The following is a 121,896-nucleotide window of genomic DNA, read 5'->3' as shown; positions in this document are numbered from 1 at the left end:
TATATGCTATCTTTCTGAGCTGGGTCTAACTATAAAGGTCACATTTCTAGGATGCTGCAATTATAGAACATTTTCACAGTTATCTTATTACATTGATTTCCTTGCTCTGTCTCTCCCCTCTCCAACCATCCTCCAAAAACCTGCCCCAATAATCTTCCCAAACGTATGTCAGGGCAGCTAGGTGATGCAGTGGATAAAGCACTGGCCCTGGATTCAGGAGGACCTGAGTTCAAATTTGACCTTAGACACTTGATACTTACTAGCTGTGTGACCTTGGGCAAGTCACTTAACCTTCATTGCCCTGCCCCCACCCCCTACTATGTCACTCCAGGACTTAAGAATTTTCAGTGGTTCCCTATTGCTTTTAGTATAAATATAAACTTCTCAACTTGTCATTTAAGGCTTTAAACAATTTGATTTTAATTCACCTTTATAGATTTATTTCACATTGCTCCTCTTCACATATACTGGATTCTACCCAAAGTAGGACTTCCTGTCCTCCAAACAGTCTATTTCATCTCCTGGCTCCCTGCTTTGGCCTTGTCCATTTCCCATGGTTGGAATGCATTCTCTTCCTCACTGTCCCCCCCTTGGAATCCTTAACTTCCTATGAAGCTCATCTCCTACAGGAAGCCTTTCCTGACCTCTAGTCAGGTGGTGTTGTCTCCCTCTTCAAATGATTTTGCATTTATTTATCTGTGTCAACACAGCATCCTCCCCATAAGAACATAAGCTTCCTGAGGTCAGGGACTGGTTTTCCTTCTGTCTTTATCTCTAGCACTTAGCATGTACTGTAGGTGCTTATGGTGCTAAAATAGGAAATGAAATCTTCTGATTCCCAAACTAGTGTTTACCTCATTGTACCACATTTAGTTCCATCTTCCCATCTAGCACCCAGTATTTTCCTCCAGAGACATGAATGAGGAGCATTTAAACCTAAGCTTATAAGGGATTTGCACCACAAAAACACAAAAACAAACAAAAAGAGCCAGCAAAAAACAAACCATCAACACAAAGCCAATGGCAAAAACATCTCAAAATTAAAAAAACCGAAACAAAACCTCATTTATTGCAAGGAAAAACACATTATCCACATGCAGAATCAAACACAAGATCTCCCACAAGCTCCTGCAGGAGCCACATGGGTACTTAATATAGACACACAAGGCACAAAACATTTACAGTGCTATTAGCTCCTGGTGGTTGCTTTATACAGTGATATCCTGGTTACTGGATCTACTGTGTGGCAATCTTACACTGGATTGACTTTCTACTCTCTCACTCATTTGGACAATGGTAAACATGATAGGTTGGTTTTTCAGTTCAGTAATTGTCATACATCAAATTTAACCCTCTGATAATTAATTAACTTCTTGATGTTAACAAAACTCAATTATTTCTGACTGTGTACACTCTGCCTCTGGCTCTGGCCCCGACTCTGGTACCAAATCAATAAGGGACTTTGATGGTTCAAAGATTCAGAAGAAACTTGATATCATTAGACCGAACCACGACTGCCTAAACCATTCTGACCAAGGACTCAAAAGCAAAACACACCCTTGTGCTCCCTCCTCCCCCCCTGCCTTTGCTGTAGTCTATGATGTTTGTTCGCTCTGTGCTCATGGATAATAGTCATTTGATCCCTTCTGCAAATTTGAAATATAGGGCAATTCTGTAGTCACCAATCTGACCATTTTTACTTTATGCCTCTCTAAAGAGAAAGTGGAAAAGTATGGCTCTTCTAAGAGTGAGTAGCATAATGTTCTGCCCAGAAGCACCAAGTGCCGACCCTCTATGACCTTATTACACAGATTAGACACGGATACCAATTCATTTGCAGTACTGAATAAGGAATACAATATGTAAACAATGAGTTTGGGACTTTACTGTTAAACTTGAAAGCAGAAGTGAGAATGTAGTGGCAAAAAAAGGCATCCTTCTGCCTAATAGATATCTAAAGAGGTGGGAGAGAGGGAGGAAAGATATCTCTCCCAGTTTACCAGCTTGGTTTCACTACCTTATGGGTTTCACAAAACTAGGAGGTTTTCTGAAGGGAAGGATTATAGAGTTTTAAAGAATAGGTACTCAGCATATCCAATACTAACTAGGGTAGGGAAACTGGGTCACAGAATGGAGAGGCTATTGGCTACAGGGTCTAGGCTAACACAAGTAAAACCAGTCACTTCCTCTCAGGGTTTGTGCGTATAAAGCAGTGCTCATCAGTCCAACAGTTGGATGGTATTAAATAAAAATAATGCCCTTGTGAAGAGAGATGTTACCAGGAATAGGGGCCCTGAACTCAACGTACCAGGATAGAGCAACTCCCAGTAGATTTAGAAATTTCCCCTTGCCCCCTTCCTAGATGAGTAGGATTGTACTTTGTCAAGGAAGATTGGGAAACCCCAACTCCCAATTCCAATGCTGGGTGAAGAGAACCCTGCATTCTCTGAGGTTCCCTCAGTGTACCCTTCGCTGAGATCAGCCCAACTCAGCCAGTCTAGGGAACAGACAGAGAACCCAGACAGAAATTGAGTCCCTTGCAGTAAAAATCCCGGAATATTTCCAAGCAATGAGGTGCCAAGGGAGGAAGAAACAAAGAAGGGATAGGAACATTATGGAGGTGGGTGGAAAGCCACTCCCTAGAAGACAGGGTCTTTAGGGCTCCGATTGCTCTACTCAGAGGACAAATGGGGAAAAACAGTTCTTCTGACCTGCCTTCTCCCTTTAAGTCTTGTCTTCTAGCTGAGGACTCTCATGTAACTGCTTCCCAGGAAGGCCAAGCTCAGGCAGGGCTCTTGTTAGAAGCAGTAGAGGCCTCAGAGGACTTCTGCAGCCATGAGCTGCAGACCCAGGAGCCCTAAGAGAACAGAGGCCCTAGGTTAATTTCTATAAAGTGCAAAGCTGAGGCACTGGTCCCTTATGAGACCTCTGATCAGAAAGCTGGCGTTATGACCTGGCCTCTGCTCCACAGCTGGAAGGTCCTGGGCCTCTGTCTGGAGCATTCTAGGCCCTGGACTCACAGCCTTGATGCAGAAGGAGTTCCAAAGGAGTAAGAGTTGGGAGGAAGGACCGAGGACCATTCTGGATAGACTGCAAGGCTAACACCAGGGTGGCTAAATGGATTCCAGAAGCTCGGCCAACAGAGGAAAACAATCCTGTTAAACTCCCTTCTGGAATTTAAGACCCAAAGAAGCAGAGGTAGCCTTGTGTTCATTCCAGTTTGCATTTGTTTTTCAAGCCCCTTTATTATCCCCCAACAGCAGAACAGGTTGGGATGGAAAACAAAATTCCCATTGGCAGGAATCAAGTTATAAATTGTAATTTGGTTCTGATAGGTACAGGACCAGAATAAGTCCTTAGTTTGACTGTTCGATGTAAATCCTTCTTGATGGAGTTTTAAAGTGCCTTTTATCCATTAAGAGACTGTGCATTTAAAAAGAAACCTTTCTTCAGCCCCTTCACCTGGTATCCAGCTGTACTTGGCTTTGGAGGAACAAAGAAGGGAGGGGGACCCCAACATCCTGCTGATTCCAGAGGCACAGGGTGGCCATGACTGAAGCTTTTGTCCTTAGCCACCACACTGACCTAAGCACTAAATGCTCACATAGAAGCCCGAGTCCTGCTTGAAGGCAAAAAAGTAAAGCAAAGACGGAGAGATGAACTTCCCTTCTGTAATGTACTCTGTAAGGAACCTGCATTTCCAGGGCAACAGAGCAGAGGAGTATGGCAAGGGCAGGGGTGTGAGAGGCACCGAATAGATCTTTGGTAAAACTCTCTGGGCCAACACACGCAGCTAAAGACGTCATTGATGCCCTTTTGACTCACTTCCCAAGCATAGAGCAGGAAGGGTGAGGAAACAGTAAAAAGTTAGATGAATGAAACTCACTCTCTTCAAGAGAACATTTCAGCCCTTTCTCAACTTCAGGACTTGGAGGCTTCCAAAACCATAATTTAGGCTAACGTGGTCTAATGCGGCCTCAGATCCTTAACAACCAATCCCCCTGGCATACAGGGAAGCCTCATAGGGAGAAAAGGAAAGGAACCCTTCTAATAGTGTTACCAGTGCCCCAAGTAAATATGTCCCCTAATGGGGCTCATGAGAAGTGTGGGAGAGAGTCAAGGCTGGGGCCAGTAAGGACAGCACCACCCAGAGCCCTCTGACTGAACTCCTTAATCCATCAAGTACCACAACACAACTTTACCCACATGGTAGGAATTCTTCAATTGCTTCATTTCTACACAACCTCCAGGATGAGGCTTGCTGACCATGACTTCTCGTCTACCTTAACAGGATGCGTGTCCCCAGCTAGGGACACAGACTGCCAACTGAACCAGACTGAGATGTAGTCATGGTTCTCATACATGCTGTCAATAAGGACACTGTTAGACCTTTCAATTCATTCTCATAGAAACTGGGGAACTTGGCTTATAGAATTAAGTTTCTATACTTCCAGTGACACATTTTCAATCCCATTTTCTTTTGGCCTCAAGTCTTGTCCCACATACATTAATCTTCTCTTAGAAGATGGTTATGAGAGCAGAAGACTGTTTTCCCCATCTTTATACCAAATGTACAATAGGGTTGTGTTTAAATCAAGCCAATTCCTTCATAGGAGGAGCAAGGGTGAGGTTTGGTAAGAAGAAGCTGGGTCTGATGACCCCAGCAACTAAAGACTCAGAGAGAGTTCAGGAGCAGAAACCTAGCTTAAAATAAAATAGAAAGGTTTTGAACTCAGACAGTAGAAATCAAAGTGCTAAGTAATGAGGAATGTGCTCATCTTCATCCCCCACATGTGGTAGATTCTGAGAAGGTGCTGCCTAAGGTGCTCCAGAAAACCTAGAGCCAGGATCAAGACTAACCTCAAGTACTCCGTTGAGACCAGTTTAAGGTGCAGCCTCCGGGAAGAGTCCAGAAGGCAAGAAAATCAGAGGTGAAAAAAGAAAAATATCAGAGGAAAAAGAGGGGTAGCAGTCAAACAGATGGACCATGATCCTTGTTTTGTGGAGACCTGGCCCAGAGGAGAAGAAACTATCCAGGTGAGTCACTGAAAGGTGGAGAGATTTGTGCTGTACCAAGATCAAAGCTACAAAAGGTAGGAGAGGAGGGAATGGGTGGGAAAATGTTGGGGTAAAATGAGCAGGGAGGGTTTACCATCACTATTGGAATTGTCCACAGTCTAACCTGATCCACTGGCCTGCCTGTTTATAAGTCCCCGATTGACAAGTAAGAGCAGTCCCCTACCTAACCTGCTCCATCCCCAGCCTTACCCAGGGCACTGGCCCTTTGGTGGGATGGGTGGGGTGGCTTGGCGCAGAGAATGTAGTGAAAAGTTCATTGTACAAAGGCACTAGTAACATTGGCAATGATGGAAGACATGCTTGGCTGCACCAGCTCATAGATTGCTTGGTAGGTGCCCACCACAAATCCGGCAAAGCCAAAAATGCTGATCAAGATGTCCTTAGCAATGACAATGGGGCTCATGCCTTCTGAGGAATATGTAATGATGTCCAGGAGCGGAGGGATGATCAGCGCCAGGGCACTGCTGCTCACAGAGCCCACCAAGGAGATGACCAGGTCTAGCCGGGGGATCAGGATGGCCAAGACACCTGCAGAAGGAGAAGAAACTTCATTTATGATCAGCCTAGGGAAGAATAAGACAGAATTTGCCCCTTTGCCTGGTTCCTTCCCTTTACCTACCTACAAATATAATGTTTCCCCTACCACCATCTTTAAAAATCTTCACTAGACCCTCCTGTCACTGCAAGCAAGTATCTTATCTTTCTCCTGCCTTTCTTAGCCAAACTCTGTGAAAATGCTTTCTCTCCTTATTACAGTCACTTCCTTTCCTTTCCCTCTCTTCTCACCTCCCGATGATATGGTTTCCAATTTTATCATTAGTTAAATTCCCCTTTCCACAGTCATGTGTGATTTCTTAATTTCTACATCTGATGCCCTTTTCTCGATCTTCATCCTCTTAACCTCTTTGTAGCATTTGACACTGACCATCCTCTCCTTGTGGGGCCTCTTTCCTCTCCTAGTTTTTGTGGTCCCGTCTTCTCTTGGTTCTTCTGTCTTTTCTTTCTCAGCCAAATTTGGTGGATTGTCATCCACCACACACCTCCTAATTAGAGGTACGTCCAAAGGCTCTGGCCTTGGTCCTCCTATCTCTACATTCACTCTCAGTGAGCTCGTGAGCTCCCATCACATCTCTGCACTGAAGACTCCCAGAGCTATGTTCTTAGCCTTAGTTTCTCTGCTAAGCTCTAGTCTCATAACACCAGTTACCTACTGGACACTTTAAGTAGGAAATCTGATAGACACTAGAAACTCAATTATGTCCCCACCTCCTGCCAAGCCCCACCCCCAACTCCCAAACATTCTTATTTCTATTAAAGGCACCAACATCCTTCCCACATATTCAACCAACTGTCGAATCACATGGTTTCTATCTCCACAGTATCTCTTGCATCCCCCCTCCTCTTGTCACTCACAAGCCTCAACACCCCTTGCCTGAATGATTCTGACAGCTTCCAATTGGTCTCCCTGTCTCCTCTCTAATCCTCTCTTCACACAACTACCTGACCGCACTACTCTGTACTTGCTGAACCCCAATGGTTCCCTATTGCCTCCAGGGTCAAAGGGAAATTCCCCTGCTTGGCACTGAAGTTCTTCACCATCTGCCTCCAACCTACCTTTTTAACCTTATTGCACATTACTGCTCTCTGTGCAAACTGTGGTCCAGCCCAGCTGCACTTAGGTGAAGCGTGCCATCTCCTGCCTCTGTACTTTTAAAATGAGCTGTCCCCCTGCCAGACATACACTCCCTCCTTACTTCCCACTTTCCTGCAAGGCCGCTAGCTTGTACAGGAGGCCTTTCTCAAGCCTCCCAGTGGCTAGTCTTTCCCCCTGACCTCAGATCTATTTGGCATATTCCTCAATCGTACAAGTTGCCTCCCTTGACCAGCTCCTTGAGGGCAGGGACTGTTTTAACTTTTATCTTTGTGTCCCCAGTGCCTAGAGCCATGCTTGGCACATAGCAAGGGCATAATAAGCATTGTAGACTGATTTCCTAATGTTTCCTATTACATTAACATAGTCATTTGTAGTTTATAAAAAGTTTTTTTATGTATCATTTCAAATCAGCCCCAAGAGGGAGGCAGGGAAGGAGCTGACGTGGTCTGACAGAAGGAGCCAAGGTTTAGTGTGGTGAAGGGTCTGCCCAAATCACAGAACTAGTATATGGTGGGGTTCAGAGCAGGAAGGCTCCCAGTCTCCTAAGTTAAGCCCAAGGCCTCTTTCGAATTCATCACTCTGAAGGGCAGGCTCATTTCTAATAGCCTCCTTTCTCTGTTTCTGTTGCCAGAGGTCAGCACAGTGTACAGTGGGCACATGAGCACACAGCTAGCACTTTTGAGATACATTTCCCACTCATTTGGCATGCTGGAGTCTAGAGAACTAAGTGATGGTCCCATTAATGCATTCTGTATGCAAGTAAACCTCTCTTTTCCCTTCTATAAAATGGTGAGCCGACTAGATCTCTAGGGCTCCTTCCAGCTCTAAAATACTGTATTCATTTAAATTCAACAGTGATGAAGCCACTGGGTGGCGCCATAGTGCATAGAGTGCTGGGCCTACAGTCAGGAGGACTCATCTTCCTGAATTTAACTCTGGCCTCAGTCACTTACTAGTTGTTTGAACCTGGGCAAGTCGCTTCCCCCTGGTTGCCTCAGTTTCCTCATCTATAAGAGGAGCTGGAGGAGGAAACGGAAAACCAATCCAGTGTCTTTGCCAAGAAACTCCCAAATGGGGTCACCAAGAGTTGGAAACAACTGAATAACAACTATGCCCCAGGCACAGTCCTAGGCACTGGAGATAAAGATGCAAAAATGAAACAGTCTTTGCCCTCAAGGAATTTACATTCTACTGGAAGGAAATAACATGTCCACAGATAAGTTAATACAAAATACAGACAAAGTACTTTGAAGGTGAAGGCATTAACCACTGGGAGGACCAGGAAAGGCTTCAAATAGAAGAGGGCACTGGAGTTGAGCCTAGGAACAAGCTATGTATACTGTGCTGGAGGTGAGCAGGGAGTCATCCTAAGTGTGCTAAAGTCCCGTCCAGTTCTAAAATTCTCTGATCCCAAGAAAACCACAAAGTGGGAGGGAAAAGGAATTTTATGACCTCTCCTAATTTTTCATTTTCTTGCCACTGGAAGCGTATTCCACAAGAGAAAACACAACCTCCTTCCAGGGGAGAGGCCATAAGCCTCATTTCACAAAAAGCTTCCACAAAGCCTAATAGGGCTGTAACCTGCAGGGAAAGAAGGTGCCTCTGATGGAAGACCAGGGAGAACGGCATTCCCAGACCACAATGACCTCACTGTTAATTGCATAATTGCATCTGAGACCCAGCTGAGCTCATGTGAGGGAGGTAAAACTGACTGTTCCTTGAGCCATCTTGGATGTAATTAGGATTCTCTGCTAACTCTTATGTTTCCATATCAAGCCACAAATTATGAAAGAAAATGCTATTAATGGTCAAATGGAATAGTGACAATGTCTGTGTTGTGGACACATAAGGTGGACCTCCCACCTCTGATTATGCTCAGGCCCCTGTTATTTTAAAAATTAAATTGTATTTTATTTTCCCAAAGATCTTCCCAGTTCCCCCCCACCCAACCCCCTACCCTGTCCAATTGAGAAAGCAAGAAAAACAAAACTTCACTTACAAACATATATAATTAAACAAAACTTGGTGGTAGCTGGATGGCACAGTGCTGGTCCTAGAGTTAGGAAGACCTGAGTGCAAATCCAGTTTCAGACACTTAACTAGCTGTGAGGCTTTGGGCAAGTCGCTTCACCTCTATTTGCCTCGGTTTCCTCAACCTTAAAATGGGGATGATAATAATAGCGCCTACCTCCCAGGGTTGTTGTGAGGATCAAATGAAATATCTGTAAAGTGCTTAGCACAGTGCCTGGCACATAGTAGGTGCCATATAAATGCTAACTATAATTATTATTAAAGCAAATTCCTGCACTGGCCATGACCCTCCCCCCCAAAAGGAAAAACACACAACACATGTCTCAATCTATTCTGAGTCAACTTCTCTATATGGAGTTGGGTAGCATGTTTCATCATGAGTTCTTTGGAATTGTGGAGGCTAGTTGTTATTGATCAAGGTTCCTAAGTCTTTCAAAGTTGTTTGTCTTTTCCAATATTGTTGTTATTGTACAATTTTTTCTCCTCATTCTGCTCAGTTCACTCTGCATCAATTCATATAAGTCTTCTCTGGTTTCTCTGAAACCATCCCATGTCCTTTCTGACAGCACAACCATATTCCATTGCATTCATATATCATAAATTGTTCAATCACTGCAGAATAGTTTTAATTTCTAGAGCTAAGATAAGTATTTTGGTACAAATAGGTCATTCTTCTCTTTCTTTGATCTCTTTGAGGGTATAGCCTCATCCATTTTCTCCAGATCTGCCTATCTTCCTGAGTTCAATTTTGATATTTTTTTTCTTTTCTTTCTTTCTTTTTTTCTTTGAGCTTACACACTAGATAAATCCTAACCCCTCCCGAGGGCTCCTAATGGGTAAGTACTGTGTTCTCTGGAAGAAAAGGAATAATTTCTTATATAACAGCTTAGTGCAGAAGAAAGAGCACTAGACAATGTCAGAAGACCTGAGTTGAACCCTAGCTCCAAGATTATTAGTTATGTGATACTGGAGAGCTACTTCCTCTCGTAGCTTCCTATTTTGTAAAATGTGGATAACAGTACTTGCATTTCTAAAGTCACAGGGCTATTGTGAGAATCAAATTGGTGACATTTGTAAAATGTTTTGTAAATGTGACAAGGGTATAAATAAATTGATTATTAGAAGAACTAAATGCACTGGTTTGATTTGTCTTCTCCCCTCCTTCACTATTTTGAGGTGGAGAGTTTAGAATACAGAATGTCAGAGCCAGAAGGGACTTTAGAACACAGAACAGGAGGAAGGGACTTTTAGTTCAACATTTTAGAGTGGAGGAAATGGGCCCAGAGAAGGGAGGTGACTTGCTTAAGGTCACACTGCTAGTAAGTGAAAGAGGTGGTACTAAAGAAGGCTCTGTTACTGAGTTCAGTACTCTTTTCCACTCCAAAACATGATACTCTTCCCTTTTCTGCACCAGGTGGAGTGGGAGGAGGGTCTCTAAATCCTATTCTCAGCAGTTCATCCCTAGATCCTCTGGTTCTTATTCCCTACTCAGAAAATGAAAAATGCAGGAGATAGAATAAAGAAAATTAGCTTCTGGATGGCCAAGAAGTTTTCCCAAAGGACTTTTTACCAGAAATGCACTCATTTAGCAGTTCCCTAAATTAACACTCTTACCTATTCTGCTGTGGCAAAGGATTCACAATCCACGTTGAGGTTGTGAATGAAATAATTAAAATAAAATGAAAAGATTAAAAGGGAGTGAAGAAACTTATATGAAGCCTCAGCTATACTATGGGCACATTTGTACCCTTGGGACAAATTCCTTCGTCTGCTGAAACAGAAACTGCTTGAAAAGGTTCTGAGACTTCAGGGAAAAGCTTTAGAAAGAGCAAGGTATACCTTGGTCTGCAGACAGTTTTAACCTTTCACTGTTTCTAAAACCTGTGCACCGGAATCACAGAATATTAGCATTCTTACAGATAAGTCAGTTCAAGCCCTCATTTTACAAAAGAGGAAAATGAAGCTCATAGAGGGAAAGTATCTCGCCCATGGTCACAAGTTAGTGGCTAGTGGGAGAGCTGAGTCTAGATTCCCATGTTTCCAGTACACTTTTCCATCTCATTTTATATAACACCTAATCTCCAAGTTAGGATCTATAGGAGAATGAGAGGAAGAAATAATTCAGGATCAATTAAGCCAGTTTTATCAATTGATGGCATAATGGTATTATCTCTCTTTTTTTTCCCCGGGGCAATGAGGGTTAAGTGACTTGCCCAGGGTCACACAGCTAGTAAGTATCAAGTGTCTGAGGCCGGATTTGAACTCAGGTCCTCCTGAATCCAGGGTCGGTGCTTTATCCACTGTGCCACCTAGCTGCCCCCTGGCATTATCTCTTAAAAGCCTGCTGGCCAGGACATCAGATTTAAGCCCAAACCTAATTACTCATCCTGGCCTTGGCAAAGTCCTTTGCTTATTCTGATACCTCACATCCTTCAGGCAGTGTCTTTAGACTTCAGTTTTTATGCTGTAAAATGAAGGCGTTGGAATTATGTCTGGCTCTAAATCTTATGTTTCTAGGTAGAGACACTTTTATCTGTCAAGGATAATTACAGATACATCCAGTTAGGGACACATTCTCTTGTTTCCAAAATGGTCTGCTCTCTGAAATAACCTAGTTTAGTTAAGTAATTAATGTTTTAGTTATGAAAGGCACTTAGAAATAACCTGAAAAGGGCATATTCTACTCGATTTTTTTTGGGGGGGGGGGCAGGGCAATGAAGGTTAAGTGACTTGCCCAGGGTCACACAGCTAGTAAGTGTCAAGTGTCTGAAGCTGGGTTTGAACTCAGGTCCTCCTGAATCCAGGGTCGGTGCTTTATCCATTGTGCCACCTAGCTGCTCCCTCGATTTGATTTTATACAATTAAAGGGATCCCAGGCAGAATTTCCTTGTACTTTTTTTCTCAGCTAAAGTTAACTATGGAGAAGACAAACATAGGGTGGATTTATGGATGAGGTGAACATCTCCAATTCTACAAAATGACTTCTAATTTCCTCCTCTGGTGTAGAGTTAGAAGGAATTGGAAGGAACCTTCAATGTCAGCTAGTCCAAGGCCTTTATTTTACAGTTGAGGAAACTTTAGCCCATAAAATTTGTGCCCCAAGTCGCATGGGTACAAAGTGGCAGAGCTAGAATTTTTTTTTCCAGAGCTAGAATTTAAATCCAGGTCTTGTGACTCCAAGTTTAAAGTCCTCTCTCCTACATTGTATAACCACCCTTCTGCTCACTAATAGAAATGGACCTGTAGTACTGTGAAAACAGCCCTGGAAAGTGGGAGTACTGTTCATTTAATTTCAACAAACATTTATCAATTACCTATGGTGTGCAAGACATGACCTAGCAATAACCAAGTCTCTGCCTTCACATAGGTAGGTGCCATAGTAGGTAGAGTGCTGGGCTTGGAGTCCAGAAAATCTAAGTTTAAATCTAACCCCATATACTTACTAGCTGTGTGGGAAAGTCACTCTACCTATTTTCCTCAGTACCCCCATCTGTAAAATGGGGATGACAGTGGCAGCTAGGTGGCACAGTGGATAGAGCACTGGTCCTGGATTCAGGAGGACCTGAGTTCAAATCCAGCCTCAGACACTTGACACGTACTAGCTGTGTGACCCTGGGCAAGTCACTTAATTCCCATTGCCTCACCAAAAAACAAAACCAAACAATAAAATGGGGATAATAATAGCACCTACTCCCAGAGTTGTTATAAGGATTAAATGAGAGAATAATTGTAAAGCGCTTAGTACAGTATCTGGCACATAGTAAGCATTATATAAAATGAGTTATTATTATTATTAATCTTAGGTCTGTAATGATTCTCTATGATCCTGGGTATGACACATTAACCAGGCCAGTAACATGAAAAGATTGGGATTGTTGGTCACTAAGGTCCCTTTCAGGTTTAACATTTTATGCTCAAAGGTCTCTTACAGTTTTGACATTCTATGATTCTGTGAGAGACAAGTCCAGAACAATTGCCTCACCAAAAAAAAAAAAAAAGTTTAAAAGAGATGAGTAACACTACAAATCTTGCATGACTTGACTCATGCCAAAGATGAAAGACATAAAAGGAAAGGATGACTCAAGAAACCAGTTAATTGGGAAAATTCAGAACACTAGGAAGGAGAGGAAACCAGCAATTTCCTACTTTAAGCCCAAAATTCTGTAGCAGTTAGTTTTGTAACTAAGTGCAGAGCCTTTAACAACTTTAATTAGCCCAAAGGATTGGCCAAGAAACTTCACGATATTACAAAATGCTTCTCCTTTGGGTTAACAGTGACTCAGAATTCGACCTTTTAATTCCTGAACCAAAACAGGGCAAACTGTAACTCTGCCAAAGGGAAACTAATTAGGAAGCCAGAAATAAGAAAGAGCTGAGTAAGAACAGACAATTATCGAGTGAGGAAAGAACACTAGACACTCAGGGAATTTAATCTTCCTAATGTACACTGATATTTGGGGCCTACGGAGCATGATGATCTTTTCTGTTTATTCAGTTGTTTTTCAGTTGTGCCTGACTCTTTGTGACTCCATTTAGGTTTTTTCCTGGCAAAGATATTGGTGTGGTTTGCCATTTCCTTCACAAGCTCATTTTAAAGAGGAGGAACTGAGGTTACAGATGAGGAACAGGGTTCAGTGACTTGGGAGCCAGATTTGAACTCACAAAGAAGAGTCTTCCTGACTGCAGGCCTGGTACTCTATCCACTGCACCAGCTAGCTGCCCTTCTTCTTCTTTTTTTTTAACTATATCTAAAACTAGAAAAATTTATGCTTTATCACTCATGTTACTCTGTTCCTCAACAGAGTGGTGAGAGCATCAATAGACTTATAGACAAGGTATGTAAAGGAGAGGAAAATACCAAAAGTATGGGAAAAATTTTGGACCTTATTAATACTGAAAAAGGAACTCAGGGAATGTCAATAACTATAAACCTATATACCTACTCCAATTTGTACTAAATTGTTATGTGTCATTTATACATGAGGATAACCTCACTAAGAATATTAGTAGGGAACATGCAAATTTTTGCAAGTGATATGCAGCAGTGGGATACATATTTACTACTTCACAATTGTAAGAAAAAGATGTAGGGATTATAATACTCCATTGTGTCTATTATTCATGATTAAAGTATTTGATTCAACAGTAGAAAATATCTCCTAATAGGCTCTTTTACAAGGTGCCACCCACCCATATATAAAAATAACTCAAGATTTATCTGGTGAAAGGACAATAGTTCAACAACCCTCTGATAATAAACGTCAAATGAGGAAATAAAATAGGGAGATGTACACCAAGTAAACATATGTACCACTACAAAGGAAGAGACCCAGGAGAGAGTCCAGATTGAAGAGGGATTCGTGTTGCATATGCCATTGAGCTAATTGCCTCAAGCCCCACTCAGTACCTTACAGGGCCTTTTGTAATACATACGTAAACACTCAAAGAAGTTTGGCTTGTCCAGCCTCAGAAGAAAGACCAAGTGGACAAAAAACATTCACTGCCCAGATTTCAACATGCATTTGCATGGACTCTTTGTAGAGCTTTCCATCAGGATGTATACCTGATAAAGACAGGGCAGATGGATGAGCTGGGCTCAAAGGTGAATGGGAGGGAGAAAGCAGGCTATACTGCCTCTGCAAAATTACAATGCTCCTTTGCTGACCCCCCAGCTTCCCATGAAATCAAAGGCTCATCTTTTTAACACAAAAATTCTACCAGTGAGACATGGAACACTACTGTGTCTAAGGAATTAAAAATTAGTATCCTACAGAGAATAATGGAGTGGTGTACCATGGGTATGAGCAGGCTGCAGCATACAACCAATGAGGAATTCCAAAGAAGAATAGGAATAAAAGATGCCAACAAGGAATTGAATGATAGGTTGGTTACATGGCAGGCATAAAGGTGGAGAGCCAGAGTGCTTCACTAGTAACCCTGAAATGTCAGGGGAAATCAAAGAAGGCTTCCAACACATTGGCTGGACCTTGTGTGGTGAATGTGGGGGAGGATATGAACAAGAACTGCACAAGATGGGCAGCAATATATGGGTTTTGATTTGCATTGTTGGAAGAACTCCCAAATAAGTGAGATCACAGATCTATTTGAGTATGTATACTAAATTATTCTGTCTTCTGAGCTAATTCTCTTCAGATGGTGGTGTGAAGGTACCTTTGGATTTTAAGGAAGTGATAAAAATGGGACATGATCATTCCAAAAAACATCTCAATGCCATAGGACAATGCCTGGAGCAGCAAAACTCACAGAACAATGTGCTGAAATCATCTTCTAACCAATAATGGCTTAGAAGGTCAGAAGGAGGGAGCTGCTGTGCTGATACAGGAGTTGAGCCCAACCCTACAGTCACCCTGACACAGATCCAGTCCCAGGAAGGCCTCACCAGAGAAGGAGACCCCCAGAGTCTCTGAATCAGCTGAAGCACCAGTGTTGTCTGGAACTAAGCTCACAGTCTGGTGAGAGGGCTGAGCCCTTGGTTTGGGGGAAGCTACAGGGGTCTATGCTGATGCTGAGGGAGAACTTGGGTTTTTCACCCCTGCTGGGAACCAGGAGGTAGGCTTGAATAGCAGTGGCCCAGGTTGGGGAGGGGCACAGGCTTGTCAGAGCTGACAACCACAACACACAAATCTGGTTGATTAGAAAGTTGGACCAAGGAACAGGCCAGGCGAGTGAACAACCTGCCCCTCCTTAAATCATACCACCTGGGACTTCTGAAGCTTGGGATAGTGCAGCCTGGAAACAATGCCCCACTTTAAGGAGCTAAAAGTCAAGTAAAAGAAAGAGAAGATGAGCAGACAGAGAAAGGTGAGGCCCATAGAAAGTTTCTTCAGTAACAAGGAAGACCAAGGGGCACCCTCAGAGGAAGATGTCAACATCAGGGCCCCTATATCTAAAGCTTCCAAGAAAAATATGAATTGGTCTCAGGCCATAGAGGTGCTCAAAAAGGACTTTGAAGATAAAGTTAGAGAGGTAGAGGGAAAAATGGAAAGAGAAATGAGTGTGATGCAGGAAAAACATGAGAAAAAAGTCAACAACCTGAAAAGTCAAATTGGCTAAATGGAAAAAGAGGTACAAAAGCTCTCTAACGAAAATAATTGCCTAAGAATTAGGACTGAACAAATGGAAGCTAGTGACTTCATGAGAAAACAAGACACAATAAAGCAAATCCAAATGAATAAAAAAAAAAATAGAGGGCAATGTGAAATATCTTCTGGGAAAAACTGCTGACCTGGAAAATAGGTCCAGGAGAGATAATCTGAAAATTATTGGTCTACCTGAAAACCATGATCAAGGAAAGAGCTTAGACATCATCTTCCAAGAAATTTTCAGGGAAAATTGTCGTGATATTCTAGAAGCAGAAGCTAAAATAGAAATTGAAAGAATCCACCAATCACCTCCTGAAAGAGATCCCAAAAGGAAAACTCCTAGGAATATTATAGCCCAATTCCAGAGCTCTCAGGTCAAGGAGAAAATATTACAAGCTGCCAAAAAAGAAAGAATTCAAGTACTGTGGAGCCCCAGTCAGGATAGCATCAGATCTAGCAGCTTCTACATTAAAGGATGGAGGGTATGGAATATGATATTCCAAAGGGCAAAGGAAATGGGATTATAACCAAAAATCACCTACCCAGCAAAACTCATCATAATCTTTCAGAGGAAAAAATGGGACTTTAATGAAAAAGAGGACTTTCAGGTATTCATGATGAAAAGACCTGAACTTAACGGCAAATTTGACTTTCAAATACAAGACCCTAGAGAACTATAAAAAACTGGAGTTGGGGGACATACCTGGGGTGGAGCAGTGGGTGACTGTCTTGTGTCTGAGGCCGGGTTTTGGCTGGGGTCCCCCTGGGTGCAGGGTGGATGCTTTGTTCACTGTGTCACCTAGCTGCCCCATGATGACATCTTTAGGGTTAAATTGAGGGGTGAGGGGAATGCACTGGGGGAGGGGGAAGGGCAGAGGTGAAATCCTACATAAAAGAAACAGGAAAAGGCTTATGGAGTGGGGGAAGAGATGGAGAAGGAGCAGGGCAGTAAATGAATTTTACATTCATCAGAAAAGGCTCAAAGACCTCAATCTCATCAGAATTGCCTCAAGGAGGGAATAACATACACACTCAATTGGGTGAAGTAATCTATCTAAGCCTGAAGGAAAAGAGATGGGGAAGGGGATAAAGAGAGAGGGGCAAAAGAAGGGAGGGCAGATTGGGGGAGGGGACAGACAGAAGCAAATCCCTTTTGAAGAGGGATAGGGTGAAAGAAGATAGATAATAGAGTAAATATCATGGGGGAAGGGAACGGGATGGAGGGAAACAGTTTACAATAGTAATCATGAAAAAGAGAAAAGGGGGGAAAATTGTACAAAAAATATTTATAGCAACTCTTTGTGGTGGCTAAGAATTGAGAATCAAGGGAATGTCCATCAATTGAGGAATGACAGAAGAAGCTGTGGTATATGATTGTGGTGGAATGGTCTTGTGCTATAGGAAATGACAAACAGGATGATCCCAGAAAAACCTGGAAAGACTCATGAACTGATGTATATGTATATGAAGTGAGCAGACCTGGGAGGACATTGTGCATAGTGACAGCAGTATTGTTCAATGAGCAATTCTGAAAGACTTAACTACTCTCAGCAATGCAATGATCCAAGACAATCCCTAATGACAAAGCAAACTATCCACCCCCATAGAAAGAACTGATAAAAGGAACACTTGTGGATTGTACATATATAACCTGCTTGTTGTCTTGTGGAGGGGGGAAGAAAAGGAGAGAGGGAGGGAAGGAGAAAAATTTGGAACTCTAAAAGAAAGTGCTAAAAATGGACTACAAGCTAAGTACTTCCAAAGCTGGGAAGGTCTGGAATGTGGTACAAAGACTAACAGAATTAAATCTAGAGAGCTCATAATGACAGCGTTTTAGTAGGTGAAGAATTTTTTTCAGCCAAAGTAAATTAAGAACAAAAGCCTCTTAATATAAGGTGTGGAAGGGTTGCAATTTTTGTCAGTGAAGGGAAAACTCTCACTGATAAATTTATAGTTCTCCTAGAACAGGTGTTAACCCAGGGTCTGTGAAATATATATATATATATATATGTACATGTATTTTTAATAACCATATTTCAATATAATTGGTTTGCTTTGTAATCTTATGTACTTTATTTTATGCATTTAAGAACACTACTCTGAGGAGTCCACAGGTTTCATTAGACTGCCAATAATGTATATGACCCACAAAAGAGCTTAAGAACCCCTACCCTAGAGCACTGACATTTTAATTTCTGTTTACCAAAATTAACCATTTTGCAAAAACTGTTCATAACTGTGGGGGTTTCTTTTTAGAAACAGAATATAAGGTCACCAGGAGGTTTATTTTTTAAGGATAGCAAAGACAGACAAAACCTTTAGGCAATATTAGTACCAAAACAGCTACCTTAAAGATATTTAGCTTGGGAAAAAAAAAGAGAGTCAATAAACATCTATTAATGGGCCTACTATGGAACATTCATTGTGGTAAGCACTGGGGATAAAAAGAAAGGCAAAAGATAAGTCCTGCTCTCAAGCAGCTTAGAGTCCAATGGAGAGACAACATGTAAACAACTGTACAAACAAGCTAGATATAGGATATATTGGAGATAATCAATAGAGGGAAGACACTAGCATTAAAGGAGATCAGAAAAGGCTTCCTGTGAAAAGTAGAATTTTAGCTAAGATTTAAAAGAGATCAGGAAGCAGAGATGAAGAGTGAGAAGATTCTAGGCATGGAGGACAGCCAGTGAAAATACCCAGAGCCAAGAGATGATAGTGCCTTGTTCAAGGAACAGAAAAGAGGCCAATATCACTGGGAGGATGTAAGGTGTGTAAGGAGCCTGGAAAGGCAAAGGGAGGGGAGGAGAAAGTTATGGAAGGCCTTTAAAATAACAGTATTCTGTATAAACAAAAGTTGAGAACTATATTTACATGTAATGGGGAAAAAAATAAAATACTTTATTAATTAAAAAAAACCCACAGTATTTTATCTGTTTTGTTTTATTTGGTTTTTTTGTTTGTTTGTTTGCTTGGTTTTTTTTGCAGGGCAATGAGGGTTAAGTGACTTGCCCAGGGTCACAAAGTTAGTTAAGTGTCAAGTGTCTGAGGTCGGATTTGAACTCAGGTACTCCTGAATCCAGGGCCGGTGCTTTATCCACTGCGCCACCTAGCTGCCCCCTGTTAACGTTTGATTTTGGAGGTTACAGGAAGCCACTGGAGTTTACTGAGTAGAGGGTGACATGGCCAGACCTGAGCTTTAAAAAGCTGAGTGGAGGATGGACTGGAGTGGGGAAGAACTTGTAGAAGGGAGACCAACCAGCATCTAATGCAATAGTCTAGGAATAAGGTGATGAGGGCACACACAGAGATGCTATAAAGGAGATATAACTGGGGTGGGGTGAGTGAGGAATTGAGGATGACACCTAGGTTCTAAGTCTGGGTGACTGGGAGAATGGTGGTACTCTCAATAGTAATGGGGAAGTCAGGAAAAAGGAAGGGTTTAGGGGGAAATATGAATTTAGTGCTGCGCAGGATGGGCGGGAATAGAGTTTAAGATGTCTATAGGACATTCAGTTCAAGATGTCCAACAAGCAACTGGAGTTGTAAGACTGGAAGTCAGGAGAGAAGTTAGGGCTGGATAAGTAGATTCGAGAACCATAGGCATAGAGATGATAATTTAATTGGAGGGAGTGGATGAGATCAGCAAGTGAAATAGTATGGAGGGAGAAGAGAAGACTCAAGACAGAGAGAGCTGTGGGATACCCATAGTTAAGTGGATGTTACCTGGATGAAGAGCTAGCAAAGAAGACAGAGGAGTGGTCTGATGGGTATGAGAAGAACCAGAAGACATTAGTGTCCTGAAAACCTAGAGAGAAGAAAATTTCAAGGGGACAGCTAGGTGGCATAATGGACAAAGCACCGGCCCTGGATTCAGGAGGACCCAAGTTCAAATCCAGCCTCAGACACTAGCTGTGTGACTTTGGGCAAGTCACTTAACCCTTGTTGCCTTTCAAAAAACCAAAACAAAAAAAAACACCTTAAAGGAAGAAAAAGAAAAAAAAAAGAAAATTTCAAGAAAGAGGTGATCCAGAGTGTCAAAGGCTGCAGAGAGGTCAAGAAGCATGAGGATTGAGAAAAATCCATTAAATTTGACAACTAAAAGATTGTTAGTAACTTTGGAAAGAGAAGTTTCAGCTTAATGATTAGGTCAGAAACCAGAGTGTAGAGAGTTAAGAGAGAAAGGAAGTGAAGGCACATATTGTATCTATTGCATTATACAATATTTGCATCTTAACCACAGACATTTTCAATGGCACACAGGACAGAATGATACCTTAAGAAATTAATCTCCTAAATACTTTCATGTAATATCAGTCCCTTCCAAATCCTGGAATAAGCTCAGGACAGAAGGTAATTTATTACACCTGGATTTTAGAAACAATAGACCAAAAGTCAGCTTAATTCCTCTCTCTATAAATACAGGAACTAGAGAAAGGTCTCTCAAAAGGTTACCTTATCACACCTCACACTGGTCCAAGCCAAATACTAGCCTTGGCTCTCATCCATAGCAGTGTTTGAACATGAGACAATTGAATCCCAAATGAAAAATATCATTTGGAATCAAGTTAATTTTTGGTTAGGGAGGCAAACTCTCCCAAAAGTGACAAGAAACAACTTTTATTGAAAGTGGTTGCCTTTAAAATTCCAATGTAAAAATTAAGTACATTTGTTCTCTTAAATATATATATGCTGATTGTTCTTGGGTTCATAAGATCTACTTCAGAGTAGATGAAAAGGTCATGTCATAGACAAATTAGAAAAGCAAGGAAGGAGCAGAGCCAAGATGGTGGAGAGAAGCCAGGAAGTTGCCTGAGCTCTCCCAAATTTCCCTCGGAAACAATGTTAAATTAAGCCTGTAAACAGATTCTGGAGCTACAGAACCTACAAAAAGATGGAGTGAAACAATCTTCCAGCTTAAGATAACCTAGAAGTACTTCAGGACTTCACTTAGGGGGCAGCTAGGTGGTGCAGTGGATAGAGCACCGGCCCTGGAGTCAGGAGTGCCTGAGTTCAAATCTGGCCTCAGACACTTAACACTTACTAGCTGTGTGACCCTGGGCAAGTCACTTGACCCCAACTGCCTCACTAAAAAAAAAAAAGGACTTCACTTAGGTAAAAGGAGAGCAAAATGCAGCACAGAGGGTGTCTGAGCAAGCCAGCAGAAGGCTCTTAGCCATCAAAAAGCAAGGAAGAAATTACCTCTAAGATCTACGGACAGGGGAAGAGTTCATGACCAAAAAAGAAATAGAAAGGATCACTGAAGATAAAATGGACAATTTAAAATTAAAAAGTTACTTCACAAACAAACACAATACAGTTAAAGTTAGAAGAGAAGTGTTAGATGTTAACTGGGAAAATAGGGGCTAAGTCACTTGCCCAGGGTCACATAGCAAATGAGGTCATATTTGAACCCAGGTCTTTCTAAGTGCAGGTCTAGTGCTCTATCCATGGAACCACTGAGATGCTCCTAGGACTGATAAAGAAGAATGTTGCCTACCTCGTGACAGAAATAGCTAGATTAATTACAGCATTAAAAAATATATTCTTGGACATGGCCAATGTCGGGACTTATTTGTTTGACTATGCTTCTATGACACAGGGGTTCTTTCTTTCTTTTTCTTTTCCTTTTCCTTCCTTCCAGTAGATGGGGGAGGTAGAATCAATATCTGATAACTGAGTTTGTAAAGAAATAAAAACAAAAGCTCTACTACACAGGAGTGTAAAAATAAACCAGGAATGGAAGTAGGAATTAGGAGAACTGGGTTCTAATTTGTAGCTCTGGCACCAGCTGTGTGGCCCCCTCAGTTCCTCATCTATAAAAATGGGAGTTCCGATGGGCTAGAATCAGTGATAAGAAATTCCAACAGAAAGGATACAGAAGGATTCCTACATGGGAAATTTACATTTTCCCGTATTTTTATATATTTATTTTGTTAAATCTTTCCCAATTACATTTTCTTCTGGTTCAGGTCACACTTGGGGGTGTCGTGGATACATTTGACATCTTAGGATGAGATGATGAGTTCTAGAGTCCTTTCCAGCTCTAACATCCCATATTATATGTTCTAAAGTTCCTTCTATTGCAGACATTCTATATTTTAGGTTTCAAGGTTATCTCTAACTCTGACTTGTTATAATTAATGGTCCTTCCTGCTCTGATATTCAGTACTGTATGGGCTCCTCTGGCTTTAATATTCTATGAACTATTAGAACCTACTGTATGCAAAGCGCTGTGTTCTACACTGGTGTGGAAAACACACCTGAGAGAAGACAAACATACTTGTTCTAACTTCATCTGTCAGCACTGACTACATCCTTTCAAGTCCCTGATAAAAGCCCCCAAATAAAAGGTAGAACACTTGAAGAGAAGCCGACCAGCATTTTGTAGGGGGGGGGGAAATGCATTTTCCTTGTTGTTCTTTGTAGAAAAGAGGGCTTTGTAAAGCTTAACCACAAAGATCACAGGAGAAGATCATAGTGGATTTTATGATCAAAGGCAGCCAATAATTCTGAACATCAGGCTATGAAAGGGAATATAAAAGAGCTCATAAAGATGAGAAAACAAAATCTGAAACCAAAACGATTTTAGGCTCATACAGGTGTTCACAAATCCAGCCTATAGGCTTGTGGAGGGTCAAAGAGCAAAGAAATCAAGTAGGAATCAGTTTAGAGAATTGGTGAAGCCTAGAGTATACGGGGTCAAGTCTAGTTCTGTAGGTATACTCTACCAAGGCTGGCGGGGGGCAACGAGTTTCTTTTACTCAAAAATCTTCTGGCCAGCTTTTTTTTTTTTAATCAATCAGAAGAATCCCTAGAAAAACCCAAATTTTCTAAGAATCCTCATTCTTTTCAGTTCTCCTTAAGGCACTTAGATATAAAGATGGATAAGCCCAGGCCAAAATTCCACTCATCTAAATACTTGGATTTGGTATACAATAAGAAATGCACATGTCCACGGCACAAGTAAGACACAGAACAGTTTCTATGCTACACTACACAAAAATTAATGACAACTTGGATCACTGGCAGAGTCAAAGTGAGGATCTGGGGTACCTAAAACTATAATAGGATTTCCCAAAGTAATTTAGCCATGGAAAATTTAGGGGCCTGAAATGTATTGAGAGAACTCACAAACGCTAATCTATGGATCCAAAGGAAATTTTATAGCTCCCATGAAAAGAGGAAACATGAGTCTACATTTAGACCCTAATTTCCTATATGTAAGTTTTTTTAATGCATACATGATTTATTTTGATATTTTAGGAAAAAATATTTGCTAACATTATCATTTTTTTCAAGTCAAGACATGGCTATCCATGTCTTCTTCAAACCTTCCTCTATACAGTTACCAAAATTACGTACTTAAAACACAAATTACATGCTTCAATATGCTACTCCTCTGTTCAAGAAGCTTTGATGATTCCCTCCTGCTTCTAGAATGAGACACACCCCTCTGTTTCACTTTTAAAGCCACCCACAAACTAGTTCTCACCTATCTCTCTGGGCTGGTTTCCCATTATTCCCTCTCACTCCACCTTAGAGCCAAACGGCCCACTTGGTGGTAGCCATAGGAAGCGGTCTCTCGTTGGTCCCCGTCTTTGCAGGGGGGCTGCCATATATTCCCTCCCAGGTCCACCTCTTAGGATCCCCAGTCTCCTTGAGGGTCAGCTTGAGGGCCACCTCCCAACAAAGACCTTTCCTGATCCTTCTTCCATCCAACCCGTTGGTGTCCTCCCCCTGGAAATTACTTTATGTACCTGCTTATATTGACGTATGTGTGTCCTCACGTTTCCCTCAGTAGACTGAAAGCTTCTTGAGGGCAAGGACTATCTCATGATTAGTTCTGCACACCCAGAACAATGCCTTGCACAGAAAAAGCCCTTCATCAATGGTTGTTGAATGGATGGCTAGTTTCGTGGGTTGCCACGGTCAGAGAATTCATTACCTAGTAGCTAGTCTCCTGGGAATGTCAAGAGATGTAGAGGAATCACTGCCCCCTCTGCAGCACACTGGGTGGACCTATGGAGGCTTTACCAGAGGTCCTGCATAAGAGTTGTACATTACTTGAAAGCATAAATGAGTTATGATCTTCGTTACTGGATAAGATACCCACGGGAAAAAGATCTCAGATCCACTGTCTTACCCAAAGTATCAAAGAAAGTATGGCAGGACAACAGTTTAGGTGAAAAAACGAGTGGAGGGAGGTTTTAGTGGGAATAAAAGATCCATCTGAATCAACAATGTGATATGGCAGCTGAAAAAGTTAATGAAGTCTCAGGCTGCAGTAACAAAATGGATACATGGCCCACTGCCCTGTACCCTGGTCATGCCCATTTCAGAAGACTGCACCACATTTTAGGAGAGTACTGACAAGCTGGATAGTGTCTAGAAGAGGGCAAGCACATTGGGGAAGGGGCTAGAAAAAATGCCACAGGAGGCTCAATTTGAAGGAAATTAAGATTATTAGCCTGAGAGGAAATGACTTAAGGGTAAACTTATCTGTCTTAGAACATCTAAATGAATGACTACCCTGTGAAAGACGGCGTACCTTTGTTTTGCCTAGCCTGGGAGGGCACAAGGAATGCGACCTACAGAACAGCAGATTTCAGCTTAAATGGAGAAAAGGCTGCCTTCTATTTACAACCATCCCCAAACCAAATGGATCATGATCAGAGGTACTGAGCTCCCCCTGCCGAGACTCTATGGCCACATGTGGGAAAAACCAGAGAGATTCTTGTTCGGGTGCTATTTCTGATTCTGATATTCTGTCATTCAGGAAAGCGTATACATATTGCATGAGAACAAGTTGGAAAACAGTTCCCCATTTTTCCTCTATCCTGCCCCATCAGGAACAGTCACTGTATTTCAAGAACTCCTGGAAGAATGGATCAGGGTGCTGTCTCAATGAGGATAGGTTCTCCAGGCCAGCTCCAGGGCCAGCCCCTGTAATCTAGGCTTGGAAGAAGGACCAGATACAAGGTATGTGCAAGAATTATAGTTACAAATGGCCCTCCAGGGCTATCTAGGTAGCAATCTTCCCTAATGAAATCATTAGAACATCCCCTTGGGAATATATTCACATTAAAGCATAAGGATCTGGGCTTTTATCCCTGGGGTGCTCCTTCTGTCCACACAGGCAACAGTGACATTTCCAGTTCTTTTACTTGGTTCTTGTATAATGCTAAGTCCTCTTACCATCTTGGTCCCTTCCTTATGAATGTTATCTAGCTTATGAATGTCTTTCCTATAATGTACTGCCCAGATAGAACCCAAGAACATCCAAAACCCAAATACTCATAGCAGCACTTCTGCTGTAGCAAAACACAGAAACCAAAGTGGGTGCCCACTGATTGGGAAATGGCTGAGCAAATTATGGCACATCATTGTAATGGAACAGCAGTGCACTGCAAGACTTGATGGATATAAGGAATACAGAGAAACCTGGAAAACTTGCTTCAGTTGATATAGAGTGAAATCAACAGAATCAGGTGGCTATACAAAATGACCACAATCATGTGAAGAAAAACAATGCTAAAAAATACCCCAACCTAGATTTATTGCCACTAACTGATCTTGGTTCTGAAGAAAAGATGGTGAAACACATTTCCCTCCTCTTGGGAAAGGCTAGAGATGACAGGAACTGGATGTTGCATGTGCTGTCAGATAGTTCTTTTACAAAATTGCTTTTCTTTGTTACTACAAAAGGTTCAAACCTTTTGAGTCAGGAGGGTTGCTGAACTGGAATTGTGTGTGTGTGCGTGCATGTACATGTGAATGTATACCACACAGCTTCTCTCTTGTTTTTAATACCAGTTATTCTCCTGTATATATGTATGAATATATACACGAACACATAATACATGTGTGTATATGTACACATGCTTGTATGTACATACACATAGAGAGGGAAATAACTGTGGCATAAAAAAAGAGAGAAGCAGTGAGACATGTCACTAGAGGGCCAGACTTCAGAATCAGGAAAAGCTGTCTGGATTCAAGTCTGGCCTTGACTGTGTGGAAATTTATTTTGATTTGGGGACCCTGCCTTTGGGCAGAGATTAAAAAGCCTTGGGCCCTCAGGGATTTTTTCTGTGTAAGAGAGGCTGGTGCCCTGCCCCCTCTGCTTCAGCTGAGCCAAAAAGTCTCATGGGCTTTACAGAATGCCAAGTCAGACGGCTGCGGGAAAAAGCTCCAGCTCCCTCCGCCCTGAGGGAATCTACCCCAGAGATACTGGGCTTATCCAGACCGGTCTCTGGCGTAGCCTGTGCAGAGGTCCCTGGGCGCACAGCAGGGGGCACTGGCCCCTGGAGCCCTGGGTGTGATATGCACAGGACACTCAAACGTTCCCTGGCCTCAGTGCTAGCGCAGACTAGCTTGGTGTGTGCGGGGGCACAGGGAGCCCAAGGTTTGAGGGGAGAGAAGGAACATATATACAGGGGAGAAAAACAGTGAAAGAGAGGCCGGAAGATTAAGAGAACAGAAGGAGGGCAGAGGTTGGAGAAAGAGAGGTTGGAGAAGACAGTAAGGGAGGACAGACAGAGAGGGGACGCTGGAGCACTAGGAGAACGTGAGGAAAGGTCTGTGAGAGAGAGACGCAGGGGCTCAGCGTGCCAGTACAGAGAGGAAAGTCAGATGGTATGGGGGGGTCGACAAAGTGAAAGGGGCTTGGAGTTAGAAGAAAGGAGCTGAGCAGTGAAAGGGAAGCTAGAGTGAAGGAGAAAAAGAGTGAAAGTTGGAGAAAGCTGGAGCATATCCTAAGGCGAGAGGCTGCAATGGCCCTTATTATATTAAAAGCAGACAGGTTGTGTAATTTGCATTTCTAAACCCTTATCGCTTACATTGATTTTTAGAAATAAATTCTACTTTGATTATTTAATTAAGAGGCTTCTTAATCTTTTGCTTATCAACTTGGGAGCAGAGCAAATGTGGAGAGATTTTTAAAAGGCCCTAACAGATTGGCTTTGGAAATTAAGAGCAGTCAGATAGCCAGCCAGTCAAAAGCCCCCAGATTAGGCCCCCTGTCAGATTAGTCCCTCCTAGTTAGTAAAAATATTTCCACAACTGCTTTGATCTATGATCAGCTGGGCTGGTCACTTGTGCTCTCGGGGACCCCAAACAGCTCTCTAAGACTCTGAGTTCCAGAGGAGTTGCTAGTCTGAATTAAGAGTTCCCCATAACGATGAAATTACAAGTTAGGACCCCCAAAACTGAAGACATATTTAAGATATATTTTTTTAAATTCCCAGAACTGAACACTGTAGAGGGAAGGGAGTAGAACCAGGAGAACAATATGTGCCAATAACACTGTAAAAATGAAAAACTCCAAAAGTGTGCTCAGTGGTCAGCCATGACTCTGGAGGGCAAATGAGGAAACATGCGACTCCTTCTCTTGGTAGAGGGGAAGGGACTAACAGACATAAGGAGACACACCTTTTTGAATGTGGCCAATGAGGGAATCTGTTTTGTATGACTATCCTTACTTGTTAAAAGAGTTGTTATTGTGAGAAGAAGAGAAAATAAAGGCTCATTGAAAAATAACAAACACTGAAGCCAAAACCGTGACTAGGAAAGAGGCTGGCAGCATTGTGAGTACCTTCACTGGGCACCAGACTTCTATTCATACAGTGTGTGACCACAGGGCTATGCCTGATATTAGAAGTGAGACACCCAGGGCTCCTGCTTCCCATAACAGACCCTGGGCTGCAGTCTCAGGCACCACATTTTATATTTTTAAATGCATTTTGTGTGTTTTGTATATTTTTTGGTCCTGATCTGTAATTCCCTCCATGTAGGGAACTCTTGATATGGAAACTCATACCCCACCCTACTATATTCCACTTATTAGATGATATCCTTTGGGGACCAGATGCTGTGTTGAAATAGAAAACAACAGTCACTGGGTCTTTTACTCACATGTTAGACAGACCATGACGACTCGGATAGACAAGTCTACCACCAATGCCCAACGCTCTGTCACCCGGCTGACGAAAAAGGGGATGATGATTTCTGCAGGGACATAGAACTGCAGGGCATACGTGAAAAAGATCCCAATGGAATAAAGCAGCTTGACAGACTGGTACAACCTACAGAAAGAAGCAAAATGACTTGGTTATCTTGGCAAGTTTCTTCAAACTAGTTTTGCCAATTAATTTTGTGACTTTGGAGAAGTCATTTAAACTTTTAGGCATAGATATTTTATTTATAGAATGAGGCAATTGAACTAGATGATTTCTAAGGTTCCTTCCAGTTCTAAATCTATGATACTATGAACCCAACTTGAATTCCTCAGAAACATCTACTGAGCAAGGCATAGTGGTGCACACCTGTAGTACATGCCACCTAAGGAGCTGAGGTAGAGGATCTCTTGAATTTGGGAGTTCTGTGCTGCAGAGTGGGTTGAGCTGATCTGTGTCTGCCCTAAATTCAGCATATTAATGATGGACCCTTGGGAACAGAGTGGGGAACTCCAGATTGCCTAAGGAGGGGTGAATCAACCCAGGATGGAAAATAGAATAGGGCAAAGCTCCCTTACCAATGACAATGGGACTGGACCCCTGAGTTGCCTCTGTACATCTAGCCTGGGCAAGACAGAAGGAGAAAGAGAGTGAGGGAAGTAGGAAGAAAAGAAGGGAGGATGATCACACAGCATCAAGAAGTAAAGAGAGCTCATGGCTCATAGGCTACATTAGAGCTGGCAAGAACCTGATATCATCTAGGCCAACCCATTCATATTACAGAGGCAACAAACATCAGGAAATTAACAAAGGGACTGGTGGAATGGAAGAAAAGGTCTTTTTCTCAAGTTAGTTGATAGCAGAAGCAGCTAATCACTTCAGTGCTTCAAGTCTGACCATCAGAAACAATAAGCAAATGAAACCAATACAAACAGGAGCTACCCTGGGTTATATGGCAACAGCATCTGACATGTAACACATTCTTTTTTCTTAATTTTTCCTGACCTCTACACTAAGAACAGAGCTCTTAAGGGTACAAATGTTGCTGATTAGTCAAACTAGAACTAAAGGTTACTTTGCTTCTCAGGGCAATCACCACGTGTGACCTCATTTTCTGCTAAAAGCTTCTCTCAACAATATAATCATATGCTCTTAAAACAGAACAGTTGTGAGGCTGAACTTTGGGTCTAGTATTAACACAATCTGCCTTTTTTGAAAGCCTTTCAGTGTTTTCTAACATTAACCAATATTTCACAAAAATTGAGCAAAGTGAGGCAGAAAGGGATCCAGTGATTTGCCGGCAATTTTTTAGCAAGATCCTCAGAATAGAAAGCTTCACTTTTCAAACCCAGCCTCCAGTCTGCTAGGCAGGGAAGTGAGAAACCAGATGAAAGCCATTAATTAAATTTTCTTTATACCCATTTTTTCCAGTTTCTGGAATGGTTTTGAGTAAGGAAAGCTGGATAACTCTCCAAGTTCAGCATCACTATCACCACTACTTTAATAACAAACAGCTTGTCTATTTTATGCTGTGTGTATCCTTTATAAAGGATTTACTAAAAGCCAATAACATAAATCACAAAGGACAAGAAGCCTTGGAGGGGTCTCAAAGCAAATCAACAAGAGTACCTTTATACATCTATTTATGGCTTATATAACACCTCATTTTAACCTCACAACAAATCTTTGAGGTAGGCAATTCAAGTATGATGCAGCCCCACTTGATAGAGGACATTGACAGTCAGTGAAGATGAGCTGTCCACAGTCACATGGCCAGTGACAGAACAGACTTCTGGTTTCCTCTACTGCTCCTTCTACTACACCAGAAGCTTAGCAGCTGACCCCCCACCTCCCCCATACCTAAGACTTCCTGGGAATTACTACATGCAGGCAAAGAATAAAGCCCAGCATGCTATCTCATTGCTAGGAAACTATCTGCCTATGCATGACTTAGCCCTCAACCACATCAACCTTTTGCCCTAACCTCTCCTAAAAACACTCAAAGCCACGGCCAATGGGTTTCTATTCTCCTTTATGATTTACACACCAGCAATTGGGCAGGTTGAGGGTGATGCTGCCTTGTATGGCTGCTCCAAACTGAAGGTAGCCCAGGCACCCCAGGCTGATGTAGAGAAGGGTAACAATGGCCATCCCCACATACAAGATGACTGGGAAATGCTGGGGCTCCTTCATTTTATTTTCCAGGGGCAGCACCTGAGGACAAGACAAAAAGAAATGTTAACACCAACAAAAAGAATGTTTGGATTCCCAATATTCCTGTTCACCAAGTGCACCTTGGGCCTTAAAAATAGGCTGGCTCCCAGTATGCTTTCTGTTCTCTGTGGAAAACAAGGAAAGCAATCATCTTCATGCCTATAGGACAGCAATGATCCATACGACTCCTCTATGGAAAATGAGGAGAGAAGTCCTCTTGATCTCTCTAGCACAGAAATCCTCTCTCTCTCTCTAACATCCTTTGCCTCAGTTATTAACTCACTAAGCTTAATTTAGATTTTTTTCCACCTAAGGATCAGATGATACTAGTTGAAGACAAGAAACTCCTTACCTAGTTCTTGTGGTTCAAAGTCACTGCTCTGTGTCCAGTAATATCCACAGAAGACAACAGGGAGCTCAGTGAGGATTACAATTTTCAACCTTAGGGCCAGTTCTTGATTCTATTTAGTGTGTGTGTGTGTGGGGGGGGGGAGGTAGGGGGACAGAAACCACAACGGAAACGTTCACATTGATGAGGCAGTGGGGGCCTAATGAAGCTTTTTAACAGGGAAGTCTAGCTTCCAGGTTCCTACTTGGATCCATTGGATCATGCTGCCTCCTTTGCTACAATGGACACTAAAGAGTCCTGCACTGAAGAGTCAGAAGATCTGGGCCAGAAGTTTTGCCCATCTACTACTGAGCTATATGATCTGAGTCGCTACTTCTCTGCACCTGAGTTGCCTCATTTGCCAAACAGGGATAAAAATACTTGCCCTACTCTCTTCTTCACTAAGGCCTACTCTGATGCTTCATCCCTGTGTGGAAAAGACCCTGGATGCTCAATGACTGTCAATGAAGCTTGAGCTCTGGGCAAATTCTACCAAGCTTGAAAGGCATTCAGTATAGCCTGGGGAAATACTGTGTGTCTGATTTCTAAAGACAAGAAACGTTAGTGATGGAAAAGGCATAAGAAGGCTGGCCATCAGCTGATGGTTTCTGTGTGGCCACAGCTGTCTCACTGTTGTTAGTAGTGGTGTTTGTCCTTTATTCTCTGAGAGAACCAGGACATCAGGAGGTGATGTCATGATTTGGAGTGAATTAACTGAAGTGAGGGAGGGCTGTGCAAAGTCACCAATCTCACTCTCTCCTCCAGAGCCATCTGGGTCCAGTAGCAAGATATATGTCAGGATGACTAGAGATGGCCCCGGATGCTTAAGGCAGCTGGGGTTAAGTGACTTGCCCAGGATCACGAAGCTAGTGAGTGTCTGAGGAGAGATTTGAACTCAGGTCCTCCCAACTTCAGGGCCAGTGCTCTATCCAATGTGCCACCTGGTTGCCCCCCAGCTGCCTCAAACTGATGAAATCACAGATGTCTTGAAACACCATCTCTTTCACAGGGTTATTCTAAAGGAAATACTTTGTAAAACTCCAAGTTGTATAAAAATATGAGTTCTTAACAACAAAAGAACAGAAGATGAGTTGACAGCTATAAATGAATGCAATCAGGAAGAGGAAACAATAAAGGGCAAGACTGCCCATTTTCACAAGCTGTCATCTATTAGATCTGGTTCAGCAAAGAAAATCAACTGAAAGCAATTAATCTCATTTTGAAGAGACTGTTTGATCTTATCAGAACACTCACTTTCCCTGAGTGCCTGAGGACATAAAAGTGAGCAGGGCTGTGCACTGGGTTTGGGTTCCTTCTTCAAAGTCTTCTTTTTGGGTATTAACCCTAGGCTTTTCAGCTTCCGTGCCTAGCAAACAAGGCTGCTAAAAGAAGGGTTCTTAACTTTTTCTGTGTCGTGAAACACTCTGGCAGTCTGGCAAGGCCTTCTCAGAAGAATGTTTTCAAATAACTGAAGGAAATGCTAAATTTCAGTTAGAGGTTAGTGAAAATAAAGATGTGATCATGCCAACCCCTTCCAAGCCAAGGTCATCATATCACTCCATCTTCTTTCACATCCTGTTGTTACAGGATAGGTCATCTGAAGGCAGGGATCCTACTTTCTTTATGTTCTCAGTGAACATATCACTATCAATCAGGACAAATGCTCTATTCTAATCAGCAGGACCCACTGAAGTTCATTAACTGCAAAGCCAAAAGGGTTTTTGTGGAAACGTTCTAGGGCATTCCACATAATGATAAGTTGAAGGAACTAAGCATGCTGAGCTTAGAAATGGGAAGACCAAAATGGGTAAATGATGATTTTCTTCAAATATCTGAAGATATGGAAGAAGGATTACATTTGTCCTGCTTGTTCCCCAAACGGAGAAATGATGACCAACATTGAGAAGTCATGATGCCAATCTTGGCTTAACATAAGGAAAACTTCTTAACAAGACTTGTCCAAGAGAGAAATGGGATATCCCTAGAAACAGTGAGTTCCCTATCAACCTCCTAATCAAGCATTCACTGGGAGACTTCAAGCAAGAAGTGGATAACCTTTTGTCAGGGATACACTAAAAGAAGTTACTCTTTGCTGGCAGTGCAGTAAATAGGACATAGGGCCTATAGTCAGGAAGACCAGAGTTCAAATTCAGCCTTAAGACACTTACTGGCTGTGTGACCCTGGGCAAATCATTTAGTTTAGTAACTTACTTATGTACAGTGCTTTAAAATTTACACTCCATGTCCAGATGATTCATTTTGATTGATCCCTATAACAACAGGTCTGTGAGTTAGGAAGAACAAGAATCATGATGCCCATTTTACAGTTGAAGAAATGGGCCCAGAGAAGTTAAGCACATTGCCCAAGATCACACAGCTAATAGTAAATGGTAGAATTGAGACAAACTCAGGTCTTCTGACTCTCAGTCTGGGATTCCCACTATTCTTCTTAGTCTCTTACCACTCTATTCATCAATATATCCACTGAATCCCTGGCTATCTATCTTGAAATACAATTCTCTAACTTCCAGCTTATTTTAATAAAAACAAATGAGATAATAAAACAACTATGCCCTCTACAAAAGCAGCAATTCTTTCCAGTGGAGAATTCTGCATCTTCTTACAAGGCACTACTTATGTGAAGCCAAAGAGCAGCAGCTCTCTCTCTTCCCAGGGGAAGACTATGGAAACGGTAGGACTGTAAGCCAGAAGGAAGCAGAGTTTATTTCCTTCCTTAGAGAAGCCTGTGGTATTATTTTTTTCCTCAGTGTTGATAGAGGAAATTTTGATACATATTAGAGATCAAGTAAATAGTAAAGAAGGTAAAACCTAAGTGTTACCAAATCAACATACATTTTCTCTTCAAAGATAGGAGACTTACTAGATTCAACACTAGAGACATGACAACTCAAGAACAGATCTGCCACAGATTATTTCCAACAGGGATAGTCTTCTTGTATTTTTCCATGCGTGATCTGACCTTTGGAACACTGAATTCCTCACCAGAAAAATGTCAAAGGTGCCAGGGAACATTCAACTTTAATCCCAATTCAATCCTTACCACTCCAATGCCTTCAAATGCAAATATGGCTGTACCAAAGAACAGGGGGTAGGTCTTCCAATTTGCTACCAAGGGCAGGTTTCTGGGGTCTGGGATTCCCTAAAAAAAAACAAACAAAAAAACCCCACAGATAAATATATGTCCTGTTATTATAAAACCAGTAACAACAACAAAAAAAAAAGGTCAGATTTTTTAGCAAACCTAGGATTTCTAAGAGAAGTAGGACATCAAAACATTTAAGTAAGCTCGAAGTTCAGATAAGACAGTCCCTGATCTCACAGAGTACATAGCTACTGCCCAGGGTTGTTGTGAAGATCAAATGAGATTTGTAAAGCTCTTAGCACCATGGCTAGCACAGAGTAAGAACTATATAAAGTTAGCTTTTATTGTTGTTGTTGTTGTTGTTGTTGTTACTAAGATTTGCATAAGTGAATGCAAAGTGAAATGACAAGAACCAGGAGAACAATTTATAGAATGATTTAAAAAATGTAAAGGAAAACAACTGTGAAAAAACAATAAGAACTCTGGTCAATGCAATAACCAATCCAGGAGACTGATGGTGAAGCATTCCTGCCACCTCTGGCAGGCAGATGATGGACTAGAGGTGCAGAATGAAATGTACATTTTCAGACATGGCCAATGTGTTGATTGGTCTTGCTTGACTATAATTATCTGTTACTATGTAGTGGTGGTGGCAAAAGCAATGAGTGGCAGTCAGTGGGTAGTGGAAGTGATATTTTAAAAAAAGAAAGAAAAGAAACTCAATTAAACATTTTAAAAATACATGAAAAATGCAGACAGGGACACAGACAAGCAAGACAATTTTGTTACTGTTATGTTAAATTTAATAATTTAACTTTAAAACAAAATTAAAAGTGAAAAATAAGCTTACTACAACAACCACCTAACTGGAAAGAACAACAATAAAAAACCCCAAATGAGTACTGAGTAACCATAATGACTGAGCCCCAGCCTGAAGAAGAGGAGAAACTGTACCTCCTTCCCTCCTTTGTAGGGTTGGGAGATGAGTGTCAAATATTACATGTTCTGTCAAATTTGGTCAACATGTTCATTAGTTTTGTTGACCTGCTTTAATTTCTCTTTCTTTTCTATGCATTGTTAAAAATGAACTTCACCTAAGCAGAGAAGGAGAGGAATATATTTAGAAATAAAGGTGATAGATGGGGGAGGAAGACATAGATAGTGGAGGAAAGACATTAAATGCACAGAGCTCCGACACAATTACCCCCAAAACAGCAATAAAACAATCCCTGGAGCTGCAAAACCCACAAAAAGATGGGTGGAGATTATTTTCCAGCCAAAGACAGATTAAAGGGGGCCGTGCTGGGCTGCTAGAAGGGTCCAACCCCATGATCGTGCCAACACAGACCCCAGGTACGCTGGGCCAGAGGAACTTACCCCTGAGCCTCTGAATCAGCTGCAGCACTGGCATCTTCTAGAACTAAGCTTACGGTCGTGTGAGAGGCCTGAAAGGCTGGTTGGAGGGGAAATACAGAGGTGTCTGTGGGACCCAAGGAGGAATTCGGCTATCCTACCCCAGCAGGGAACCAGGAAGAAATCCTGAGCATAGGTGGGGGAGGGGCAAAGGCTCATCAGAGCTAAGAAACAGAGCACATATAGTTGGGCTGGCTGGTTAATTAGTAAGTTTCCTTGAGTTTATCTTTGGACCAGAGAACAGGCCAGGCAAAAGAAAAACCTGCTCTCCCTCAAACCAAAACACCTGGGACCCTCTGAAGCTTGGCACAGCATAGCTTGGAAGTAGAGCCCCACTGTAAGAGGGAGTTAAAAATCAGTTAAAAGACAGCAAGATGAGCAAGCAAAGAAAGTTGAAAACTACTGAAAGTTTCTTTAGTGACAAGGAAGATCGAGGTGCACCCTCAGAATAGGATAATAACCTTGGGGTCCCTACATCCAAAGATTCTAAGAAAAATATGAATTGGTCTCAGGCCATGGAAGTGCTCAAAAGACACTTTGAAGAGAAAGTAGGAGAGATAGAAGGAAGATTTAGAGAGGTGGAGGAAAGAATGGAAAGAGAAATGAGAGCAATGCAAGAGAGTCATGAGAAAAAAGTCAACAGCTTGAAAAGCCAAATGGAAAAGGAGATACAAAAGCTCTCTGAAGAAAATTATTGCCTAAGAATTAGGATTGAATAAATGGAAGCTAGTGACTTTATGAGAAACCAAGACACAGTAAAGCAAATCTAAATGAATAAAAAAATAGAGGGCGATATGAAATATCTCCTTGGAAAAATAGCTGACCTGTAAAATAGATCCAGGAGAGATAATTTGAAAATCATTGGACTACCTGAAAACCATGACCAAAATAAGAGTTTAGACAGCATCTTCCAGGAGATTGTCTGCCCTGATATTCTAGAAGCAGAAGGTAAAATAGAAATTGAAAGAATCCACCAGAGCAGAGCGGGGGAGGGGACAGTCAGAAGTAAAAGACTTTTGAGGAGGAATAGGGTAAAAGAAGATAGAAAATAGAGTAAATATCATGGGAAGGGAATAAGATGGAGGGAAATGGTTATGATGATTGACTATAATGGCAAAATGTATGGTACCTACTTTGCTGGGCTATTGTAAAGAAAATTCTTTGGCAAGTTTAATGTACTATATAAAAGTTATGATGAACAGGATGCTATCAGAAAAACCTGGAAAGACCTACATGAACTGAAGCAGAGTGAAATGTATTGCACAAAATAACAACAATAATGTAAGATGATCTGCTGGGAAACATATGGTTATTTTCAGCAAGGCAATGATCCAATATAACTCTGAAGGACTTTTGAAAATTTCAATCCATCTAGACAGAAAGAACTGGTGGTATCTGTAAACAGCTTGAAACACTTTTTTTTTTTTTTTGACAATTCCTTAGTCTAAAGTTTTGTTTTTATCTGTTTTCTCTCACAACCTAGCTAATGTGGGGATGTTTTCCATGACTACTCATGTATAACTTATATTGAATTACTTGAGTTCTTGGGGGTGGAGGGTGGGAAGGGAGGGAGGAAGAGAAGTTGGAACACAAAGTTTTGTTTTGTTTTGCAGGGCAATGAGGGTTAGGTGACTTGCCCAGGGTCACACAGCTAGTAAGTGTCAAGTGTCTGAGGCCGGATTTGAACTCAGATACTCCTGAATCCAGGGCCGGTGCTTTACTACTGTGCCATCTAGCTGCCCCGAACACAAAGTTTTAAAAAAATTGATGTCAAAATTTGTTTTTACATGTATTTTGGAAAACAAAATTCTAAACATAAAACCAAAAAATCAAAAAGAAAAGCATCTGCACCACTGGAGAATATTTCTGTCCTCTGTCTTGGTCAGGCCACGTATAGAATACTTTCTGTTTTGGTGACTATGAATAAGTCACTTAATATTACTGTAACCCTTTCTTCTCTTCTGTGGAATGGTAGTAACAACAGCTACAACAATAAAAACAACATTTGTGGTACCTAACCTAGAAAGCTGTAGTGAGGTTGAAATGAGATAATTCTAATAAAGTGCTCTGTAAATCATAAAAAGCTAAAAAAAATAAAAATAAAATGTTATGGAAAGAATAAACTGACCAACGTAAGAGCTAGGAGGCCTAGACATTCAGGCCATACCTTTGTACTCTGTCTCTAGGAGGGAACAAGTCATCTAATGAGAGCAGAACAGAACAGATGAACAATCTGAGAGCTGCATTATTATCCATTAAAAATAAAAGAACCTGAAGATGGTCTCCGATGTGTTGTACAAATTCTCTATGTAGGATTTATGGAAGGACAGAGACAAGAACCTCACAGGACATAAAGCCACAGTTAAGATGCTCATGCATCATGGATCCATTGAAGTATTAAGCTCTTCCTTATATAAAATTTTGCTTTAGAGGAGGGAATGTTAGTTAGTATGAGCAGTTCAAGGAGTTACAAAAGAACATGACTCTGCTTGAAGAATAATAATAGCTTATATTTTGATAGTATGATATGATTTATAAAGCACTACCCTCAAAACAAGCCTGTGATGGAGGGAGAAGAGAATTATCCTCACTGTACAGACTCAAAAAACAAGGCTTAGAGAGATTGTAGACACATGGCTTACAAGTGACAGATTTAGGACCTAGAACAATGTCTTTTTTAATCTAAGCTCAATGTTCTTTCCACCATACCATGACACATCTGATTCTTAAGATATCCAAACCTGGGAAAGTGGTTTATAAGCCTCCTAGATGAGGCTTCTCCTGGTCCTCACCCCAGTTGCTAATGTTTCTCTTTTGCAAAGTGATCTTGAATTTATCATGTATGCCCTGATTCTGTATGTGCATATGTATTGTCTCTCCCTGTAGAACCTAAGCTTCTTGACTGTGGGGATTGAATGATTTTTATCTTGTATCCCCAATGCCCAGTGAAGAGTCTGGCATAGTAAGTGCTTAATAAATGCTTGATGATTGATTGTTATAAGCCTAGCAGTGGGGAGCCCTACTACAGTCCAATCCGGTATATCTGAGCCAGCTGAAAGTTCCCTGGAAAGGCTCAAGAGCAACAGCAATATACAATAAGCCTGGAAAGGTAGGCTGGAGCCTGATTATGAAGGGCCATAAATGCCAGTGTGAGGGCAACAAGAAGCCGCAGAGAGTTATTGAGCAGGAGAATGACATGATCCAACATGTACATGGGAAAATGTATTTTAGCAGATAACATGTGATGGATGGATCAGAGACTGGGTGAGATTAGAAGCAGGGAGACCATTTAGAAGGCTATGATAATAATTCTCCTATGGGTGAGCCTCTAGCTCCTTTTTGCCATGGAAAACTTTGGGGCCTGAAATGTTTTGAGGGTGGCTGGAGGTAGAATTAACAAGGCTGGATATGGGAAGCAAAGAAGTAGGAAGAGTCAAAACTGGTTCTATGGTTATAAACCTCAGGTCCTGGGAGGAGGGACATAATTTCAATAGAATCAAGAAAGGGAGGAGCATGAAGAGCCTAGAAGGAAGAGCAGCTCCACCTTCGACATGCTGCAAATGAGGTATAGAGGACAGCTCCCCAGAGACAGTGATATAGGTTTGGAGTTTGGAAGGGCAACCATAACTGAATACTTAGATCTGAGATTCATTTCATGCAGAAGATAATTGAATCTATGAAAAACGATTAGATCAGCAAGGCAGAGAGTGTAATGAGGCAAGGGCAGAGCCCTGAAGGACACGCCCATCCTTAGGGAGCTGGAGCTAGATGATGTTTCAACAATGATGACTGAGAAAGAGTGGTCAAATAGGTATGAAGAGAACAAGGGCAGAGCAGTGTCAAAGAAGCCAATACAGGAAAATATCATTATCTTTTCCACATTGCAACTTTCCCCATTCATGGTTTCAATATATCATGGGTCAGCATAAGAAATTTAAATGGGAATTTTGGAGGAATTTTTTTGGAAGCCACAGATGGCACAGGAAGGCCAGCAAATGACACAGAAAAAGTTCAGAAACTCAGAAATGCATAAAATATATGCAGAGTATGTTACAATGTCCACATATTTTATCTTTTAATACCATAATAATTCAGAATTCTTCTCTGGTACGAAGGAAGGGCCAAAAAATTTTACATGGATTTTCCAGATTGCAGCAGGGGGCACACCCCTAACCCCAGAGATGTGGAAGGGATAACTACGTATCACAGAGGAAAGACTATCAACATAATTAACACTTCTGTAGCATGTATAATACAACAACCCTGTAAATCAGGCAGTACAAATATTCCTGGCCCCAGTTTACAGGTGAGGAAGCTTATTAGATCAAACATATCAGGTTGACTTTCTCAAGATTACACAGCTACTAAATATCTGAGGTGGGTTTCAAATGCAGGTTATGGTGCTTTTTCCATTGTATCTTGCGGCCTCTTTGTCTACCAAGACGTCTTGGCTCATTCTGGGTCAGAACAACATGCAAGAATTTTGTATTAATATAGACATGGGACATGTAAAAATGTAAGGAAAAAGACAACTCCCTCTTCCTTTCACTGCCAATGTTACTGGGTAGCTAAGCTATCAATCAGCATTGGGTCAGTTAGCACAGTACACTGACCAATTAAAAGTGGTCTGATCCTGGCCGCTCAATCAGCCAGAGACTGAGAATGCAGGCAGCCATCCTCTTCCTCATGCTCCTCCCCTTTAATTTAACACAGGAAAGTCCCAAGCCACCATCTGAGGATGTAAAGTGTGGACTGCTGTTCCAGAAATGCCAGTGCCCCTAAATCACCAGATAGCAGCTTTGTGCCTCTTTCATCAAAGAGCAGTCAGTAAACAGCTGGGAGGCTAAGAGGAACACATGGAGAGACTGAGATGCCAAATATCTGAGGGAGCGGCTGCGGACCTGATGTAGACACATACCTGGACGATGTACTGATAGATCATGATGAGGCTGACAAAACATGCTGATGTTGGCCCAGCATGGAGAAGATGGACAGGGCTTTGAGGTTTCGGACAAACACCAGCAGCACCATGAAAGGCAGGAAGGTGAGAATGTATAGTCGTGAGTCCATAGTGGGAGTCAGCACCACTGTCTCATTGCTCTGACAGTTGTTGGTCGTCATATTGGCTGCTTCCACCACCTTAAATACGGTTGGGAAAAGTCGAAAAGTGGCAAAATTCTTTAGGAATTCATCAAGCAGAATTCAGTTAGAAGAAATTCCCCAAAAAGGGATATAAGCCTACAAAACAAAGTACTGAAGGAATATATAGAATCTCTAGGAGATAATAACCTCCTTTAAGGAAGGGGTGACATTTTATCTAATCACTCCATCTCTTCCAACTTAGCAGAGGGCTTTGAGCACAACCAGGCAATTCATAAATATCCACTGAACGAAAACCTGGAATCTCTGAAGAACTCTGAGAATAACAAAGACACCCTCTGCCAGAAGTGAGATAGTCCTTCCTGGAGACCAGAGAATCTACTAGACTTGGAGCAGTTCCTTCTGGCCCTAACATTTTAGAGCCCAAATGATCTGTTTATAGATGTCCAAAGGAAATTGGCTCTTAAGGGATGACAGCTGTGTAAAAGGCATAGGACTAGTTCTCCTTCACCCTACCTGTTTAAAGTTGTCAGCCAGAAATACAAAATACACACAGCAAAAGCCCAGCTGGGTGACAATCAGGAAGAAGCTCACAATATGCCTATAGATGGGAGAGAATAAGAAGATAATTCATTTTTAAAGTGAAGCACTTCAAAGGGAGGAAGAAAAAAAAACTTATCAACTTAAACCTTTTTTACTTATAAAACAACGTCAAGTCAACCAGCATTTATTAAGTCCTTAGTATGTGCTAAAAACTAGGAATACAGAGAAAAGCAAAAACCTGTCCCTGCCCTCACATTCTAATGGAGGAGACAACATGCAAACAACTAATTTACATGCAAGACATATACAAGGTAAATTGGAGGTAATGTCCAATCTTCAGGGAAGGCACCAGCATCGAGAAAAATGGGGAAATATTTCTTGTAGAAGGTGGGATTTTAGCTGGAACTTGAAGGAACTCCGGGACAGCCAGTAAAACAATACATGGAGTTGGGAGATGGAGTGTCTTGTGAGAGGAACAGTAAGAGGCCAGTTTGACTGGATTGCAGAGTACATGGATGGGAAGGGGGTGAAAAAACCAGAAAAATAAGAAGAGGCCGGGTTATGGTGAGTTTTAAAAGCCAGAGGATTTCATATTTGATCCTGGAGGTAATAGGGAGTCACTGGAAATATTGTGTAGAGGCATGAATGACATGGGCAAACCTATGCGATAGGAAGATTCCAAACATCCAATCATCTTTCTTTCACAGATTGCACAATGTTTGTAAACTCTCAGTTTGTTCATTTTAAACTCATATATATCTATTGGTTAAAAGCAAAAATCTTTAAAAAAAAAACAAAACAAAGGAGAGTTATCTGCAGGGTAGTAGATATGGGTAAGAGAGGAGTAGTAGCAGTGAGAAATGATTTGGGGGTAGGCAGAAGGGAGACGGAGGTGAAGAGAATCTTCTGTAGTTTAGATAATCTATACTCTCCCTCTTCAAGATAAGGCCCAAGCATAACATAAAACCTTTCCCGAATCTCCAACTGCTCATATACTCCGTCCTAAACTATCTTGTATTTAACTTTTTGTCTTTATTTGTCTTTAGTCCTTTTATTCAGTATATACTCATCTGTACTTACTGTATACCCCCATTAAAATGAAAGATTTTTTATAAGTAAAGAGTGTCTCCTGCTTTTTATTTGTCTCCCAGATGACAGGTCAGTACCTGGCACACAGTAGGCAACTAATAACATTAGGATAGAGAAATGTCACAGAATCCACACACATATACACATACTCAAAAGACAGATTTCATATTACACCAATCAAGCCACAAAACAGACAACAAGTGTTTATTAATCACCTTCCCCATATGGAATGATTCCGAAGACAAGAGGATGGACTAGCTTCCAGCGCATACATCACCGTATCTCCATAGTCCACAAAAGGTTTGTGTAGTCTGTGGAGGAGAAAAAAACCCAAGCTAAGAACTGGTTTAGCCCAATTACAGGGACCAGGAGATCAGGGAACAGGGATTACAGAGATCAGGAGAAAAAAAATGGTACTGGCAAAGCAGATTTGGTGATCCCTGGCACTAGACAGTCCCTTATGAGTACCAAGGTATCAGACACTTAAAATCTGGAATAGCTATAATGTGACAGTAGCAGTGATTCAGATGCCTCCTGAAAAGCATTTTATCTGGGGGGATGGAGAAGCTAGGATTCTAAGCTCCATTCTGATAGAGTCAAAATTCATCTTTCCTGTCTTCTCCCCAAAACAAATTGGGAAACATTTTTAGGAGAGAAGCCCATTTACTTATGGTCAAGAAGGATCAAGTTGGCCAGAATGCCTGGACAAGAACATATAGACTGAACAGTACAATCACTCTTTTCTATTACTAATTACTAGTAATAGAGAAATATCACACTGACCCCCTAGCTGGAATGCCTTCCTCTTCTCTATGACCAATAATTAGGCAGTCACTAATCAGCTACAACACAGAACAGAGAATTAGAATATGGTTTCAACCCAGTGCTTTAACTGAAAGGTTCCAAAACAAAAAATATGAAACACTAAGAAAGAGACAGCTATGAGTCATAATAAATACATGTAGTATTACAACAGTTATACTCAAAGAGGTAAAGGTTGTCATTGCTATAAGGTATGTAAGAGCAGTGAGTATGAGTTAAGAGAAGAGATAATTTTAATGAAGGTCATGGAACTAAGGTTGGTAATTAAACCCCAAAGGATGAATGTTCATCCAAGAACAAAGGCAAATATGACTTACCTCTGGCAGAAGTGATGAGCACACTTCACCAGGAGGCCCATACAGTGCACCGCCACAATGCCCATGACCAACAGACTGAGAGGACCCATCTGGAGAAAGGTAGTATAGGCAAGAAGTAAAGAAGAAAAATAACTTTAAAAGGTTAGTTATAGAACTGACTGAAATGTCACTGAAGTGTCTACTACTTCAGAGGTTAAGATTCATAGGTGTGGAATATTGCATTTAACTTCTGGGTGTTGTTTTTTTTTTTTAATGTGCTACTTGGTTTTGTTTAATTTTTCCTCTTCTTGCTCTTTTTTCTTTTTTTCTTGTTTTAAAAAATATTTGTTACAAGGGATGGCTCCTTCGTAAAGAGGAGGGATACATGTAGGAGAAAATCTAGGCAATGTAATAGAAAAAAGTTACCAATAAAATCCATTTTTTTAAAAAATGTAATTAATGCCAATTCCAAGTAGAAAGATTTTAGACAATCCTGGAGAGCAGAACATAATGATTCATTCTAACAATATGGAAACTGGCTGGAACTTTAGCACTCTTTTAAAAATACCTAACCTTTTAAAGAAAAATAAAATCCAAGATAGCCATGATCGCAGATGACAGGGAAACTTAGGTAAGTAAGGCTCTCTGATAACTCTAGAGCAGAAATGGAAAAGGAGGTTTTAAGGGTCAGCTTAAAAGCAATCACTGGATAAACTGAGTTTCTCGAAAACTTAAAACCTAAAGGAAATTAGGAAATCTCTGAACACAAGATCGACTCAGCTTACTAGCTGTGTGACCCTGGGTCACTTAAGTCACTTAACCCTCATTGCCCCATTCTCCACCTCCCTCAATCCCCGCCAAAAAAAAAGATCTACTCAGAATAGCTTAAAAAACAGTAAGAGTCAATCACTTAAGAAATGGAGTGGAAGAGAGGAGGTGAGAACTTAGCCAAGAGCCTTCCTAAAAATATACAGAATACTGATATTAAAGAGTCAGAATGCTCAGTATAAACTGTGCCCCTTACCCAGCAGTCATATGTGAAATTTGTTTTCTATCAAGGTAGACAGAGCCATTCTAATCAGTCCCCACCCCAAAAAAAGTCCTTTCAAATGAAAAATACTATGAAAACACAGGAAAAGGAATATGGTACAGCAAATAGAAGGCTGCCCTTGCAGTTATGAGGACCTCGGTTCAAGTCCTGAATTTGATATGTACTGTTTAACCATGAGGGTGAATCACTTAACTTCTCAGTACTTCAGATAACAAGTATCTTAAGACTTAAGATGAGTTACCACGTGCATTAGTGGATGAGTTTCCATATTTGTTATTAAGTCGTGTCCGATTCTTCATGACTCCATTTGGGGTTTTCTTGGCAAAGATACTGGAGTGGTTTGCCATTTCCTTCTCCAGCTCATTTTACAAAAAGGAAACTGAGACAAACAGGGTTAAGTGATTTTCCCAGGATCATATAAATAGTAAGTGTCTGAGGCTGGATTTGAACTCCCAAAGATGAGTTTTCTTGACTCAAGACTGCCACTCTATCCACTGTACCACCTAGCTGCCCTACATTTCTACATTAGAAATTCCTATCTCATGAATTTCTTATACTAATGAAATGACAGCTGCAGACCCCAAAAAAGACATAAATGCAATCAACATCTATTCTCCCAGAGTTTTGGGGGATTCCTCCCTTCCTCCCCCAGTACAGATCCCTCTTACCAAGATCCCTGCATTCTTCACTGCTAGGGGCAGTCCCAAGAGACCAGTGCCAATATTCCCTTTCAATAAGTGGATCAAAGTTTGGAACCATCTGTAGTGATGAAGAAAGACAATGGAAGGTTAGTGTGGAGAGCTGGGTACCCCATGTTTAACTCCCTGGCTGTAGCTCCAGCACCTGATGGACAAAAGCAAAGCAGCAGCTTAAGGTGTCCCTCATGCTGTTTCTCAGCAGCACTGTCCTCTGTTAGCACATGTGAAGCCTGTGTTAATGACTAAGCTGTGTGTGGTAGAGGCCTATCAAACCAGTACCATCATCCAATACAAGCACCTGAAAGCTAACTGGGAAGGAATCCTAACAATGAAAGATGAACAGAAGATCTGCAAACAAAAAAAGAAACTGCTCCAAGAGCTAATAAGGAAAGCTTCTTGAATAATCAAGAATAACAGCAGGATCTGCAATAGGGAGAAAAACCTCCTACAGGTTCTTTACCTGTAAAGTGGGAATAATCCAGGCACTATTTCACTTCATAAGACCATCAGGAACAAAGGACTTTACAAGTAAGCCTTCTTGGGGGCAGCTAGGTGGTACAGTGGATAGAACACCGGCCCTGGATTCAGGAGGACCTGAGTTCAAATCCAGCCTCAGACACTTGACACTTACTAGCTGTGTGACCCTGGGCAAGTCACTTAACCCCCATTGCCCGCCCCCCCAAAAAAGTAAGCTCTCTTGCCTCTTACTTTGCACCTCAAAATCCTTCCGCATCTTCATCCAGCCTTTCCTTCTTTTTTCCAGTATCTGAGGAAGGTGTCATTCTTTTCTTTGTCTACTCTCAAGCACAGCTCCCTCCCCTCACTCCCTTTCTCATAGTTGAGTAGTCCTTCTCTATGCCTCCTTCCCAGTTGTCTATACAAAGATGCTAAAGTCAACCTCATTCATGAAAAACCTTCCCTTGACCCTTCTATCCCCCTGAGTTCCCTTCTCTTTTTTCCTCTATTGCCACACTACTAGAACTGTGTATTCTCACTCCCTCTTACTTCCTCACTCCCCATTCTTTTCTTACCCCACATCTTGAATTGGAACCTTTCTCTGAGGTTACCAGTAATCTCTTCTCCACTAATATGATGGTTTATTCTCTGGCTTCCTGACATCTGGGCTCCTTCCAATACTACTAAGGACCCCGTCTTCCTTGCCATTTTAGGCATCCATGCTCTTCCTGGCTGTTCTCTTACCTCTGTCTGCTAGATCTTCATCCATCTCCCACCGCCTAAGCACTAGTGACAGATGGCCAGAATTCTTTCCTGAGTTTTCTTTCCCTATTTCCCATAAGTTAAAGTAAATTCTCAATATCAGTAGAGATCATCTATAGATGATTCCCAAATTACATATTCAGATCTAACCTCTCTTTCTGAGCTTCAGTCTTACATTAAATGCTTGCTGTACTTCTCCACTGATGTTACATATCTAGCAGGCAGGCCTCCTATATGTCCCAAACAGAAATCATGTTACCCTCTAAAGATAACTCTCCCTCTAGCATCCCTATTGCTGTTGAGGGCACCACCACACTCCCAGTTGACTATGTCCTTAACTTCAAAGTTATCTCTGACTCCTTTCTTTTCCTCACATAATCAATCAGTTGTTAAGACTTGTTGATTGGGGCAGCTAGATGGCGCAGTGGATAGAACACCGACCCTGGAGTCAGGAGGACCTGAGTTCAAATACGGCCTCAGACACTTAACACTTACTGGCTGTGTGACCCTAGGCAAGTCACTTAACCCCAATTGCCTCACAGAAAAAAAAAAAAAACTTGTTGATTATACCTATATGTCTCTTGCAACCATCCCTTTTCCTTCATTCACACAGCGACCACTGTGATTCAGCACCTCTTACCTGAAGTACTGGAACAGCAACCTATTTAGTGTTGCTGCATCCCCTGCCCTCAATTGCTAGCATTTTCCTCCCTTGCCCCCTGAAATTACTTTGTAAATATTTTGTATCTATCAGTCAATCAATAAACACTTATTAAGTACTTGCAACTTACCATGTGACAGGCACTGTGTTAAACACCAAGGAGATAAAGATAAAAATGAAAACAGCCCCTGCCCTCAAGAAGTTTATAGTCTAGCTGGGATTACATGCCCATAGATAGGTAGAAGGCATAGGGGGAGAGGAGACTAACAGCTGGGGGGGCAGGGTCAGGGGGTAATCAGGAGAGGCCTCATGTAGAAAGAGCTTGAGCTGAGCCTTGAAGTAAACCAAGGATTCTGAGAGACAAAAATGAGGTGGAAGTGCATTTCCAACTTGGGGTACAAATCACTGTAAAGTCAGTTGATCAACAAGCACATAGTAAACACTATATAGTAAGCATTGTCCTAAGAACTTCTTGTTGTTTGTTTTTCCTTTGTTCTCAAAGAGGACCATGACACTGAGGTGCTGTCATGACTTGCAATGAATTGGATTTAAGTGAGGGAGGGTTGTGCAAGGTCACCAACCTCACTCTCTTCTCCAGAGCCATCTGGGTCTAGGGGCAAGATACACCAGGGACAACTGGAGCTATCCCTGGATGTTTGAGGCAATCAGGCTTAGGTGACTTGTCCAGGGTCACACAGCTAGTAAGTTAGTGTCAAGTGTCTAAGGCCTAATTTGAATACACATCTTCCTGACTCCAGAGCCAGTGCTCTATCCACTGCACCACTTAGCTGACCCTCCTAAGAACTAAGGATATATATAAAGAAAGAGGAAAACACAGTCTGAATTCAAGGAGCTCACATTCTAATGCAGACAAAAATGAAAATAAATAGCTATACAGAATGCCTTATGAAGAACATCAGGAACACAAGTTTGGCTGGACTACAACATGCTTTGGCAGGGAAGGGAGGTTGTAATGTACCATAAGACTAGAAAGGCAGGTTGAGGCTCAGTTGCAAAGGGATTAAGTACCAAATAGGGCAGTTTATATTTGATTGTTGGGGTTAACAAGGATCCACTAGAGCTAGAGTAGGGGATGGGAAGACCCATCATAATACCTTTTAGTATTGTTCCCTCCCCAAGTCTAGCCCCTAAATCTTTTTTTTTTCTTTTCGGGGCAATGGGGGTTAAGTGACTTGCCCAGGGTCACACAGCTAGTAAGTGTCAAGTATCTGAGGCTGGATTTGAACTCAGGTACTCCTGAATGAAGGGCCGGTGCTTTATCCACTGCGCCACCTAGCTGCCCCTCCCTAAATCTTTATACTTGAAGGAAATGGCAAGGAAGGAATAGTTCTCACTGGGACTCCTGTTGTTCAGCAGAACTGCCTCCAATTTTCAATTTGTAAATGTGTGGTGGCCAGCTGTATACAGAGGGATAACAAACAGTCTAAGAGCAATGCTACCTACAAGACAGTAAAAGAACCATACATTCCCACCTGCCTTCTTTTTGCCCTGTCAGGTCTGACGATGTCATCATCCTACTCGATCAAATCCAGAGGCTCCCTATTGCCTTTAGGATAAAACACAAAGCCCTCTAGCTAGAAAAGCCCTTCACATCACGCCTCTCCCCCTTCTAGCCTCAATGAATACTGCTCACCCTCCAGCACAATGCTGTGCGATGAGGCAAACGGGTCTCCTTTCTGCTCCTCATACAGGCCACCATGGTGTGTTCTGGTGCCTTTTCACTGGCTGTCTCCCCTGCCAAGACCGCCCTCCCACCTCATCCCTCCCTCCTGCCTTCTCCAGCTCCCTTTAAGGCTCAACTCAAATCTCATCTTCTCCAACGGGCCTCCCACTGCTAGTTTCCTCAGTGCAAGTTCTCTATGCCAATGGAATCACAGGGCCATTTCAATTTTTTAAAAAGCACCCAGAGCTTCACAGGACCAGTGGGCCTGGAAGAATAAAATCCATGAAGCAGACTAGATTCTCAAGGGCAAAGAGTTCCAAACTTGACTTTCTCACTACTAAACTCCCCATACCTCAAATATACCAAGTATAAAACAGAGAATAACCCAAATATATACCACCCAAGGTTGCTGAGAATGAGAAGAAAAATAGTCCAAAGTAGGTTTTGCAAATCCAGAATCAGAAACGAAAGCCTCCACAAAGTAAGAATGTCACTTACGTTGTTCCGTTGTTTTCTCCAAACCTTTGGTAGGAGCTCGAGCCGGAGAGCCCATTGGAAGGGGACTCAGTGGGGCTCACCTCTGTAGAACTGTAGTCATTGTAGCTTTCATTCCGCAGTCGCTGAGTAGACATAGTGGCTGGGGGAAAAGGAGCAGAGTTCAGGCCTTCAGCAGCCTTGGCTTTTAACTCTAGCCCCTTGGCAGGCCCTTGGGCAAGAGCAGCCATGACTGCAGTTCCTAAGAGTGGCCACTATGTATGTATTAAGTAGAGCACTGTGGCCTGGCACTATATAAAACTGAGAAGGTACAAAGTACACATGGTTGGGCAAAGCTCACTGATTTTATATATATTGTGATTCGTGACTTTTTCTTCCGAGAATATTCATAAATTTCTAAACTATCAGAACACGCCTAGAGGTGGGGAACTAGTTATGAGTGAGAACAGTAATCTTGTCGGAAAGGAAAGAAAGAACTTTCCAGTGGGGGCCACAGACAGGTACCAAAGTCTTTCCCTACCATATTTCAATTTTAAATGGGGGCAATCAGGAACCCCACCCTCCTGAACCTAAAGAGCTTTCTGCTTCCATCAGCTCCAGCCACCTTAAGAAGTAGTGGCAAATGGCTAATAGGGAAATACATTGTGTACGACTTCACATGTGTAATTGTTATCAAATCACTTGCCTTCTCAAGAAGGGGGGAGCGGCAGGAGGGAGAAAGAGAATTTGGAACCCCAAATTTTAAAGAATGATTATTATTTTTTACCTGTAATTGAGAAATAATTAATGAAATAAAAATTTTTTTTAAAAAAAAGAAGAACTGGAAGAAACAGTAAGGAATACTAGAAGTACTGAGGTCCCAAAGACTGGAGTGGAGGCATTGCCGCTATTCTCTCTCATGCTTCCCAACCTCTCTTTTGAGCAGAGGTATTTGTAGAGCTAAAAGGGAAGCTCTGCTTTGTCAGGATGAGGGTACTGGGGAAAGAGGAAAAGAACAGAGTCTAATGGAGTTAGGAAGATAGAAGAGGGGAGAAGGTGTAGTTCCTTTGTGGTCTGCCTTAATGATGCTACAAGAGGGAAAGGAAGGCAACTATTTCTCTGAGGAACACAACAAGACCACAGCTGGGTAGTCACTGTCCTCCATTCCTGCCAAAGGATGGCTTGAAGAACACAGGGAGGGTCACTGAAGCATCTGAATGGGAACAAGTGCTTTACCAGGGTCCCCCAAAGTATGTATGGGGTAATAGTCTATCTGTCTGATAAGATCCTATGGAAGGGCTTTATGGTCTCAGATATCTAATGAAGAGAGCACTCATTGACTTCTAGGTTCTTAGCCATGTTCCTTCCACCCTCTCAACTGCAGCCAACACCAACTGCTAAAGGGAAAAGTCTACCATTCATTCAGGAAGCCATACCTGCAGTATTGTGTTTAATTCCATGGATCACATATCAAGAAGAACAAGTGGAGGTATGTTTGGAGGAAGATGGCAGTGAGAGGAAATAAAAATCCACACCACATGAAGATTAGTTAAAAGGACTTAGGATGGTTAAGAAAATAGAGAAGAAAATATTTAGGAAGGGAATGAGCTCTTCGAGTATCTGAATGGCTACTCTCTGTCTTCATACAATTGAGATGTGGAGCTTATGAAAACTGAAGATAAGGTGTTGTTAGAGGCTCCCAGAGAGAACAGGAGTTCATGCCAGCCCACTGATGCCACCTGCAAGACAAAGTTCTAAAAGAGATAGAGATACATAAAAAGCACCTATCAATGGAGAAGCTGAATTTTTAGTTGCACAGATGGATTTCATCAGCAACATTTCAACAATTCAACAAGCTTTCCAGGTTTCTTGAGTTTGACGAATACTGATAAGGTTTCAGGGTTATGGAGGGCTCATTTACTGTTTCACTTTCTTCCAGACTTAGTATGTCAAATGAAGTCAACTGTAATCATAAGCATAGCGGAGGGAAACCTATTTGTAAGTCATTTAAGACACTGAAAAAAGAGGTGTGAATACATACCCCTCCCTCATCCCCATCAAGAGTTATAATGGCCAGTTTGGAGACGGTACTTTCAACAGTAAGAATATAAGCTACTATTTAACTACATCTTGATAAGCCAAGATTCCAGTTTGTTTGAAGGCCTTAAGCTCATTAAGAACATTTTTTTTCTTCAAAGCCATAGATATCCTATGACAAATACAAGGACATAGAAAGCACTGCTATAAGAAAGTCTATGGGACTTACGGCTAAGATCGTTGCCTCAGAAAGGATACTGCTCAGTTCCCAAATATCTTACACAAACAAAAAGTCAAAATTGGTGCTAAACCAAATAATTATTAAGAAATCCAGGGGCATGGGGGGCAGCTAGGTAGCACAGTGGATAAAGCACTGGTCCTGGATTCAGGAGGACCTGAGTTCAAACCAGCCTCAGACACTTGACACTTACTAGCTGTGTGACTCTGGGCAAGTCACTTAACCCTCATTTCCCTGCAAAAAAAAAAAAAAGTCAGCCAGAAGCCCATAGGCAGTAGGAGCCTCCAACAAATGTAAACAAGCTACCAACTGACCAGGAACACATGTGGTCTGTAGGGATCTGTGTCAATGAGAGTGGTGTCCTTCCCCTCCCCCATCCCGGAAGAAAATGTGATAAATCTTACCTAAGTAACAGATTCCCTGAAAACGAGATCAAACAGATATCAATGACTCCAACTGAATACTCAGCCTTTTAAATCGATAAACAGAAAGTATGGATTCTAAAATGTCAGGGTCAGAAGAAATTGCCCCAGAACCAGTCCATTCTCACTTCTCCAGGAAAGACTGTCTCAGGCCCACACCAGGTTATTTTGTTATTTAGTTATTCACAAAGTTCTTCAAGCATTCTGGTTTAGTTCAGTGTACATTCATTAATTGCCAATGTCATATGCAAAACCCTCTGCTAAGCTGGAAGAAATGCAATGACTAGATAAAACATCACCCCTTCCTTGAGGAAGGTTACTATCTCCTAGAGATTCTATAAATCCCTTCAATACTTTGTTTTACAGACTCATAACATAGGGTGGATGAGTGGTGGACCTTGGAGAATCCAAGGAAGTAGAAGAAATTAGTGTGTCACAGCAGCACCCACACCCTCAGGTTTTGAGGTTATTAGTATTCAAACCTGAGACACCCTGAAGGGCCATAAAGATGTAGCACTCTGAACCTCCAAGATGCAAGGGGACATAACCCCCTTGTACAGAAACCTAGGGGACCCAGAGTGATACCAAGTAGAACTTACCAGAAGCACAGAAGAATGCAGAGCCTGGCCCTTCCACAAAGCCCTAGTTTAGAAACTAAGGCTGGAAAAATGAATCAAGCAAAGAAGATGCCAACCAATATAAAAAAAATTATTGTAGATCTAGAGATTCCCCTAAAAGAAGAAGAGTTTAGTAATTCCACAACAACTATAAGCAGAGACTCAAAGGGAAAAAAATTAATTTTCCAGAAGTACATGAAAACAGAAGAAATGAATCAATAAGAGATAAAAATATTAAATTAAAGCTCTTGAAGAAAGAGTCAGAAAAATAAGCAGCTGGGAGAAAATATAGTGAACCCCCAAATGAGAGGTTTTTTGGAAACCAGGATAGACCAAACAGAAAGCAATGACTCCATGAAAAAGAAATGTTAGAATAAAATCAAAAGAATAAATAGAGGGGGGAAAATAGAAGGAAATGTAAGATACCAGCTAGTTAAAAAAACATACCTAACAAACAAGTCAAGGAGAGAAAATTTAAAAAGCACTGGACTCCCTGAACATCACAACTTTTTTAAAAAGTCTGAACATTATGTTTCAAGAAATAATAAAAGAAAAATGCCAAGAATGTAGTAAAACCAGAAGAGGTGAAGACAGAAATAATACACCAATCACCTGAAAGAAATATCTAAAGGAAAAGTCCCAGGAATGCCATAGGCAACATTCAAAGTTCCCACATTAAAGAAAAAAATACTGCAAGCATTCAGAGCAAAGGACTTCAAATGTCAAGGAACCATAGTTAGGATTACACAAGTCCTAGAAATTTCTACAATAAATAAGGAAATGTCATTATAAAATATTCTAAAATGCAAAAGTTATAAGTTTACAACCAAGAGTAACTTACTCGAAAAAGCTGAGCATAATTCTATGGGGGCATATATATATGTATATGTATATGTATATATGTATATATATGTATATATATGTATATATATATTTAATTGAATGTCTTTCAAATATGTGTGATGAATAATCAGAGCTAAGTAGGAACTCTGAAATGCAAACACGAGTCAAGAGAAATCCATAAAATTAAATTTATTTGAACAATTAGGAGCTGTATGATGATGTGGTGCTACCATTCTAATAGGGGAAAAGAAACAATTGTCCCACAGAGGACTTGGGGATGAACTGGTTCTATTCTGTGGGTTTGAAGAGAAGAAAAAAGAATGGAAGATAAAAGGAGGAATCCACCAATGTAAAAAAGAGGAAGAAGGAAGAACTGGCTACTTCTCACAGTTATATGGCATGAATATATACAAGTAAGGAGGAAAGATGAAAGCAGGCATCAGATTAACCTCTCTCTTGTCTGATATGAACAAAGGGCAGCAGAAAACACATAGTTTGGTATAGATATATATAAAATTCAAAAGGTAAAAAAGTGAGGATGGAGAATTGGGGAGAGGAGGAAATAGGTGTAAGTGGAAGGATAATACCAGGGAAGGAATAGTGGCAAGAAAAACAAATATCCTAATTCTGGGAGAGGGGAAGGGAAGGGGAAAAGAAGGGGAGTGAAAGGAAGAAAGAGGAGGGGAGGGAAGAATTAGAATTTGAGGAGATGTCCACCAATTTGGGAATGAGTGAACAAACTGTGATATAGGAATGCAATTAATGGACTACTACTGTCCCATAAGAAGTGATGAAAGAATTTTGGAGAATCCTTGGCAGTATGGACTAATGCAAAATAAAGGGAGCAAAACTGGGAGAATGATTTATACAAGGACAACACTGTAAAGAAAAATAACTTTAAAAGACTTAAGAACTCAGTTCAAGACAGTGACTTATGTCAAGTCTACACTCAGTAGAGTGTACCTATGAGGACATATGTTATTCAGTTCCTGATGAGATAAATTTAAAGTACAGAAACGAAAATACAAAGAGACATAAACGGTCACTATGTGGACTCATTTTGCTTGATCATGTTTATTTATCATAAGGTTTCCCCATCCACTTTATTTCTCTCATTTAAGAGTTGAGGACTGGTAGAGAGGGAAAGCAAAAATGACACTCCCAAAAGGTCATTGAAATGTTTTTTGTTTGTTTTTTTTTTAAAGCACATAGAACAGAAGGAAGTTCAGGAGGAAGGCCCTGACAAGTGGGACAGTTCTGAAAGTAATGGGAACAATCTATTATATGTTTTTTAATTTTTATTTTTGGGCGGGGCAATGAGGGTTAAGTGACTTGCCCAAGGAAGCACAGCTAGTAAGTGTCAAGTGTCTGAGACCAGATTTGAACTCAGGTCCTCCTGAATCCAGGGCTGGTGCTAATATGATTTTTTAAAACCTAAAGTGTCATTCTTGATTCCTCACCTTTTCTCCTTATCCATATCTAATCTGTTACCAAGTCTTCTCTTCTTTCTTTCTTTCTATCTATCTATCCACCCATCCACCCACCCACCCATCCATCCATCAATCTATCTATTCTACTTTAACAACAAGTCTTGTGACAGTACTACCAATATGGTTCAGGACTTCATTACTACGATCATGCTTGAACTACTACAACAGCCTTCTGGTTGGCTTATGTGCTTCAAGTTTCTCTCCACTCCAATCTATCCTCCATTCAGCCTCCACAGTGATTTTCCTAAAGAAAAGTTCACCCTCCTAGTCACAAACTCCTGTTATCTTCAAGATGAAATATAAATTCCTTTGTTTGGCTTTTAAAACCCTCTATGTAAGAAAAACAAACAAAACCCCTCTATAACTACTCCAGCATCTCTGCCAAGAAAACCTCAAATGGAGTCATGAAAAGTCAGATGTGACTGAAATGAGTAAACAACAACATCCTCTAACTTTCTTCTTGTTTGTTGCTAAACTCCTTGAGAAAGTCATCTACAATTAGTGCCTCCACTGCCTCTTCTCTCATTTACTTCTCAATCTCTGCAGTGTGGCTTCCAACCTCATCATTCAGGCAGGCATTGGGTATTTGTTAAGTGCTTACTTAATATGTGCCGAATGCTGTGTTAAGTGCTAGGCATATACAAACAAATAAAATGAAAGACAGTCCCTGTCCTCAAGGAGCTTACATTCTAACGGAGGAAGACAACACGCATAAAGGAGCGAAGAACTGGAGGGAAGAGGGAAGGAGGAAAAGGTGCTCTGATTCCTCAGAGAATGGTGGCTGACGGGCCAAGAGGGAGAAGCAGTATTAACAGGGGAATGAATCCTGGTTAGCCTGGGCCCACGTCATAAATGGAGGCAATAGAAGGATTCACCAATGGGAGAAGGGATCAGGGTAGCATGGCGGAAAGAAGTTCCAGGGTAAGAAGGCCCAAGACTCAGAGGGAGGTTCCATTCAATTGAAACAGCACTCTCCAAAGTTATTGATGATCTTTTAATAGTCAGATCTAATAGCTTTTTCTCAATCCTCATTTAATACTCTTGGGAACTGAGGCAGGCTCTAAATTTAATGAGCTAATGAAAATCTGTTGTAGCCTGCAGCTCACATGAAAACTGTTTTTCCTGGGCAGAATCATCTTTAAGGAAAACAGAAACCATAAGAAACCTTTCCTAACAGAGGGAGAAAATGAACTAAAGCCCTGGATTGGGATTCTTCTCCACATCAAATGTTTTAGAAAAAAGAATGACACTACTACATATACAATATAACATGGTTTCTAATCTGACATGTATAAGGTTTCATCATTCCATAGAAAAGGAAGTTATGAATGTCTAGACATGAACTCTCCAATATCTGATCTCATAGCGCTTTGTACCTGTAGCTATAGGATTAAAACCTTTTGCAGGCCAAGGTCCTAAAAGTAATAGAGATACACAAAAAGTACCTATCAAGTAACACGATGTACATTTTTGGTGATAGGAATACATTTTATCAGCAGCCTTTTACCAATTATGGCCACCAAAGCTTATTAAGTTTGGTAAATAGTGGTATGGTCTCAAGGTCATTCAGGGAGCAATTATCATCTCATTTTGTTCCAAATTTAGTACACTGCACAAAGTCAATTGCTATCACAAGTAACCTATAAGTCTTCTTAGACATTGAGAGAGAGATAAATGCAAATTCCTGTTTTCACATCTATTCAAGAGTCATTATAACCAGTTTTATATAGTATTTACAACATTGGGAGTAGAATATGTCGTTTAAATAGATTTTCATACGTTAAGATTGCTTGTCTGCATATTTCAAGCCTGTTAGGAAGGCAAAGAGAAAGGGAAAGGGAAGGGGAAGGATGTCAGAGTTGGAAAGGATCCTAGAACAAAAAATGTTAGTGATAAAAGTGACCTTAGTGCACATCTAGTCGAACCCCATCATTTTGCAGATGACAAAGAAGAGGCTGAGAAAGCCTGTTTGACTTGTATGTGGTCACACAGTTAATAGACCTGGAACAAAAAAATCCAGGCCTCCTAATTCTTAGATTAGTATGTTCAATTTAGAATCACTCTAAAGTGTCCTGGTGATCAATTCCATAAAGTGAGAATGCAGAATGATCTCAGTGGCATTTGGCAGAGAAGAAAACCAACACTATTTATCTATGATGAACCTTCTCCCTTTAATACTTTTTAGCCCTAACTCAGGCATTAAACCTAGACTTGGTTATATAATGAGAATCTGTCATAGCCTGTAGTTCACTAAATTATATGAAATGCTAAAATTGTTTTCATTGGCCAGAATCACCTCCCTTAAGAAAAAAAGAAACCACAGGTCACCTCTCCTACTAGAAAGGACATAGTCAAGTTGCCATAGCCAAAATGATACCATCAAACTGACATAGTCAACTCAAGAAGTATTTATTAAGGACCAGCTATGTACATGTAAAATATAGATAGATAGATAGATAGATAGATAGATAGATAGATAGATAGATAGATAGATAGATAGATAGATAGGTAGGTAGATAGATAGATTTGATAAATCAAAGATGATCTCAAAGGGAAATTACTAGCATTAAGAGGTACTGGAAAGGAATTCTTGCAGAAGATGAGATTTTAGCTGGGTCTGAAAGACTCAAGGGGAGCCAGGAGGCAGTGGCAATGGGAGAAAGAAGGAAAGGAATTGAGTACATCTAGTGATTCATGGATTTGCAAAATGGAGTATTTTTTGTGAGGCACAGCAAAGAGGTCAATATCACCGAATCATACATGGAGAGGAGTAAAATATAAGCACACTGGATATATAGGAAGAAACCAGATTATAAGGAACTTTAAATGTCAACTAGAGAAACTGATCCTAGAGGTTATAGGGAATCAATGGAGTTCATTGAATAGGAGGTGACACGGTCAGATCTGCTCTTCAGGAAGATCATAGTGACAGCTGCATCTGGCCTGGAGTGAGAAAAGACTTGAGGCAGGAGACTAAGCAGCAAGCTATTACAATAGTCAAGAGGTGGTGAGGGCCTACACTACGGTGGGAGCAGCATCAAAGTAAGAATCCTTCTAGTTTCAAACATTAGAGACAGGAGGAAAAACACTGTGACATGCAGCATCATATGTATAGAGCGTCATCACTGTGTACCATTCCATTAGACAGAAGGCAGTTATGAACATCTAGGAATGAAATCTCTAATATCTGATGACACAGCATTTGGTCCTCCTCCTACCTATGACTGTTACCATTTGCCCAAGGACAAGGTCCTAAAAGTTATAGAAATACATAAATGATACTTAACAAGAAACTCAGTGTGTATTTTTGGTGATAGGAATTGATTTTATCAGCAACTTTTCACCAATTAAAGCTACTGAAGCTTGTTAAGTTTGGTAAATATTGGCATGGTCTCAAAGTCATTCAGGGAACAATTACTATATTGCCTTTGTTCTAACTTTAGCACACTGAACAAAGTCAAATTCAATCATGGGTAAAGAGAAGTAGAAATCCACCTATAGGAGTAATAGGTAGGAGTACAAAGGGCTATGAGATCACATATTGGTAAGATCACTTCCAGTTGTTCATAGTTGCCCTCTTCCTAATGGAGTGGTACAGAGGGCTGGCCCTCTACAGGTCAACTTAGAAACCGCACTGCCACATGGATAGTATTGCTCTTCTTTTCCATCATTTGACTTTGGAAGGCATTCCAAAGCATATTCACCTTATCGCCTCTGCTATATTGTGGCTCCTTGAAGGTAGGGACAATGTCTTTCTTATTTTTATATCTCTACCAGCACCAGCACATCCAGTGCTTTCCAAATAGAAGATGTCTATTAAATGCAGGTTTAATTATCAAAAAATCAGATGCTTGTTGCTTATCAAATCTGTGGATGACATGAAACTGGGAGTAATCATTAATATGTTGGACAATAGATCTGGAATCCAAAAGGATCAAGATAAGCTGGAATGATGTACCAAACCTAATAATAAAATGAACTTTAATGAGGACAAATTTAAAGTCACAAGATAACTTACATTTTGGGTTCAAAGAATCAAATGTAAAAGGATAGGATGAAGGAAAGGTTATAATTCACATGGAAAAGATTTGTAGGTTCTAATGGACTGCAAATTCAGTATAAAGTAATAGGATGCCATGGAAGTAAAAATCTCAATGTGAACTAAAGTTGTAAGAAAACTATAGTGTTAGAACTCTGCTTGAGTCTGGCCACACATGAAAACCTATGTCCAGTCTGGCCCATCACACGACAGAAGGAGAAGTGACAAACAAATTTAGAAGTGCAGAAGACAACTAGAATGGTCAGGGGATTTGATGCCATACATAGGCCAATTCAAGCAACTGGAGATGACTGGCATAAGGAAAACTTATGGGTGTGGAGGGGGGCGGTGAGCAGAAGGAGTGAGAGTGAAGAGACATAATTATTTTCAAATATCCAGAGGCCTATCATAAGGAAGGTATATGGATTTCTTCAGTTTGAGCCCTGTGAAGCAGAACTAGGTCTAATGTATACATACAAACACACACATGTACGCAAACATATAAATATATGTATATACCTATTGTATACACATAAACATACGCATGTGTGTTGTGGAACATACTATTAGAATTTGTTCAAAAATAAAATGGGTGGATTCAAAAGGTAATGAGCTCCCAATAACCACCTGTTTGGGAAGTTGCAGAAGGGGTTCCTGCTCCACTTTAGTCAGATGTTCTCCTGGGGCTCTTGCAGCTCTGAGATTCTAGGAACAAACAATGAATGCAGACCACCCGACCACAAAATTTTCTCTCTGGTAAAACCAGGAATAATGGACTAGGGATTAAATGATATCTCTTGAAGGTTATGTTCAAATATGGCTACATGATGAAAATGAAAATGCCAAGTACTCACTGCCTCAACTTAGTCTTGAATCTTCAAGTCATTGTGGAGAACAGAAAAGAAGCATTATCAGTAATGACTCCTCTAAGTCTAAGCCAAATGCAAGTGTCATACGTGCCTTCATTTATTCACGACAACCATTTTCTAAGTGCTTACATTGTGTTTGGCCAAAGGGAGGTGTGAAGAGAACACAATTCCAGCCCTTGTAGTACTTATAATCTATTAGGGGGAATACCACCCTCATGTAAACATGCAATACCATACAAAATTCAACAATGTAATACCAAATAGAAAAAGAGCTCAAGAGAAATACAAGTAGCTATGTAAGACCAAAGGAATGACTATCATTTCTGCCTGGGAATTCTCAGAGAATCAATACAATGAATTTTAAGAGCGGGATTGGGATCATAGGGAATAGATAGCAGAGGCTGGGATATGTTGGGTTGTATCTTGGGAAAGGAGTAGTCTTACTGAACTGGAGCATAATACAGGTAGAAGACAATAGTATAAGGCTGAAAAGGTGGATGACAACTCATTCCTCAAAGACTGACAAACTCTCCCATGGACATACTGCCTCATGCCAGTGATTCTGAACCCCTCACAGTCATCATTCAAACCCCATTCTCCATCCCCAACCGCCCCATCCCTTATTCCCTAAGACCCAACCCTACTTCCATGTCATAGGGTCTCATTCTAAAACTATGTACCCCTTCCACTGTGCCCTTTGGAATGCTTGTTCCATAGTCAACAGACTTTCATCTTCAATCATTTGCTTTTCTAATCCTTCCATCTTCTAGCTATCACTGGCTCCCCATCCTCCACCCCCACCCCCAATTACAGAGCCTTCCTGGTCCCCTTAACTTACTAGTGAAGTAGGGGAGCTGGATTACTCCCTGCTCCCTGTTGCCACCTCCATGTTCCCTCTATCACCATCACTCTGTAACCTCTTCTCCTCTAAGGTTCACTTGATCCACATCTACCACCCAATCAAAATTCTGGAAGCTACTAGCTACTGATCTCCAAGGCACTCTTCTCCATTCTCCAGTACCTGGATCACAGTCTTTCCTCTCCAATTGCTGCCCTTATACTAAGGGACTTCAACACATACATTGATACTCCCTCAAATACCTTAACCTCACAGCTCCTCAACTCACTCATTTTATATAACCTCCTTACCCAACCCCAGCCAGAGGGAAAGATGGTCATACCCTTGATCTTACCATCATTGCTAGATTGTACAGTGGATAAAGCGCTAGCCCTGGAGTAAAGAGGACCTGAGTTCAAATCTCACCTCAGACACTTAATAGCTGTGTGACCCTGGGTAAGTCATTTAACCCCAAATTGCCTTAAACATCCGGGGCCATCTCCAGACCTCCTGATATATATCTTGCCACTGGACCCAGATGGCTCTGGAGGAGAGAGTGAGATTGGTGACTTTGCACAGCCCTCCCTCCCTTAAATCTAATTCAGTGCAAGTCGGGACATCACCCTGATTGTCATGGTCCTCTTCGAGAATGAAGGACAAACAACCATCACCCACAAATGCTCCACTTCTGTGTTCACAAACTCTGAAATTCCATTTATCTAATTACAATCTATTGTCATTCCACTTCTCCCTGTGCCTTTCAATTCTAACCCCTGTTCTTGATCCACACTGCGATCTCCAATCCCTCCCCACCTCGGTTCTCTCCCAGGCTTTCACCTCTGCACTACCTACCTGCTTCTCTTTTCCCTATCTGGACTCCTCAGTGAATCAGTTCAACTCTACACTGTCCTCTTCTCTTAAGCCTCTAGCTCCTTTTTTGCACTGCTGACCTTGCCCTGCAAAGCCTCAGCATTGCATTGCTCCCATCATCCATTGCCTTCACTACCACATAACCTGCTACTACTGAATGAAGCTGCAGAAAAATCATTAAATCATGTTGACTGGGCCCATTACAAATTTATACTGAAAATCTCAACTGGGTCCTCTCTGCTGCAGGACATTCTTTTAACACCGCCCTAATTAGCTCACTATACCAGCTCTTTTAAATCTTCTTACCCCTCCTCAAATCTTCCATGACTCCTCCTCCCTCTCCCTCTCAGCTGAGAACCTGTCCTCATATTTTACTGAAAAAATTGAGGCCATTTGCCCAGAGCTCCCTCTTCTCCCCTCCTCATCTTACATACTTAACAGCCTTCTGCCACTATATCACACAAAGAAGTAGCCTTTTTCCTTTCCAAGGCAAACTCTTCATGCCCAAGGGATTCCATTCTATTCTGCCTTCTCCAGCAGATTATCCCCATCTATCATTTCCACTCTCTCATTTAAATTCAATCTTTTTCTATCTATTGGCTGCTTCCCTAGTTCCTAGAAACTTCCCATGTCTCTTCCATCCTCAAAAGACTGTTACTTGATCTATACATTCCCACTAGTGATTGTTCCATATCTCTTCTGCTCTTTACAGCTAAACAGCTTGAGAAGGCTGTCTACAATAGGTGTCACTATGTTTAACATGATCGAATGTGTACAATCTGTATCTGAGTGCTGTTTTAGGAAGGGAGGAGGGGAAGGAGGGAGGAAGAAAAATTTGGAACTAAAAATCTTATAAAAATGAATGCTGAGGGCAGCTAGATGGCGCAGTGGATAGAGCGCCGTCCCTGGAGTCAGGAGTACCTGAGTTCGGATCCGGCCTCAGACACTTAACACTTACTAGCTGTGTGACCCTGGGCAAGTCACTTAACCCCAATTGCCTCACTAAAAAAAAAAAATGAATGCTGAAAACAATCTTTACTCATAATTGGAAAAAATTAAAATACTATTTAAATTAAAATATAGATAATGTTAAAAAATAGGCATCTCTACTTTTTTCCCTCTCACTCTCTTCTAATTCTCTATAGTTTCACTTCTAACTTCATCATCTAATCAAGACTGCTCTTTCTAAAGTTACTATTAATATCTTAATTGTCAAATCTAGCAGCCTTTCCCCAATACTCATCCTTCTTGACTTCTCTACAGCCTTTGACACTGTTGATCACCTTAATCTCCTTCTTAATACTCCCTTTTCTCAGTTTTTGTGACAATACTCTCTTCTGCTTCTCTTTCTACTTATATGACTGCTCCTTCTCAGACTCTTTTGCTGGATATTCATCCAGGTCACACTTGCTAACCAAGGATGTCCCTAAGAGCTTCCCTTCTCTCTCTATAGTATTTCATTTGATGATCTCATCAACTCCCATGGATTTAATAATGTCTCTATGCTGAGATTCTCAAATCTGGTTATGTGACCCTAACCTGTCTGCTGACCTCCAGTCTTACATCTCCAACTGCCTACTGTCTATCTCAAGAAGGATATCCTGTCTATAGACATCTTAAACTCAACATGTCCAAAACTGGACTCAATAGCTTTCCCTACCCCTTTCCAAACTTTCTTCGTACTATCAAAGGCACTAGGCTCTGAACCTAGATGTCATCCTCAATTTCTTGCTCTCTCTCACCCTCCATTGCCAAGGTCCATCAATTTTCCCTTTGAAACCTTTCTCCTTTCTTTCCACTACCTTGCCAACACCCTGGCACACTCCCTTAATACTTCACACCTGAATTTTTATGATAATCTGCTAGTTGATCTCCTTGCCACAAGTCTCTCCCCATTCTAGGCTAACCTTGTCTAAATTGTCATGGTAATCTTTCTAAAGAGCAGGTCTGACCATGTCACCCCCCCACTCAATAAACTCCAATGGGTCTCTATAACTTCCAGAATAAAATATAAAATCCTCTGCCATTCATAACCCTTCATAACCTCGTACCTCCCTACCCTTCCAGTCTTCTTATAACTTATTCACTGTCAACCCCTCCACATATTCTGCAATCGAGTGACACTAGCCTCCTTGCTATTTCCAGACCAAGACACTCCATCTCCTTACTCTAGGTATTTTAATTGGCTACACCCCGTGGATGGGATGTTCTCCCATCTGATCTTCCCTGGCTTCCTTCAAGTTGCAGCTAAAATTCCACCTTGTACAGAAAGCTTTCCCTAAGCCCCTTCTAAAACCTTCCCTCTTGATTCTTTCCAATTTGTCTTGAATGTAGCTTGTATATAGTATATAGTTGTTTACATGTTGTCTCTCCCATTAGACTGTGAGCTCCCAGAGAGCAGGGATTGTCTTCTGTCTTTCTTTGTGCCTCCCAGTGCTTTGCACAGTGCCTGGAACATGCCATGGCTCTTAATAAATGGCTAATGAGGTCAGATTGGTAAGGGTCTTTAATGCCAAGATAAGAAGTATGGGCTTATTTTGTAGGCAAAAGAGGGTCACTGAAGGATTCTGAAAAGAGACGTAACATGTTTAGAGCTGTATGTAAGGATGATTAATCTGGTAGGATTATTGTTGGACATACTGGAAGGGGAAAGGATGAAAAGTAGAGAGCAATGTTAAGAGGCTATTTCAGAAGTTCAGGTTTATACTAGGGGCAATGAGATTCTATCAAGGCAGAATTAACAGGATATGTTAATTGAATATAAATAACTGGTTCCTTAAAAATAGTGAGGCCATTACAATAAATAATGGAGGGGGGGAATTTAGAAGGAGGTTAACATGGGATAGGTTATCTAAAGATGATGCAAAAAATAATAAAGGTGGGGGGCAGCTAGGTGGCGCAGTGGATAGAGCACCGGCCCTTCATTCAGGAGTACCTGAGTTCAAATCCGGCCTCGGACACTTAATACTTACTGGCTGTGTGACCCTGGACAAGTCACTTAACCCCAATTGCCTCACTTAAAAAACAAAGTAAAAAAAAATAATAATAAAGGCATTACGAAGCTAAAATCAGATCTTAAATATCCCATCTTCTAACTACATCTGCTACAAGGGATCAGCCCACAGTAGAGTTGTATGGATCAAAGGGCAGAAAGAGCAGGAAAATGAATGACTATGAAAATTAATATGAATATGATTGAAAATGACAGCTAAAGGGAGGGATACTTGATATTGCTGTTAGGGCAAAATACTTATCACCAAACATAGAGATCCATTTTATTACTACCAACCCCTCCTTCATATGAAAGCAGTTTTTGAATGCAAAAATGCTTGCTAAGCATTGTTAACTGGACCAATAAAATTCCTAAATAGAATTCTGATTGTATTCAAGAGTCATACAAAATAATATCTGGCTTCAGTTTAAGCAATAACTGAAAATAATACAGAGGAAAGAGGGGTCAGAAAAAGCTATTTATTTGGAGTCTAGAAACCCCAAATGTGCTTTAGTTTCTGCCACTAATTTGGCATATAATTCTGGACATTTCACATTTCTGAACCTCAGTTTCCTCAACTGTGTGAAAGGTGATGGTTGAAACTGATCATCTCTAAAGTCTATTCCCCTCTAATGACTTTATGACTCCATGACCCAGGTAAAAGAGCTGTTTCTAGGACAAGTGGTTCTATAAGTCTACTGTCAAGTCCTGCTTTAGCATGACTAATGCCTACAGCTGAGATAGTTCCTTGTTTGGACAAATGAAACAGACTTTGGCTGGGAGATAAACCCAGGTCTTCTGGCTGACTCCTAGTTCTGTAGTCTCTCTACACCAAGCTACCACAATCTTTTCATTACTAGATTTCAAAGCAAGCCTATCAACTTAAAACAAGGGAGCAAGTAAAAACAGTTACAGCTTCTACAACCTTCACCAAAAATTGGGTTACTGAAGAGAATGAGAAAGTTAGTCCTAGAACCATAAACCACCCATGTCCTTAAAGTTATCTGAATACCTTTCCAGACTTATTTGACATTGCTCCCTTTCATACACTTTATGTTGCTACCAAGGTGGAATAGAGAGTCCATAAACTAGATATTCCATTTCCAGTTCCCTTGCATTTGAGATGACACATCTTGTAACTCTGACCTAGTGAATCCTTATCTTTCTTCAAGGCTCAAATCAAATACTACTTCCTTCAGGAAGTCTTTGGTAATTACCCCGACTGATAAGTCATTTCAATTCAATAAGCATTCATATTGTAAAAGCCACAGTAGAAACAAAATTTTAAAAAGCAAGAAGTCACTGCCTTTAAGGAGCGAGTATGTGTTATATATTGTACAAAGGACTACAACTTGCAAACAAGTAAGTAAATACAAGATAACTTGAAGAAGGAGCAAACAGAGTTGAGTAAACACTTCATGGAAGAGGTAGCAACTGAGAAGAGTAAGTATCTTGAGGGTAAGAGGGGTTGCATCTCTGCGACTGTATTCCCTTGGCGGCAAACACGGTGTTTGCTGAAATGTCCTGTCAACATTGGAGTTATTCTCGAAATGAATTTTCTCCTCCTCCCTTTCTGATATTCAACCTTCTATTTAAAAAAACCTACTGAGATTCCCATTACTATATGGCCTAATCAAAAGAAATATCAGGAGGGTGAGAGAGAATGAAATCTTCGGAATGCTGAGTCTACAGGAAATCACGAGTCGTTGCTGCTCGGATAACAATAGCAGGGAAACCACAAACCCTAATGGTTACAGTTCAAAATTGCAAGAACGACTGGTTAAGGTCTGGAGAGAAGAGACTGGGAAAGAAAGCAATGTTTCCTTCAGGCCACATCCAACGACAAGTTCTTGGGCAGAAAGCAGTCCAGTATACTGGGAATAAATCCCGGTGACCTAGGTCGTATTGTCAATCCTACCACTGATTCACTATGTAATCCTGAGCGAGTTACTGCCCTTCCGAGGACCCTCAAGTTTTATGGCGGACAAACAGCTCCTGGTTATGGGGCTGAAAAGAGGGGCGGTGATAGAGAAATAGTCCAAGAAGCCAACATGAAAGCATCTCCTTCCTTGCTCCTCTGCTCTCTCCTATGACGGGGCTGACTCCTCTCCAACCTCCCAGCATCTCAACAGGGTCGCTCCTCTCCAGGGACCCTGCCTCAACCCCGTGGCCCTCACGTGCACACACAATAGTCACTGCATAAACCCATGACATAGACAGGTAGAGGTCCCACTGAGAGACCTAGCAACACACGCATCCGACAAAGACACAAAACATACAGACGAGACGGTCCCCGTGTGACCCGCGTCTGTACACCGTGAGACACACGGTCACACAACCGCGGTCATAGTGGCACACGGACACGGGGACACACACAGAGACAGACAGACACAATAAACACACAACACACACATACACACACCCTACTCCCTCCCTCTCTTTTTTCTCCAGCTCCGCCCCGGGAACGCCCCTTACCTCCACCCCACTGACTGGCACCAGGTTGGGGACCTTGGTCTGGACCCCATGACCCCCGGGACGGATGCCAGCCCAGCGCACCCCCTGTTCCATCCCACCCTGACTCACCCGCTCCCGCCTCCAGACTCCTTCTCCAGCCTCAGCGCCCTCCCCTAGAGCCATTCCCGGCGCTGCTTCCGGCCCCGTCACGTGACCCCCGGCTGCCGGCAGGGCCAGATCATGTGCTGTGATGTTCAGCTGACAGCACCCCGCCTCCCCCGCCCTCCCCGTCTCAGTCTCAGAGCTCCCTCTTTCCCCCCAAGCCCTGCCCCCTACTGCGCCTCCTGGCGGCCGAGTCCTGCACTGCAGGAGGTGTCCAGGAAGAAGAGAGGGAGGAGGAGGAGGAAGAGAAGGAAAAGGAGATAGAAGAGAGGATAAGAAGAGGAAAGAGGAGGAAGAAGAGAAAGAGGGGAGAGGCGAGGAGGAGGAAGGAGAAGGGGAGGAAAAGTGGAAGAGAGGGAGGAGGAAGAAAGGAAGAGAAGGGGAAACAGGAGGAAGAGGAGGAGGGGAGGAGGAAGGGGAAGGAAGGGGAGGAAAAGTGTGAGAAGGGGGAGGGGAGGAAGAAAGAGGAAGAGCAGAAGGGGAAAGAAGAGGAAGGGAGGGAGGAGGAGGGAAAGGAAAGAGGGGAAGGGAGACATTAGGGGGAGGTGAAAGGTGAACCTTATTCTATTTTTACCAGAAACTTCCAAAGAAACTGGGGGTGTTGAGTCTGGAGAAGACTTTAGATGGATGTTGCCAGCCATCTTCAAGTGTCTGAAAGGCTTGTCACATGGATTCGGCTTGTTCAGTTTTGCTCCAGAGAACCCAGAATCAGGAACATTGGGTGGACTTAACCAATGGCGACAAGAGTCTCAACAGCAAGGAGATGTTCCTCAACAATCAGAGCTGTCCAGAACTAGCAGGGGCTGTCTCAGGAGCTAGGGCAGGCATTGGCAAGGAAGGCTGGATGACCATTTATTAGACATGTTGTCCAAGGGCTTTTTTATTAGTGTTTGGGTTGGAGTAGTTGAACTCTGTGATCTTCTCCCATTACTGAGGTTCTGTGGGATGGAGTGGGATTCTAGGGAGGCAAGAAGTAGGGGTGACTTTGCCAGGGAGCCTTTAGCAACCTGCCTCGGGCCCTGCAGTGGCCCCATGGAGCTGTACCTTATTCTCAGCAGTTACATCTTCCTCGGTGGAGTCCCATTCCTTGGTCAGTTTATACCTGGTTCTTCTATCCCTGCCCCCCCCCCAAAGTCGGCCTCAGACAGAAGTTTAGTCAAGGTCAGGAGACATTTTGTATCCATCAATAAGTCGATCAATAAACATCTGTTAAGGGTTTACTATGTGTCAGGGTCATTTGATATTGGGAGATTGGGAAAGACAATTTGTGCATGTATAGTCCAGTTTTACTGGGACTAGAGTACATGAAGGGGAGTACTGTGTGAATTGTAACCCTTAGGTCAGAGGTTTCTACCCACAGGTGTGCTAAAGCCAGCTCCTACTAGCTGGTGAACAGGTTGTTTAATTTTCAGTATCACTATTTATACCTTGGAAGTCAAAAAGCTGCAAATCAAGGTGTGAGTTATTGCTTTTATCATTGTCTAGACCTAAGGGGATGATGGAGAAAATGTTAATGATGCAAATTAAACTTAAAGGTGCGTCTGAATACATTTTTACTCCCAGAGAACTGGTTGTTAAAGATTTACCAAAACACTGTTATTCCTACCTGATGAGGACCTCTAAAAACCCTTTATTTCTCTGGTCTATTACTACTACTTAGATAGAAATAGAAACTTGAGCATCTGGTACTTCCCCAGTGCTAGCTAAAAGCTCCCCTTACAAGCCCTCAGGCTCATAAGAGTTCAAATTGGATAAAAAATTTATATGGTAAAGGATGTGGAGAGAACATGTACCTAGGCCCACAGAGTCAAAAGACCCCTTCAATCCCCATAAAATCTCTATGACTTAGCATATTGTCCTCATCCTTAGGCAACGGTATGCTGATAAATGTTTAACATCTGGCTTTCTAAAAAAGAAAACTGTACCCAGGACATACTTTTAAGTTTGCATTATTAACATTTCTCTATCCTTTTTTCTGTCTCGACAAGCAACAAAACAATAAATCGAGCCCTGATTTACAACCTTTGTTTGCCAATTCCTAAAATGTAAACACACTGGAAAATAAACTAGCTCCGAGACTCCCCCAGATTCCTCCTTATCAGTGTTCCGTTAGGTCCCTTTGTTTGAGTCACATTTTGTTCTTTTGCTGAAAGCTCCAGTTACTCTACCTCTCCTATAATTCTCCTTAGACCTTGTAAAGTGTTATGAGACTCAGCCTCAGGACTGTTGCTGTCCTTAGATATCCTTCTGAATAAGTTAATTCTTTTTGCCGATTCTTTTGTTCAACTCTGCTTCAGCATTCCTCAAAAGAAGGCTCTATTCCAGAAGACAGTGTTCACTATTTTTTGGAAGCTTATGGAAAAATTACTCTGGTGACTCAGCTAACAGTTTCAGTTCTTTCATGGGCCTAAGCCAGAGTGCTTCTAGCATTTTGAAACTTCTTTGACATCCATCCTCTCCACAAAGAGCCTCTTCTGACCAGCAGTGGGAATGCCTTCTTTTACTGTTCAGAGTTTCTTTTCCCTTTGGTATTACTAAGGTATGATGAATCAGTCCTCTTTGCATCTGTTTTCGCACTGTGCTCAACCACACTGCCTCACATTTATATACCACTATATTTGAGGGTTCAGAGTGGGCCCTTCTATCCACTTACCTTTTAGTTGCCTGTCTTCCTCTGTGGCAGCTGGGCTGAATTATGCAAATTACCCCAGGCTGCTGCTCCCAAAATCAAGGTGAGAGGAGCCAGAGTTGACAGTTCCTGAGGGTCTTTACAGACATTTTTTAGATTTTGTGTCTCAAAAACAGAGGAGTTAGCTTCTCACAAAGATGTGTGCCCTCTCTATAGACACTAGCATAAGGGGTCAAATACCTGGTGTTTGTTTTTTGTCCTACAGGTAAGAGGAAGCCACTGCATGTCCTTAAATAGGACAGTGTCATTGACATGGCTTAGGAGGATAGTTTTGGCAATTGTATTGAGAATGAACTGCCAAAGGAAGAGACTGGAGGCATAGGGACTAATTCAAAGGCTATGGCAATAATCCAGGTAAGTCAGTTGGAGAAAATCAGAGAAGAGAATACAGAGGTCCAGGGAAGAGACACCAAGTGGAGTGTGGTCAACAGGAGCTAATGTTGCATGAAATTCAGGAAGGATGAAAACTGGAAAAAAGCCACCTTCAAATGTAGACATTAGTGACCTTTGAGAAAGTTCCCAAAGACTGGTGGTGTTAGAAGCCAGATTTATAAGGGATTGAAAAATCAGTGAGTTTAGGGATTGAGGAACGAAGTAGAAAAGTTATCCATGGCAAGGAGAAGGGCCATCTTATCCTCTGACAGTGGAAGAAATGATGGGTGATGATCAAGAAAGGTTTACTATTATGAAGGAGGAAGTTTAAGGAAATCCATGATGGATACCCTTCTCAGTTCAGTAGGAGACAATCATCTGCTGAAAGAAGGAAGTTGGGGCTGTAGTTGTGCCCTTGAGATGGGAAGCTTTGGAATAGCTAGAGGGTAGTGATAAAATAGAAAGTCATTCAGACGAATAAAAATGTTGCTGTGCAGCAATGAGGATCAGGTTGAAAGTAGATCAAATGGATTTGTAATGGAAACACTATACATAGTTTCACTATTTCCTACAGTTGTGCTCAGCAGCTAAGAAGTTAAAGAGAGAAGGAAGATGGCAAGGGGAACCCAGAGTTGAATATTAGCAGTGCTCAAGTAACGGAAGTTGAAAAGACAAGGAATTTGATGGTAGAAGTTGGTACCTTCCTGAACTGGTTAACTATAAATTAGAGACTGGGAAGGGTAATAAATGGAAATAAGGCCAGAGCAGGGAGAGATTCAAGTCCTGCAGGTTAACATAAGGATGAAGGGGAGGTTCAGGAGGAGGGAGACAATAAAGTAATAGATTTAGAGGTAAAGTAGAAGGTCCCTCAAAGGCTGTTTAATTCAATCTCTTCATTTTACAGAGAAAGAACTGAAGCTGAAGAAGGTGAAGCAAGTTTCCCAAGGCACAGGTAATAAGCATTTGTGTTGTTCAGTCATTTCAGTAGCATCTGCCTCTTCATGACATTTGGGATTTTTCTTGGCAGAGTAACTGGAGTGGTTTGCCATTTCCTTCTCCAGATCAGGAAACTGAGGCAAAAAGGGTTAGATGACTTGCCCAGGGTCACACCAATAGTAAGAATCTGAGGGCAGATTTGAACTCTGGAAGCAGTCTTCCTGACTCCAAGCCTACCACCTTGCTGCCTCAAATAAGCATTGGAAGTAGCATGGAAACTAGGTATTTTGACTCCACAGCCAGTGTTCTTTACACTGCACAGTGCTAGCTCTCAGAGGTTACCTGGAAAGTCAGAGATTTTGATCAGAGAAGGAAATTCACAATTTGAGATCTCAGACTTTATTCAGTAGGCCGTAATGTACTATGAAGGGTTTATTTTTTTAATGATTCTTTTTGTATTTATATCACATTCATCTCTGGAAAAGAGAGAGAGAACCTCCCCGCCCCCCAACTCCAAAATTAACCTCTCCTCAGGAAAAGGAAAAAGAAAAACAAGTAAAAACACCCAATACAATGACTGAATCTGACAGTATATTAGTAGCTCCTTACCCTTGTGCAGAGAGATATTAGGATTGGGACTGACACTGGCACCCTCTTATAAAAGGTTAGAGTTGGGATGAAAGGAGGCACTTGGATGTCACTGAACAGTTAACAGAGGAGATTTACTTAGCCCTAACATAGCAAGGATATTTAACAAGGATACTGTGGCACTTAACTTGGGTAGGCCTAGTCCCCCTCAGGTCCATATAGCACCATGTCTGGACAGTAGAGAAGGGTATTGTGCCTCTTGTGCTCTACATATCCATTAAGTTGGAGGGGTTGACTCTTGTGCCTGGTAAGCCACTTATCACAGTAAGAGGCCTACAGGATCCTGCATTAAGGGAGGCATGGGTGGGCCTTGACCAGACCCTGGGCCAGTCAAGTCCTGGTTTTGCTGCCTTTTCTGAATCCATGGGGATGAGGGAGTGGAAGAGGGAAAACCCTGGAAGACAGCAGTCCTCTCACTGGAGCTCTGTGTCATTTTGTGTTCTCTAGGATTAATGCTGGTTTTTAATTTGCTTAGAATTTAGCTTCCTTTTAGTTATCTTTTCATTTACTTTGATACATATATGTATATATATATATTTGATTCTGCTTATTTCACTTTGTAATCAGCTCATACAAATATTCATTGTTTTAAAAAATTCCTCATTATTCATGTTTTCCCACAGCACAGTATTATTCGATTACATTCATATACCATAGGTTTTTCAGCCATACATCTGTGGATGGGGACCCATTTTGTTTCACAAAGAATGGTGCTATAAATATTTTAGTATAAATTGGAATTTCATTTCTGTCTTTGACTTCCTTAAGGAATATACCTAATAGTGGGATTCCTAGGTTATAGGTACTGAAGGGGAGTGATGTGATTAGATTTTTTCATGAGGAAAATCCTACAAGTCATTATGTGGCAGACAAAAACAATTAAATGTCATTTTAGGCTACTTTAATCAAAGTCTGGTATCTCAGAAAAAAGGGAGTTAATAGTAACATTTTATTCTACCCTGTTCACATTAATTTTACAATATTATATTTGGTTTGTGGTGGCACATTTTACAAAGAACATTGAAAGACTCCAGTGGGTCCAGATAATCAATTAACAAACATATATTAATCACTTATGGTTTCCCAAGCATTTTCCTAGGTGCTGAGGATACAAAGGCAAAATATGAAATAGTTTCTGGAGTATATAAACTCTATAGTCTCAAGAATATAAACTCTCAAAGAATTTATGTTCATTGGGCAGGGGACAGGAACACAACATGTACAAATATAAGCACCTATATATGTATATGTTGTATATATACAAACACATATATGTATATGTGTGTGTATATGCATATATACATACACACACACACATATATATATATATATATATATATATATATAAACTCAAGGTGATTTGGGGAGAAGGCAGAAGGTACTAGCAGCTTGGGGTGGAGTGGAGTCAGGAAGGGCCAGTTTTGAAGGTGGCACTTAAGCTGATGAGAAGGTAGGGCTTGAGCTGAGTAATAATGTAACATTGAACCTTCAGGTTTTTCAACTGCTTTGCATACATTATTTCATTTGATCCTAACCACAAGCTGTGAGGTAAGTATTGCAGGTATTATTATCCTTATTTAACAGATGAGCAAACTGAGGTTCCCAAAAAAGGTAGGAAGGATCAAAGGGAGAATTCAAACCCATGTCTCACTTGATTTGGAAGTCCAGTCTTCTTTCCATTTTTACCATGCTTCCTCTCAGAGAAGGGTGAACAAGATGGTGAGGGTAAGCCATGACTAGGTCACATTCAAAGAGTTTATCATTTGATAAGGCTGACAGGCAGTGGATTGTACTGGGGAAGTGACTTAATCTCTGTTGGCTTTCAGTTACCTTGTCTATACAATGAGCATAGTAATACACCTAGGAATGTTGTGAGGATCAAATGAGATAATATTTGTAGAGTACTTTGCAAACCTTAAAGCATTATATTTGTTGCTGTTGTTATTCAGTGCTGCCCAACTCGTTGTGACTCCATTTGGGGGTTTCTTGGCAAAAATATTAACACGGTTTGCCATTTCCTTCTCCAACTCATTTTACAGATGGGGAAACTGAGGCAAACAGGGTTGATTTGCCCTGAGTCACACTACTAGTAAGTATCTGAGGCTGGATTTGAACTCTTGAAATTGAGTCTTCCTGACTCCAGGCCCAGCACTTTATCTACTGTACCACCTAGCTGCCTCAAAAAATTATATAAATGTTAGCTATTTTAATTATTATTATTATTACTTACTTATAGCTTTATTGCTTGGAAAGACTTTAGAGGTTATTTAGTCCTAACCCCTCATTCTACAAATGAACATTCTACAAAGGAAACAAGTGTAGGGACGTGAAGTGGCTTGTCCTGGGACATGCAAGTATTTAGGGGCAGAGCCTAGATTAAAACCTAAACCTTTCAATTCTAAATCCAACACCCAAGTTACTGTATCATGATGCCACCACAAAATCTGATATTCCTTCTGTGCAAGTGGCCATAAGGAAAATTGAAGGAACTAAGGCTGTTTGGCTTGAAGAGATGTAGTGGTGTGGAGATAAGGAGAAAGCTATGAAGGCTGTCTTTGTTTGAAGAACTGTGATGAAGAGAGGGAATTGTACTGATTTTTTGGTACTCCAAAGGAGAAAACTAGGACCAGTGGCTAGAAGTCACAGGGAAGTAGATTTCAGTTTAATAAAGGAAAAACTTTGCTAATAATCAAAATTGTCCTATGATAGAATGAATGGGTTGTCACACAAGGTAGTGGGTTCCCATCATTGGACGTCTTCAAACAGAGCCTCAGTGACCTTTTATTAGGGGTGCTCTAGAGGAGACTCATGTTTTAGGTTGAATAAGATAAATCTTCCAGCTCTAAGAGTCTATGAATAAGAAAGGAGAAATGGCAGCAAGACTAGGGGTGAGCACTCATTATCTAAACATTTTCAAATCAGTAGTTAGTTGCTTTTTCTCCTGATGTAGGACAGACAAAATTTTTATGTCAGCTGCCTAATTTGTGGTTATAGTCCTTACCTGTTCTGAGAATCTGTGATTCAGTGATCAATAGACAGGTGCCAAAAAGTCACTGCTGGCAGGCAAATTTCTCTGGTGTTCCCTAATTGTGATCAGAGCAGAACACTGGAACACAGAGCTCCTCTGGAAGAGCACCAAGGCACTCTAACTCAATTTCTTTCTTTTTTAAAAAATTAAGTTTTTATTTTATTTTAGATCTGCCTTCTTTCCTTCCTATCTCCCTGCTCCTTCCCAACCCCCAATCTGAGAAAGGAAGAAAAACAAAACCCTTGTAACAAAAATGTACAATCAAACAAAATAAATTCATAGCATTGGCCCTCTTACCCAGTTTCAAAACCTACCACACCTTATTCTTTTTAATGTAAACACAGCTGCCCCATGAAACAAACCACTGTTACAGTGTCCAGGCTGCTCCCAGAGGCCAGTTGGGTGATATCCTAGAAGAGAGAAACAGAAATATACAATAAATGGAAACTTGACTTAGGAATCAACTGTGATTCCAGATATGCTACCTCTTGACAAAAAGACTTAAATGCTAAACCAAGATCCAAGGCACTGAGTCAGAGTGAAAAGAGGACTGGATTTGGATTCTGAAATCACTTCACTTCCCCGTACTCAAATTCCTCATCTCTAAAATGGGATAAGGGGATTGGACTAGTAAGAATAGCTAGAATTTATATAATGTTTTAAGGTGTACAAGGAACTTTTCTCTCAGTTGATCCTCACAACAACCCTGGGAGGTAGGTACTATTATTATCCCTATTTTACAGATGGGGAAACTGAGGCAGACAGACATTAAGTGTCCTTCCCAGGGTCATATAGCATGTAAGTATCAGTGGATGTATTTAATTTGGGTCTTCCTGACTTCAGATCCTGACCCTCTAAATACCACGCCACTTAGCAGCCACTCTAGATGTTTTCTGTGGTCCCTTCTACCTCAGTGATCCTAGGATCTAGTATAACCTATTCATTTAACAGATAATGGTGAGAGCTGAAGAAGCCCTCCACAGGGTGAAGGACTTGTCCAAGGTCACAAGGGTAGCAAGTAGCAAAGCCATAGTCCAAATCTAGCCCTCTTTCCATCACATCACGCTGCCTCCTTATTTAATCCGGAACTTGAGCTCTTTCAATAGCAAAGGGGTCACATTATGAAAGAAACCCAGGCAACTGTGGAGGAAACAAGCGGGGGACAGACCTTATCTCTAAGGAAATTAACTCAGGTTCTGGTGATGCTTTAGGTTTGACACAGACCTTTGCTCACAGCAACTGTTTGAGGGAGGGAGTGCAAATATTATTAGCCTTCTTTGGCAGATGAGAAAACAGGCACAGAGAGCCTATGGCTGGGGCAGAACCATATAGTTGTTCAGGGGGGAGAAAGAAGGCAGGGGAGGTGTTAGCATCCAAACCTAGGATTCTGACACCTTGAGCTGTGCTCTTTCCAGTTCCCAGCACTCTCTCTTTCACACTGTTCTCAACATTGACCTTAATATTGTACTCTGCTTGAGGCTGACAGATGAATTAACTTAGCCCAAAATGCGTGGTAGAAAGAAAATGAGATCATTAATCCCCCAAAGACATATCTGGCTCCAGGTCTGTTTTCAGTGACTCCAGAAACACAGGCAGTATTCACAGCTTTCTCCTGCCACCAGAAGTGCCTGATGGTGAGAAGCTTGCTCATTGATCACCAGGGGGATAAAATTTCAGGGAAAGCAAGGGAGGGGAGGAGAAGCAACGCTGAAGTGTTTATTCTCTGAAAGATGATAAACCCAGGACAGGTCTAGACCCTTCTTACCTTATCCTCAGATAAAATCTCTGAGTATTTCATTTGCGGGTAGGAGAGAGGGAATCTGTTCAAGGAATAGTTGAATAATTGGGGGTGGGGGAGCATGGTCATTCAACACAAATCTGAGAGTTGAAGAAGGACCTCAGAATGCATCTTGTCTAACCTCACACCCTGATGCAGACATCCCCCACACACACACACACACAGAGTAGATCTAATAGTTCTGGTTTTAAGAAGATGGCTTATCACAGAGATCATTGAAGTTAGAGTGGTAAAACCACTATTCAAGTCCTGAATCTAAGACCCATTAGCTGTATGTGACTCAAGTAAGTCACTTTACCTCTGTGTTTCAGTTTTTTCTTATGTAAAATGGGAATAATAATATTTGTCCTGCTAAAGGTATGGGTGTGGGGAATGAAGAGGTTAATGAACACAAAACTCTTTGTAATCATAAAGTTGTTTTTATCTGTTTTCGAAGAGGACCAATGACATCATGGGGTGATGTCTTGACTCAAGGGTGAATTGAATTTAAATGAGGCAGAGTTGTGTAGTCATCAGCTTCACTCTTTCTTCCAGTTATCAAAGTCCAGTGGCAAGATAAAATTCATGATGCCTGGCAATGGGCCAGAATACAATGCATGACCTTGGCACCTTTAATGTCTGACCAAGCTCTAAGCCCTCCACAGCTCATGCTTCATGGTTGTTGGAACAAATTGTTCTCATCCACCCATTCTGCCAGGAGAAATCTTCACATGCTTTCTTTCAGTAGACATGCCCCTAACTCACCAATGGGTTTGAAACCCATCAGTTACCCTCAACATGGTTTAGCCCATCTGCCAAGACAGTTTACCAAATGTGGTTGCTGTATATGCTGAAGCTTCTTGGGGCCACAGGTGAGAATTGAGTACCAGGTAGACACCAATGGTGAATGGGCAGCTCTCACACCAGAGATGCTAGTCCTTAAATATCCCATATACCCCTAATCAAGGGGCCATTTTGATTATTTCAGCCAGGCAGATTTCAGCTCAATATAAAGAAGAAATGACATCTTGGGATAACACCTTGGGAGGCACCAAGGTATAGTGAACAGAGAGCCACCTTCAGTCAGAAAGACCCAGTTTCAAGTCCCAACACTTGGCTTTGCAATCTGAACAAGTCATATAACTTCTCTCACCATTCTAGGCACTCTCTATAAGTTGCAGAGAAAGTTCTGTCCTGTATTAGTAGAGGGAATCTCTATATCAGTGAAAATCACAAGTCTAGGCCCTATTCTTAAAAGGAATTTTCTAGAAACTAGAACTATCCAGAAATGTAATGGCTACTTCATGAGGTTGTGAGGTGTCTGTTACTAGAAGTGTCCAAACAAAAACTAGATGACATTTCTGCTATATTTGATACTGTGAGAAACCCTCCCTCCTTTTTGAGACCTCTACTCTTACATATTTCTACCCCTACCTCTCCTCCTTTTTTTTGGTGAGGCAATTGGGGTTAAGTGACTTGCCCAGGGTCACACAACTAATACGTGTCAAGTGTCTGAGGTCGGATTTGAACTCAGGTCCTCCTGACTCCAGGGCCAGTGCTCTATCCACTGAGCCACCTAGCTGCCCCAGACCTCTACTCTTTAAGCTCCAGAGAATACTGTACTGTCCTAGCTTGCTTCCTAGTAATTGCTCCTGTTCTGTTTTCTTCTGTCTCCTCTTCTTCCTCATAAAGGCTCAGCTCCTAGTCCTTTCTTGTCAAGGATGCTATAAAGAAATTCCCACATGAGTTAAAGGTTGGACCTGATGACCCATGGTCCTTTCTAATCCTAGGATTTTAGTATTTGATATGTGGGAACTAGATTCAGTTTTTCTCCTAATAATGGGCCTAAACTGTGGCCTATAGATTCTCAGCCCCAAAGTGCCTATCCTGTTTCAGGAGGTAAAAACTCTAAATTTGGCCTTGTTGAAGTCACTGTAGAATACAGAAGGTTCAGGGAAGTTAGAATGTTGTTGAAGAGATGGGTAAGGAACTGGGGGTTGGGGTGGGGGCACGGGCCTAAAGATAGAGGAACTTGGTAGACTCCTGCTCTCCTTCTTTAGGGCTCCTGAAAAGCCTGAAATCAAAAGGCACTTCCATTGGGTATCTTTAAGAAGTCAGAATAAGAATTGGGTCAAGAAAGGTAAATGGGGCCTTATTTAAGCTCCTGAAGAGAGCTTATGGAGGCATAAGCAGATGAGATAGGATTGTCCATCTGCACTGCATACTTGTTTGCCTCCATGCTGGGCATTCACTCTGTGCTTTATTAATACTTTAAGATCCACTGCTGGAGGGGGCAGCTAAGTGGCCCAGTGGATAGAGCACTGGCCCTGGAGTCAGGAGGACCTGAGTTCAAAATCTGGCTTCAGACACTTGATACTTACTAGCTGTGTGACCCTGGGCAAGTAACTTAACCCCAATTGCCTCACCCCCCCCCCCAAAAAAAGATCCACTGCTGGAGTATGCTGCCATGACTATTCCAAATAAAGATCCCACGGGGGGCCTAGAGCTAAAGGTGAAAGCTCCTATAACTTTCAGTCCTGATCTTGTGACCTTAGTGTATAGGACCCAGAAGTCCCTCTGATAGACTTCACAACTTTTTCCAACAAGTTTCCTACCAGGATAATGTAAGTCCTTTTTTGGGCCTTCTTTCAGTCCTTCTTAATGAAATTTTGTATATGCAAAGCTCTTATTCAGCTATTCTTCTCTTTTTCCTAATCCAGAAAATATGCATGTCTTATCTCTCTATTTTACAGATGAAGAAATTAAGTAATGATTACAACTCCTTGCAACTGAATGCCTAGTCTTCTTAGATTTTACTATGTAGGGGCAGCTAGGTGGCGCAGTGGATAAAGCACTGGCCCTGGATTCAGGAGGACCTGAGTTCAAATCCGGCCTCAGACACACCTGACACTTACTAGCGGTGTGACCCTGGGCAAGTCACTTAACCCCCATTGCCCCATGCAAAAAAAAAAAAAAGAAAAAAGATTTTACTGTGTGGTGAGATTTGGGATATTAGACAGAAGTTTTTACTTCCCTCAGAATAGAACACTAAGGTTGATACAGATAATGTGATAATAATTATAACAATAACAGTAATGATAACTGACACATGCAGCATTTTATATTTTGCAAAACACTATGGAAATTATCTCATTTGAGCCTCACAACAACCCTATGAGGTGGGTACTACAGTTATCATCATCTCTATATGACATTAATATAGCACTTTAATGCTTTTAAAGAGGGTTCACAGAATTAATTTCATTTGATTCTTATAATCTCCCTATGAGCTGAGTAGCACAAGATGGTATAGTAGTAGTAGATAGTCCTGGACCTGGAAGCAGGAAGACTTGAGTTCAAGTTCTTCCTCAGACACATATTAGCTAGGTGACCCTGGGCAAGTCACCTAAATGAAGCCTTAGTTTCCTCATCTTTAAAATGGGGATAATTATAGCACGTGATAGAATTTTTGTGAGAATTAAATGAAGCAACATATCAAAAGCACTTTGCAAACCTTAAATTGTTCTATAAATGTGAGCTACTATAGGATTCAGAAGAGATCTTGGAGACCATTTAGTTCTAGGATAAGAAGATCATCAATTTAGGGCTGAAAGGCACCTCAGAGGCTGCCTAGTCCAATTTCTCCATTTTATAGATGAGGAGACTGAGGCCTAGAGAGCTTATGCAATTTGCCAGTGTTAAGTAGCAGAGACTAGATTCAAATCCAGATACTCTGACTCCAAAGCCAGTTCTTTTTCTACTTCATTGTGCTAAATTATCCTTTTGTTTGGTGAGGAGGAAACCAAGGGCCAAATAAGTTAAATCATTTGCCCATGGTCACAATTAGTAAAAGTCAGAGTCAGGACTCCAAGCCAGGCTAAGGTATTAACTCCAGTACCCTATTCATTAAACCAATGGTCAGATAATCTCTACTAAAAATAAACTTCCCAGAGGAAGGTAGTGAGTTTTAGGTGTAGGCTAAGTAATTTAGATGACAAGGAACAATTTCCCAACCAAAACGGTGGTTGAACCCTGAGAAGGGTTACTAAAGGCTGGTTAGTTACCAGAGGCTTTAGAAATGATTTAAATAAAATTCTGCCTCCGGGTTAAGGAATGACCTTTCACTACCCCATCCACCCTTATTCTATGACTGAATATATCTCTTTGGTCAAATAAAATGGGCTCCTTTGGAGTCATAAACCAACTATTCTATACATTTATAGTCACTCCTACTACTCACATAGCATCATAGATTTAGGGCTGGATGAGACTGTTGAGTTCATCTAGCCCAGCTTCTTCATTTTATAGATCAGGAAAGAAGACCCGGAGATGTTAAATCATTTGCCCAAGGTCACACAGGGAGTGTCATAGTGGGAAAAGAACTGAATTTGGAGTCAGATGCCCTGGGCTTGAATCCAGTCTCTACCCCTCATTTGTTACCTGTGTTACTTCACCTGAGGATCTGCTCCTTCATTTCCTTGTCTATAAAATGAGGGTGGATGAGTTCTAAGTGCCTTTCCAACTATATATCTGGGATCCAAAGTGACAGGGTCTGATTTTGAGCCCAGATGGTTGGATTCTACCTCTCTTTTATGGTCATAAAGCCCTCAGGTTTTGAGGGATCCTTCTCACTTTTTTACTTTTGCACTCCATACCCTCTCACCTACCATTGCTGAAACCATGAGAGATCTCTGAGATGGTAAGCTCAGTTATCACCATAGACTCCAGATGGCACCAAAGAGGACAAGAGGTCTAAGGGATCACATCAGGGCCACTTAAATTAGTTCTGTTTGCAAGGGGGGATCTATGGTGGGGGAAGGAGGAATTCTCTAACTCCCTTTGGGAAAGTATAGATGATGATTCCTTTCATGGATCTGCAATATTTTAAAATGATAAGTAATTTCATTTTAAAATGGGAAATAGAAGGAACTCTGGATTTGGAGTTAGAAGATTTTGGTTCAAGTCTTAGCTCTAACATTCATTCACTATGTCATCTTTGGGCCAATCACTTCTCATTGAACTTTAGGTTCCTCATTACAAAATGGAGATAATATTTCCACAGCTATATTATGTGAGGGCCAAAATTTGATATACGGAGCATTAATTGGGTGACAAATAATTTTTCCACACTCACAAGGCTGTTGCAAGTTAGACAGTTTACTAAATTAAAGTGCTATAGAAATGAGATTATTTCTGTTATAACATTTCTGTGGTTATCAATATCAATTTGAGATCAAATATCAATTTATATGGTTAACAATCTGTTATTAATTGGATGTTGCCAGAAAATAAGGCCCACTGAGTAGCCTAAGATGTAGATAAAACATTAGTTTTTATTGACATTAGCTATCTCTTAATTAGAGCAGCTAGATGGCACAGTGGACAGAGTGCCAGGTTTGGAGTCAGGAAGACTCATTTTCCTGAATTCAAAATTGGCCTCAGACACTTAGTGGCTCTGTGACCCTGAGCAAGTTACTTAACCCTGTTTGCCTTTGTTTCCTCATCTGTAAAATGAGCTAGAGAAGGAAATGGCAAACCACTCCAGAAAACTCAGGAAACCCCACACAGGGTCACAAAGTTGAACATGACTGAAATGACTGAACAACAACAATCTTTTAGTTAATATGTCATTTCTCTTTAGAGACCTTTGCAGGGGAACCCTATTATATAAGGGACATAGTAGGAAAAGCACTGAGTTGGACAACATGAATTTTAGTCTTGGTTCCATTGGTAACTAGCTATATGACTTTAGGTAAATTACTGCACCTTTCCCATTCTTAGTTTCCCCATCTATAAAATGAAAGAGCTGGATTAAATGGCATATAGGCTCCTTTTTAGCTCTTATATTCTATGGCTCTGTGCAATGGTCCACACAAGGAATCTTCTTAGGATTCTGTTCTTTCCATGACTCTCTCTGCAGTCAATGCCCTGGAACTTCCCTTTTTTGTTGTTATTTATTATATAACATTTCATTTTCCCCCATTATGTGGAAAAACAATTTAATATCCATTTTCAAAACTTTGTGTTCCAAATTCTCTTCCTTCCTTCCTCCCCCTTCCCTTTAAGAAGGCAAGCAATTCAATATAAGTTATACTTGTGTAGTCATGTAAAACATTTCCATATTATTCAGGTTGTGACAGAAAACAGACCAAAAAAAAACCTCAAGAAAAATAAAGTAAAAAAATATGCTTCAATCTATATTCAGAGATCATCAGTTCTTTCTCTGGGGATGGATAGCATTTTTTGTCGTTAAGTCCTTCAGATTTGTCTTGGATCATTGTATTGCTGAGAATAGTCAAGTCATTCACAACCAATCATCTTACAATATTGCTTTTATTTTGTACACAGTATATTTCACTTTGCATCAGCTCATGTAAGTCTTTCCATGTTTTTCTGAGAGCATCCTGCTCATTGTTTCTTGTAGCACAATAATATTCTATCATAATCACATACCACAATTTGTTCAGCCATTCTCTAGTTGATGGGAATCTCCTCAATTTCGAATTCTCTTCCACCAGAAAAGAGCTGCTATAAATATTTTTTACAGATAGGTCCTTTTCCTTTTTGGCTTTTTATCTCTTTTTAGATACTGACCAAATAGTGGTATTGCTAGGTCAAAGAATATGCATGGTTTTATAGCACTTTGGCCATAGTTCTAAATTGCTGTATAGAATGGTTGAATTCATTTACAACTATACCAACAGTGCATTAACGTCTCATTTTCCCCATATCCCCTACAACATTTGTCATTTTCCTCTGCTGTCCTATTATGCAATTCAATAGGTATGAGGTAGTACCCCAGAATTGTTTTGATTTGCATCTTTCTAATCAATTGTGAGTTAGATACAGATAGTTTTGATTATTTCATCTGAAAACTGTTCATATCTTTTGATTATTTATCAATTGGGGAATGGCTTTTATTTTAATAAATTTGACTCAGTTCTCTATATGTTTGAGAAATGAGGCCTTTATCAGAAAAATTTGCTTCAAAGATTTTTTCACAGTTATTATTGCTAACTGTATTTCCCTCCATCCTATTCCCTCCCCACACCATTTATTCTCCTTTCACCCTGTCCCTCCTCAAAAGTGTTCTGCTTCTGACTACCTCCTCTCCCAAACTACCCCCCTTCTATCATGTTCCCATCCCATATCCCCTCTCCCTCCTACTTTCCTTCAGGGTAAGATAGATTTCTATACCCAATTGAGTGTGTATGTTATTCCCTCTTTAAGCCAATTCTGATGAGAGTAAAGTTCACTCATTCCCCTGCACTTCCCCCATCTTCCCCTCCACTGTAAGCTTTTTCTTGCTTCTTTTATGTAACATAATTTACCCCATTCTACTTCTCCCTTTCTCCCAGTGCATTCCTTTCTCACCCCTTAATTTTAGTTTTTTAAGATATCATCCCTTCATATTCAACTCACACCTGTGCCCTCTGTCTGTACTCCATCCAACTGCCCTAATAATGAGAAAGTTCTCATGAGTTACAGGCATCATCTTCCCCTGTAGGAGTATAAACAGTTTACCATTTTAATATCCATTATGATTTCTTTTTCCTATTTACCTTTCTATGCTTCTTGAGTTTTGTATTTGAAAGTCAAATTTTCTATTCAGCTCAGATCTTTTCATCAAGAATGCCTGAAAGTCCTCTCTTTCATTGAATGCCCCTTTTCCCCCTGAAGAATTATGCTCAGTTTTGCTGGATAGGTGGTTCTTGGTTGTAATCCCAGTTCTAGGGCAGCTAGGTGGTGCAGTGTATAAAGCTATGGCCCGGGATTCAGGAGTACCTGAGTTCAAATCTGGCTTCAGACACATGACACTTAGTACCTTTGTGACCCTGGGCAAGTCACTTAACCCTCATTGCCCTGCAAAAAAAATTTTTTTAATGCAATCCCAGTTCCTTTGCCCTCTAGAATATCATATTCCAAGGCCTCTAATCCTTTAATGTAGAAGCTGCTAAATCCTTGTGTTATCCTGACTGTGGCTCCACAATACTTGAATTGTTTCTTTCTGGCTGCTTGCAATATTTTCTCCTTGACCTGGAAGCTCTGAAATTTGGATATAATATTTCTGGGAGTTTTCATTTTGGGATCTCTTGTAGGAGGTGATGGGCAGATTCTTTCAATTTCTATTTTACCCTCAAGTACTAGAATATCAGGGAAGTTTTCCTTGATAATTTCTTGGAAGGTGATGTCTAGGCTCTTTTTTTTGATCATGGCTTTCAGGTAGTCCAATAATTTTCAAATTATATCTTCTGGATCTATTTTCCAGGTCAGTTGTTTTTCCAATGATATATTTCACATAGCCTTCTTTTTTTCATTCTTTTGCTTTTGTTTTATTGTCTTTATTTTTCATGAAGTCATTAGCCTCCATTTGCTCAATCCTAATTTTTAGAGAGTTATTTTCCTCAGTGAGCTTTTGTACTTTCTTTTCCATTTGGCCGATTTGGCTTTTCAAGGCATTCTTTTACTCATTGGCTTTCTGTATCTCTTTTACATTTGACCTCGTCTGTTTTTTAAGGTGTGATTTTCTTCAGTATTTTTTGTGTCTCCTTTACCAAGCTGTTGGCTTTTTTCATAATTTTATTGTATCACTCTCATTTCTCTTTCCATTTTTTCCTCTACCTCCCTTTTTTTTCAGAGTCCTTTTTGGGCCCTTCTATGACTTGAGACCAATTCATAGTTTTCTTGGAAGCTCTGGTTGTAGGAACTTTGACTTTGTTATCTTCTTGTTATTTTCTTATTTCCCCAGCCTATTTCTTGACCTTTAACTCTTTGTTAAAGTGGGGTTCTGCTTCCAGGGTAGAGAGAGCACTGTCCCAAGCTTCAGAGGGTTTGTGCAGCTATTTTCAGAGATATTTCTAGGGATTTGTAAGTTTTCAGTTCTTCCAAGGTTGGATCATTTAAGGAGAGGTATGTTTACTACTCTCCTGGCCTGTGCTCTGGTCTGCAAATGATCACAAGCCTGTTTTTATGTCCTGGAATTATGAGGAGAATCCAGCTTCATTGTGGCTGCAAACTTTGGTGTGCTAGTGCTCCTCCCCAGTCTGGGACTGCCCCCCGAGACTTCAACCTGGATCCAAGTATGGGCAAAACAACAGAGTCCTGCCTCAGTGCTAGCAAAAAGACCCCTATAATCTCCTTCTGGCCAATTATTCGACCCCCTCACCCTCTGTGGTATGATTTCCAGTAGCAGTTGCTGCTGCTGCTGATTCAGTGGCTCTCAGGGCCTGCTCCTGTTTTGCTGGGGCTGGGTCTGTGCTGGTGGCCTGCAATGGACTGTGTTCCACTCTCACCCTGGTATGACAGACCTTTCTTGCTGATCTTCTGAGTTGTCTTTGTCTGGAAAATTATTTCACCCTGTCTTTTTGTGGGTTCTGCAGCTCCAGGAATTGACATTATTTGAAGGTATTTGGAGGGGTTTTGGGGAGAGCTCAGGTAAGTCACTGCCTTTCCTCCGCTATCTTGGCTATGCCTCTCTGGAACTTCCCTTATGCCTCAGAAGCCTTATCTAGATCCTTCTGTCTTTTCAGATCTGTTTCCCTGTTGTTTTCTCTTGCTTTTCTTATTCCAAGGTCACTAGAACCTTCATTGTCCCCATTATCCTGGTTCTGTTGTCATTCTTAAGGTTTTCAAAGCACTTTATTTTTCTCATGAAAAACTTAGGTGCAGACTTACCCAAGGTTGCAGAGCAAATAAGTGGCTAAGGCAGAATTAGAACCCAAGTCCCTTAACACCAGGCCCCAGTGTTCTTTCTACTGTAGAACTGCTTTCATGACTTCATTTATGGAGATGACACTAGGGGAGTACCAGGTAGTACCCCTTTCATTGTAAGGGGAATCATGTCAAAGCCCTCCCTTAGGTCATAGTGAACCCTCATTTGCTCTTCCTTTTTCTTGATCTGCAGGCTTATGTGGGTGGTTTGTTATAAAAGTAAGAGTAGTGAATATGAAGTCAGAGGACTCTCCTCTGGGTTTCTGTGTTGGTAATCTCATTGGGATTGTCCTATTCCTCCTCCCGCCCCACCATCTGTAAAATACAGTACTTGTGTAATCTACTTACAGGGTTGTTTTGAGGATCAAATAAAATAATTCATGAAGTGGTTTATTATTGCAAATCAATATGTAAATATTAAATATCATCATCATTATCATTAGGCAAAGCCAGTTAACCAGTGTTTGTATTTCTTCTTCCCCAGATTGAATAACTTCTTTGCAGACTATGGACGTGCAGTGATGTATGGACTAAAAGCCAGTCCCAGATCTTGGCTCTGGACTCACTCCCCTTGGGGATGGTGAACTCTGTTTTCATTGGCCCACATTGGGCCCTCCTAGATTCCATGGGGAGTTTATCAGCCTGAGGCAAGAGAAGAGGCATCAGTGGATGCTATTTGGAAGATGTCAGATCCTTGGGAAATTTGGCCTATTTGTGTTGTAGCCTTTCCCATTTAAACCTTCCAGTTGATATAAGTGAAAGACTGTGATTTACCTGTCTTCGAGCTTACTTCTGAGGAACAGTTCATAGACATCAGTGTAAGGTGTGTGCTCCAACTTATCTCTCACAGAGCCAAGGTCGCTATATTTTTCTCTGGGGTCCTAGGGTACATTAAGGAGTTTGTAGGTATTTACTTGTTAGGAGTCCATTACTAGCACCCTAGTAACATTTAACCATTAATGTTGACTTACTTTTGCAAGGGGATTTTTTTCTTCAAAGATATAGCAAACATGTAGAAACATTTTCCCTGATACCTCTAGAACATATTCTCCTGTACACCACCACCTCAGTCTCTGAGGGGAAGTTCAAGAAAACTTAATTCCTACATAGCACTGGTCCCACCAAGTTCATATCCAAAACTGGCATTCTCATTGTATTCGTCTTTCCACTGGGTTAGGGTGGGTCCTGAAGGTCATTCCCATAGGTCTTTTAGGTAATGATGTTTGACTGGCTGCAGGATCTGGTTTGGATTCTGACTCCTGGATTCCTATGATAGAAAAGACCAAATGAAAAAGCAAAGGAGGCCTGTTTCTCAGAAGCCATGTATCATAATCTATCGTTCTATCTTTCTCTATTCTTTACAATGTCTAACCCCATTATTCATCCTCATTACAACCTCTTTTCCCTTCACCTCTCAATTCTTTCCCAGGCCAAGGATACTACACCAGTTACATTCTCTTCCTTTTCCTATTTTGAACCCTTGGTGAACCATTCAGCTCTACACTATTATCTACTTTCAAATCCCTTACCCCCTCAGAAAGGGAAGACCCCATGGCATGGTCTCTTACTGGAAATTGTCCCACCACCATAGTGCAACTAAAGATGCTAAGTCAAAGAGAGAGCCGAAGCTGACTGAGGCTTTTTTGAAGACTGGCTGTGCAGCCATTTCCCAGCCATGTAGCCAGCCAACCAGAATCAGTTACAGGTTGTCATACACATTATGTCAAAGTATATACATTACATTGGTATGTCCATGAACACTCCACAGTCTCTCCAAACACTTCCTTTGCATGAAATCATGGTTGTCCCAGAAGTAGGTCCCTAGCATCTTCCACATGAAGAGATTCCATCTCAAACAAAAAGATATTTGTACATGTGTTATACCCTCATTGCATCAGCATGGTAGTTCATCAGTCAACAAGCATTTATTAAGCACTTACTGTATGCTAGGCATTCTGCTAAATGCAGGGGGTTAGAAAAAAGGGCTAAAACAGTCTCTGCTTTCAAGAAACTCACATTCTAATGGGGAAATACAGCATGCATACCACTATGCACATACAGTATAAATGGGAGATTATTTCAGAGGGAAGACACTACTGGGTCCTTGGGATGAACCAGGAAAGACTTCTGTAGAAGGTAGGATTTTGAGCTGAATGTGGAAGGAAGCCAGGAAAGCCTGGAGGTGGAAGTAAGGAGGCATGGGAGACAGCCAGTGTAAAGGTATAGACTAAGGAAATGGAGCAGCCTGTTGAGGAATAGCTGAATTATAGAGACCACGGAAGGGAGCAAAATGTAAGAATACTAGAAAGACATGAAGTTAATGGACTGTGAAGGGTTTTAAATGTCAAACCAAGGACTTCATACGTGGTTCTTGAGGTCACATGGAGCCTCTGGAGTTTGCTGAATAGAGGGTATTAACAGGCAGACCTCCAGTTTAAGAAAATCATTTTGACAACTGAAAGGTGAGGAGAGCTGGCACCAAGGCGGCAGCTATTCGAGTATAGAGAAGGGGACACATAAAAATGTTGTGACAGTGGAAATGGCAATATTTGGTGACGGATTGTCTGTGTGCCTTGAGTGAGAGTGGGGAATCAGAGAACTGCATTGTGGATGCAAACTTGGCTGACAGAGAGGATGGCAGGATCTTCAAGAGTGATAGAGAAGTTCAGAAGTAAGGAGGACTTAGGAGGAAAGATGATGATAGAAAAGTACTATTTTGGACATGGTGAGGTAGAGATGTCCACATGGCATCTAATTTGAGATATCCAAAAAACAGTTGGTGATGCAAACTATAAATCAGGAGAGAGATTAGGGCTAGTTGTCATGGACCCAGCAATCATCTGCATAAACATCATAATCATACCCATAGAAACTGAAGAGAGCACTGAATGAGATAGTATCCAGGGAAAAGAGAAGAGGGTCTACAACAGGCCCTTTGGGGACACCCTGTGCATTGAATGAAAAAAAAAATCAGCAATGGAGACAGAAGAGGAATAGTCAGACAGATAGGAGCAAGAAATTGCACAAAAACCTAGAGAGGAGAGACTATCCAGGAGAAGCTGGTCAAGAGTGTCAAATACTATAGAGGTAAAAAAGTATATGAATTGAAAAAAGGCCTAATAAATTGGCAACTAAGAGATCACTGGTGACTCTGGAGAGAGCAGTTGAACGTTGAGGTTTCAAGCCTGATTACAGAGGGTTTAGAAGTTTACTAAGAGCAAAGGAAGAAGCGGCTGCTAGTGTAGATGACTTTCTCAAGGAGCTTAGCCAAGAATGGAAGGAGACATAGGGATAATAGGATCAATTGAGGGCCCTTTTAAGGAATGTGAAGCAATGGGCATGATTGTAGATTGCAGAGAAAGAGCCAGTGGTAGGGAAAGATTGAAGATGAGAGAGTGGCAATTGGAGTGAGGACAGTGTTCCAGAGAAGACAGGAAGGAGGGGATCTAGGGTGCATGAAGAGGGGCTGACTTTGGCAAAGAGAAAGTCCACTTACGAGACCAAAATCAAGGAAATAATAAAGGACGAAATACAAATGGTGTTCAAGGAAGTGAGGAGAGGGAGGTCTCAGTGAACGGCCTCAAGGTTTTTGGTAAAGTGTTTATGCAGTGAACGCATGGGGAAGGCAGAAGGGGTGGTATGGAAGGATTGAGGAGAGAGAAGAAAATTAGACCCTGTGGAGAGTAAGATAGTGAACTGATTAAGGAGGAGTAAAGTAATTGGGTGAGGGATCAGGTGAGATTAGATAACACATATCTGTAGTGGACCAAATAATTAGGGTTTTGTGATCTCCTTAAGATCTGTTTGGCAATTCTTGAATAGATGCAAAGGAGGCATTTGGTGGGATGGTGCTTATAGCAAAGTGTGACCAACATATTCAAGGGTTTGCTGGTAAATGTTTAACAACAGACTCTCCAATAAGCAGGACACACTTTAAATTTTTTCTGCACTATTAATATTTTCTCCTTCATTTTCTAAAGTCAAGATAATAAACAAAACAATACAACTCCTAATTTGTAGTGTTTACAGATTTCTAGAGGTGTAAATATTCACACTGACAAGTTAACAGTTGACTCTGTTGGATAAAGCCAGTACAAACTAGCTCTAGAATACCCCTAAACAAATTGGACAGGGGGTAAGGGATTTGAAAGTAGATAATAGTGTAGAGCTGAATGGTTCACCAAGGGTTCAAAATAGGAAAAGGAAGAGAATGTAACTGGTGTAGTATCCTTGGCCTGGGAAAGAATTGAGAGGTGAAGGGAAAAGAGGTTGTAATGAGGATGAATAATGGGGTTAGACATTGTAAAGAATAGAGAAAGATAGAACGATAGATTATGATCAAATAAAGGAATTTCAGAGTTCATGAACATGGAAGCAGAACACTGGTGGGTAATGGCAAGATCAAGGCTGTAATCTCTGTTGTAAGGATGGAATAGAGGAAATGTAATAAAAAGAGGATGTGTTGAGGAACTAGGAATTTAGAGTGTTTGAGGGAGTATCTCTATCTCTATCTCTATCTCTATCTCTATCTCTATCTCTATCTCTATCTCTATCTCTATCTCTCCATCTAAATCCCCTAGTAGGAGAGCAAAAGTTAGGTGGAAAGAAAAGACTCTAAGCCAGGCACTGAACTAATTGAGAAAGGACAGAAAATGTCCTGATGGTATATACGTATACGTGTGCCTATACATGTATGTATAGTATGTATATATATGTAAAGTATATGTACATATACATATATGTATGTGTATATGAAGATTACTTAGTACACATTCATTGAATGAGTACAGTTATTTTAAAGGGTTGTGCTTCATAAACCATAACATGTAATACAAATGTGAGCTAAATCTATTCTCCTTCTAAAATATCTTTTGAATCAATCCCTCCTCTCAAATCCCACTGCTATCTCCCTACAACATATCCTCATTACCTCCCATCTGGACTATTATGCCTTCCTATCAGCTCTTCTTATCTTTACTCTCTCCCTATGTTTCCCTTCAATCTATCCTTCATATTCTACCAGATTTACCTTCCTCATGCAAAGGCCAAGAGCTGCCCCCCTTGCCCCCACCCCTTTCAAAACCTTGTGGGGGCAGTTAGGTGGCACAGAGAATAAAGCACCAGCTCTGGATTCAGGAGGACCTGAGTTCAAATGTGGCCTCGGACACTTGACACTTGCTAGCTGTGTGACCCTGGGCAAGTCACTTAACCCTTATTGCCCTGCAAAAACAAAACAAAACAAAGCAAAACCTTGCAGTGGCTCTTTGTTGCCTACCAAGTAAAGTTCAACCTCTAATTTAAACATTCAAGGTCCTCCAAAACCTGGTACTATCCTACCTTTCTAGCCTTATTATTCTCTCCCCTGTACCCTATGCTTCAGCCAAATTGAAAACTGGTCTACTCACCATCCCCTGCTCACTATAGAACCTTCCTCCTTGCCTTTTCTCAAACCATTCCTGAAGCGGCCAGCGCTTCGGATCTGGGGAACGAGAAGGGGCAGAAGGCGAGTAACGAATAACAGGAGGTAGGGTTTCCTTCTAAAATGCAGCAACCTTCTTTATTCCCCTGCCTAGCAATCCTCTTATAGTAAAACAGAGCTTGTGAGAACATTTTTGAATAACAAAACCACCCATTAAGTTATAATTAACAGTTACAGCATATTCCCAGGAATGGTTACCAGATAGTGAAACCACCTAGCTTTATGTTTATAACTCAGGTCCCTTTTTGTCATACCAATTTTATTTTGCTGTCTTCCTTACTCCCTGTCCTTGATTATCAGAACATTTTGACTGTGCCTCATTACTCAAAGGTTTGGCCTAGTGCCTGGAACACTTTAACCATTCCTCCTCAAGCCTAAAGATTTGGGCATAACACCGGGGAGGAGAACTTCAGAAAAGGCCTCTGGCCCTCTGAGTTCTCTACACATTCGCTATATGTGGAACCTCTAACTACTCCCTAATTCCTACACAAGCCCAATTCAAATGCTCCTTTCTTTAAGGAACTTCCTTGATCTCATCCATCCTCTTCCCACAACCTACCAATAGTGAATAATTTACCTGCCTTCCACTCAGATTTTATATAGCATTTGATCTGCATTTTTCTTATACAATTATTTTAAAAATCATTGTGTAGTGTAATTATTTGTATATATGTCATGTTCCTATCAGACTTTAAAATTTCTGAAAGCAGTAGCAATGTGTCATCTAAACTTCTCATCTCCTCCATCACATGGCACAGTGTTTTGCAGCTCATAGGCATTTAATAAATATTTATTAAAATGAGGTGATTTTTCCCCAATTTTATTTATTTTATTCTGAATGTAAGAAATAAAACAAACATTTCCATAACATAGTAGAATAGAAAAAAAGACAATTGTACACAAAACCACAAATCTATTACGTACAACTTGCTATTCCTTTTTTTGTTTTGTTTTGTTTTGTTTTGCAGGGCTATGGGGGTTAAGTGACTTGCCCAGGTCTGATGCCAGATTTGAACTCAGGTACTCCTGAATCCAAGGCCGGTGCTTTATCCACTGCGCCACCTAGCTGCTCCCTCCTTTTAAAAAAAAATCATTTATTGATTTATTTTCCTTTTTCTCAATTACATGTAGAGATATTTTTTGAGTTTCAAAATTTTCTCCCATCCTGCCTTCCCTCCCCATTCCTGAAGCCAGTAAGCAATTTTATATAGGTTATACAATAGAATCACGTTAAACATATTTCCACATTAATCAGAACAAAAGGAAAAAACCCACAATAAAGTATAAACAAGAACAATAACAAAAAAAGCAACAACTAAAGTGAAAATACTATACTTCAGTCTGCATTCAGACTCCATAGTTCTTTTTCTGGATGTGGAGAGCATTTTTCACCATAAGTCTTTTGGCATTGTCTTGGATCATTGTATTTCTGAGAAGAGTTAAGTCTATCACAGTTGATCATCACAAAATTTTGTTGATACTGTGTACAATGTTCTCTTGGTTCTGCTCATTTCACTCAGCATTAGTTTATGTAAGTCTTTCCAGGTTTTTCTGAAATCCATCTGCTTATCATTTCTTACAGTACAATAGTGTTCCATTACATTTATATACCCCAACTTGTTTATCCATTCCCCAATTCATGTACATACCTTCAATTTCCAATTCTTTGCTACCACAAAAATAGCAGCTATGAATATTTTTGTACATGTGGGTCCTTTCCCCTCTTTTATGATCTCTTTGGTATTGCTGGGTCAAAGGGTATGCACAGTTTTAAAACCTTTTGGGCATAGTTCCAAATTGTTCTCCAGAATGGTTGGATCAGTTTCACAGTTCCAACAACAGTGCATTAGTGTTCCAATTTTCCCACATCTTCTCCAACATTTATCATTCTCCTTTTTTGTCATATTAGCTAATTGGATAGGTGTGAGGTGAGTGCCGTGGATTGTTGAGAAATATCATTAGCATATTGGCAGCAGTACAATGATGACTCATGCCTTACATATACAGCTTTTTACTTTAAAAAAATTTTTATTCATGCCCTTTGTTTTGACATAAAATTCATTTCCAAATATATCTCTTTTCCACCCCCAATGTGGAATCTTCATAGAATCATGGATCATGTCAACTGACTCCCTCATTTTACAGTTGAGGAAAAGAAGACACAGAGAAGTTAAATGACTTGTCCAAGGTCACACAGGTAGTCAGTAGCAGAGGCAGGATTGAATCCAGGTCCTAGGACTACAAAACCATTATATTTCTATATCACCATATTTCCCTTGTAACAAAGATTAAAAAAAAAGAATTAAAGCACAACTACATCTGACTATTGTCACATGCAATGTTTCAGACCCACCCACCTCACAGATTCAGTGAAAAAAGTGCAATTTTCTTAGCTCTTCCTTAGGGCAAAATTTAGTCTTTATAATTACCCAGTGTTCTGTTTCATTATATTATTCTTTTTTTTTACACTATTATCACCATTATCTATATTGTTTTTCTGATTCTGCTTATAGCTAAATTCCAATTAGTGTAAATAATGAATCCCATGACATGGTCAAATATTTGCACTATTAGAACTTTTAATTATGTAAAATGTGGTCATTGATTCCAGCCCAGTGTAAATGTGCATTATGAATCTGAATAAAGCAGAGCCTTCAGAGAAAATCTCTTATTTGCCCTAACTGGGATCTAACTGTTGTTTCAACCCACTTTTGTTCATAGAAGATTTCTCATGCTTCTTAACATTTTTAAGGTACAGTGATATTCCATTATCATAATATTTGACAGTTTATCTAACCATTCCTTCATTGCTGTTTACTTACTTTGTTTCCAGTTCATTGCTACCACAAAAATTGCTGCAATTAATATTTTGGTATATATGGGACCTTTATATATTTGACCACCTTGAGGGGGTGTTCACCTAGCAGTAGAATCTCTGGACCAAATGATACGGACATTTTAGGCACTTCTTTTTCTTTTCTTTTCTTCCTTCTTTCCTTCTTTCTTTTTTCTTTCCTTTTTTCCTTTCTTCCTTCCTTCCTTCCTTCCTTCCTTCCTTCCTTCCTTCCTTCCTTCCTTCCTTCCTTCTTTCTTTTTTTTGCAGGGCAATGGAGGCTAAGTGACTTCCCAAGGTCACACAAGTATCTGAGACCGAATTTGAATTAAGGTCCTCTGAATCTAGGGCAGGTGCTTTATTCACTACGCCACCTAGCTGCCCCCTTACGCACTTCATAAAAGCATGTTATTTGGTGTTTTTCTTTTTACAAAGTACATCTTAAAGTTTAATTCAGGGGCAGCTAGATGGCGCAGTGGTTAAAGCACCGGCCCTGGATTCAGGAGTACCTGAGTTCAAATCCGGCCTCAGACACTTGACACTTACTAGCTGTGTGACCATGGGCAAGTCACTTAACCCCCATTGCCTAAAAAAAAAAAAAAGTTTAATTCATTACTTTAAAAATTTTATTGAAATATTTTTTAAAACAAAACTTTCATTTCTGAATTTATCTCCCCTATTCAGGTAGTCATCTCTTATAATAAAGGATAAAAAAGAGAGAGGGGGGAAAGGCAATTTCAGGAATATTAACCAAGACATTAACCAAATCTGACAGAAAATGCCCTGTTCCACACAATAACCCCCAACTTCTGCGAAGAAAGAAAGGGGTGTGCACAAAGTACTTCGAGAAATATTGTTGCCATAACTATAGAAGAGGTATTTTGTGAATACAGAAAGATTTAGGTGACAAGCTTCCTCTCTTCTTTTAAAATTAATGACTCCTCTTTCTTCCTCTGCCTCCCAGGTACATTGTGACCTTTTAAATTGTTGATTACCTGGAATTCTGCCATGTGTACTTTATGTTTGTGGCTGGCAATGCTAAACAGGTAAGGATGACACTTTAGGAGTAAGATAAATGCATCTTTTCCTTTGAGCTTCCTCTTTCAAATTAACCACAAGTGGTGAAAGATCTCATAGTTTAGCATTTACACTGTACCTTTTGTTTGATCCTGTCCCATCTTAGAGACATATTGGTGATGATTGGGACTGCAAATCCTGGGGCTTACTGACCTTCAAGTTGTTCAGCCCAGGGCTTCTTAATCTTTGTTATGTCATGGAATCCTTTTGGCAGTCTGGTGAAGCCTTCTCAAAATAATATTTTTAAATAATTGAAGGAAAGGCTAAATTTAAGTTAAAGGTTGGTGATCATAAAGATAGGTAGATAGATAGATAGACAGACAGACAGACAGACAGACAGACAGACAGACAGACAGATAGATAGATAGATAGATAGATAGATAGATAGATAGATAGATAGATAGATAGATATTTCCCTATCCAAGGTTGTGGATGGACTAAAATCTGTCCATGGATCTCCCCTAACCCACACCCCATTTAAGAAGCCCAGATATTTCACTCCCTTCCTAGGGTAGGCAAGGTTACATTGAATGCAACCCAGACCCGTGAAGATCTATATTATAAAACAGATTCCCAGAAAGTCTATAATCTAACCTAAATCACACTTGTTACCACTGGAATACATGTCTTGATTTCCTTTTGGTCACCCATGTCCTCCTACTTTAGGTAAGATAAGCAGCCAAAATAGACAGGTGCCAAGATAGCAGGAAGGTAGCCTTGGTGCCCACCGTGGATTTACAGTTGTACATGCTCACCTTCCTGCCCTTCCTGCCCCTTTTGGTGTCCATCTGCAGTCTCAGAGCTCTATTCATCTTCTCCATGTTTGCTAATGTCAATATGTTGGGGAGCCTGATCACAATCTACCAATACATCATCCAAGTCTGGGATCAGAACCTACACAAATGGGAGGTTGCTTTTGTGACAAAAGTTCAGTCAGCAAACATTTATTAAACACTTACTATGTACTAGGCATTGTGCTAATCACTGGAAATACAAAAAGAAGCAAAAGACAGTCCCTACCTCAAGGAACTCATAATCTAATTGGGGAGACAAGTAAACAAATATGTACAACCAAGCTATATACAGGAGAAATAGGAAATAATTAAGAGAGGGAAGGCACTAGAATTAACAAGGATTGGGTAAGAGTTCCTGTAGAAGAGCATATTTTGTTAGGACTTGAAGGAAGCCAGGGAAGCTAGTAGGCAAAGATGAGGAGGAAGAACATTCCAGGCATGGGAGACAGCCAGAGAAAATGCCTGGAGTGGAGGTGGAATGGCTTATTCTTAGACCTGCAGGGAGGCCAGTGTAACTCCATCAAAGAGTATGTCGTAAGGAGTAAGGTGTAAGAAGACTAGAGAGGTGTGGGGAGGGACTGGGGGGCGGGGACGGGAAGAGGTTACAAAGGACCAAACAGAGGATTTTGTATTTGATCCTAGACAGGATAGGAAACCACTGGATTTTATTGCACGGAAAGATCTACACTTTGAGAAAAATCACTTTGGTGGTTGAATGGAGGTTAGACTGAAAAAGGAAGAGAGTTGAGGCAGGTAGACCCACCAGCAAACTATTTCCATCTTCAAGCATTACCTGATGAGAGTCTGCACCAGAGTAGTGGCAGTGTCAGTAGAGAGAAGGGGGACTATTGGAGAGATGTTGCAAAGGCGAGATTGACAGACCTTGGTGACAAATTAGATATGGGGGGGGGGGCGGGGTTGTGCTGTGAGCAATAGTGAGGAGTCAAAGATGACTTCCAGGTTGTGAGCCTGAGGGTCTGAGAGAATGTTGTTCTCCTCTATAGTAATAGCAAAGGTAGGAAGGGGGAGGGAGTATTTAAGGGGAAAGTCAATGAATTCTGTTTTGGACAGGTTGAGTTTAAGATGTTTACTGAATATCCATTTTGAGGAAGTTGGGGTAATCCTTGTCCTTTAGTCCATGTAGACATTTTTGCAAGTCAAGTTATTACTAAGAGTGGGCATATAGGGGCAGCTAAGTGGTGCAGTGGATAGAGCACCGACCCTGGAGACAGGAGGACCTGAGTTCAAATCCGGCCTCAGACACTTAACACTTACTAGCTGTGTGACCCTGGGCAAGTCACTTAACCCCAATTGCCTCACCAAAAAAAACCAAAACAAACAACAACCCAAAAAAGAGTGGGCACATCCAGAGAAACATGAGTGGAGTTGAATGAACCAAGGAACTCTACCAGCACAGTGCTGTGATTTCTTCATAGGCATATAGGCAGCAAGGTTGCATGGTGGATAGAGCATAAGATTTAGAGTCATAAAGATCTGAGTTCTAATTCTGGTTTGTGAGATTAAAATTGGATATTAGATCATAAATCTCCCCTACTTAACTTTTCCCTTAATTTATCTCCCAGACTAGTAAATGGAAGAAGCTTCTGGTTTTCTAGATAGAGCCTTTATTATATGGTAGTCACAAGGTGATGTTGATTAGAAGGATAGGAAAATAGAAATATAATACAAATCGTCTTAAATCTAGGCTTAGTCTATATTCTGTATAAAACTCACCAAAACCGAAGGCCACTTTTGGGGAGAGAGACCGAGTCAAGCGCGTGCTGTTAACCAAGAGCCAGGCCAAGTCAAACTCCAGTCCGAGTCTGTCTATGCAGCGCAGCCAGGAGACCAGCGGAGCAGAAAAAAAGCCCCACTTCCGTTCTCTCCTTGTCTTTTCAGCTCGCACCCCGGAAGTTGAGTGCATAGCAGGCAGTCTGACACGCGCAGCAGGCGCACTGGCGTGCGTAGCTCATGCCATTGGTCTCCTCCCAGAAAGGGTGGTCCTTAAAGAAAAACTGGCGTCTTTCAATTATCCTAACCGACTGTTAAAAAAACTTTCATATTTTTTTACTACAGGTTCAAACACTTACTAGCTATGTGATCATAAGCAAGTCACTTAACCACTCTATCTCACTTTCCTCATCTGAGGCTATTGGGGTTAAGTGACTTACCCAGGGTCACACAGTTAGTAAGTGTCAAGTGTCTGAGGCCAAATTTGAACTCAAGTCCTCCTGAATCCAGAGCCGGTGTTTTATCCACCATGACACCTAGCTGCCCCATGATGATATCTTTAGGGTAAAATTGAGGGGAGAGGGGATTGCACTGGGGGAAGGAAAAGGGGAGAGGTAGAATGGGGTGAAATCTCACATGAAAGAAGCAGGAAAGGGCTTATGGAGTAGGGGAAGAGATGGGGAAGCAGTGGGGCAGTGAATGAGCCTTACATTAATCAGAATTGGCTCAGAGACCTTACTCTCATCAGAGTTGGCTCCAGGAGAGAATAATATACATAGTCAATTGGGTAGAATAATCTATGTAACCCTGCAATAAAGTAGGAGGGAAAGGGGATAAGGAGGGAGGGGTGAAAGAAGGGAAGGCAGAGTGGGGGAGGGGACAGTCAGAAGCAAAACACTTTTGAGGAGGGATAGGGTAAAAGAAGATTGAAAATATCATGGGGAGGGAAAAGGATGGAGGGAAACATCAATAATAACTGTGGAATAATTTTGAAGCAGAGGCAAAAGTAATATAAGATGATGATGATGATGATTGGAGGAAGATGAGGTTATATTGATTGATGAGGAGGATTGAATGATGAAGATGAGGATTGATTGATAGTAATGAGGATTGAGGTGGTGATGAGGAGGAAGATTGATGGATGATGAGGAGGAAGATTGATGGATGGTGATTGATGATGATGATGACAAAACATATGGTACTTACTTTGCTGGTCTAGTCTGAAGAAAATTCTTTGTCAGGTATAAAGTACTAGATAAATGGTATCTATTACTGTTGTTATAATAACCTCATAGTTTTATTGTAAGGAAATCTCTCTTTAAAGTACTATTTAAACATAGTCTACTATAAACAAAAATGATGAGCAGGATGCTATCGGAAAGACCTGGAAGGACCTGCATGAGCTGATGCAAAGTGAAATGTACTGTATACAAAGTAACAGCAATATTGTGAGATGATCTCCTGTGAATGACTTAGTTATTTTTTACCAATGCAATGATCCAAGACAACTCTGAAGGTCTTATGAAAAATGCAGTCCATCTACAGAGAGAGATCTGATGGTATCTGACTACAGATTGAAGCATAATTTTTTTGTTAGTTCCTTTATCTGAAGTTTTGTTTTTGTTTGTTTTCTTTCACAACCTGGCTAATGTAGAAATGTTTTGCATGACTGCTCATGTATAGCTTATATTGAATTGCTTGAGTTCTTGTGGGGGGGCAGGGATGGAGGAAGATAATTTGGAACACAAAGTTTTTAAAAATTGATATCAAAATTTGTCTTTTACATGTAAGTTGGGAAAATAAAATTCTAACTATTAAAAAACAGAAAAAAATAAAATGAGTTTATTTATGCATTTTGTTTCCTCTTCTGCTAATTTGGGCAACTTATATTTTTGTAAATATTCATCCATTTCATTTAGATTGTCAAATTTATTGGCATACAGTTGGGCAAAATAGCTCCTAATTGTTGCTTTAATTTCCCCTTCTTTGGTGATGAATTCACCCTTTTCCTTTTTGATACTGGTAATTTGTTTTTCTTCTTTTCTTAAATCAAATTAACCAAAGATTTATCTATTTTATTGTTTTTTTCATAAAGCTAGCTCTTAGTTTTATTTATTAATTCTATATTTTCTTAGTTTTGATTTTATTAATCTCTCCTTTTATTTTCAGGATTTCTAATTTGGTATTTAGTTGGGGAGTTTTAATTTGTTCTTCTTCTAGCTTTTAAAGTTATATGCCCAATTCATTGATCTCCTCTTTCTCTTTTATTCATGTAGGCATTTAGAGATATACAGTTTTCCCTAAGAACTGTTTTGGCTGTATCCTATAAGTTTTTATATGTTTTCTCATTATTGTCATTCTCTGATGAAATTATGGATTGTTTCTATGATTTGTTGTTTGATCCACTAATTCTTTAGGATGAGATCATTTAGTTTCCAAGTAATTTTTAGTCAACCTTTCCATGGCCCTTCATTACACATAATTTTTATTGCATCATGATCTGAAATGGATGCAATTACTATTTCTGCCTATTAGCATCTGACTCTGAGGTCAGTTTTTGTGTAGGTGCCCATGTACTGGTGTGAAAAGGTATATTCCTTTCTATCCCCATTTTGTTTTCTCCAAAGGTCTATCATAACTAACCTTTCTGAAATTCTATTTACTTCCTTAACTTCTTTCTTATTTATTTTGTGGTTAGATTTATATAATTCTGAGAGGGGGAGATTGAAGTCCCCCACTAGTATAGTTTTACTGTCTACTTCTTCCTGTAACTCATTTAACTTCTTTAAGAATTTAGATGCTGTACCACTTGGTGCATATATGTTTTGTATTGATATTACTTCATTGTACCTTTTGGCAAGATGTTTCCTTCCTTATCTCTTTTAATTAAATCTATTTTTGCTTTTGCTACCCCTGCTTCTTTTTACTTTAGCTGAAGCATCTGCTCCAGTCTTTTACCTTTACTCTGTGTGTATCTCTCTGCTTCACATGTGTTGCTTGTAAACAACATATTGTAGGATTCTGGTTTTTAATCCACTCTGCTATCCACTTCTGTCTTATAGGGAGAGTTCATCTCATTCACATTCACAATAATGATTACATATTTCCCTCCATCCTATTTTTCCCCCTCTTTATACTTTTCTCTCTCCTGTCACCTTATCTCTTCTCACCAGTGTTTGATTCCATGAATATTTAATGTGAGTTGTTTTCTCTACTGTTTTCTTTAGAATGCAATTTTAAATCTTTATGTACATAACAGGATGTGGTCATTGGTGCTAGATGCTGTGTTAAAAGGTTCACTTAACGACCACTGCAACCAGGCTTCTCTGCCTCTGGGCAAAGGCCAATTGATCAGGCTGCCATGTGCTCAGACGGTTTAGCCTGTGGTGTGGGAGGCAGTATACTGTTTGGCCACCAGATGGTGCTCCAGTAACCTGTGAATAGCCTGTGCTCCCATCCCCAGCCTCCAGAGCCTCTGCTTACCCCCTACAGTGGTAGTCTAGAAGGGTATGTTCTAGTGTACACTTGGGGATTGTCCAGAATACAAATTCTGACTTCTGTTAGCTTGAGCCACCATTGTCCCTCCATTTGGTAAGGTTCATCTGTTTTCAATTTTACCTTCCTTAATTCACAGAATGAGACAATCCCTTGTTGATGGTGGTAATAATAATAGATAATGAATAATAATAGCATTTATATAGTGTTTTAAGGCTTGCAAAGCATTTCACAGATAGTATCTAATTTGATCCTACAATAACCCTGGGAGATAAGGGCAATTATCCCTATTTTACAGATAAGGAAACTGAGATAAACAGAAGGTGGTTGTTGTTTTTTTTTTTTTAAAGTTACTTGCCCAGAATCACACAACTAGTAAATTTCTGAGACAGGATTTAAACTCAGTTCTTCCTGACTGCTACAATAGCACTCTATCCATTGAGCCACCTGCAGGAAATGAAAATAGACAATTAAAAAACTTTCAAGAATGTGGGCAGCAATGGTGTATGAGAAAGAGTACTGGGTTTTAGAGTCAGAGGATCTGAGTTATAATCTTGGCTCTGTTGCTTCCTACCTATATGACCATGGGTAAATCACTTAACCTCTCTAGGCCTCAGTTTCCTCATCTTTAAAATGAGAAGAATTCTACTACATCAGTTTCCTAATTTTCATTTATTTATTTGTTCTGGGGAAATGAGGGGTAAGTGACTTGCCCAGGGTCACAAAGCTAGTAAGTGTCAAGTCTGAGGCCAAATTTGAACTCAGGTCCTCCTGAATCAAAGGCTGGTGCTTTATCCACTGTGCCACCTAACAGCCCATCCTAATATGTAAAAAAAAGTGGGTCATACTAGATCAAGAATTCTTAATTTTATGTGGAGTGTGTGTGTTTTGTAGGCACCTTTGGCAGTCTGGTAAAGTCTATTGAACCCTTTCCAGAATAGTTTTTTAAATACATAAAATAAAATGCATAGGACTGTATTGGAAAACAAGTATATTTAAATGTAGTTATCAAAATATGAAAATATTCTTTAAATTTAATTTTAAAATATGAATGTGTATGCACTGATCTGTGGGCCCCATGTTAAAAATCCTTGGAGCAAATGAACTCTAAGGTCTCTTTTAGTTCCAAAGCAATGGTCCTGTGATCCTATGTGTTGCATTAAATAAAAGGAAAAAAGGTTGGTTTGAAATGATCAAAGCAAAAACAAAAAGACTCCAATATGACAAATAAATATTATGGTATAAAATAAAGCAAAAAAGAAGATACCAAGAAAAAAAGAGGAAAAAAAGATGCCAGGTACAGCAGCATAGGCTCTGGAAATAAAAGTGCATGTACTTTTAAGACATGTCAATGAGGATAATAAGCTCACTAAGAGAAAAAAAGGAAAATCTGTCATCTACAAAATAAAATGGAACTAAAATGAATAAAGAACAAAAACCTACAAATCTGATCTTCAGTGGCTTGGACCAATCAGAGGGAGATTTTAATGAAGAAGTGGGTTCTCTGAAGAATAAAATGTTTTTATACAGGATAAAACATAAATGAAAAGACAACAAAACCAAAAACATCAATACAACAGAAAAAATTGAGAATTATATAAACCCATTCTTTAGAGAGGACAAGTTCGATAAGCATCAGCTGAAATTTTCATTTTTAAAGATGAGGAGAAAGGGAGAGAGCCAAATTACCACAGGAAAAAACAATTAGAGGGGGAAGTCCTAATGAAAGGAGAGAAGTGATTATTTATACAGTGATATGATAGACTATAAGCTTGGCAACAGACTTTGTTTTCCAAGAACTAGCCTAGATAAGCACAAAGAAGCTTATCACTAACAGGTTGATCAACTAGTAGTGAGTTCATTAGTGATAGTGAAACAAAAACATGAAATGAACTTCAGTCCTGGGTGGTGCACTTTTGTTTCTTCAGTGACATTGATAGACTGTTTAGAAAGTGTTTAGTCTAAATTTGTGTTATTTCTCCATGAATGAATGGATGTCACTTGAGAAACTGAATTGTTTCCATCTTTAGATAAATGAAACCAGAAGGGAAAAGAAGTTGGAGCTAGATGGAAGGATGACTCCCTTGCCTTGGAAAGGCATAGAGAAATAGAGAAATGTCAGTCTTAGAAGTGCTTAGAAAATATCTATTGTCCAGGTTATTATATCCAGTTGGATAGAGGATACACAGAGCTGGTCCACCAGTATGTATATCTTGGACAGATACTATGGATAGTAACTGGGATAGATACTATGGAGTAAAGTGGGGTCAGAATTGAATTAGGAGAATAGGTTGGATTGTCTTTGAGAAATTGCAGTGTTTAAAAATGTGTTAAAATTGATATCTCAAAATTCCCTTCAGTATCCCTCTCCTACCTCTCAGAGAGCCATCCCATATAACAAATAATGATTTTAGGATAAAAAAGGGGTAAAACTGATCAATATGATTGTATCAGTGGACATGTCATTAAAGAAGAGGTATTACCATCTGCTTTGTTGCTTAACTCTAAGGATCATGGCACCTTTCCAGAAGACTTACAGATAAATAGTATTACTATTTATACTATGTATTCTTTTTTTTGTGTGTGGGGCAATGAAGGGTAAGTGACTTGCCCAGGGTCACACAGCTAGTAAGGGTCAAGTGTCTGAGGCCAGATTTGAACTCGGGTCTTCCTGAATCCAGGGCCGTTGCTCTATCCACTGTGCCACCTAGCTGCCCCCTATACTATGTATTCTTATATTATATTATATATGTATTATGTCATAATTTTTCTTTTTTTGTGGGGCATTGAGGGTTAAGTAACTTGCCTGAGGTTACACAGCTAGTAAGTGTCAAGTGTCTGAGGTCAGGTTTGAACTCCGGTCCTCCTGAATCCAGAGCTGGTGCTTTATCCACTGAACCACCTAGCTGCCCCCATAATATATTCTTATAGAATATATGTGTATATATACAGACATAAATTCTTTATTAGTCCCATTTAGAAGATGACATAAGTCTTTCTCCTTTGTTTTATCTTTTTGTTTGATTCATCCCAAACCAAAAGAAGGACATTAAAATCTCCTAGCATTTTTGTATTACTGTCCATGTCTTCTTGTAGTTCAGTTAATTTTTCCTTAATGAATTTAGCTAGTAAGGCATTTGGAGCACATAAGTTTAATATTGATAGTTTGTTGTTGTTGTTGTCAATGATCCCTTTCAGCATAATGTAGTTTCCTTGTTTATCTCTTTTTAAATTGTGAATTTCTATTTTTGCTTTGTCTGACAGCATGATTGCAGCTCTGGCTTTTTTGGATTAATGTTTAGTAAAAAATGTTCCAATTACTCATTTTGAGTCTGTGTATCTTTTTTTAAATGTGCATTTCTTTTAAGCAACAAATTATGGAATTTTGTTTTCTTTCGTCTGTTACTCTTTTTCCTTTTAATAAATTCTTTAATCTTTTCACATTTAAAGTAATGAGAGTTAGGTTTATGCTTCTAGAAATAGGATATTTTCCTCTCTTTTTCTGTAAAGACAATACTTTAACTCTTAAGTTATTTTTGCTTTATCAGTTTTAAAGCAATCGTATTCCTAACAGCTTTCTCCCCCTTCATTCTCAAGTTCCTTCTCCTTTCTCCCCCTTCATCAGTTTTGCAGTTTTGCTTTTCTTTCTTTCTTTTTTCTAGGTACTTAATTCTTCTTTCTTTTTTTCCTTTCAGTTAAGTGGTTGATTAAAATTGCCCTTCCTCTCATTCCCTTCAGTCCATTTTATTTGCTAGTTTTAAATTCCATTTCATATGCCTTTTTCTAACAAAGCATTTCTTTACCTTGATCTCTTCATCAGTTCTCTTCCCTTTCTGCCTGTTCTAGACTTTTGTTCTTTGATTCACAGTCCTTATTTTTATCTATTCCTTATTTAGTGTCAGTGATTTTAGAAACATGAATTCCTACAGAAAATTGTTCCATGGTAGAAATTTTCTGTGACCCCAATTATGCAGATAATTACTATGACCTCCCACCACACTCATTTAACATGAAATCTCTCTCGCTCCATATCCTCTTACTCTCTTGGTATCATTTGCCCCCAGAAACTCTGATTCCCTTTCTCTTGAGGCAAGATGCTGTCCATGGAGATACAGTACTCTCTCAGAGGTAAGGTTCCCTCTAAGCACCAATGCCCTGAAGATTATATCCATTGTAAAACCCCCATTTCCCATTATAGAATATCTTTCTCCCACATGGGAGCATTCTTCACTGGGATATTCCTCCCACCACCAAATTAAGATTTCCCCCTTTCTTGTTGTTGTTTAGTTATTTCAGTCATGTCTGACTCTTTGTGACCCCATTTGGGGGTTTTCTTGGCAGAGATACTGGAGTGGTTTGCCACTTCCTTCTCCAGCTCATTTTACAAATGAGGAAACTGGGGGCAGCTAGGTGGCACAGTGGATAGAGCACCAGCCCTGGAGTCAGGAGTACCTGAGTTCAAATCCGGCCTCAGACACTTAACACTTACTAGCTATGTGACCTTGAGCAAGTCACTTAACCCCAATTGCCTCACTAAAAAAAAACAAAACAAAAAAAAACCCCAAAAAACAAATGAGGAAACTGAGGCAAACAGGGTTAGGAGACTTGCCTAGGGTAACACATTAAGTAAGTATCTGAGGCCAGTTTTGAACTCAGGAAGATGAGTCTTCCCAACTCCAAGCCTGACACTCTATCCACTATACCACCTTTCTTTACCCCTGTTTTATTTCCTCCTTTTGCCACCTCACCCATTCACCCATAGTCCTTTTTCTTTCTGAAAGGCTACTGGAGTTCTTTTCCCTTCATTGTTAACATTGTTAACATTGACTAATTAGGGTACATCACACATTCCTCTCTGTTCTGTTCCTTTCCTCTTCTTTTCTTATGTACCCTCCCATTTTTCTTTAATCCTACAAAAAATAATGATTCACATGTACACAGGTACAAAATTTAGTCCATGGTATTTTTGGGGGCTTGTTTCTTCATTATCATTCCACTGTTACATTTTGTTACTTTCCACTTTCACCCTCATTTCCTTATGTACTTTTAGAGAGAAATTTCTCAATACTTCTATTATATTGTTGTAGTCATTGTTGTGTCTTCGTTATTATTGTTTTTAACTGCTTTGGTATCTTTTACTTTCTTGGGGTTTTTTCTACTTTTTCCCCCTTGGGTAATTAATTTTTTTCCTGTGTCTTCCTTCATTGATGAATTTGTTTACTTTTCTTATATTTTTGTTGTCTAGGATATTTGCAAAGCAAATAATCTGCTTTTGTGTGCCTTTCCTTATAAGAATGCTTCATATGCATCTTTTTTACTGAATGTCCATCTATTTCATTGATGATTTGGCTCAGTTGGTAGGGTGTGTCATCTTGGATTATACCTTGAACTCCTTTGTTTTTCACAACACATTATTCTATTCCCTTCTACAGTTTCAGGTGGGTATAGAATAGTCTTGTATTTGAATTTCCTTTCCTTTATATTCAAAGGTCTTTTCTCTTTGTTGTTTATAGAATTTTTTGTTTGTCATTGGAACTGTTCAGTGTAACTACAGGGTATCTTGGAGTTAACAGTACAGGGATTTTTTTTCTGGAGATGACCTGTGGATTCATTCATCTGTCACTTTGTTTACTGTGTTCAGAAGCTCTGGGCAGTTTTCTTATATTATTTTTCATATCATGTTGTTCAGTCTTTTTTGACTACTGTTCTTCTGGGAGAACTTTAATTGTGTTTCTTGTCTTTGAGATCAAGATGTTTTGCTTGTGTAGAGATTATATTTTCTTTTATTAATACTGCCTTTTGTTTCTTTCCTTCAAGATTTTCCTTAACTTCTGTATATTTGCACCCCCTAACCTATTGTATTCTCTTTTGTTTCTTTGGTGAGAATTGCCACTAGCGATTTTTTTTCTATCCTGCCATTTATTTCTTCTATGTAGGCCATTGATTCTGCTTTCATGATTCTTATATCCCTCTTGAATCATTTAGAAACATCCTACTGTGGTTCTATGATCTCTTGGAGAATCTATAGGGGCCTCTGCCTCATTAGGTATTGATTTATTTTCCTTTGTGCAATATTTATTCATAGGTGTCTGGACTCAGATCATCTGGAGACCTTATTCTCTTTGGTTATTAATAGCTTGCCTATTGGTTTGTCTGCTTGTGCTCAAGGTTCTTAGCTGAATTTTCTTATTCCTATGATCTTTGGTAACTTCAGTCTTTTTTTCTTATATTTCTCCACCCCAGACAGGGAGTTTTCTAGCACCAAAGTCATATAGTTTACCTTGAAGTCTTATTTAGTAATTATGAAAGGGAAGGGCAAAACTTCTTACCTTTGTCTATCTTCCTATAATTATGCACAAATTTCTATCTTCCTTACATATATTAAAACAGGAAAAGGAGACTCAGCGTATCAGTGATCAGAATGATGACAATTGAGGCGAACCACTCACTATTGCTATTATTTTTATTATTTCTTCACTAAATTCCTATTCTGCCTCATTGTGGTGTGGCAAGGACCCTCAGTTCTTGAAAGCTGTGCTAGCTGGACATAAACTCTGGCATAGCTTTTGAACAGATTCTATGTGTGTCATTTAAGATCAGCCTAGCTAAATTAGAAGGGGTTCATCAATAGAGGGTTGGCTATAGGCATGTGCTGGATCCAGCTTGTACCAGCTTGTGAACCTGTGTTAAATTTTCAGTGTAAATATTCAGACCTAAAAAAATACAAAGCAGGCCTTAATTCATTGTTTTGTTGATTGTTTATACTTAAGAAAGTGATGGGAAAATGTTAATAAAGTAGATTAAACTTTAAAGTGTTGTATGCATCCCCAAAAGGAGAGAAAAAGACCTGTTTGCACAAAAATATTTATAGCGACTCTTTTTGTGGTAGCTTAGATTTGGAGATCAAAGGAATGCCCATCAATTGGGGAATGGCTAAACCAGCTGTGGTATATGATAGTGATGGAATATTATTATGCTATAAGAAATGACAGGGGCAGCTAGGTGGCGCAGTGGATAAAGCACCAGCCCTGGATTCAGGAGTACCTGAGTTCGAATCCGACCTCAGACACTTAACACTTGCTAGCTGTGTGACCCTGGGCAAGTCACTTAACCCCAATTGCCTCACCAAAAATAAATAAATAAATAAATAAATAAATAAACAAACAAACAAACAAATAAATAAATAAATAAACGAACGAACGAACGAACGAATGAATGAATGAATGAATGAATGAATGAATAAATGAATAAATAAATAAATAAAAAAGAAATGACAAGCAGGATGATTTCAGAAAGACCTGGAAAGATTTATATGAATTCATGTATAGTGAAGTGAGCAGAACCAGGAGAATGTTGTGCACAGTGACAGCAATATTGTTTGATGAAGAACTGTGAATGACTTAACTATTCTTAGCAATACAATGATCCAAGAAAATCCCAAAGGCCTCATGATGAAGCATACTATCCACCTCCGAAGAAAGAACTGATATTGACAGAACACAAACTGAAGCATGCAATTTTTCTCTTTCATTTTTTTATTCAAATTTTCTTATACAAAATGGCTAATATGGTCATGTTTTACATGATTGCATATATATAACCTATATCTGATTGCTTACTGCCTCAGGGAGGGAGCAAGGGAGGGTGGCAAGGAGGGATAAAATTTGGAATTCAAAACTTTAAATAAAAATGTTTACTATTTTTAAAAAGTATGTCATGCATACATTTCTCTCCTTACCCTAGAAAGCCAATTTTCAAACATTTACCAGAACACCCTTGCCTCAATGGTTTATCAGCTGATGAATTTTTCAACCACGATTACTCTTGAAGAGTACCTGCTAAGTCATAAACAGATTGTGATCTACTTTGTTGGAATGAGTACCCACACTAATGAAATCACAGACCCTTGAAATATTGAAACAAATATTGTGGTTACTCTATCCCTGAGGTCCTGCTTTGATGCCTCTTTGTGGCATAGAGACAACTCTGGATTCCTAGAGAATGTGCCAGCAAAACATCATTTCTAATACTTAGCTGAAGAGACTTCAAATATAGACCCATCCAGTCTTTTTATCTGAGAATCAGCCTAAATATAGAGAGACTTCTCACCAGGTTATCTGCAGGGTGAGAAAAGTTTTAGCTTCGGTGATTCTGGAGGACCATCTACTAAGATCTGATTTCTGTGGCACGGAGGAGGAGAGGGCTGAGCTGGTAAATATTTAACAATTGGCTCTCCAAAAAAAAAAAAAAGGATGAATGATATGCATTTATGTTTAATCTGCTGTTTAATTAACTTTCTTAAGTCTAGACAATCCAAAAAAACCCCAACCTAAATCAAAGCGTGATGTGTAGTTTGCTGATATCTAAAATCTAAACACTCACATTGAAAATTTAACAGTCTAACAATCAGTAGCTGCAGGAGCCAGCTCCAACACTTCCCTGAGGCTACCCATACCAACGAAATTGCATGTCCTTTCAATATTGAGATGTTATTGCTATTTGGATAATATAAGCTTAGAGAATTGGCCAATCCAGTACCAAAGATGACCTTGTAAGCAAGGGTCTCTCTTATAACTTAGATCAGCAATACATTTGTGCAAGCTCATTCACATGATCTGGAACAAATTATTTCATAATATCTGATATTTTGTTGAGGATACTTGCACTGGTATACCCAACAGGAGTATTGTGAGGAAAGTGCTTTGTAAATTAAAAGACAACATAAATGTGAGCTAGTAGTACAGTAGTAATGGTCATAGTCCCTTAAGAAACTCTCTCTTCTTTATGATTGTAGCTGGGCCATGAAGAATAAATAAGTTCCTAGAGAAGGGAGATGATTTTGCCTTGTTTTTTTTCTTTTCTTTTTCTTTTCTTTTTTTGGCAGGGGAATAGGGGTTAAGTGACTTGCCCAGGGTCACATAGCTAGTAAGTGTCAAGTGTCTGAGACTGGATTTGAACTCGGGTCCTCCTGAATCCAGGGCTGGTGCTTTATCCATTGCACCACCTAGCTGCCCCCTGCCTTTCTTTATATCCCCAGTGCTAAGCACAGAACCTGGTTCACAGTAAGCCCTTAAAAAATGCTTGATGATTGAATGACTTAAGGGAATGGCAGGCCATGCAGAAGGATCAGCAGGAGCTAAGCATTAACCTGCAAACATTTTATTGCTCTTTGGTGATTTTCCTTCACCCTAAATATGCCTGCATCCTTCAAAATTCGGTGGATGTTACTAAAGTCTTAGAATCAGTGAAAGGCTGGTCAGTCTTCAGGTTAAAGACATACTTTGTACTTTCTGAAGCCTTTCCTTAAAGCCTCAGAGCTCTTTATGGATGTTAATAAATTCCTAGTCCAAACCCAAAGAAGGGGGGTAGGAGGGAGCTACCTCTACAGTTTACTCCATAGATAAGGGAAGCTCAAGGGATTTGCTCAAGGGTACAAAACAGCTGGTGGAAGATCTTAGACTAGATATTGTGGCTCCCCTGTGTTTTTCAGGCCTTGGATTCCTTTGTCAAAGCTTCAGCAGAGGAAGAGACCTTAAACATAGAGTTTTCTACCAAATGAGGCCTTCCCTAGTGAGAAGAAAAAGGAAAATATTATAGTTAACTCAGCAAGTTAGTTACTGATTTTCCATTTGAGATTATACAGGTCCTTTGTTTCTCCTCTTACCTCTTGTTTTTTTTTTTCTGAATGTCCTTGCAATTTAGAGTCTCCCCCATGTGACTGAGGGAAAGGGGGAGGGAGAGAAGAGGGAAAGAAAGCTTAATAAATAATTCTAATGGTCTGTCAAATAATAAACATAAAGAAACAATAGTAAGACAACAACTTGACCCAGGATTTTTTATCTGCACTCCATTGAATATTAGATAAGAAGAATGAGACTGATGATGAAGATGATGATGTAAGATTTTAAGTTTGCAAAGTATTTTACATATTCACTATTCCAGTCTTTTGTATCTGCTTTTCCTTTTGAGGGCCTGATAGATTTCTATGGGAGAAACATTAACCAATAATGCTAAAGCAAAAGTTATTTCTTTGTTTTTTAGTGATATTTTTATGTCACTTAAGGGAAGGTGCTTAATTTTGGTTGAGATGAGAAGGCATGGTAAGGGAAAATAGGGAGAGAATACATTGGGACCACCACCGGAAAGATAAAGATACAGCTAGACATGAAGGGAGAACAAGATAGGGAGGTAGGGGTCCAGGCCTTGGTAGATTGATCCTCAGACCTGGCAGGAGCAGGATAGATATCAATGATCCAAACAGAAGGTGCCCTCCTGCCCTGGCCCAAGATCTTGATCATTCTTCCAGTCCTTTGTTTCAAGACGTGAGAGCTGACCCATACAATAGGGTATGAGAGAGAGAAAAATTCTGATGAGAGACAGATGTTTTGTAAGGAGGAATAGGGTCCAGCTCAAGTTCCTCTGACTGGCACCTCATCCTTCATATGGGGTCAGGGGAAACTTTGTTAAGTTGTATGGGGAATGAGAGCTTCCATCAAGAAAGATTCCGGGTATGGGAGTTTCCAGAGAAAACAGTATCATGTAAGAGGAAGAAATTATCTCTGCAGCATAGCCAGCCTGTTGAAGAAAAACTAGGTGCAGGAAATGTTACCATAAATACATGAGGTAGGTGATATTGTCTCCATTTTATAGAGGCTCGGAGCAGTTCAATGCCTTACCAGGTTCATACAGATAATGAGTTTCTGAGGCAGGATTCAGACTCAGGTCTTACTGACTCCAAGGAAATGTCAACAACACAAAGTCCCACAAGAAGCTTGCTAGACCAGTCTAAATTCTTCATAACATCTAATGAGGCATTTGATAATGTCTTATTGAATATTAATTTAATACATTATTATGATGAAAGGAATATTGGCTCCAGAGTCAGAGGACCTTGGTTCAAGTCCTGCCTGGGCTCATACATTCTCTGTGACCTTTGGCAAGTTGCCTAAAATTCCTGAATCTTGGTTTTCTCAAGTATAAAATGAAATGATTACACTAGATTACTCTTGAGGTCCCTTGCAGATTTATATCTAAAAATGGATTGTACCAAACTCTACCCTAAATCCAGGGTTCTAGTCCTGTGGGCAGTCCCAGAAGCCCAACCCAAGTAAAGCCTGTTTGGGGCCCAAGTGGAGCCTTTGTTTTTTACTAGGATTACAAAGAGCTCTTGAGCACTTTACAGAAATAATTCATGGAGGAATCTTAGGCACATTTCACCAGCAGCCAATTCACAACAAAAAGGCTGAAGTTAAGATTCCATCTAATTATTTTTGGAGCACAAGAAAAAGAACAGAAATGTAAAAGTCTTGAGATTTTAAAAATCATTTAAAACCAGATTTTTACAAACTCAAAGCCTTGAATGGGTTGGTTAGCTACTCCTCCAACCTCTTTTTTATTTTCTTTTAGCTTAAGTCCTCCTATCTTACCCAAGCTGGAAGTTCAGCAGCCACTTACTAGCCCCACTCCACTTCTAATCATCCCAAAAGCTTTGATCTGTTTCATTTCTGACTGGATCAGTTGGCCTTGTCTCAGGCCAATTGGTAGCTCCTTGATGTTGCTGCCAGACTCAGTAGGGATGCCCAGTCAGCAAACTGTACTGCTGCCAAATGCTTCACCAAGGCTTCCCCTAGTAGTATGGATTACAGACAAGTGGCCACTATAACTGGATGCTCTAGCCTTTGGAAGAAGGGAGGGTTAGAGAAATTTGCCTTCTGAACCCCTACATAGACTCTCTTCCTAATCAACCTCCCTTCCCTTCCACACATTGCACTAGGTCTTGGTATTTTCCCAGAACAGTGTGGAAATTGTACCTTTTCCAACTTTGGGCCAGAGTATTTTTTATAAGATGAGGTTTTTATCATTGTTTTTTTCCAGAAGCAATGAACCAAATGCATATAAGAACTGGAGATGATGGCTAGATTTTTTTTTTAATTTTAGTGAGGCAATTGGGGTTAAGTGACTTGTCCAGGGTCACACAGCTAGTAAGTGTTAAGTGTCTGAGACCGCATTTGAACTCAGGTACTCCTGACTCCAGGGTTCTATCCACTGTGCCACCTAGCTGCCCCGATGGCTAGATTTTTGATGTATAAGATGGTTGGATGGGGGACGGGGACTTGACTACTGATTTTAGTGGTACAGGAAACTTTCAGGTAGGAAAATCCCTCCAACCAATGGACTTCAACACTTTGTAATGAATAGTCTAAGAGAGCTGCCTGGTCACTGAAAGGTTTGATTTCCTCAGGGAGAGGCTTGAATCCAGGTAGTTCGATGTTAAGGATACCTCTCTCTCTCTCTCTATGTGTGTTGTACTTTGCTCATAATCATCATGATAACAAGAGGTAATTTTATATGCTACTGCCTCACCACAAGGAAATAATTCACTTTTCTGGAGGTTTTAGTTGTATGAAGTTCTTTTTTCACAATAACTATGTGAAGTAGTTAAGAACAAGCGCCACTAGGAGTGTGGTTTAGGGGATTGAAGTAATGTCCCAGTGTCCCACCCCTAGCAAATGCAGAGCTAAGGCCCAAAGTCAAATTGTTTGATTCTGAGACCAATATGCTTAACATTGTACCTCTAACCTTATACCAATTTATAAAAAGAGTGAGACCTTTGGCTCCAATAAATTGTCATTTTGGTCCCTTGTAAGATGGATAATATATGAAGTATTATGCTAAAGAAAGGTCATCATAGGATTTATTTCATAAGATCATCATAAGAGTTAAACACTGTAGATGTTACCTAGTCCAAGCCCCTCAGTCAGGAGACATGGGTTCTAGTGGCCATGTGATCTCGAGTAACTCACTTCCCATCACCCAGCCTCAGGTGGTTTTTTTATATATTTATTTAGTATTGTATCTTCCCCCAGTTGCATGTAAAAACAATTTTTAACATTTGTTTTTAAAATTTTGAGTTCCATTTTCTCTCCCTTCCCATCCCTCTCATTGAGAAAGTAAGCAGTATGATATAGGTTATACATGTGTAGTCATGCAAAACATATTTCCATATTGTTGTAAAAGAAAACACACAAAAAAGCCCCAAGAAAAAGTATGAAAGTTTTTTTTTAAAGTGTGGATAAATCTGTATTCAGACACCATCAGTTCTTTCTCTGGGGATGGATAGTATTTTTCATCCTAAGTCTTTCAGAGTTGTCTTAGATCATTGTCTTGCTGACAAAAGCCAAGTCATTCACAGCTGATCATCTTACAATATTGCTGTTACTGTGCACAATGTTCTCCTGGTTCTACTCATTTCCTTTTGTATCAGTAAATCTTTCTAGGTTTTTCTGAGAGCATCCTGCTCATCATTTCTTATAACACAATAATAGCCCATCACAATTATATACCACAACTTGTTCAGTCATTTCCCAGTTGATGGGCATCTTTTCAATTTCAAATTCTTTGCCACAAGAGCTGCTATAAATATTATTGTACATATAAGTCCTTTTCCTTTTTGTTTTTTATCTCTTTTGGGACATGGACCTAGTAGTGCTATTGCTAGGTCAAAGGAGTTTTATAGCCCTTTGGACATAGTTCCAAATTGCTCTATATAATGGCTGAATCAGTTCACAACTCCACCAACAGTGCATTAGTGTCTCAATTTTCCTACATCCCCTCCAACATTTGTCATTTTCCTTTACTGTATTATTAGCCAATCTAATAGGTGTGAAGTGGTACCTCAGAATAGTTTTAATTTGCATTTCTCCAATCAGTAGTGATTTAGAGCATTTTTATATGGCTATAGATGAGTTTGATTACTTCATCTGAAAACTGACTGTTCATATCTTTTGACCATTTACCAATTGGAGAATGACTCTTATTTTTATAAATTTGACTCCTTTCTCTAATATCTTTGAGAAATGAGGCCTTTATCAGAGAAACTTTCTTCAAATATTTTTCATACTTAATGATTGCTAATTCATCCATCCTATTTCCCCTGTTTATTCTATTCTCTTTCTCCTTTTGCCCTGTCCCTCCTCAAAGGTGTTTTGCTTCTGACTACCCCACCCCCAATCTACCCTCCCGTCTATCAGCCCCCTTTCCTTTTATGCCCTTCCCCTTCTACTTTCCTGTAGGGGGATAGATTTCTATACCCAATTGAATGTGTATGTTATTCCCTCTTTGAGCCAGTTCTGATGGGATTAAGGTTCAAGCACTCCCCACCACCTCCCCCATCTTCCCCTCTACTGTAAAAGCTCTTTCTTGCCTCTTTTATGTGAGATAATTTATCCCATTCAGCTTCAGTTTTTAACATCTGCAAAATGAGAGGATTGGATCAGTTCACCTGTAAGGTTCTTTTCATCTCAGATATGACATGTGTCTGAGGCCGGATTTGAACTCAGGTCCTCCTGAATCCAGGGCCAGTGCTCTTATCTACTGCACCACCTAGCTGCCCCTCATGTTTTTTTAAAAAATATTTATTTATTTTATCCTGAACTTTAAAAAAACCCAAGCATTTCCATATGATAGTAGAACTGGGAAAAAAGGATCATTGTATGTGAAACTGCAAATCTGTTATGTACAACATGTTCTTCCTTTAAAATATATCATAAAGTTATCATGTAACTGTCTTTTCTTTTCCTTTTGTCCTTGCCCTCCTCCCCATGTTCTAAAGGCCTTTCTAGCTGTAACATCCCTTACAATGCTGTCACTCTGCGGTTCTAGTTGAACTTCTGTTAGAACAGCTTATGCAGTCTAGGACTTTAGCTCTTCTTTTTCTTTAGAGAAGTTTTTCCTTTGAGGCTTTTTGGTGATGCTCATGAAGTTTTAAGGGACAGGACAACTTCAGTCATAAGTAGCAAGGAGTTAAATTAGAAAGTGACCAAATACTATATTATTATTACCTGTGTGGCCAAGGGATCTATTCTGTCCCAGGCTGATCATGAATGCAAGTGTCTTTTCCTTCACAAGTGCTTTGGCCATTCTGATCCCCAGGCCAACCTGATAATAGTTCTGGTGGGTTCTATGAGCAGTAGTGCTCTCATTCTGATCATCCTCTATTTACTCACAAGGCACGAACCCTGTTGTTACCATTAATGCTCTCCCACTGACAAGAACTCTCTTTTCCCCCCTTCCTTATCTCATATCACTCAGACATCTTCTGCTTATTGAAGGAAAAAAAATGGATACCAATGATGTGTTCTGTGATTAGGCTCCATTCTACCTGAAACAATTTTTATTTAATTTAACATTATTCTACATCCAAGCCCTTTCTAGCTTGGAGAGAGATATATCCAAGCTGGCATGAGTCTCTCTGCCCCAAAACAATTTTAAGTAACATTTATAGTAATCTTGAATGAGGAAAAGATCATGATATGTTAAAGTACAGTAACATTCTGAGAGTCACCATTCAGTTCTTTCTTGAACTATTTCCCTTAAGAACTGAAAAGAATTCCTACCTGTGGTCAATTTCAGAACACTGAATTTCAAAATTCTAAAAAAAAAAAAAAAAAAGAAGAGGAGATGCTGTTCTTAGGTGGGTCATCATGCCATTCACTATCAATAGGCAGACAATGATTTTACCTAGACTATTAAATCCGAGTTAAATTTGGTTATCACCCCTTACTCCATTTCAAAAAAGAAGGCTTTGGCTTTTGTTTTTCCTACTTTCCTAAATGGAAAAGTCTGGAAATGGTTTAATGCTGAAGAAATATAATTTCTTAGTATTCCCAGAGAAACTAAGAAGGAAGCTTTTGAAAATGTGTCTACACTGGGGGCAGCTAGCTGGCGCAGTGGATAGAGCACCAGCCCTGGAGTCAGGAGTACCTGAGTTCAAATCCGGCCTCAGACACTTAACACTTACTAGCTGTGTGACCCTGGGCAAGTCACTTAACCCCAATTGCCTCCCTAAAAAAAAAAATGTGTCTACACTTCATTCTGTCCTCCTTCATTCCTGTCTGTCATGAAGAGGTAGCCCTTCTCCTTGCCACTACATGTACCCTTTATCCTATCCCTTCCTATCTTTTCTAGCTCTCATCTCCAACTTCTTTTTAGTATTCTGCCTCTACTTGCTGGCTCCTTCCTGATTTTCTACAAATACACACATTTCTCACCTATCTTTTAAAAGCCCTCACTTGATTCTATCCTCCATGACAGCTATTGACATATATATTCTCCCTTTCTTGGCCAAACTCCTTGAGAAAACCATCTACAATGGGTGCCTCCATTTTTCTTATTCAGTTATAAACTCTGAAATCTGGCTTCCCACCTCATCATTGAATTGAAACTTCTCTCTCCAAGGTATCCAGTGATCAGTTGATTAAAAAAATCTAATGGCCTTTCCTTATTACTCATCCTTGACCTCTCCATACCCTTCGGCATCACCTTCTCCTTGATACTCTGTCTTCTCTAGGTTTTCATGACACTGTTTTCTCCTGATTCTCCTACTTGTCTGATTAGTCCTTCTCACAGGTTATACCCAGTAACCGTGGATGTCCCTCAAGGGTATGACCTAGGTCCCCTTATCTTCTTCTATGGTATTGTCACTTAGAGATCTCATCAGCTCCCCAAGGGCTCAATTTTCTCTAAATAGATGATTCCTAGATCCATATAATCAGTCCTGACCTTTCTCCTCAGCTCATCAACTGCCTTTGGACATCTTGAACTGGATGTCTGTCTAATAGGCATCTCAAACTTAATATGTCCAATCAGAATTTATTATCTTTCCTCTCAAACCCTCCCCCTTCCAGACGTGTCAGGGCTCAATAAATATTTACCCTTTCCTTCTCCCTATTACCATTGAGGGTACTACCATTATCTCTCCCAGTCCTTAGACTCACAGAATCAATATAATCATTAACTCCTTTTTTTGCACTTATTATACGTATCCAATCTGTCTCCAACTCTTGTCATTTTTATATTTAGAGCATATCTGGGAAATGTCCCCTTCTCTCTGCTCTTCCTGGTGCAGAGACTATTCCTGGTGCCTGGACTATTGCAATAACCTTCTGGTTAGCTCTTCACCTCAAGTCTCTCCCCATCCCAATCTATCATCCATTTGGCTGCCAAAGTGATTTTCTTTTGTTTTGTTTTTTGGTGAGGCAATTGGGGTTAAGTGACTTGCCCAGGGGCACACAGCTAGTAAGTGTTAAGTGTCTGAGGCCGGATTTGAACTCAGGTCCTCCTGACTCCAGGGCTAGTGCACTATCCACTCTACCACCTAGCTGCCCCATGCTTTTCTTAAACCAAAAGTTTGGCCATGTCACTCCTTCATGACCTCCCCCCACTCCCATTCAGTAAGGTCCCTATTACCTCCAGGATCAAACTTCAGTAGTTTGGCTTTTACAACCTGGCACCTTCCTCCCTTTCTAGTCTTAAATTTTATTCCCCTCCATGTAGTCCAAGATCCAGCCATACCAGCTTTCTTGCTCTTCCTCAAACAGAGCACTCCATCTCCAGAGTCTATGCATTTTTGCCTGTGATTCCCCATGCCTAGAATGTTCTGCCCCATCCTTCACCTCCTGTCTTCCTTGACTTCCTTCAAGACTCAGCTCAAGGGGGCAGCTAGGTGGTGGAGTGGATAGAGCACCGGCCCTGGAGTCAGGAGGACCTGAGTTCAAATCTGGATTCAGACACTTGACACTAGCTGTGTGACCCTGGGCAAGTCACTTAACCCCAATTGCCTCACACACACACACACACACACACACACACACACACACACACACACACACACACACACACAAACAAAAGACAGCTCAAATCCTGCCTTCTGCAGGAGGCCTTTCCTGCTTCTTTCCACTACTAGTACCTCTCCACTGAAACAGCCATCCATCGATTCTGGGTATATCTTGTATCATAGAATTGTTTGTATGTTGTCCCTCTCATCTGCCCTCCTTGAGGGCAGGGACTATGTGCCCCACTTTGTATCCTCATTGCTTAGCACAGTGCCTAGCACATGGTGCTGAATAAATGCTTAGTGATTCACTGGCTGACTTGGGAGGCAAGCAAAGCAAGTTTAATCACTTTTCTTTTTAAAAAATTATCCATATATATATATATATACACATATACATATATATATGTGTGTGTGTATATACAAATATATATAATATACACATGTAATATACATACACACACATATATATGTGTGTGTGTGTGTGTGTGTGTGTATATATAATCACTGATACTTACCAATGACTATCCCAACTAAAACCTGTCTCAAGAAGCACAGTTAAACAAAACAAATGAAAACATTAGGCCATGTCTGCCAAATATTTCTCATTCTATACCTGGAACCTACCACCTTTGTCCTACATCAGGATACATTTCACGATCAGTCTTCTAGAATTAAGATTGGTCATTGCATTAAGCAAAGTGCTAGCATCTTTCAGTGTTGTTTTCCTTTACATTATTATGCCTATCAGTAAGTTAATTATTCTTTTGGTTCTGCTCATTTCCCAGTGTATCAGTTCATCCAACCCTTCTCCAGTTTCTCTGACTTTTTTGTATTCATTTTTCCTTATGGCTATAGTCCATTACATTCATATACCCCATTTTGTTTAGCTGTTCTCTAATTGATGGGTCCCTACTTGGTTTCCAGTTTTGTTCTTGTTTTTACTACAAAAGTATTGCTATAAATATCTTTGTATATAGGACTCCTTTCTGTCTTAGGTATTCTTGGGATATATACCTAGAAGTGGTGTTGTTAGGTCAGAGGTTATATACAGTTTGGTGACTTTGTTATAACAGTTCCAAATTATTTTCCCAAATGATTGGACCAATTTGTAGCTTCTGAATCCCTCTAACACATGATGACCCTTCAGATTCTTGAAGATAGCTATCATATCTCTCCTTGATCTTCTTTTTCTAGGACAAACATTCCCATTTTCTTCAACCAATCTTCATATGTCAGGTCTCTAGTTACCTCACTATTGTGGTTGCCCTCCTCCAGATGTCCTCAGATTTGCTAATGTCAGTGACACCCAGAAGTGAACACAATATTCTAGTTATGATCTGAACAGGTCAGAGAACAATAGCACTATTATTACCGTCCCTAGAACCTTCCAGCCTCTTTTAAGGCAGCCTGATAAGCTTAAAATCCATTATTAAAATTCCCATTTATTTACTTGAATGCAAGTTTAAGGCTTTACGTGTACTTCTATTCAATTTCATCTTATTAGATTTGGTCCATTTATAAACTGTTAAGATTATCTTCAGTCTTGACTTTGTGGGGCAGCTAGGTGGAGCAGTGGATAAAGCACCAGCCCTGGATTCAGGAGGACCTGAGTTCAAATCCAGCCTCAGACACTTGACACTTACTAGCTGTGTGACCCTGGGCAAGTCACTTAGCCCTCATTGCCCCACCCCCCCCAAAAAATCTTGACTTCATAATACAAGATGTTAACTATCACTCCCAGCTTCATATCATCTGCAAATTTTATATGCAATTTTTCTTCTTGACTTCCTTTGAGACTTGGACAAGTGGTTTGCACTTTCTGAGTATTTCCAACTCTTAATGATTTCTCCTTCACTTGACCTTGAGGTACTTTATATCCCTTCTAATAGTCAGTCAATAAACATTTCTTAAGTGCCTAGTATGTTCCAGGTGGGTAGCTAAGTGGCACAGTGTACAGAGTGCTGGGTCTGAAGCCGGAAGACTCATTTGGCCTCAGACACTTAGTAGCTGTGGGACTGTGAGTAAATCACTTAACTCAGTTCCTCATCTATAAAATGAGCTAGAGAAAGAAATGGCAAACCACTTCAGAATCTTTGCCAGGAAAACCCTAACCAGGTCAGCAAGAGTCAGACACAAGTGAAATAACTCAGCAACAACTACAATACATGCCAGGTACTGTGCTAAACTCTGGGAATACAGAAAGAGGCAAAGATAGTCCTTGCCCTCAAGGATTACACAATATAATCTCTTAAAATCTTATATTCTACTAAGTATGGCATTTATGTATATATCATATTTCCTCTGCTAGACAGTAAACTCCTTGAGGGCATGGAATACATCTTCTTCATGGTTTTAGCCCTCTTAGCTGCTCGGCAGTTGTCCAATGGATGAATGAGTTTGCCAGTTGGCAGTGATAATGAGGAATATGACCATATCTTTGTCCTAGTGATCATTTAGCGCTTTGAACTTATTAAGTGCTTAAGGACAGTATTTATATAATCTTCAAAGCTGGATTTCTAACATTGCCTTCTCATTCTCTGGGTCAAGCATAATGGGAATATTGGAAATGGCTGGTTTTCGAGAAAACAAAATTCTACTCCTTTTTAGAATAAGAATTGCCCTATTCAATTTTTCTTTCAGTTAATGCTTTGTAAGACTCTATTTGACTGTAATCACACTTTGCATCAGAAGAAATCTGGTGATGAGGTGAATGTGAAGATGAGGGGGGAAGAAGAAGAAAGACTTAAGCAATTCTTGCTTTCAACATAGATTTAGACAAACATCCTGTTAAGAACTGAGGATGAGGGAGGCTAGGAGAAGAATAGGTGAGTTGAAAGTAGTTCTTGTGGGGGAAGATATTCTGTGGGGGAGATGTACTAATTTGGTAAACCAGTTTCTCCACCTCCAGAGAACTTATTAACTGGGTTTGGTCCTGGGTGGAGATGGGAAGGAGCTGGTCCTGTATTATCTGAGGGTAATGAAATGAACACTGGATCGACTAGGAAGAAGTAAGTCCTAATTCCTAGTTCTTCTGACCCCAAACAAGTCACTTAACCTTCTGATACTATTTTCTCATCTATAAGATGGGGATAATAATACCTGCCCTAAAATTATAGGATCATTTAGTCCAACCTCTCACCTTATGTAGGAATTCTCATTTTACAAAATTCCTGATAAGTGATCATATAACTTACGCTTAAATTTTTTCACTTAGAGGAAATTTACTACTCCAAAAGGATGCCTATTTAATTTTCCAACCTTTC

General features: G+C 40.4%; 1 protein-coding gene across 1 annotated transcript; it reads right to left on the bottom strand.

Moving 5' to 3' along the window:
- Window positions 1-1,034: 1,034 nt before the first annotated feature.
- Window positions 1,035-66,508, bottom strand: LOC122742974 (proton-coupled amino acid transporter 1-like). The gene is given in 12 exon segments (XM_043987586.1): window positions 1,035-5,607; window positions 27,784-27,953; window positions 29,872-30,038; window positions 33,488-33,586; window positions 39,861-39,911; window positions 39,914-40,081; window positions 40,559-40,643; window positions 41,890-41,985; window positions 42,814-42,902; window positions 44,512-44,602; window positions 48,603-48,741; window positions 66,417-66,508. Coding segments are annotated over 11 exon segments (1,425 nt in total). The 5' UTR covers window positions 48,737-48,741; window positions 66,417-66,508; the 3' UTR covers window positions 1,035-5,332.
- Window positions 66,509-121,896: the final 55,388 nt, after the last annotated feature.

Source organism: Dromiciops gliroides, chromosome 2, assembly GCF_019393635.1.
Source record: "Dromiciops gliroides isolate mDroGli1 chromosome 2, mDroGli1.pri, whole genome shotgun sequence".
NCBI lineage: Eukaryota > Metazoa > Chordata > Mammalia > Microbiotheria > Microbiotheriidae > Dromiciops > Dromiciops gliroides.
This window is presented reverse-complemented; position numbering and strand designations above follow the sequence as displayed.